Here is a 126,099-nt window from a genome sequence, read left to right as displayed (position 1 = left end):
TACAATGGAATGGTTCAAAAATAAACATATCCAGGTGTTAGAATGGCCAAGTCAAAGTCCAGACCTGAATCCAATCGAGAATCTGTGGAAAGAACTGAAAACTGCTGTTCACAAATGCTCTCCATCCAACCTCACTGAGCTCGAGCTATTTTGCAAGGAGGAATGGGAAAAAATGTCAGTCTCGCGATGTGCAAAACTGATAGAGACATACCCCAAGCGACTTACAGCTGTAATCGCAGCAAAAGGTGGCGCTACAAAGTATTAACTTAAGGGGGCTGAATAATTTTGCACGCCCAATTTTTCAGTTTTTGATTTGTTAAAAAAGTTTGAAATATCCAATAAATGTCGTTCCACTTCATGATTGTGTCCCACTTGTTGATTCTTCACAAAAAAATACAGTTTTATATCTTTATGTTTGAAGCCTGAAATGTGGCAAAAGGTCGCAAAGTTCAAGGGGGCCGAATACTTTCGCAAGGCACTGTAGCTCATTCAAGGACCCCGTAGCAAGGCATGGAAAAAAGTGGATTTTTAGCACCAATTTTCAGCACCGAAGGACCTATCAAGCCGAAACTCGGGATTCGGGGCCTACACATAATGTCAGAACTGGACCCGCAGCTAGAACGTAACTATGTGTTTGACGTTTTTATTATGTTTTAAACTGAAGGCGCTGTGAATTATGGGCCTGCTCTGAAATATGTGATAGTTGGCTTCTAAATGAGTTGGGAAAAGTGGGTTTGGTGTCAATTGGTATCAGTTTGGTGTCAGAATGACATCTAATTGACCGATAGACACTTACTTGCTAGTTGACTTTTGTACATTTGCAATATGTTTAAACGGAGAGGGACCATCACCTAAATGGCATTCTGAAATCAACACTAAAAATGGCATCACCATAGTCTCCAGACTGTGCCGAGTTCAACGAGACGCCCCCTTGACCGTAGCTCGCTCTGACCTTGAAAAAAAGAAGGCCCAAAATGAAGCCTGGCCCTAAATGTTATTTGCTTTTGGGTGACAGTGAGAGAACCGTTAGGGTGAGAAGCACAATTCGACCTCAGGTCGGGAGGTCCTGAGGTCCTCCCGATCCGTGCAAGCCTAACCTTGACCATCTGGCATTAACCCTTAACAGTAAATCAGGGTTTTTTGATCTCACAGATTACAATGACTTCTCTCCCCATAGGAATACATTGCCTGCTCCTCTAAAGTCAACCTGAAGCCTATGAATGGGTTATGAACCTGTCTTCAATGACAGTCCATCAGGACACAATGAGGTCTACCTGTGTCGATTCTAAGCTTCCTGAAGCAACCGGAAGTGGTTAAAATCACCCTAAAAGTGTTTTTCCATATCCAACCTGCAGTTTGATAGAAATAGTGCATTCAACCCTGTGTAAATCAGTCAGTTCTTAGCGTAAAGACTTAAAACTCAGGATTCTGTAAAAGCATACCACAATGAGGATATGTGGTTTACTTATAGCTTCCTGTGCCAACCGGAAGTGCCATAATTGGTGTCACAGGGGCTGTTTCGAAGGGTTAAAAAAGTCAGATCTTTTCAAAACTTCATATGTGCGATTAGGCAACCCTCATGAACTGTAAATCAGTCATGACTCCCATAAAATTTCAAAGAAAATCTAAATCACACACACACAGCTTGGAAGGAGGGACACATTGGGGTGCGTAGGGACAGACAGTGCCTGCAATAGTTACCTTTGTTCGAGCTAAAAAAGAACCGTCAGACAGAGTTCTGAAACTTTAGAAACCTGTTCTAGACCTCAGGTCGATAGTGCGTGGTGAGTAGGCTCTAGAAGGTTCTCGGACCGAGAAACAGCCTCGTACATTTGCAATAACTTCAATTCATTTTCGCATCACAAAAATGCCGACATTTATAAATGTCCCAGAGTCGCAAGATTAGGTGCATTGCGACCACCTCGGCCCATATAGACGGACCCCAGTGTTTCTGTCCGATAGCTCATTCAAGGACCCTGTAGAAAGGCATGGAAAAAAGTAGATTTTCAGCACCAATTAGGGTCTTGCTCGGGCACCGAAACTTGGGATTCGGGGTCGCATCAGCTAGGCCTACACATAACGTCAGAACTGGACATGCAGCTAGAACGTAACTACGTGTTTTACGTTTTTATTATGGTTTGAACAGAAGGCGTTGTGAATTTTGGGCCAGCTCTGAAGTATGTGATAGTTGGCTTCTAAACGCGTTGGAAAAAGTGGGTATGGTGTCAGTTTGTATCAGTCTGGTGTCAGAATGATATCTAATTGACTGATGGACACTGACTTGCTGGTGACTTTTGTCCATTTGCAATATGTTTAAACAGTGAGGTACCATCACCAAAGTGACATTCTGAAATCAACCCCAACAAGTGATGGAGAGGAACCAGAATCACTGCCCAGCCATCCCGAGTTCATCGGGCCAGTTAATTTCGCATTCCTGCAGGATTTTTGAGCATGCCAAATTTGTGATGGTAAATGCCCATTGAACCATATTGCAAATGCACAGTGCATTTGCAACAGTGAAAAAACATCACCAAATGGACATGATGAAATCAACACAACGAGCGATGGAGAAGAACCACTATCACTGCCCGGCCATCCTGAGTTCATCAGGCCAGTCAATTTCGCATTCCTGCAGGATTTTTGAGCATGCCAAATTCGTGATGGTACATGGCAAATGGACATAACATCCTGATTTGGCATTTTCAAATCTTTCATATTGCATTTGGACATTTCTTATGGCATTTGGCCAAAAAAAGTGACTTTTGACTTTGACTTCCTATGAAATCATATAGTAAAAAAAAAAGATAATAAAATATGACTAAAGTATGTTGATACAGTTCTTATACATGTGTAATTGACACAAAAAATCAAAATAATTTTGAAAAACGGTCCAGAAAGCACTTTTTTAAGGGGGTGATACGTTTTTGAAAAGATGTTCAGTTTTTCAAAATGTTACTTTTGGATGTTGACTTGCGTTACATTTGCAATATGAAAAACCACGGTGGAGCGCACTCGCCACCTGTTGGATTTTTAAACTTTTAAACTTGGCATTTGCCATATGGCATTTGCAATCAACTTTGAATTAAACAACGCCGAATTGAGTGGTATTGGACACCGTGTATATGGTTTGTCCAGTGCCAATGACTTCCCATTAATTTTTGTACATTTCAGGGGGGTGTTCCCTTAAGGGAGGAGAAAAATATAGTCGTGGTCAGATTTGCCAAAGGGAGGGCGAGGGAGGGCCTTGTATGCATTGCAGAAGTTAGAGTAGCAGCGATCCAGAGTTTTACCAGCACAAGTGCTACAATCAATATGCTGATAGAATTTAGGTAGCCTTGTTCTAAAATTTTCTTTGTTAAAATCCCCAACTACAATAAATGCAGCCTCAAGATATATGGTGTTTCCAGTTTGCATAAAGTCGGGTAAAGTTCCTTGAGGGCCATCGTGGTATCGCCTTGAGGGGGGATATGCACGGCTGTGACAATAACCGGCGAGAATTCTCTTGAGAGATAATACGGTCAGTATTTGATTGTGAGGTCAATTCTCGGTCAGGTGAATAAAAAGACTTGAGTTCCTGTATGTTGTTACAATTACACCATGAGTCGTTAATCATGAAATATGCTACCCCACCCTTCTTCTTCCCGGAGAAATGTTTATTTCTGTCGGCATGACGCACAAAGAATCCCGGTGGCTGTACTGACTCCGACAGCATATCCCGAGAGAGACATGTTTCCGTGAAACAGAGTATGTTAAAATCCCTGATGTCTCTCTGGAAAGCAACCCTTGCCCTAATTTTGTCTACCTGGTTATCTAGAGACTGGACATTAGCAAGTAATATACTTGGAAGCGGTGGGTGGTGCGCGCGCCTCCAAAGTCTGACCAGAAGGTTGCTCCGTCTACCTCTTCTGTGGCGACATCGTTTTGGGTCAGCCTCTGGAATCAGTTCCAATGCCCTGGGTGGTTCGGACAAAGGATCTGCTTCGGGAAAGTTGTATTTCTGGTCATAGTCCTGGTAAGTTGACGTCGCTCTGATATCCAATAGTTCTTCCCGGCTGTATGTAATAATAATTCAGATTTTCTGGGCTGACAATGTAAGAAATAAGGGAAAAAATACGTAAATAAAACAAAATACTGCAAAGTTGCCTAAGGACTAGAAGCGAGGCGGTCCTCTCTGTCTGCGCCATCTGAGATTGGGAATGGGTGAGGTCAGGGGTTGAGGTGAATGGGTTGGAAAGGGAGGGAAGCATGAGCAGAAAGAGGCAAAGGAATGAGAAGTGAGTGAGAGAGAGTGAGCGAGAGAGCGCTGGAGGCCAACCTCACATCAATTTGCAGCTGAGCGGTCTCCTGTCTGTCCTTGATGCTATGTCATTGAGAGGAGTTTCTGAGAAAGCAGACTCAAAGAAGGCAGACTCCTTGGTAGTGTATTAGGAAGTGTATAGTATTAGCCTTGGGAGCTGGGTTGTAAGGGCGACCTCTTGGCAGTGCATTGGGTACAGCACAGTACTGGCAGGCTTTCTCATGGCTAGGTGTTGGCAGGCTTTCAAGAGCTTAGCTCTTAGCACGGCCACTGTTTCTAGTCACACACACACTCCTCACAGGAATCCAGGGCACGCAAACTGCACAGTACAGTCGGGAACACCAACACAAACACTCATGCATACGGTCAGGTCCAAAATGATTGGCACCCTATTAGCAAAAATTGAGATTGGAGAACACATTGGGAGGAATCTTAAGAGCATTCCTCCATTCAGAATATTTCCAGATCCTTGATATCCTTCGTCTGTGCTTATGGACTGCCCTCTTCAATTCAAACCAAAGGTTTTCAATGGGGTTCATGTCCAGAGACTGATATGGAAATAAAGCTCTTTGGCCACGCACACCAGTTGTGGATTTTGCGTAGAAAGAAAGATGCACATGCAGAAAATAATCCCATACCTACTGTAAAATAAGGTGGTGGAGCTTTAACGTTATGGAACTATTTTGCTTCCACTGGTCTTGGGCCTTGTTAAGGTCAACGGTATCATGAACTTTACCCAGTCCCGGGACATTTTAGCCAAAAACCTGGTTGCCTCTGCCAACTGTACATACAGTTTACACACACACTGTGCACACAAAATAATCATAATACAAAAATCTGTTTATTATCTTTTTATTTGTAAACATAAGAAATACAGCATGAACTTCATCCCACTCCATACTATTTCCCCACTTTTCCATTGTCATTTAAGATACATTTGGTACAAGTTTTCTTTTTTTCACACATTCAGACAGACATATTATTCATGCTATGATACATCCTTCAAGAGCCGATTTTCGAGTGTGCATTTATAAGTGACTGTTCCTTGGTGTTTCCCATCCCAAATCTACACTTATAGATGCACACTTGAAGATCTGCTCTGGATGGACTAGTAACAGCATCGCAGAAAGTTTGAAACACCACCTTATTTCTTTACACACCAATGTAAGCCAAAGAGTGCATCACAAATGACATTCTATATGGCCCTGGTCAAAAGTAATGCACTACACAGGGAATAGTATACTATTTGGGATACAACAAAGGGGTTGGTTGTGAATTGGTCACTACTCACTAGTGTCTCTCTCTGTCTCATAGTTGTTTGTGTTTGTCTGTCCCGTGCTGCCTCAATAGAGAGACGTAGAGGCGTATGAAGGAGTAACAGACTCCCAGAGAGCAGTACACTGATGTCACCAGCAGGGGCACGAAGGGCATGGTATGCTGCCACGGCGACAGAGGGTAAACAACCTCACAGAGGATCTCTACGGCAACCAGGCCCAGGAGGTAGGTGGTTTCCAGAGGGTTAAGGAGGGAACCCCTGTAACAGAGTTAAGATCGTAGTGTAAACTCACACAGCTTGAAATGTTTCCACGTGTGTTGTTTCAATGGTGCAACTGGCTAGTACATTTTCAAACGGGCGGTCACATGTACCTGAGACACATACTGGTAAGGATTTGTGAGCGAGGAAGCTATGATGTTAAGCAGCACACAGTGACACTAGTTATACCAAGATAGGAGCTAATTGTGCTCTGTAAAAAAAGCAGTGCTTTTAGACAGGACCCAAACGCAAAAGGTATCAGTATTGGTAAACATGAATATTAACTAAATTTATTTGCAGATTATCTCCTGATATACCTGACCAATATTGAAAACTCAATGGCTTCCCTTGCTAAAAATATTTTCGGAATACTCTAAAATCTCAGGATATAAAATGAACGTAGAAAAAAACAAAATAACGGCAATAGGAAAAATAAAAAGAATAACTCATGATCTACAGCAAATCCTTGAAGTGGACCACAAACAAAAAATATATAAAGATAACTTTATCCCATTACTCAACAATATGAAAGCAGATCTATTTTAATGGGACAATCTTCCCATACATTTTACAGGTAGAATAAACCTCTTCAGAAAGGCATAGCTCCCAAAGTTTTGACATTTATCTTTGGTAATACCAAATATCCCACCAAAAAACATCCTTTAAAAAAGTATACCTCAGTCATAATAGACTTTATATTGGCAAATAAAACGCATAGAATAAAAACAAAACATTTTCCCATCTTCCTAAGTCTGAGGGTGGTTTTAAACTTCCAGACTTAGAATTGTATCAACTCGCCACCCAAGGCTTGCAACATAAAAGCACAGAAGACGAACAATAGGTACATATTGAAGATGTGCACGCTCATCCCCAGAATATTTTCACGTGTCTATTTTAGGATAAAGCTAAGAACATTAACAACTTCATAGTTAAGAACACTATAACAATATGAAAGAAAATAAAACGGTTTCTACAAGAATCAATATCACTCCCTTAAAGCACAACCGCATGGAACAATCCTCGAATAGCGTTTCAGAATTCACTGATAAATTGGTCCACATGGAAAACTAAAGGCATAGAAATGATTTGATTTGACATGGAAAACTAAAGGCATAGACATTGTAAATGTCTTGGTAATAGGAAATACATTTATTTCCATGACAGAATTAAAAAGCAATTTGGACCGACCAATGTAGATATTTTCAAATACATGCAACTTAAAAGTTTGATATCACGGAATTTCGATTTGAAATCTTTTAGACATCAGAGTAATCTTGAGGGAATCCTATGAGTCAGAAAAGGATATTCAAATGATAGATAAGATATACAAAACCTTGCAGAGAGCGTATCCAACTGACAACCTCTAAGAAAAAAATATAAACTTAAAAATAACTGATATTGGCAGAAGATAGAGGGAATGTTGGAACATAACTAACTAAATTACTGTTAACTAAAATGTTCGCTTAATCCAGTATAAACTAATTTTTATAGAATGTATTATACAAGAGACAAAATTCACAAATTCTACAGCACAACGACAGAGTCATGTCTTAAGTGTAAAACTATCAATGATTCAATAATTTATGCCTTTGGGGAATGCTATGAAGTCCAAAAGTTGGCTGTCAGAAGTATTACAATGTAAATTAACTTTTAATATGTCGGTCTCCATATTTCAAGACATGGCATATGAGGGTGCAGTGAGATACCCAATGGGTTGGAAACTACTTTTCTTGTCAATCATCTTGAAAAAACATTTACTTAAAAACTGGAAAGGTCAAATGCTTTGTTATTTAAATGTTGAAAGGGCGTGGGCGATGGAGTGAAGCAAAATGGTGCAGTTTGAGGCCTTGTGGCGGAAAGTGATGCGGGCGCTGGAAATGGGGGTGTGAGCAGATGGGTCTGGGCAGGTGTTATGTCCTTGATGTTTGTGTGCATTTGTATGCTGTCGTTTGTATGTGTACAGTATGTTTTGTATTGTTTGGATTTTAAAAAAATAAAACAAAAGCAGTGTTCTCAGATCATGGTCCCAGAACTCACAGGGCATGCAGAGTTTGTTCTAGCACTTACACACATGATTGAACTGTCAACTAAACATCAAGAACAGTGGTGTAAAGTACTAAAGTAAAAATACTTTAACTTGGCCCGAGTGCATATGTAACAGTATCGCTTCCGTCCCTCTCTTCGCCTCGAACCAGGGACCCTCTGCACACATCAACAACAGCCACCTCCGAAGCATCGTTACCCATCGCGCCACAAAAGCCACGGCCCTTGCAGAGCAAGGGGAACCACTACTTCAAGGTCTCAGAGCAAGTAACGTCACCGATTGAAACGCTATTAGCGCGCACCACCACTAACTAGCTAGCCATTTCACATCGGTTACACATAAAACTTCTTAAGTGTCTCCTTTAAGGAATTATTTTTTCCGTATACCGGGGGAAATGTAAAAGGGTGTTATATAAAGCCCATCAAACATTTCCTCATTTAGAGTTTTCACGGTAGTTTGAAAGCATGTACAGCAGAAAAAGTATCTGGTTACCATGGAGACTTCTTATGGCTGGGGGGCTGTATTGAGTAGCTTGGATGAATAAGGTGCCCAGAGTAAACTGCCTGCCACTCAGGCCCAGAAGCTAAGATATTTATATTATTAGTAGATTTGGATAGAAAACTGTTTGAATGATGTCTGAGTATAACAGAACTCACATGGCAGGCAAAAACCTGAGAAAAAATCCAACCAGGAAGTGGGAAATCTGAGGTTTGTAGTTTTTCATGTCATTGCCAATCGAATATACAGTGTCTATGGGGTCATATTGCACTTCCTAAGGCTTCCACTATATGTCAACAGTCTTTAGAACCTTGTTTGAGGCTTCTACTGTGAAGTGGGGGCGAATTCCTGGGAGTACTGGGAGTACATTCTGATGAAGATCATCAAAGGTAAGTGAATATTTATACTGCTATTTCTGACTTCTGTTGACTCCACAACATGGCGGTTATCTGTTTGGCTTGTTTTGTTGTCTGAGCGCTGTACTCAGACTATTGCATGGTGTGCTTTTTTTGTAAAGAAAAATTGAAATTTGACACAGCGGTTGCATTAAGGAGAAGTGTATCTATATTTCCATGCATAACAGTTGTATCTATTATCAAAGTTTATTATTTCTGTAAATTGATGTGGCTCTCTGCAAAATCACCGGATGTTTTGGAACTACTGAACATAATGCGCCAATGTAAACTGAGATTTTTGGATATAAATATGAACTTTATAGAACAAAACATACATGTATTGTGTAACGTGAAGTCCTATGCGTGTCATCTGATGAAGATCATCAAAGGTTAGTGATGAATTTGATCTCTATTTATTTTTTGTGACTCCTCTCTTTGGCTGGAAAAATGGCTGTGTTTTTTTGTGACTATGCGGTGACCTAACATAATCGTTTGGTGTGCTTTCACTGTAAAGGCTTTTTGAATATCGGACACTGGTGGGATTAACAACGAGTTTATCTTTAAAATGGTGTAAAATACTTGTATGTTTGAGGAATTCTAATTAATGAGATTTCTGTTGTTTTGAATTTGGCGCCCTGCACTTTCACTGGCTGTTGTCATATCGATCCCGGTAACGGGATTTCAGCCATAAGAAGTCAATGATATATATTTATTTTGGGAGATAGAAAAATAGAACTTCTACATTTAAGACAGGAGAAACAAATGGATTCATAAGATAATAAAATACATTTCTTTGACTTTTTCTCAACTTGTTTATATTACTTTCTGGCACGACAAGATAACTTACGGAGTAGGTAGCTAGCTAGCCAGCTATCTTTGAAGCCATGGATTGTGCACCTTCCATTGTTTAGCTAAGTAGCTACCTAGCTAGCTAGGTGATTTTCTTTTGAAAATAAGGCAGAGGACAGCAACATTTACCTCCATAAATGTTGTTTATATTGATTTACATACTGAATGAAGCACGTAAGGGACGTCATGGACACCTATAACTTTTCACTTCATTTAAGGGGGACATTTTCCTTAAACTGACTTAAAACTTTTTCCTTCAAAGTTAAGAAAACTTTATGGGTAAAGATAAAAAATAAAATGTACTTAAAATGTTTTATGGAACAGGCCCCTGTGCTTTGTTATTTATATTTTTAACAACTTTTACTTCACTAGATTCCTAAAGAAAATAATGTATTTTTTACAGCATACATTTCCCCTGACACCCAAAAGGGCTTATTACATTTTGAATGCTTAGCAGGGCATATCATAGATATATATATTTTTTAAATGGTGCCATCTGGTTTGCTTAATACAAGGAATTTAAAATTATTTAAACTTTTATTTTTGATACTTTAGAATATTTTAGCAATTACATTTACTCAAGTAGTATTTAACTGGGTGACTGTCACTTTTACCTCATTCATTTTCTATTAAGGTATCTTTACTTTTACTGATGTATGACAATTGAGTACTTTTTCCACCACTGGTCAAGGACCACCTTGACTGAGAGCATTACAAATGTATAATGATAGTTAGTTGTCATCAGCTTGACATACAGTGCATTTGGAAAGTATTCAGACCACTTCACTTTTTCCACATTTTGTTATGTTACAGCCTTATTTTAAAATCGATAAAATAAAAAAAGTTCCACATCAATCTACACACAATACCCCATAATGAAAAAGTGATAACAGGTTTTTAGATTTTTTTTGCACATTTATTAAAAATAAAAAACAGAAATACCTTATTTACATAAGTATTCAGACCCTTTTCTATGAGACTTGAAACTGAGCTCAGGTGCACTCTGTTTCCATTGATCATCCTTGAGATGTTTCTACAACTTGGAGTCCACCTGTGGTAAATTCAATTGATTGGACATGATTTGGAAAGGCACACACCTGTCTATATAAGGTCCCACAGTTGACAGTACAGAGCAAAAACCAAGCCATGAGGTCAAAGGAATTGTCCGTAGAGCTTCGAGACAGGATTGTGTTGAGGCACAGATCTGGGAAAGGGTACCAAAACATTTCTACAGCATTGAAGGTCCCAAGAACACTGTGGCCTCCATCATTCTTAAATGGAAGAAGTTTGGAACCACCAAGACTCCTCCTAGAGCTGGCCGCCCGGCCAAACTGAGCAATCGGGGGAAAAGGGCCTTGGTCTGGGAGGTGACCAAGAATCCGATGGTCAATCTGACAATTTAATTTAATTGAATCCATTTTAGAATAAGGCTTTAACGTAACAAAATGTGGGGGAAAAATCAGGGGGGTCTGAATCCTTTCCAAATGCACTGTATGTATCAATACCACCAAAAATCTACTCTAACACGGAAGTTCACCCACCTGAACAGTTTCTTTAAGGAGGTGAAGCTGTAGAGCGTGAACAGCAGCATCAGCAGGACTTTGATGGGCAGCTCTGTGACAACAAAGATTGAGAAACAAACATTAAGATCCTAATCATACAATATTAAATTTCTAATTGCAAATAACAAAATGCCTTCTCAGAGGGAGCCCAAATGGCTCCAGTTATGGCTAGTTGCAGAGGCTCTTACCGGCTGCAGTGAAGAGAAGTGGAAACAGAGAGTAATGCCCCGTGGTGGTCAGCATCAGGAAGATCCCAGCATCCTCTCTGCTCTCAACTGCTAGTATGCTGCCAAACAACAACACAAAACCCATTACAACAGGAAGAGGAGCTGTACAATAAAGACGTAACCAACTATGCCACAGAGTTGTATTCATTAGGCACCAAACGGAAGAACATTTACTGAAACAGGGAGGGACGACCAGAGATGTCCAATGAGAAAGCCCATTATAATTTTCAGTTGCAAAACGTTTTGCTACAGTGTGCCCCAATGAATATGACCCAGTTGCTATCAATGGGTCAATGATAGCAGAATCTGATATCAGCATGTCAGCAGTTCACCTGAAGGGCAGTATGGCCATGAGGATGGCCTTCTCGTGGACATGCCAGCCGAACATGAAGGAGCCCAGGGCACAGACCACCAGGCAGCGCAGGAACCCCCGGGCACCACGCGGACGACACCAGATACTCAACACTGCAGGCTGAGGGGGGTGGGGGGGCAGGAAGAGAGGGGGGTATATTAACTTTTTACCTTTTACTTTAGGCTGGTGCACATTATTCTAAATATTTATAGTAACAGTCAAAGGTTTGGACACACTTACTCATTCAAGGGTTTTTCTTTATGTTTTTTTACTATTTTCTACATTGTAGAATAATAGTGAAGACATCAAAACTATGAAATAACACATATGGAACCATGTAGTGTCCAAAAAGTGTTAAACAAATCAAAATATATTTTATACTCTTGAAAGTAGACACCCTTTGCCTCGATAAGTACCACATTCCTCTGTACAAACAATAGTACGCAAGTATAAACACCATGGGACCACGCAGCCATCATACCACTCAGGAAGGAGACGTGTTCTGTCTCCTAGATATGAACGTACTTTGGTGCGAAAAGTGCAAATCAATCCCAGGACAGCAGCAAAGGACCTTGTGAAGATGCTGGAGGAAACAGGTACAAAAGTATCTATATCCACAGTCAAATGAGTCCTATATCGACATAACCTGAAAGGACGCTCAGTAAGGAAGAAGCCACTGCTCCAAAACCACCATAAAAAAAGCCAGACTACAGTTAATGATCGGCTATGAAAAGCCAACTGACATTTACTCCTGAGGTGCTGACTTGTTGCACCCTCGACAACTACTGAAAGAAACCGATTTGAAGACAACAAGTAATGACATCACTGTGCACCAATGATATGACCACTGTTTCGTTGATTGACTGTATTTTAAACCAATGACCACTGATCGTCTTGAAATCTAGCTGGGTAGATAGCCAATGAGCTGAGGTAAATGGCAATATGCAATGGTTATGTTTTGGAAGACCAACCCATGTAGTAAGCTCCAGCATATTACGCGCAGCATTGTTTGGTAAATGCACAGATTCAGCTGTTTATATATCAATCAGTATGGCGACTAAGTCAGGGAAAGCTAAATCGAAGTCTAGATATACAGGTGTACACACAATTTTAGAAGAAATTGATCGTAAAAGTGAGACAGAGATTGTTGTAGGACGATTCATTTAGCGATTCCCAAGTGGAGGAATATTTTTGAACGGAGAGGACATGTTTTGGACTGGTAAATTCTGCTCATGCTAATGCCCTTGTTTGAAATTAATAATATAAATATGTGATTTTTATTTTATTTTAGAAGCAATATATGAAAATCTAATGTAATGAAATGTGAGATGCGTGTGTCTGCCGCCCCACCCCAACTCACATGAAATAGCCTATTTGAGGCTGTTGAGGGGAGGGCAGGCCCACAACAATGGCCAAAGTGAAATGGAGACAGTAGATACAGCTGGTCTGTTGTAATATAATAAAGACAGTAGATCTAGCTGGTCTGTCATAATATAATAGAGATATATATAATATATATATCTGTTTATTATACCTGTTGATACTCACGTTATAGCAGAAAGAGACTGCTATGGCACCTGGCATCAGCAGCACAATATTGTGTAGAGCTTTGGCAAAGTGGGTGGGGTTATATCCTTCCTGTTTTGCCCTGTCCGGGGTCTCATCAGATGGGGCCACAGTGTCTCCTGACCCCTCCTGTCTCAGCTTCCAGTATTGGGTGTTAGAATACCATTTTGGCATTTTGAATATAGTTATTTGTTTCAAAATGTATACCTTCACCAATTTGGCCACTTGGGTACATTTGGGCTACTTGTGTGGGACACCAGGGTGATTTCATGATAAATGTCATGTAGCACACTCATTTTGGAAGTTATCATTCTGAAACTTTGCACAAGTACTGTTGCCCTCTTATGTTTTTCACTGAAATTGTCCCCACCATCCTATCTGAATGTTTGTTTTATCTTGTTCATTTTAAAAATGATGATACAACAATAAAAATAAAAAAGCATATGTTTTTTTTCATTGTTTTATCTAAACCAGATCTATTGTGTTATATTCTCCTACATTCAATTCACATTTACACAAACTTCAGATTGTTTTCTTTCAAATGGTACCAAGAATATGCATATCCTTGGTTCTGTGCCTGGGCTACAGTCAGTTAGATTTGGGTATGTCTTCAGGCGGAAATTTAAAAAAGTAGGGGGTAGCTCTTCCGACTTCAACTGTATTAAATGTTTTACTCCCCGTACCTGCTTCGTCTCTCCAATGTGTCAGTTGGAACCAAAATTATTTTTAAATTGTTTCTTTCTGAACAGAACCATTATTATTTTTGTTTTGTTCCATTGTTCCGACTTGTAAAATGAAGTTCTGAACCGGTCCCAACCCCAAAAAAGCACAGGTTTATATGGTTCCTTTCTGTTCCTTTTTAAACCTTTGAAGTCGTCATTAAATGACTTCACCAACCAGTGTGGATAGAGAAGCTTGCTAATTGGGCTACCTAGGCTATAGTTGTTTACATGCACGATGGTGTAGTGCGTGAGATGCCACTGAAATTTTGAGGGTGGGGAGAGAGCGAGAGATGGTGGAGGGTGAGGCTTGGGTTTAAGCGCTTGGCACCTTGTTATGACATGCATTATTTGAATTAGGCCCACATAATTATACCTACGGAGGAGCGGCATATATGGAGGAACTTTGAATGTCTTTGAACTTCCTAGAGTTGGCTTAACGTTGGACCAGAAACTAGCTAGCTAGTTAGCTAACAAGCTTGTGTGTTCAGCACGTCACCCGAATTAAAAACATGTCTTACCTTTTAGTAGTTAATAAATCCAATGTGAAAAGTGATAACTATAGTATCCGTAACTAGAATTGAATACATTAATACATTCCTCTTTAAAAGTAAAAAAAATCTCTCCCTAATTTCTGAATCACGCTTGTAACATCAGCTTTTGGAGGGTGCAGGTTGTCTACACATGCACACACACTGGCAAAGATTTTCAGCTGGCAGGCAGACACAGAAAATAGGTGTCTTGTTATGTTTTTTTGTAGGACTGAAGAAAAATGCCTGGAACGTAAAATAATGTTATTAAACGGTTCCCATTCTTTTAAAATAATGGTTCTGTTCCGGAACAGTATAGCTAGATCACTTTAGTTTCCGGTTCCGATTCTGTTCCTCGAAAAATGTCGAGGAACAGGCTGCAGAATGTCTAAACAAGGCTGCAGAATGTTAGCCTGAGATGATGCTCACCATTATGGAGAGCAGAGTGCAGATGAGTGTGATGGAGGGAGAGACGGAGGGGAGGATGGAGTGCTGGAACTCCTGCACCAATCCACCAGTCATTGAGGCTTTGGGAAGCTTTGCCACATCCAACAGCTTCAGACGCACACCTGAGAAACACACCAGCCATTAAACCCCTGTTAAATACCCTCAAATACCTTCAAACCGGTAATATTATTCCATGAATCGGTGACTCTCCAGCCCATAATAAATACAAATACTCTCCAGCCAATTAATAGGCTACTTTCTAGCAATCCAACATTTTCTCTGACAACCCCCTATTGAATTTGGCCTTTACTACTATATCCCATTGAAACACATTCATAAATGTCAAAAAAGAACATCCACATTTTTTTCCCTAAGAAACAAGTTATTGCAGTGTCTGAAGTTCGACATCGGCAGATGTGCTGGATTGAGATGCATCCAAAGCAAAACATATCTCTATCTTAAACTGACTGATAAAATATATATTACTTAGATTGACGCACAGGTGTGTCAATCGACTCTAGGGGGTTAAATCATAATGCATAAGATTATATGGACAGGGAGGACCTGATCCTAGATCAGCACCTATATCAGCTCCTATTCACTTTGTGAATACGGGACCATACTGAAGTCATAGAGAGAGAACACAGTGCCTTACCCAGCACAGACAGAGCTTTATCCACCATGTTGTAGAGGGCCCAGACGTTAGGGGCCCAGTAGGCGTGGCACAGGCCCCTCTTAAAGGGGAAGAGTCTGGAAAGGACCTGGGGGAGCTGGCCCTGAGAGAGAGAAATTACAGTCACTAAACTATCCCTTTATTAAGACAGCAGCAGATACTCAATCACATTCACCAGTTCATTAATTATTTGACCTGGCTCAGTGCATCACTAATACAAAATAACTGACAGAGCAGTTTGATAAAGTACAACAAAAAGTTAACATATGTTATGTCATCTTTATTTTATCAGAGTCATACTGAGACCAAGGTCTCTTTTACAGGAGCCCTGAATTACATCAATTACAGAAAACACACACATCAATATAAATACAAAATGCAAACAGAAAGAAAAACATGGTCATAAAAAACAAACACATTCATCAGTTACAAGGTACTCAATCAGCTTCCTGAATTCCCCTAGAGGCACCAAAACATCACATTTAAGAAGATTTCTTACACCTTACTGGTGGAACAAACTAAAAGCTGATTTACCTAACTCAGAAGAGACCAAAGGAATTTCCAGAGTTAGCCATCCCGAAGACCGGGTGGGGTGGGTAACTATGTCTAAAGTTTAGTAATGATGTTAGGTACAGTGGGCCTTTTCGTAAACGGCTTTATAAATGAAAACAGCAATGTATCAACTTACGTGAAATCAAAGAGGGCCAACCAACTTTCTGGTAGAGAATGCAGTGATGAGTACTAAAATTCCCGCCTGTAATAAACCGCAGGCGCTATGATAAGCTGCATCTAGCGGCTTTAATGAAGTGGCAACTGCGTTCATGCAGATGATGTCGCCATTGTCTAGCACCGATAGGAACATCGACTGAATAACTACTTTCTACTATTTAGCGAGAGCCAGTACCTAGTTCTATAGAAGCCCAATTTTATTCTCAGCTTCTTTACTAAGCCATCAATATGCTTTTTAAAAAGACAGCTTTTTATCTATCCAGACACCCAGATATTTGTAAGCTGGGACACAATCAATATGTACACTATGTATTTTTTTGCGCTCTAGAGAACAACATATACTTACTTTTACCTGCATTCAATACAAATTTCAGGTCAATAAAGTTTTTCTGTAATAAAATGAAGGCAGACTGTAGTTCAGATAGATCCTGGTCAACCGTGGGGGCAACAGCATACACAACAGTATCATCGCATACAAGTGCAGGTGACAACTTTTTACAGACAGACTTCTGAATTAGCAGTAAGTGATCAACAGTATCAAAAGCATTTGACAGGCCAATGAAGAGGGCAGCACAATGTTGACTTTTATCCATACAGTTAACCACATAATTTATAACTAGGGATGCAGCAGAGATCTGGTCTAAAACCCGACTGATGTACATTTAGAATACATTTCAAAGACAAGAAATATCTTGGCTGAGAATGAATTAAGGATTCTAATATTTTAGCTAGGCAAGAAAGTTTAGAAATAGGGCAATAATTATTTAGGTCACAAGGGTCACCATCTTTGTGAAGGGGGCTTACATAGGACGCCCAAGGACGCCAAACCTTGGGGATAGTACCAGATATAATCGGCAAAATATGGGCTAATGATTCAGCAATCGGGGGCAGAGAGCTGCAGCAAAAATATAAGGGGTCGAATTAGCTTCCAGAAAACTACATTTTCAAAAAACAGACCAAAATAAATCAGTTTTAAACTATTTCAAGTTTTACATTGAAAGTCAGTGTTTTTTCTTTTTCTTCAATAGAGTGAGAAAGGGCGTGAAACTATGGTTTTTCTTCACACAACATATTTTAGTATGATTTCATCGAATGACAATAAAAGTGCAATGCTATTTGGCTAGCAGCCACACACTACATGACCAAAAGTATAAGGACACTCGTCAAACATCTCAAAAAAAGGCCTACGGTTTCCCTTCACCGGAACTAAGGGGCCTATTCCGAACTATGAAAAACAGCCCAAGACCATTATTCCTCCTCCACCAAAAACTTTACAGTTGGCACTATGCATTCGGGTAGGTAGTGTTCTCCTGGCATCAGCCAAAACCAGATTCGTCCGTTGAACTGCCAGATGGTGAAGCGTGATTCAACACTTCAAAGAATGCGTCTTCACTGCTCCAGAGTCCAATGGCGCGAGCTTTACACCACTCCAACCGAAGCTCGTCATTGCACATGGGGTTATTTTAGGGCTGCTCGGCCATGGAAACCAATTTCATGAATCTCCAGATGAACAGTTATTGTGCTGACGTTGCTTCCAGAGGAAGTTTGGAACTGTAGTGAGTGTTGTAACCGAGGACAGAGGATTGTTACACGCTACACACTTCAGCGGTCCCCTTCTGTGAGCTTGTGTGGCCTACCACTATGCGGCTGAGCCGTCGTTGCTTCTACTTTCCACTTCACAATAACAAAACTTACAGTTGACCGGGGCAGCTCTAGCAGGGCAGAAATTTTACGAACTGACTTGTTGGAAAGGTGGCATCCTACGACAATGCCACGTTGGAAGTCAATGAGCTCTTCATTAGAGACTCAGAGCTAGAAAATGGTATATCATACACTACAGTTAAGAAACAAAGGGAAAGTAATTATTTGAACGTTGATAAACTTGTAACCCCACTTTTGAGAAAATGGCCCTTGAATGTTTTGGTACGTCTATCAGCATGTCTGTATACAGTTGTCGCAGTGACATCATGAACATAATTGGCATAACTGGTGTATTTTAACACCAATAAACCCACCCGTTTGAAAATTAATTTTGTATATGTCAATCTAGTAAACCAGGCAAATAAAAGCAACTTCATAAAATAAAAAAATTGTTTCTAGCTTGTTAGCTAGCTAGCTAGTGTTAAGTTTAAGGCTCCAGAGTGGCGCAGCGGTCTAAGGCACTGCATCTCAGTGCTTGAGGTGTCACTACAGACCCTGGTTCTATCCCGGGCTGTATCACAACCGGCTGAGTTTGGGAGTCCCATAGGGCGGTGCACAATTGGCCCAGCGTTGTCCGGGTTATAATATCTGAAAATGTAGCAAGCTAGACTCTCTTACCTGTATACATAAATGAACGCTTCTCCCTCGCTGCCATCATGGTTGCCCTTAGTTTGAGGATGTTATTCGGAGACAGGTGTTTTATAGGTGTTCTCTTTTCGACTCCCTGTGCATTTGCAATGAGACACCTGAATTTTCTCCATCTCCTTAGCTATCATACTCTGCTTCCATCGGGCATTCCACTGATTTCAAAACTCGGTCCTCCAGAAAGTGGAGTGCACTTTTGCAGTTTTTCATAATATCTTTCAAAAAAGCAGAGTTAGAAAGGATTATCTACACATATTGAGCAGCTCATGCTGTAGACAGAAGCGTGCTACATGGCAGACCAATCCGAAATCATCTCTTGGCATGTCCAGCCCATCCATTATCTCAGCCAATCATGGCTAGCGGGAAGGTTCCTGTCTTTTTCCGTGGGTAAACCAACTAGGCTCGTAAATTAACAATTGTATTCGTATTTACAGGCGACATACAAGTTTGTTATTAAGGCACATGTAAGTTCACATATTCCAGAAGGCATTTCTGCCCAAAAATGCATTTTAAAGAAATGCCTCTCTTGTGGACTAATGACACGCGACATACGCCTAGTTTCCTGAAACAAGTCACATTTTAGATGTGCATTTACAAAATGCAGCAAGTGTTTTATCTTTCCTTTTCTGGGTGAAAAATGCCAAATCCTGCATAAATGCGAACCTGACAGAGGTAAAAATAGACATAAATGGTATCTACATCAGCATGCTCTGCTAGAATTCTGCTGTTGTACTGACAGAGTACCTACTGTACCATAGCAATGAACGGACCAAAGGACAGGGCGCCGACAGAGATCACGATAGATCCCAGAGCTACCAGACGAACAGGACTGAAACTGCTCCATCTCACAGAGCCATCTGAAGGAAACACACAGAGAGGAACAGAGTGAATAAACAATCATATTATCTTATTTTTCAGAATCAAATTCATTTGAGATGTCATCAACCTGTATTCACGCTTACTGTTACCCAGGTAACATCTCTGGTGTTTCTCCTGAAAATGTTCCTTTTCTGTTTTTCACCCAACAGCTAACTCTTGAGTTACCCTGTGTAACCTGCTAGCTCTGGTGTTATCTCTGTTACCTGTGTTGTCCTCAGTGAAGCAGTAGCTCCGCAGCAGGAAGATCCCGTAGGCAGGAGCAATGTACAGGTAGATGTGTTTCAGGTTTAGGAGAACAGTGAAGAGCAACGCCCCCTCCAGGTGTCTGCCCTGCTCAACCAGAAATAATGTCATAAAATAGCTTCAAATGTCTGTATGAAAAGACAGTAATCCGCTTATAAAAAAAATCCAGACGGATTACCAAGACGCTTACTCAGAGCATGCACTAACCAGGTGGCAAGTGTCTTCACTGACATTTTCAACCTTTCCCTGACCCAGTCTGTAATACCTAGATTTTTCAAGCAGACCACCATAGTCCCTCTGCCCAAGAATGCCAAGGGAACCTCTCTAAATGACTATCGTCCCATAGCACTCACATCTGTAGCCATGAAATGCACTCCAAGCTCATCACTAAATTAAGGACCCTGGGACTGAACAACTCCCTCTACAAATGGATCCTGTCTTTCGGACAGGTAGCCCCAGGTGGTGAGGGTAGGCAACAACACATCCGCCATGCTGACCCTCAACACGGGGGCCCCTTTAGGGGTGCGTTCTAAGTCCCCTCCTGTACTCCCTGTTCACCCACGACTGCAACACCATCATTAAGTTTACCGACGACACGACGGTGGAAGGCCTGATCACCGACGATGATGAGACAGACTATAGGTAGCAGGTCAGAGACCTCACAGTGTGGTGTCAGGACAACAACCTCTCCCACAATGTAAGCAAGACAAAGAAGCTGATCATCCTCAACTAACCGGTGCCTCCGCACATTGACTCTGCACCGGCACCCCCCTGAAAATATTGTTATTTTTAACTGCTCCTCCTTAATTCCTTGTTACTTTTATCTCTTATTCTTATCCATGTTTTTTGAAACAGCACTGTTGGTTAGGGGCTTGTAAGTAAGCGTTTCACTGTACGGTCTACACCTGTTGTATTCGGTGCATGTGACTAATAAAATTTGATTTGATCTACAGGAAACAACGGGCCGAGGACGCCCCTATTCACATCAACGAGGCTGTAGTGGAGCGGTTCGAGTGCTTTAAGTTCCTCGGTGTATACATCACTAAGGACCTATTATGGTCCAAACACACCAACACAAGTCGTGAAGAGGGCACAACAACATCTCTTCCTCCTCAGGAGGCTGAAAAGATTTGTCCTGGGTCCTCAGATTTTCAAAAAGTTCTACAGCTGTACCATTTTTAGCATATTGACTGGTTGCATCACTGCTTGGCATCTGACCGTAAGGCACTACAGAGGGTAGTGTGTACGGCCCAGTACATCCCTTGGGCCGAGCTCCCTGCCATTTATACTAGGCGGTGTCAGAGGAAGGCCCAAAAAACTGTCAAAGACTCCAGCCACCTAAAGACCGCTCTCTCGGCTACCGCATGGTAAGCGGTACCGGAGCGCCAAATCTGGGACCAAAAGGCTCCTGAACAGCTTCTACCCCCAAGCCATAAGACTACTGAACAGTTCATCCAATGGCCACCCGGAGTATTTGTATTGACCTTTTTTTGTTGCACAGACTCTCTTGGACCGGCTCTATGCACACTCACTGGACTCTACCCACACATACTTCACTGTCATCTAACACACACACACACTGCTGCTACTCTGTTGAGCTATCCTGATTGCCTAGTCACTTTTACCCCTACCTACAGTGCATTCAAAAAGTACTCACACCCTTTGACTTTTCCCACATTTTGTTGTGTTACAAAGTGGGATTCAAATGGATTTAATTGTCCTTTTTTTGTCAATTATCTACACAAAATACTCTCGAATATCAAAGTGGAAGAATTCTAACATTTATATTAAAAAAAAAAAACATAATGAAAAATAAAACATTAATATATATTGATTAAATAAGTATTCAACCCCCTGAGTCAATACATGTTAGAATCACCTTTGGCAACTATTACAGCTCTGAGTCTTTCATTTGCCCATTATTCTTTAAGCTCTGGCAAGACCAATTCCAGATTGTGCGATAGATTTTCTAGCAGATTTAGGATGACCAACCTACCCATGCTAGACTACGGAGCCGTAATTTATAGATCGGCAGGTAACGGTGCTCTCGCGCGGCTAGATGTTATATACCATTCAGCCATCAGATTTGCCACCAATGCTCTTTATAGGACACATCACTGCACTCTACACTCTGTAAAATGGTCATACCTGATGCAAGACCCACTGGTTGATGCTTATTTATAAACCCTCTTAGGCCTTACTCCCCCCCCCATCTGAGATACTTACTGCAACCCTCATCCTCCACATACAACTCCCGTTCTGCCAGTCTCATTCTGTTAAAGGTCTCCAAAGCACACACATTCCTGGATCGCTCCTCTTTTCAGTTCCCTGTGGCAAGCGACTGGAACGAGCTGCAAAAAACACTCAAACTGGATCGTCTTAACTCCATCTCTTCATTCAAAGACTCAATCATGGACACTCTTAGTGACAGTTGTGGCTGCTTCGTGTGATGTATTGTTGTCACTACCTTCTTGCCCTTTGTACTGTTGTCTGTGCACAATCATTTGTACCATGTTTTGTGCTGCTACCATGTTGTGCTGCTGCCATGTTGTTGTCATGTTGTGTTCCTACCATAGTGTTTTTTTTACGTGTTGCTGCCATGTTGTTGTCATGTTGTGTTCCTACCATAGTGGTTTTTTTACGTGTTGCTGCCTTGTTATGTTGTTGTCTTAGGTCTCTCTTTATGTAGTGTTTTGGTGTTTCTCTTGTCCAGCAGGAGACCTTTTGCCTTTTGGTAGGCCGTCATTGTAAATAAGAATTTGTTCTTAACTGACTTGTCTAGTTAAAAAAAAAGTTTATTTTTTATTTTTTTAAAGAACAAGTCAAAACTCTAACTCAGCTACTCAGGAACATTAATATTTTCTTGTCTTCTCTCACCAATTTCGTGGTATACAATTGGTAGTTACAGTCTTGTCCCATCGCTGAAAATCCCGTACGGACTCGGGAGAGGCGAAGGTCGAAAGCCATGCGTCCTCCAAAACACAACCCAGCCAAGGTGCACTGCTTCTTGACACAATGCTGCTTAAAAATATTTAAAAAACGTACACCTGGCGACCGGCGTGCAATGCACCCGGCCTGCTACAGGAGTCGCTAGAGTGCGATGGGACAAGAACATCCCTGCCGGCCAAACACTCCCCTAACCCGGAAGATCCAGGGCAAATTGTGTGCCGCCCCATGGGCCTCCCCGTCGCGGCCGGCTGCGAAAGAGCTTGGACTCCAACCAGGATCTCTAGTGACACAGCTAGCACTGCGATGTAGTGCCTTAGACCACTGCACCACTTATATTTTCTTCTTGGTAAGCAACTCCAGTGTAGATTTGGCTTTGTGTTTTAGGTTATTGTCCTGCTGAAAGGTGAATTCAGCAGGACAGTGTCCGGTGGAATATTTTTATTCTGTACAGGCTTCCTTCTTTTCACTCTGTCAATTAAGTTAGTATTGTGGAGTAACTACAATGTTGTTGATCCATCCTCAGTTTTCTCCTATCACAGACATTAAACTCTGTAAATGTTTTAAAGTCACTATTGGCCTTTCACCACAGTGAAATCCCTGAGCGGTTTCCTTCCTCTCCGGCAACTGAGTTAGGAAGGACACATTTATTTTTGGAGTTAATGGGTGTAATGATACACCAGCCAAAGTGTAATTAATAACATCATCACGCTCAAAGGGAATTAAATGTCAGCTTTTTTTTTTTTTTACCCATCTACCAATAGATGCACTTCTTTGCGAGGCATTGGAAAACCTCCTTGGTCTTTGTGGTTGAATCTGTGTTTGAAATTCACTGTTTGATTGAGGGGCCTTACAGATAATTGTATGTGTGGGGTACAAAGATGAGGTAGTCATTAAAAAAATCATGTTAAACACTATTAATGCACACAGACTTGTTAAGCAAATTTTGACTCCTTTGCCATAACAAAAGGGGTTGAGTACTTATTGACTCAAGACATTTCAGCCTTTCATTTTTAATCAATATTTTTAAATTTCGAAAAACATAATTCCACTTTGACATAGGATATTGTGTGTAGACCAGTGACCAACAAATCTCAATTTAATCCATTTTTAATTCAGGCTGTAACACAAAAAATGTGGAAAAAGTCAAAGGGTGTGAATACTTTCTGAAGGCACTGTACATATTACTTCAACTACTTCGTACCCCTGCACATTGACTCGGTACCGGTCCTCCTTCTATTTGGCCTCGAAATTTGTTATTTTTTTGTGACATTTTTTCAGACTTTTTAACTCTGCATTGTTGGGACAGTACGCATAAGTAAGCATTTCACGGTAAAGTCTTCACCTCTCGTATTCGGTGCATGTGACAAATACAATATTATTTGATCAATACTACATTCAAATGAAGAACAAAATGGCATAACCATTCATGTTTCTTAAACTTATCTAAATAAAGGATCTTAACTTTGCACATGATTCAGCATGGTCGAGTTAAGCAGGAATCATTGGTGTTGTGGAGAAGGGTGGTTGGGTAGGTACAGTACCTGTAAATGTCTTGCCACTGATAGCAGTAGTATTCCAAACAGGAAACCATTGTACTGGAAATGAATGTCTGGATGGAAACACTAAGGACTTGAGAGACATGCTGGTTAATACCTGTTATGGTAGCTAACAGCATTAAGTGATCCCTATTAACCACTTATTTTTCTAGCGTTAGTTTCACTAGACTGCTTAGTTACAGCTCTATAGAGTTGAATTGCCATAATGAACTAGGTCATGTAAGCTCATTGACCTTGTCAACACAGTTGGGTCATGTTCATTAGGGCAGTTGGTGGTCTTACCTTTTGACCTGATAATGATAAAGTAAATTAAGGTGGTAATTGGGAGCATATTCAGTGTGCAGGCTTTTCTCTTCTTTTCATGTTCATAAGGGCACACCGTTTTAAAACATGAGTTTTATATGAGTTTCTTATTGGACAGGTCTCTGTAATCCTTCCATGTTTCAGTGTGTTTTCTTTCATATTGGAGGCCTAAAGAACACAACCCAGGTCTCAGAGTAGTGAGTGAAGGATACGGTCAACGATGAGGAGGCCAAAGTTCCACAAAAGCAGAGCTGCCAGGATGAAAAATGGATGCCCCAGGAGGTCCTTGGAACCCTTCTCTTCCCTCACACTTCTACAGCATCTGCAGGAAGAGAGAAAAACAGTGGTTATAAATGGGGGACTGAAACACACTGTACAGTATATACAAAACACAAAAAATAAATATTAACAAAGAAAATCCTTAAAGAGACAGTGCAGTCAAAAACATGATTTTCCTGTGTGTTAAATATATTTCCACACTATTAGGTTGGAATAATACTATGCAATTGTGAAAATGATGCCCTTTTAGTGTAAGAGCTGTTTGAAAAGGACCTGAAATTTCAGCTTGTTTTGCATGGGTGGGGTTTTGCTATAAATTATCAGACCAATAACAAAGTGTGCCCTCCTCTCTGCCAATAATGTACAGTTATGAATATAACTACTGTTCCCTGAATGAGGGAACAAGGAATAACATACTATGGGGAGTCAACGACCAATCACATTCACCTGAAGAAAACTAAAACACACCCAATGAGCTAATAAATGCAGAGCCTGCCCTTGCAAGCCCCGCCTTCCTAGATATAACATCAGCGCTCCCATGACTTTCCTCAATTCAGTACTGCTCTTCAGCAAGCCCAAACCACCTGACAGTGCGATAATGCGCACCTCCCACGGAAAGTATATCCGCACCCACGTTGAGAGATGCGGAGGCTATGTCACCCTGAGCGATTGGAAATGCGCACTAAGAGCAGATAATGGGTTAGGAGAGAGACTGCCTGTTGATGTACGCCACCGATGTCGTGCTCACCCTGCGGGACACTACCCGGGCCATGGGAACCCCCTGCGACAACAAGGAGTCAACGCACTCAGGCGCGACTGGGATACCTTGAGCAACTGATGGCAATGGCGAGATGCGTCCAGATGTGTATCTACAGTGCCTTCAAAAAGTATTCACACCCTTTGACTTTTCCAACATTTTGTTGTGTTACAAAGTGGGATTAAAATGGTTTAATTGTTTATTTTTTGTCAACGATCTACACAAAATACTCTTAATGTCAAAGTGGATATTATTTTTATTTTTTTATTGTTAAGAAATTATGAAAAATACTACTATATCTTGATTGTGTAAGCATTCAACCCCCTGAGTAAGTACATGTTTGAATTACCTTTAGCCGCGATTACAGCTATGAGTCTTTCTGGGTAAGTCTCTGAGAGCATTCCACATCTGGATTGGGCAAACATTTGCCCATTATGTCTTTTTTTTTTTTTATTCAAGCTGTCATATTGGTTGTTGATCATTGCTAGACAACCATTTTCAAGTCTTGCCATAGATTCTAAACCAGATTTAAGTCAAAACTGTAACTCAGCCACTCAGGAACATTCACTGGCTTCTTGGTAAGCAACTCCAGTGTAGATTTGACCTTGTGTTTTATATTATTGCCCTGCTGAAAGGTGAATGTATCTCCCAGTGCCTGGTGGACAGCAGACTGAACCAGATTTTCTTCTAGGATTTTTCCTGTGCTAAACTCCATTCTGTTTCTTTTTTATCCTGAAAAACTCCACAGTCCCTAATGATTACAAGCATACAGATAACATGATGCAGCCACCACTATGCTTGAAAATATAGAGAGTGGTACTAAATGATGTGTTGTATTTTCCTCAAACATAACACTTTGTATTCAGGACAAAAACTTTTGCAGCTTTAATTTAGTGACTTGTTGCAAACGGGATGGAAGACAGTGTCTGATGGATCATTTGGGTGTATTGATACACCATCCAAAGTGTAATTAATAACTTCACCATGCTCAAAGGGATATTCAATGGTCTGCTTTTATTTTTACCCATCTACCAATAGGTGTCCTTCTTTATGAGGCATTGGAGAACCTCCCTGGTCTTTGTGGTTGAATGTGTGTTTGATATTCACTGCTTGACTAAGGGACCTTACAGATTGTATGTGTGGGGGTACAGAGATGAGGTAGTCCTGACAAAATCATGTTAAACACTATAATTGTACACAGAGTGAGTCCATGCAACTTGTGACTTGTTCAGCAAATTTGTAAAAATGTATAAAAACACTACTCCACTTTGACGCCATGGGGTACTTTGTGTAGGCCAGTGGCAAAACATCTACATCTAAGGCTGTAACACAACAAAATGTGGAATAAGTCAAAAGGTGTGAATACTTTGGTGAAGGCACTGTATGTAAACCAATTGCTGGGACGCACCGACTGTACTAGCCACCGAAGTGTGAGCATTTTGAACTTGCACTCCTTGAGATGCTTGTCCAAACCACACTTTTCCAGGATGGGACACAGCAATCCATTGCTGTTTGGAACTCGGGAATACAGGTTGTACCAACCGCTCTGTGCTTCAGACATGGGAACCACCCGAATAGCCCGCTTCCAAAGAGAGGAAATCTTCTCTCTCAAAACAGGCGATAGGACCCACCCACGGTGACGCCTTGAATGCCCGCCACTGGGCGGAGCATGCGGTCAACCACCTACGAGACTGCATGGACTCCATAGTTGAGACAAATCAAATTGTATTTGTCACATTCACGTGTTTAGCAGATGTTATTGCGGATGTAGCGAAATGCTTGTGCTTCTAGTTCTGACAGGGCAGCAATATAGCAATATAATGAAATGTGGCAAAAGGTCGCAAAGTTCAAGGGGGCCGAATACTTTCGCAAGGCACTGTACATATTCTTTATCCCCTTACACGTATGTCTATAAGGTAGTAGTTTTGGAATTGTTAGCTAGATTACTTGTTGGTTATTACTGCATTGTCGGAACTAGAAGCAAAAGCCTTTCCCTACACTCGCATTAACATCTGCTAACCATGTGTATGTGACAAATAAAATTTGATTTGAACACAGACATTCAACTCCCTCCAAAGATGATTTTCTATGGGGTTGAGATCTGGAGACTGGCTAGGCTACTCCAGGACCTTCATTGCCCGGGCGGTGTGTTTGGGATCATTTTCATGCTGAAAGACCCAGCCACGTTTCATCTTCAATGCCCTTGCTGATGGAAGGAGGTTTTCACTCAAAATCTCACGATACATGGCCGCATTCATTCTTTCCTTTACACGGATCAGTCCTCCTGGTCCCTTTGCAGAAAAACAGCCCCAAAGCAGGATGTTTCCACCCCCATGCTTCACAGTAGGTATGGTGTTCTTTGGATGCAACTCAGCATTCTTTGTCCTCCAAACACAACGAGTTGAGTTTACCAAAAAGTTATATTTTGGTTTCATCTGACCATATGACATTCTCCCAATCTTCTTCTGGATCATCCAAATGCTCTCTAGCAAACTTCAGACGGGCCTGGACATGCACTGGCTTAAGCAGGGGGACATGTCTGGCACTGCAGGATTTGAGTCCCTGGCGGCGTAGTGTGTTACTGATGGTAGGCTTTGTTACTTTGGTCCCAGCTCTCTGCAGGTCATTCACTAGGTCCCCCCGTGTGGTTCTGGGATTTTTGCTCACCGTTCTTGTGATCATTTTGACCCCACGGGGTGAGATCTTACGTGGAGCCCCAGATCGAGGGAGATTATCAGTGGTCTTGTATGTCTTCCATTTCCTAATAATTGCTCCCACGGTTGATTTCTTCAAACCAAGCTGCTTACCTATTGCAGATTCAGTCTTCCCAGCCTGGTGCAGGTCTACAATTTTGTTTCTGGTGTCCTTTGACAGCTCTTTGGTCTTGGCCATAGTGGAGTTTGGAGTGTGACTGTTTGAGGTTGTGGACAGGTGTCTTTTATACTGATAACAAGTTCAAACAGGTGCTATTAATACAGGTAACGAGTGGAGGACAGAGGAGCCTCTTAAAGTTACAGGTCTGTGAGAGCCAGAAATCTTGCTTGTTTGTAGGTGACCAAATACTTATTTTCCACCATAATTTGCAAATAAATTCATTAAAGATCCTACAATGTGATTTTCTGGGGGAAAAAAAATCTCATTTTGTCTGTCATAGTTGAAGTGTACCTATGATAAAAACTACAGGCCTCTCTCATCTTTTTAAGTGAGAGAACTTGCACAATTGGTGGCTGACTAAATACACTGCTCAAAAAAATAAAGGGAACACTTAAACAAACTGTCCACTGTGAAATCAAACTGTCCACTTAGGAAGGAACACTGATTGACAATAAATTTCACATGCTGTTGTGCAAATGGAATAGACAACGGGTGGAAATTATAGGCAATTAGCAAGACACCCCCAATAAAGGAGTGGTTCTTCAGGTGGGGACCACAGACCACTTCTCAGTTCCTATGCTTCCTGGCTGATGTTTTGGTCACTTTTGAAAGCTGGCGGTGCTTTCACTCTAGTGGTAGCATGAGACGGAGTCTACAACCCACACAAGTGGCTCAGGTAGAGCAGCTCATCCTGGATGGCACATCAATGCGAGCTGTGGCAAGAAGGTGTGCTGTGTCTGTCAGCGTAGTGTCCAGAGCATGGAGGCGCTACCAGGAGACAGGCCAGTACATCAGGAGACGTGGAGGAGGCCGTAGGAGGGCAACAACCCAGCAGCAGGACCGCTACCTCCGCCTTTGTGCAAGGAGGAGCAGGAGGAGCACTGCCAGAGCCCTGCAAAATGACCTCCAGCAGGCCACAAATGTGCATGTGTCTGCTCAAACGGTCAGAAACAGACTCCATGAGGGTGGTATGAGGGCCCGACGTCCACAGGTGGGGGTTGTGCTTACAGCCCAACACCGTGCAGGACGTTTTTAATTTGCCAGAGAATACCAAGATTGGCAAATTCGCCAATGGCGCCCTGTGCTCTTCACATATGAAAGCAGGTTCACACTGAGCATGTGACAGACGTGACAGTCTGGAGACGCCGTGGAGAACGTTCTGCTGCCTGCAACATCCTCCAGCATGACCGGTTTGGCGGTGGGTCAATCATGGTGTGGGCTGGCATTTCTTTGGGGGACCGCACAGCCCTCCATGTGCTCGCCAGAGGTAGCCTGACTGCCATTAGGTACTGAGATGAGATCCTCAGACCCCTTGTGAGACCATATGCTGGTGCGGTTGGCCCTGGGTTCCTCCTAATGCAAGACAATGCTAGACCTCATGTGGATGGAGTGTGTCAGCAGTTCCTGCAAGAGGAAGGCATTGATGCTATGGACTGGCCCGCCCGTTCCCCAGACCTGAATCCAATTGAGCACATCTGGGACATCATGTCTCGCTCCATCCACCAACGCCACGTTGCATCACAGACTGTCCAGGAGTTGGCGGATGCTTTAGTCCAGGTCTGGGAGGAGATCCCTCAGGAGACCATCCGCCACCTCATCAGGAGCATGCCCAGGCGTTGTAGGGAGGTCATACAGGCACGTGGAGGCCACACACACTACTGAGCCTCATTTTGACTCAGGCCTACATCAAAGTTGGATCAGCCTGTAGTGTGGTTTTCCACTTTAATTTTGAGTGTGACTCCAAATCCAGACCTCCATGGGTTGATAAATTCGATTTCCATTGATAATTTTTGTGTCATTTTGTTGTCAGCACATTCAACTATGTAAAGAAAAAAGTATTTAATACGAATATTTCATTCATTCAGATCTAGGATGTGTTATTTTAGTGTTCCCTTTATTTTTTTGAGCAGTGTACTTTTTTGCCCCACTGTAAGCTCTGCAGGTGGACATATTAGGAATGTTTGAGAACCACACAAATAGCCAACTAATGGACAGTTCCCTGCTCCACTCTCTCGCTGGGTGGCTGGTAGCCTAGGTCATGTCTGCCTCACCGCTCACATAGCCTAATGGAAAACACAACAAGCTCCTGGGTTTATAAAATAATAATATTATCTTAATTTAAAACATTTCCGACCTGCAATATAATTGTTCTGAATCGCGAGCCGACCTGCGAGTTGAAAGAATGTTTTCATTCCACCTGCCAGCTGATTTATTTGCAGCTCAACCGCAGGAAAATCATGTGTATCCAACCCAATGCAGGACTCTACCTCAATCAGACAGTCCAGACTGTCTGATTGTCCCAGACAGTCCTATCAAAATTATTGCTTTTTAAAATACTTTCTGCTAAGACGTTATATTTGACCATTTCAATTGTAAACAATCACAGAAGGCACTTAATTGTTACCCAGAAATGATAAACACAGCTGCATTATACCTTAAAAGTCTGAGTATGATGACCAACGCAGTAGTACATGTCTATTTATGATACTTTAATACTTAAGGCATCCTCCATGCATAAAACATATTTATTTGCATTTCTTTAGCTTCTTCCCTTCCCCTGGAGAAAACACTCACTCTTTGACAGCGTAAATGAAGACTATGTCCGTCACGATGACAGAGAGCCTCTGGAAAAGGATGGTAGCAGGACTGGTGTAGAGGAGATTCTGCACCACCAGCATCTCCTTGTCAAAATGCTGAGCCACGTGGGACAGGCTATACTCAAACCAGGCGAACAAAGGAGGGTAGTCCAGGGTCCACTCTGAGGTGTTCTACACAGAAAGACAAAAACACAGTCATAAACATTTGTATTCTATAGGTAAAATTTGACTTCCGACAGGCAATGCTCCCTCTATTTTGTGGGGGCAGTGAGCAAATTTTAGGTCTGATGAGCGCAAACTTGAACATTGTGAAAATTCTGTGCATCTTCCAGCGTGCGTTTACCTTGACCACTGAAGCTGTACCCATTTTAAGTTACAGTTTCAGAAAGTAGTCAAGTAGGCTACTGGGGATGATCATAATGTAGGCCTACCAGAGTGGCCTACCGTCAGAAACAATAGAGAAATGCATTCCATTCCATAGCATGGAAATAGCTGTTCTATCATTCAGCCTACAGTGGCCAATGTGTGGTGTTCAATGTAGGCCTACATTCCATGAAACTTTTGGGAAAAAAACATGCAGGGCTTGACATTAACCTGTTTATCCACTTGTCTTTCAGACAAGGAGGTGATTGAAAATGTTGTTGCGTTGTTTGATTCAAGAAACCACTTTATAAAATACATTATTCCCATACCATTATTACAGTGAATCAGACAAATGATGCTACCCTCTGCCTATTGGCTACTTAGCTTATTCATGCCTGTCTCAAAATACAACACTGCCCCTTTAAGACCAAAAAAAAGCTCTTTACCCAACTCACTTTTCAAAGATGTCTAGAAATGTACACATTTTGTGCTCTTGTAAGAAGCAATCACACCCCCATTGCTTACTACAAATTATCTATAACTGGGATAATAACTTACTAACTAGCAAAGGATATGAACAAATGTGCACACGTGGCTACATGCAGCTCTTGCTTTGATCTCAAAACAAACTTATCTACTCACGACCACTTATGCAGTAAACACATTCCAGTTCAAAGTGAATGGCACAGATGCATTATGGCAATGGTCTATTTGCATATAGGCCTGAGTCATGCCTGTCAATGCTATAGAATCCTACTCCAAAGCGTTCTGCCTACAACTAAATCTCTTGCTTAGTTAGTTTTGCACAGTTTCGGTATGTTGCATTATGTTTCAAGTCTGAGCATGATGACCAATGTTGTACATGTCTATTTATGAGAAAGTGGCTAATGTTGCGTTGATTCCACCACTGCCTACATGTACATGTTATGTCAATTACCTCGACTAACCTGTGCCCCCGCACATTGACTCTGTACCGATTCAATTACAATTCCCACAGTAAAGGGAAACATTGGTTGTCTTAACTAAGGGGTTCAATCTCATGCTTCTATGCGATGGCTGATATATATTTTTTTGCGATGGCGGATATTTAGAGGGAACATTGCCGACAGGTGGCGTCACTCCTACGCGACGCTCTTCCCTCAATCTCTGTTTGATTTCGTCACTCTATCTGGCGTAAAATAATGATTTCGCTATAGGATTTGTAGCTAGAAATAGCAATTAAGGGGTGAGTGACACTTTTATACATGCATAATATATGATTTGTATGTATGTACGCATGCATGTACAAACCTCATGGTACCATTTTGACACAGGAAGGCTGTGAGTGATGGCGAGCCAGTTCCTGTGAACCTCAAAGTCTGTGGAATGACTGAAATATCCAGAAAACACCGTCATAGTCAACAACACAACACCACAACACAACACAATGTACCTCTGTTAAAAAAAACGTTAGTTAGTTAGATAGTTAGTTATAGGACAGTGTAGTTAGGAGTTTTTGATGCTCTTATGACATTTTCCTGATGAGAATAAATGCCCTAACCACTTATTTATAGTTAGTTTATAGTTATGTGTATAAACGTGTATGGTTGAATAACTTTTTCAATACAGTGGCAAAGCTGCCAATGCAGTTATCAAGCTAACGCTAGCTAGCGACACAACTAATCAATGAAGTGGAACAGATACGATACCTTGAAATATGCATGTTTAGAAATCTATAATAAATTATTTGAATGTTTCACTTACTATGCGTTTATCAAAATACATTTCAGGAAAGAAACGCCGAGTGCTAATGCAGGAAACCAACTCCAGTCGTCTGCTCTGGGCGTCGCCATGACACTTTTTGGGGGGGTTTGTAAAAATAAACTTTATTGAGATGTACAGTATTTTGATGTACAGTATCGGTAGGCTCTGTTACGCGGTCCTCCCCGCAATCACATTGTCAAATTAGCACATTCAATTATACAAACAAAGCAAAAGAAGACCAGTAGAAATATTGAATTGTTAGCTAGATATGGACCGTCACCGTGCGGAAATAGTCAAATGTTGCGCAACGTTGAAGAAAAACTTCGTAGGCTGCAATACGTGCAATAAACGCTTGCTTGTCCTCTGTGTATGAGTCGAGGTGGGATAGATATCACACTGTGTACTTCAACATATAGATAACACATGTGTAATACAACTCAGATCGTAAGAGTGTTGTAACTAAAAGAGAATTTGTTGCTCCGTGAGTTTCAAAGTCTCCGTGTCTGGGGCGATGACCAGTGTAAACAGACACTGTGTAACTCTTTTCCGGTCAGTATTTCGGCACTGTCAGAGGCATCTGAACAATGGCACATACTGGGGAACACAGAGTTGGAGAGGTAAGCGTTTTGGTATATTAGTAATCTTGCAGGTAATTACTCTATACATGTGTACTAACGCTGAGGGGTTGTGTTGAATGCGGAAGACACATTTCAATTTATTTGAATGCATTCAGTTGTGCAAGTGGCTAGGTATACTCCTTTCCTTTGCTATTAACCATTGCAGGCCTAGCTTTTGTTTACTACACAAGTGTGCACAAGTTTATTATCCTTAACGAAACGTGTGTCTATTTATTAGCCAAGAATTCTCAAATCCACACTGCTCAATGAAGTTGAGTGGCAAGGCGTTTAGTTAGATTAGATTCGTTTTTGGCGGAGTTTAGCTAGCCTCCCAGCTAGCGCAGTGGATCTGGACCGATTCCGGCTGAGAGTCAGGCTCGGCCGACGTCACGTGGCCACTTTAGGCATATTACGTATGGCTAGGATGCGGGGATTGAGCTCCGGTTGATTCAGGTGAGAGATATCTGGCCCAAATATATTACAATTAACATTTAAGATTCCTGTTTAAGTAGTATAGTATTTTGATACTTTGTGGGTGGAGGCTCCAGAGTGGTGCAGCGGTCTAAGACACTGCATCAATGCATTCGGAAGAGGGCCGCTTCAGGGCCAATTCCTCATTGCTAGCTGGGCTACCAATGACTACATTGAGTCGTTATTATTCAATGCTTGTAAAAATCCCCCAAAATGTTTTTTGTAAGATTTTATAAACAATACAAAACAAACGACAACATCATACATCAGCACACACCACACATCTCCAGCCCCCACATCACTTTCCACCACATGGCCTGAAACTGCACCATTTTGTTTCACTCCATAGCCCACGCACTTTCAATTTAAAAAAGTAAATAAATCATAAGATTTTCCATTGTGTTAATGATGGTGGGTTGATTGATTTCTACGGTTTTAGTATACATTTTTTTTTGTCCAACCCATTGGGTATCTCACTACACCCCCATAGGCCATGTCTTGAAATATGCAGACAGTAAGTTTACATAGGAATACTTCTGACAGCCAACTTTCTAGCTCCGTCTACAACAGACTTTATTTACCTAATTTTCAACAGAAATATGGGTGGGGTCTGTTTGTTTTTTATGGGGGACTTAAGCACTTCCGGCCAATAGTTCAAAGCTAGCTAGCTCACTATTTATTTGTTTTGTTTTATTTCACCAGGTAGGCTAGTTGAGAACAAGTTCTCATTTGCAACTGCGACCTGGCCAAGATAAAGCAAATTGCAATCTAAATCGCTATCGCTTCTCACAACTTCCCAAACATGAACTCATGCAAAACTGGCATTTTATGTTCGGTAAGGGGATTCCATAATAACTGGCATAAATGGAAGCTGTTCATGGAGGAGTGTTTTTTTTTGAGTGAGTGCAGTTGTTGGGTGTCTTTTGATATGCACCCACCTCCTAAGGAGGATGAGTCTCTTTGGCTTTGGCTCAAAGCATTGAACTTGAAGAAACCACCAAACTGACCCAACGTCTGTTCCTATCACTTCGTGGACAAGAGGCCAACTGAAGAGCATCCCTTCCCTGAGAAGTGGCTGGGCTATGATACTCCAGTACAGACCAGAAAGTGACATCTCATCAGGTCATCAACACATACAGGTAGTTGTTAGCTAGCTGCTACTTGCTAGCTATTATCACAGATAGGGTGTCCTGAATCAGGCAGGAGTTAGTTAGCTAACTTAACTAGCTAGCTTAGCTATGTTAAGACTCCTAAGTCTTAACATACTGTAGCTATATAATTGTTGCCTAGCTAACACAGTTAGCTAGCTTGAGGGCAGCCCAACTTGATACAGTGTTGCTAGCTTACTAGTCTAGCTAGTTAAAACAAACAAAATATATATATATAACCAAGTAGGCTAGTTGAGAACAAGTTTGTCTAACTTAGTTAGTCCCTATATTGTTAGCTATCCAAAACTTCTGTCTGACAATGTCTCCCCCATGCCATGATTATCCCCATCCTTGCTGGCATGCCACTGGTAATGCTCAGTGTAACTACCTAAATTATTAAACATTATCTCAAGTCTTTTCTTTTTTAACCTAACCCATGACCAGTAGGCTGTCTGTGTATTTTATTTTGTTAAACTTGTGGCCTCTTTTTTTTTGACAGATGAAGACAACTCTGGTGATGCAGTCTCTTATCTGAGTGTACCAATGCCACCGCAGTGTAAAGATGCTGATACTCAATGGGAAGTTTCAGCACTGACTGAACACAGCTAAGTATCAAGAGAACCAGTCAACAAGCCCACCTGCCACAAACAAACCCAATGTGGTGGTGCAGAGCCATTGACCCATACCATCCTGAAGAATGACATTAGCTCAGTGTTGTATACTGGCCATCCTTTTCTTTGACCATGTAGCATTTCTGCAGAGTGCATATCAGTGATCAAATACTCTTAACCTTGATGAAGCTGAATCTACTCCAGGGTGATCTTGCTGAACGCTTTGTGTCCCAGGGAGTAGTGTAGCACTCTCTTAGTTCCCCAACACCACTTGCATCATCGACTGCTCTGAAACCACTCTTCAGAAAGCACACAACATTGATTCCAGAGGGAAGTCATACAGCCACTATTAGTCCAGCAATACTCTCCAGTATTTGGTGGCCATTGCGCCATGTTAGTTTCTCCTGCATATGGAGGCAGATGCAGTGACAAGATCATCACCCAAAACTCTGGCTTCCTGGTATACCTTAGGTCTGGCGATGAAGTTATGACAGACAGGGGTTTCACCATCTGAGATCTACTGAATGAGAGGAAGGTAAACCTTGCCATACCAGCCTTCACTCAGAAAGGAAGCCACAAGCACGAGAAGGATAGCTAATGTGCATATTCATGTTGAGAGTTATCAGACAACTCCAAGGTGTCCTCAGCATCGGTGCAGCACTTGCTAACATGCAGAGTGAGATCATCCATGAGGATGCCGAGTGAGCAGTGAGAATGTTCATACATCTGAAATGTAACTTTATACACTCATTTCACCCACATGAGATACTGTGTGTGTACAGTGCATCTGGAAAGTATTTAGACCCTTTGACATTTTCCACATTTTGTTACAGCCTAATTCTAAAATTGAGAAAATGTTCTCTCTCGTCGATCTACACACAATAGCCCACAATGACCAAGCAAAATTAAGTTGTATACATTTTTGCAAATGTATACAAATATGCATTTTTGCAAATGTATACAAAAACAACTGAAATATCACATTTACATAAGTATTCAGACTCTTTACTCAGTACTTTGTTGAAGCACCTTTGGCAGCAATTACAGCCTCAAGTTTTCTTGGGTATGACGCTACAGGCTTGGCACACTACTGTTTGGGAAGTTTCTCCCATTCTTCTCTGCAGATCCTCTCAAGTTCTGTCAGGTTGGATGGGGAACGTCGCTGCACCGCTATTTTCAGGTCTCTCTAGAGATGTTCCATCGGGTTCAAGTCCGGGCTCTGGCTGGGCCACTCAAGGACATTCAGAGACTTGTCCCGAAGCCAATCCTGTTGGAAGGTGAACCTTCACCCCAATCTGAGGTCCTGAGCGCTCTGGAGCAGGTTTTCATCAAGGATCTCTCTGTACTTTGCTCCGTTCATCTTTCCCTCGATCCTGACTAGTCTCCCAGTCCCTGCTTCACCATAGAGATGGTGCCAGGTTTCCTCCAGACTTGACGCTTGGCATTCAAGCCAAATAATTCAAAATTTGGTTTCATTATACCAGAGAATCTTGTTTCTCATGGTCTGAGAGTCTTTAGGTGCCTTTTGGAAAACTCTAAGCGGGCTGTCATGTACCATTTACTAAGGAGTGGCTTCCGTCTGGCCGCTCTACCATAAAAGCCTGATTAGTGGAGTGCTGCAGTGATGGTTGTCCTTCTGGAAGGTTCTCCCATCTCCACAGAGGAACTCTGGAGCTCAATTAGAGTGACCATTCTGCTCTCGGTCACCTCCCTGACCAAGGCCCTTCTCCCCCGATTGCTCAGTTTGGTCAGGCGGCCAGCTCTAGGAAGTCTTGGTCTTTCCAAACTTCCATTTAAGAATGATGGAGGTTACTGTGTTCTTGGGGACCTTCAATGCTGCATACATTTTTTTTTGGTACCCTTCCCCACATCTGTGCCTCGACACAATCCTGTCTCGGACCTCTACAGTTTTTGTTCTGACATGCACTGTCAACTGTGGGACCTTATATAGACAGGTGTGCCTTTCCAAATCATGTCTAATCAACTGAATTTACCACAGGTGGACTCCAATCAAGTTGTAAAAACATCAAGGATGAGCAATGGAAACAGGGGTCTCATAGTAAAGGCTCTGAATACTTATGTAAATAAGGTATTTCTAGTTTTTCTTTTTAATAAATTAAACATTTCTAAAACGGTTTTCGCTTTGTCATTATGGGGTATTGTGTGTAGATTGATGAGAAAAAATATCAATTTTAGAATAAGGCTGTAACTGAACAAAATGTGGAAAAGGGGAAGGGGTCTGAACTTTCCGAATGCAATGTATATTTTTTACTATTTAATCTGAATCATTTGTATGTTCCTACATTTGAAATGTACTGTAACTTTGCATGTTTCTGATAATTACAGGCATCCACTAGGTGCCGCTATCATGCCTTCTTAAATATATTTACAATACATTTTCTTCAACACCAAAATGTCTAACACACCAAGAGGGAAGACAACTGTTTATCAAGTGCCAGCCACACTGTTTTCTTAATTTGTGCACTTGAAAACCAGAATCAAACAGGAAACACATTTGAAACCCTTCGACATGCCTTGTCCTTCATTTCAAAAAGTTAAGGAACAAAGAAAATGTCAAGTGCAATTTCAGTGTTTTTTTAACACCATCATTTTCCAAGTGTAAGATGAGTTACGGTATGTTCGCATAATAAGTTAATGAAGTGTCATTATGAAAAGAAAGCGCTATGCAAGGTTCAATAAAAATATTCATAAATCATAAGGAGTTATCCTTAGGCATTAGATAAACATGTATGAAGAGAGCTGTACAAGGCAAGACAAAAAAAACACCAAGAATTATGCAAATATAATCAGGTAAATGTGTATATGAAGAGAGCTGTGGGGAAAAAAACACCAAGAGTTATGCTTGGATAATAAGTTAGAGCTGACAGAGAGCTTTACAATGCTCAAAATATAAGAACTATTCAAAAACACAGAAGTATTAGGCACGAGCCTAAATACCACAGATTAACATATTTGGACCACAGAGTTAGTCTGCCTAACTAAAACTCATCTATCCTTGGCAGCATGTGTGAAATAGAATACCTTCAGTTTAGAGAGAACATCAGCACAGAACTTCACATCAAACGGCACATCAATAACAACCTGCTCGGATAGAGCCAGACAAGCAGTTTACATCTCACCAGTCCTGTGCAGAACATGCCCATTTGCACCTTCATGTAATACCCAAGGGCTCCATTAGGTTGCAGCTGAGGAATCCCATCCATCACATCTGTTAGTTAGCCAGAGAACAGTTTAGTCAGAGACTCACATTTCTTACTCACAACAGGACATTTGATTTCTAGAATTTCTTGAGAGTTTAACACTATCTGGGCTTGCAGAAAGCCATGGCTCGTCACTCACTACTGTGCCTCTACTCTCCTGACTAAACCCACAACTCTCCATCCATGTGTAGGCAACCTGCTCATTCTCCTTGCCATATGTGGTTGCTGAGTTCCCATGGAACCTTGGGAAGAGATGCTCCCGCGCAAAGTTGTCTGGATTTGTTGAGGTGCGCACGGGAACCTTTGCCGACTACAACGCATGGGATGCACTCTGTGCTTTAGTGACCTCCTAAAGGCTGGCACATTTACACTCCTCCAGCTTAACATCAACGTCATAAAATGACAAGCGTTTCTGACACTGCATGTTGATGCCATGTTCACCATGAGGCAGCTGGAGCTGTGTGGCTGCTGCTGGAACATGAGGACTGTTTGGTTTAGCTTTTATGCACTTGTGCAGATGGCTCCCCACTGGAACATTGGCCCCTTCCAAACTCTTTTTAAATATGTTGTGTGAGTAGTACACAGGTTGTATGGAGAATGCTGGTTGAGAACTTGTCACTTGGTTTGTGACGTTTGCCACAGATCTCGCTCAACCTTTTTGGGGATAGATTTGGCTGCGTCGCTGAGTTCCACTGGCATTGCTCATTTGTACAGGACACCCCTGTCAATCCGCCGCACACAGCATTCTGCACCTTCAACAATCAACTACTGTTAATCAATTACAGTACAGAACACTAGTTTACATGGTGTTCACGGTTGACTAGTTACACAGTTTTTTTTTCACTAGTAGGTTTAGGTTATGATGGTGATTTCCTATTTGATTGTAAAATTCACCTTGCTTCTGTACCTACTTCATTGCCTTTCGAGATTAGACTAATATACTTACATAATGAGCCATTGAAACCAAGAACCGTGTGTCCGACGCAGCAAGATTCGTTTAATGGGAAATGCAACCGCAATGCACTTTGACACGTTGTAGGCTAATTATAGGGAGAAGCACCCATTCAGGTCCTTTTTCACAAGTGATTGCAGCAGCTCACCTGGTGGTTAGTGGAAGGAGGCATCAGCATAGACTATCTGCAGCTCATTTTCCAACCTCTTGTTGTCAAAAAAGGGTAAGTCTGGAACAGCGGTGTGAGTTCTCTGTCAGGAAACCCCTCTTGTTTTGAGTACTCTGGAAATGAACCATGATCAAGAACACTTAAAAAGTTGAGGCTCTTCATGTCAGCAAACCTCTGGGTTATGTGTAGTATGATTCCATTGAGTATTTCAAAGTACAGCCGTCGGTATCTGTCCAGGAGGCCATATCAAGAAGCTGATTAAACAGTATGATCTGCACAGGTGCAGCTTGTGCTGGGGACAATAAAAAGCAACTCTAAAATGTGCAGTTTTGTCATGCAAAACAATGCGACAGATATCTCAAGTTGAGGGAGTGTGCAATTGGCATGCTGACTGCAGGAATGTCCCCCGGAGCTATTGCCAGATAATTTAATGTTCACTGCTCTACCATAAGCCGCCTACGTCGTTTTGGAGAATTTCGCAGTATGTCAAACCGACCTCACAACCTCAGACCACGTATATGGCGTTGTGTGGCTGAGCGGGTTTGCTGACGTCAACGTTGTGACCAGAGTGCCCAATGGTGGTGGTGGGGCTAAGGGATGGGCAGACATAAGCTACGGACAATGAACACAATTGCATTTTATCAATTTGAATGCACAGGGATACCGTGACGAGACTGAGGCCCATTGACGTGCCATTCATCCGCCGCCATCACCTCATGTTTCAGCATGATAATGCATGTCCACATGTCACAAGGATCTGTACACAATTCCTGGAAGCGTCCCAGTTCTTCCATGGCCTGCATACTCACCAGACGTGTCACCTATTGAGCATTTTTGGGATGCTCTGAATCGACGTGTATGACAACCGTGTTCCAGTTCCTGCCAATATCCAGCAGCTTCGCACAGAGGAGTGGGACAACATTCCACAGGCCACAATCAATAGCCTGATCAACTCTATGCGAAGGAGATGTGTCACGCTGCATGAGGCAAATGGTGGTCACACCAGATACTGACTGGTTTTCTGATCCACACCCCTACCTTTTTTTTAAAAAGTATCTGTGACCAACAGATGCATATCTGTATTTCCAGTCTTGTGAAATCCATAGATTAGGGCTTAATGAATTTATAAAACATTTCTGATTTCCTAATATGAACTGTAACTCAAAATCTTCAAAATTGTTGCATTTTGCATTTATATTTTTCTTCAGTATAACACCCTTATCTTTGACATAGTGTGCTATGAATGTTAATTGACATTTGCAGGATATGTCTGTGGTGTCATCCACCTGGACTGCAATGTAGGGTGCTGAACTGATCTCACTGTCAACAGGGTTGGGTAGGTTACTTTTTAAATGTAATCCGTTAGTTACTTGTCTAAAATTGTAATCAGTAACGTAACTTTTGGATTACCTAAACTCTAACGTAATCTGATTACTTTCCGTTTCTTTTGGATTACTTCACCTGTAAAACATAAGAAAAAAATATTACCAATTTAACATTTATTGCAGAACCACATTAGAACACATCGCAAAACATTGACAAATGTATTTAAGCCCTGTATACCTGGCTCTATCATTCATCCTTCATCCTGATCTTGTCCATTTACACTTATATGATCTGATCACAGTCAGACCACAATGCATCTTTTACCCGTGTACACCTGTCTAAAAATGTGGGCACAAACACAATGTGCAGGGCAAAGTATACATGTTAAAACCAGGTATAAGTAAGGGCTTAAGTAACATAGATGGTGCTAAACACTTATCCACGGGACACCGGTACAAAAAGGTATGAAAATGTTTCCACTCACTACTGTAAATCGCTCTGGATAAGTGTCTGCTAAATGACTAAAATGAGAAATAGGTAGAATTTTTTTTTTTTTTTTTTTTTTTTTTTTACACATTTAGTCCGAGCTAGGTGCAATAAACCAACATATGGCATTGCAGTAGGCCTATTCTGAAGCTAGCCTACTCAGATGATTGAAGGCAGAAATTGCTGTTGTATTGCAGCAAAAGGACATGCTCTAGATGAGCACCAGGCATCCTGTTTCCACCATAACTGAAAAGACGCTCAACTGGGGCACTGGAGTGTTGTACTTCAGAAACAAGTTCTGGACTATGGGAAACGATTTCAAGGAGTCCAAAGACTTGTCTTTGAGGTTCTTCCTCACCTTGTCCTCTGCAGTGCCACGGGCCCTAGTTGTTGCACATCCGGGGAAAAAAATGTTGTCTTCTGACTCAGACTCATTCTGTGCTCCCTCATCAACCTCTTCGGAGTGTGTGTTCTACATAGAAGCTGTTTCTTGAACTAATGTGCTCTGCATCTCCTCCCTCTTTCCAGGGTTGTGCCAACACAGTCAAAACTTTGTCACTGTAGCAGATGCCATTTTTGCTTCATGGGTGCTTAGCATAGGTCCAAACCGGCGGTCTATAGCCTCAATGACCGCAGTGATGATGTGTACAGAGAATGTCGCAAGAGGTATTTTCTCTGAGAGCTTAGACTTCAAGCTTGTTGTTGGGATAAGAAAGCCAAGAAAAACACTTCTTCTCCCTGAAGATCAATAGAGGATGTGAGTGGCTGTAGGACTGTACTGTACTCCTTGAGAAAAGCAATCTCACGAGGATGTAGTTTGCTGCTCACACCCAGGTCTTCAGATTTGCCCCAGCTGGTCAATGTATAAACATTGGGTTGTTATTTTACCTGAAATGTACAAGGTCCTTTTTTTTGCTGAATCTTCATAGAATTTTGACCCATTTTGAGTCACACAAAATCATGTGCTCTCTACTACGACAATTAATCCACAGATAAAAAGGGAAACAAAGTCAGTTTCTAGTAATCTCTTTTAGTTCTTCTTCTGTGGACTTTATATGGCGGTTGACAACAAACTTTAAAGGTGTGTTACCGCTACTGACTGGAGTGTGGACCTCGTTCATCTTTCAATCACCCCAGAACAAATTAACTAGCAACAGCAAGCTAGCTAGCTAAATGTCCATGAATGTTTCGACCTGGCCCCAAATTAATATAGTTGGTTCAGAATTCGTTTTGATATTTCAACCTGTGTCCTGATCGCGTCTGGTGGGGATAGACAAACTCACCATGCGCACATGTGGAGCTGGTTTGGTCATAATGTCAAGGTTGCTCTTCAAAATTGTGTGATACGTAAGTTTTCATTTTAAACTATCTATATTTGTCAGTCCAAAATTACTTTTTAATTCTGTAATCGAAATAGATGTATTTCCTGTTAAAGTTATTTACAGTTTCTATGCCTTTAGTTTTCCATGTGGCCTAATTTATCGGTGAATTTTGAAACGCTACCCAAGTATTGTTCCATAAGGTTGTGTTGTTAGGAAGTAATATTGGTTCTTGTAGAATGTTTCATTTTCTTCCATTTTGTTATGTTCTTAACAAGTATCGACTGATACTGACTTGATGAAGTCAGAGGTAGGCTACACTCCTCAAAGTCATCACCTCGCCACTCAACTCCATCTGTCTGTCTGTACAGAGTTCCACGTTGCAACACCTGTAGCAGCGTACGACCTGAGGAAAGTGGAGCTGACCCCTCTGGAACAGAGGAAACTGACTTTTGACTCTCATGCCATGGTCATTGAGCTGGAGAGCAATGGTGGGTGCATCATTTTGGACTTGGTCTATAATTCTGCTTCTGTGTTGCATTTTCTGAAATCTATTCTGAAGTGGAAGTCACATCCAGACCAGGAAAGGCAAATAAGGTGATAATTGATCCACAGTGTAATAAAGAAACTGGACACTGTTGTAATGCTGATGATCAAATCTTTAATGATTTCTCTATTTTCAGGCTTTGAAAAGCGCCAAGCAGAAATCATAGTAGCGGCTCTGGTGACTCTAGCAACAGCCAACATGGACATAGTGTACAAAGACATGGTGACTGGAGCACACCAGGTACCACATACACACACCAGATACCACACACAAACACAGCACACCAGGTACCACACACACACCAGGTACAAAACACAGCACACCAGGTACCACACACACCACACTCACAGCAGCCCAGTTACCACACTCAAAGCAAACCAGTTACGACAATCACAGCAGCCAAGGTACCACACACACCACACTCACAGCGGCCCAGTTACCACACCAGTTACCACACACCACACCAGATACCACACTCACAGCAGCCCACTTACCACAATCACACCACACACCAGGTACCACACTCAAAGCAAACCAGGTACCACAATCACAGCAGCCCAGGTACCACACACACCACACTCACAGCAGCCCAGGTACCACAGGCACACACACCACACCAGTTACCACACTCACAGCAACCGAGGTACCATGCACCCCACACTCACAGCAGTCCAGGTACCACACACACACCACTCCAGGTACCACACACACAGCACACCAGGTACCACACTCACAGCACACCAAGTACCACACTCACAGCACACCAAGTACCACACACACCACACCCACAGCATCCCGCTTGCTACCCAAGCTAAAAGAAGACCAGACTATCACTTACACTTGTGACTGCTGGTATGTATGACAGTGTGTGCTTCAGTTACACCCATGGAATTGCAATACTCTGAACCTTCACCCCCACATTACACCCTCTTTCAACCACTCCCTTGTAGGTTGTTTCTGTTGTAAGACACGCCCCGCCCCCCTTCTCTCGCTCTCTCTCCTGTGTATCTTGTTTAGGAGATTGCGCTGCAGCAGATCATGGCTCACCTGGACTCCATCAGGAAAGACATGGTGATCCTGGAGAAGAGTGAGTTTGCCAACCTGCGCTCGGAGAACGCTGTACGTACATAAACCCTTTCCTCCTCCACACAATCACTGCCTGTCTATCTCTCCTGAGCTAACAAGTGCACTAGGGATCTATAATAATAATAATAATAACAATATGCATTCTACATAAACCTGTATGTCTCTCTGCAGAAAATGAAGACAGAGTTGGATCAGATAAGGAACAGGCTGATGGTGAGAAGTGATAACAGAGATCCAAAAAAATACTACCATTATAAATATTTTTATTGATGAACATGTTACCTTTCTTTTTTTTAAATTTTACCCCCTTTTCATGGTATCCAATTGTTAGTAGTTACCATCTTGTCTCATCGCTACAACTCCCGTACAGGCTCGGGAGAGACGAAGGTCGAAAGCCATGCGTCCTCCGAAACACAACCCAACCAAGCCGCACTGCTTCTTAACACAGCGCGCATCCAACCCGGAAGCCAGCCGCACCAATGTGTCGGAGGAAACACCGTGCACCTGGCGACCTTGGTTAGTGTGCACTGCGCCCGGCCCGCCACAGGAGTCGCTGGTGCGCGATGAGACAAGGATATCCCTACCGGCCAAACCCTCCCTAACCCGGACGACGCTAGGCCAAATGTGCGTCGCCCCACGGACCTCCCGGTCGTGGCCGGCTGCGACAGAGCCTGGGCGCGAACCCAGAGTCTCTGGTGGCACATGCGTGTGTCCTGTTCTGGACTATTCAGCAGGAGTGTGGGGTGCTAAGAGGTATTTTAGAAAGGAACATGTCCATAACAGAGCAGTACGTTACTTTTTAGGTGTCCACAAGTTTGCACCTATACTCGCCATAACTGGGGACAGGGGCTGGGAACCCTGTGCGGTGAGATGGAAGGCATGTGTGGTGAGACTATGGAATAGACTGTTGGATATGCCAAATGCCAGAAGAGCTAGTAAAGTTTTTCAATGGGATCTATCTATAGGGGGAACATGGACAACTGAAATGTTTGATCTTTTTCAACAGTCTGACTGTGAACATCTTTACAAAAAAAATAAATTAAGGGAGACATGGATATGATTAAAAAAACAACTGTTGATGCAATATGAAAAAGAATGGGTGGAGGAGATTAATCTTAAACCCAAGTTGAGAACCTTTTGTTTTATTAAGGGTGAATTTGTGTGTGAGTGATATTATGTATAACCTACCTAAAAGCAAGAGATCGCCATGTGCACAGGTAAGATCAGAGATATTGTCTCTGCGTATTGAAACGGGTCAGATCAGGGATATTGTCTCTGCATATTGAAACAGGTCAGATCAGGGATATTTCCTCTGCGTATTGAAACAGGTCAGATTAGGGGTATTTCCTCTGCTTATTGAAAAAGGTTGGTAATTGTGGTGAAATGGAAGAGGAAAGACTAACTATTGTAACCTTGACGAAATAGAGAATGAAACTGATTTTATCCTCTATTGCCCTTTCTACCAAGATATACGCTTGCTCTTATTCCAGAAAGACCACCAGATATACCCTGGCATTATGTGGCTGAACGATGGGGAGAAACTGAAATGTTTTTTTATCCATTGTATATTTCCGTTTGCAAAATATTTAGATAAAGCCTGGAATAAAAGGAAAAATGTCTACCTATAATTAAATTCAAAAAAATATTTAGCTTCTATGTCATAAATGGCACGTGTGTATGTAGAGATTGTGTATAGGCTTGTCTCCCACATAAATCTTCTCTTTGTGCCAGACTGGGTTCAAATGCCTTCTGTTTCTTTATGTATTTATTTATCTCTATATGTTATGCATGTACACTACCGTTCAAAAGTTTAGGGTCACTTAGAAATGTCCTTGTTTTTAAAAGAAAAGCACTTTTTTGTCCATTAAAATAACACCAATACAGTGTAGACATTGTTAATGTTGTAAATGACTATTGCAGCTGGAAACGGAAGATTTTTTTATGGAATTATTAGCAACAATTGTGTTAGCTAATCCAAATGTATCATTTTAAAAGGCTGATTGATCATTAGAAAACCCTTTTGCAATTATGTCAGCACAGCTGAAAACTGTTGTCCTGATTAAAGAAGCAATAAAACTGACCTTCATCTGTGGGTTCGATTACAGGCTCAAAATGGCCAGAAACATAGAACTTACTTCTGAAACTCGTCAGTCTATTCTTGTTTTGAGAAATGAAGGCTATTCCATGTGAAACAGACGCCTCACAAGTCTTCAACTGGCAGCTTCATTAAATAGTACCCGCAAAACACCAGTCTCAACATCAACCGTGAAGAAGCAACCCTGGGACGCTGGCCATCTAGGTAGAGTTCCTCTGTCCAGTGTCTGTGTTCTTTTGCCCATCTTAATCTTTTCTTTTTATTGGCCAGTCTGAGATATGGCTTTTTCTTTGCAACTCTGCCTAGGCGGCCAGCATTCCGGAGTTGCATCTTCACTGTTGACATTGAGCCTGGTGTTTTGCGGGTACTATTTAATGAAGCTGCCAGTTGAGGATTTGTGAGGCATCTGTTTCACAAACTAGACACTAATGTACTTTTGCTCAGTATGGCACCAAGGGCCTCCCACTACTCTTTCTATTCTGGTTAGAGCCAGTTTGCACTGTTCTGTGAAGGGAGTAGTACACAGTGTTGTACAAGATCTTCAGTTTCTTGCCAATTTCTCGCATGTTATAGCCTTCATTTCTCAGAACAAGAATAGACTGAGTTTCAGAAGAAAGTTCTTTGTTTCTGGCCATTTTGAGCCTGTAATTGAACCCACAAATGCTGATGCTCCACATACTCAACTAGTCTAAAGAAGGCCAGTTTTATTGCTTCTTTAAATCAGAATAAAAAAAATTCAGCTGTACTAACATAACAAAAAATTGCAAAAGGGTTTTCTGATGATAAATCAGCATTTTAAAATGATAAACCTGGATTAGCTAACACAACGTGCCATTGGAACACAGGAGTGATGGTTGCTGATAATGGGTCCCTGTACGCCTATGTAGATATTCCATAAAAAATCTGCCGTTTCTAGCTACAATAGTAATTTACAACATTAACAATGTCTACACTGTATTTCTGTTCAATTTGATGTTATTTGAATGGACACTTTTTAAAAAAAACTTTTCTAAGTGACCCCAAACTTTTGACCGGTTGTGTGTGTGTATTCTTTTACTGCTCTATGTATATATTTCTTTGGATAACCTTATTTGCTATTATGTATTGATATTTACCTTACATTTCTCTCTTTATGTGATGCGCAAATAATTATCGTAATGTTTGTGTCAATTAATCCCATAAGGGATGGGTTGCCAATTGGTGATTTGACATGAAAATAAAATGTAATTCATTCACTATATTATTACTGTATGTTCTATGTAATTCTGAGTTATCATCTCATCTGTTTCTTGTTAAACTATAACTTATGAATCATGTAATAGTTTATCAGTAATCTCTGTGGTGCTATCAGATAGCTCAGTGGTTTCTCACTCAGTAAGTACATCATGTGACTTGTGTGGATACATCCAAAATGGCACCCTATTCCCTACATAGTGCACTGCTTTTGGGCCCTGGTCAAACGTAGTGCACTATAAAAGAGAATAAGTTGCCTTTTGGGATGCAAACAATAACTTGTGTATCCTGTTTTCACTTCAGGAGGAGAGTAAGAAGGTCCGAGCTGAGGCCAAGCTGGACATCAACCTGGAGAGGAGCAGGGTCACTGACATGGTGTGTGCGTGCGCATACGCGTGTGATTGATTATTACTCCTGAGACCTTGAATTGACATTCTGCCACATGCTTTCTCTCTCTTTCTCACTGGGCATCTGTCTCTTTATCAGTTTACTGAGCAGGAGAAGAAACTTATGGAGAACAGCACAGAGTTCCACAGGAAGGTAAAATGCCATCTTGTCCATGATGATATTTCTATACTCCCACCACAGGCTATAACAGCTGCATTTCTTTATGGGGCGGATTCCCAGAAACAGATTAAGCCTAGTCCTGTATTAAAAAGCACATTTTAGTCCAGGACTAGGCTTATACCATGTCTGTGAAACCAGCCATATGAGTATAGTAATATGATTCCCTATGTTAATGTTCCCCTTCAGAACGCTGTCATTGACCACGAAACGATGGAGACGACTAAAAAGATTGATCTAGAGGTGGCCTCCCTGAAAACTCTACTGGAGTCGCTGAAGCTGGAAACCATCCGCTACCTTGCAGGTAGTGTGTGTGTGTGCGTACGTTTGTATGCCAAATCAAATGTTATTTGTCACATGCTTCGTACGCAACAGGTCTAGACTAACAGTGAAATGCTTACTCACGGGTCCTTTTCCCACGATGCAGAGTTAAAGATATGTGCTTGTGTGTGTTTGACACATTTTTGTATATTCAACTATTCTTTGAAATATGGTATGAATTTAAGTGGGATTAAGTCATGATATACCCCCCTCTGCTTTTCTTTTTGGTAGCGTCCGTTTTTGCCTGCCTAGCGATTGCCTTGGGATTTTACCGCCTTTGGAAGTGACCGTCTCTGCTGTGGGGGTTTGATTGCATTGTACATAGATCCCACTGGGTGCACACTTGTTAAATCAACGTTGGTTTCATGTCATTTCAATTTCTACTTTTATGTATTTCTACTTTTAAATGGCAATCTAGAGTACATGGAGAGCTAAGACTAAGGCCAAGCATGAGTCATTTAAAATCAATTAATCAACCTATTAAACAAAGTTAATCAGATATATTTTGAACATAACTGTTGAGTGATACAATGTACAATAAACCTATTTATAGGCACTATATCTATAGGTTATACAAATGGCTCAATACTTCCAAGAACTGTATTTGGATATGGATTCCACATGACTTGGAAATAAATAACTTTTCCCAATGAACCACATTTATTGAATACTTCAATCATTGTCCATTCCTGATTTTGATTTCAGTTCATCTTTCATTTCCAAGCTGCCGATAGTGATGCAACAGACTAACACAGAACACAAACCGTCTGCGTGCGTGCGCTATCGTGCATAAATGTATTTTGTCCCCCTACACCAAATGCGATCACCACACGCAGGTTAAAATATCAAAACAAACTGAACCAATGACATTAATTTGGGGACAGGTCGAAAAGCATTAAACATGTATGGCAATTTAGCTAGTTAACTTGCAGTTGCTAGCTAACGTTAATTTGTCCTATTTAGCTAGCTTGCAGTTGCTAGCTAATTTGTCCTGGGATATAAACATTGAGTTGTTATTTTACCTGAAATACACAAGGTCCTCTACTCCGACAATTAATCCACACATAAAACGGCCAACCGAATCGTTTCAAGTCATCTTTCCTCCTTCCAGGCTTTTTCATCTTTGAACTTATATGGTGATTTACACCTAAACTTTCATAGTATTACCAGGACAACCGGCAAAACAGTTTGTCTTTCAATCACCGACGTGGGTATAACCAATGAGGAGCTGGCACGTGGGTACCTGCTTCTATAAACCAATGAGGAGATGGGAGAGGCAGGACTTTCAGCACGATCTGCGTCAAATAGAAAGGAGTTCTATTTTAGCCCTTGGCATCGCAGACGCTTGCGAGCAGTGTGGGTGCAATAATTGAATAACATGGATTTCTACATTTATTTTGCGACGCTCGCGCATGCGACGTGTCCAGTCTGGTCAGCATGTAACAATTCCTCCTCCACCATACTCGACACCCTTGACCCACTACACAATGCCCTATCCCACCTGGACAAAATTAAATACCTACAGTATGTGAGAATGCTGTTCGACTACAACTCAGCTTTCAACACCAATGTGCCCTCCAAGTTCGTAGCCTTGAGTCTGAAGTCCTCCCTGTGGATCCTAGATTTCCTTATGGGCCGACCCCAGATGGTGAGGGTAAGCTAACACCTCCCCCATGCTGATCCTCAATACAGGGACCACCCGGCTACCACCCAGTACTCATCCCTGCCCCTTAGACTGCTTCCCTATGTAATTAGTCATTGAACACTGGTCACTTAAATGTTTACATACTGTTTTACCCAATGATGTATATACTGTATTCTAGTCCAGGCTCATCCTGTATACACTTGATATACTGTAAGTCCAAATAGTTTGCAGTGGGTACATTGCAAAGTTCTGGGAATAAACACTCTGCCAGGGTAGTTCACATATCTCATATGCACTCAGATTTGGAGAAACAGACAAACTTGTCCTTCCTGACATTTACAATGCAATTTATTTTACGTACCTCGACCACTCCATTAATCTTTTTCATTAGAGCAATGTCGAATTCTTCTGTACTCCAGAATGACTCGTTTGACAGGTGCCCTGCTTCCTAAATCGAAGCACAACACATCATATCCATCAGTTTGCGTGAGATCCAACATGTTTCTTCTGACCAACAGATACCAAAAAAATCCACTTCAGGGATTTTCACAGATTTAACTTTCTACACCAGTTTTGATATTTCAAACGGATCCAAAACGTATTTCTTCTATATAAAATCGGGAGTCTGTAGAAGTAGATGTATTTTTCACAATTTTTAAACGAAAGTCAATTTATCCTTATTTCCACCGCCATCAGATTCAAGCTCCAATTCTGCTTCCACCATCGACCTGGCTGCAGCGGCGCTTTCGTGACGTTGTCAGCTAACATGCTGTCCAAACCAACTGCGTTGCTTGCGAGAGTATTGTAAAATAAATGTACATGTTATTCAATCCAAACTGCTCACGCTATTACATAGCTCGCAAATCCTCCCTCTCCCAAATATTTTTTATAACTAACCCAAGATGGAATTTACAGGTTCTGGTCTAATGGGAGCAAATTAATCATAGTGGGCAGAATAAGCAAGGAGGTGGGCAGAGCCAAGCACGATCTAGTGAGATCATATTGGCTCATTCTAGCATTTATTTGCTTATTTCCGTTAGGGAACCCCTACTCGAAGTGCGCATGTGCAATAACTTAATTTACCCTTGCACTCCTTCTAAACAATGCCATTTTTACCAAATTTGGCATAGGGTAAAGTCTATTAAATGCAGCCCACTATGTCACAGATTCTAGTTTTGGAAACAGAAAACTGTATGGAGATCAAATGTTTGATCAATGACAAAATGTGCAGAATCTCGGCTCAAATCCATCTCGCTCCATCTTCTCCCACTTCCGGACACTATCTCCTAGGACAAATTCGCTAGCAACAGCGAGCTAGCTTTAATACCCATAAATATTCCGACCCCTCCCAAAATTCATATAGTTGGTTTTGGTACTTTAACCTGCTAGTCGTGGACGCTTCTGGGGGACAGACAAAACAACATGCGCACGAGAGGAGCCGGTTTAGTCAGCATGTAATCCGTCTATTATGCAATGCATTCGAATTTGATTGGCTAACCGGAGATGGTAACATTTTGACCAATTAGGTTGAATGAATGAGTCGTTCGCCAAAGGTTCACGCGCACGCAACTCAAACTATCCAATAGGAGGACACCAACTGAGGCTGTATAAAAATTATTTTGTATGACGCGTTTAGTTGATCGAGTTGCAGCCGCCATCTTCTGACATAAAAAAGAAGAGTGGAAACGTCGATTACAGATGCAAAGGGAATACAAAATAATTCGTAACGAGTTGGAAAATAAATATAAAGTCAAATGTGTTTATGGACTGCCTCGTAATAAATGGTTATGTTTCTGATAAGATTGGTTTAGTATTTGATCGATCACACATCGCAAAGATGGACGACGCGGCGAGGGAAGATGCCTGCCGAGAGTATCAGTCCTCCCTCGAAGATTTGACATTCAACAGTAAACCTCACATCAACATGCTGACCATTCTGGCAGAGGAGAATCTGCACTTCGCCAAGGATATCGTCGCAATAATTGAAGCACAAATCACCAAGGTTTTTATGAATATAGAATTTTCAATTTCAGCTATTAACTTCGATGAAGAAAGCTATGTGTAAGCTAACAGTAGCCTTGAAACAGCTGCCCATGGCAACATCATGGCGGCAACACTGTTGAATCGCTGTTCTTGTTGTAGCGACATAACGTTGGCTAACGTTTCTTGTCAACAGTACCAGTTTCAACAAAATAACGTTATAGGAATTTAATGCTGATTACATTTAGAAAGGTAATGTAACATTATCTAGGCTAGCTAATGTTATCCCTGAGCTAGTTAGCTAACGTTAACATGCCATTTCCCGAAGCCGATTGTCATTTGCTAGGAAATAATCCAGAAATTCAGTTGCCAGATCAGAGTAACGTTAGGAAGCCACCATTATTTGTCAGATCTTATATAAAGACGTTATGCTGTGGGGTATTTTTCACATTTCAGAACTTAACACTATTTGGAAACACGTTAACGGTACCGAAACCGAATCAAATATGGCGACATGACGGAGGAAACTTAATGGCTATTTCAGTTAGCTAACGCTAGCATGCCAGTGCAAAGCATTCCACAAGTTTGACAGGTTTACACACGTGGTTTGGCCACATACATTTTCAAATTTAAGCCAGTACACACTGGCCTACCTAACAATGCAAAATAGTTATTGCATACATTTAGGCCTCGTTTCACTTTCTACATAAATTACTTGAACCAGAATCTGGATTTACAGGATACGTTGAATATGGGGTCTCCTTAAGGCCATGAAGCAGATTTTCAGGCTTAATAATGTAAAAAAATATATATTTAAAAAAAAGAGTCCGCTACTTACCAAGGAATGGAGCTTCGCTGAGCAACTATTACGGCTGGTATGTACTTCCACAAAATTTGTAACCGAAAAAATGTATCGTGTGGAAAGAAACTATTGTTTTTGACCAAGTGCACATGAGCCAAATCCACCTCTTCTCCACCTCCAATAAAATCACAAATTACTGCCATGCACGGGTCGATCGGCTGATCCAGTAGCAAGAAAGGTCATTTGTTTGTAACTTCAGGTGGCCTTACAGGCCTAACGTTACTGCTGGTTAGTTATTGTTAGACAAAAGTATCTAGCTAGCAGGAGTAATAATAACAAAACAAATAATAGGTACACAAAGATGCAGATCGAATATGTAGCTGTTGAAATTTAGGATAGTGTCAATAGTTTTCTTGTGAAAGTAAACTGGTCTCTTTCAATTTATCAGCTGCTTTTGATATTATCTCTTTGAATTTTGAAATGTCAATGAATGGTAAAATGTGATAATAAAAAATATGAAATATGCTTTTTGTCTTTTTTATTTCCCAGTGTAATTTATTGGTACAGAATCATATCTCTGGTTATTGCCTTATTGGTGTTAAACTCCGTTTTTGATCAATGTGATGATCATTGTCACTTATCAGAACCAAGGCGTTCACCATTTTATATGGGAGTGTCTATTGGCTTAAATGCAGTATATTTGTATATTTTGAGTTATTTTGTGTTTTATTGACATGTGAATTGGGTTTACAACTGAAATTGTCATGTTTGCTCATGACCATTTATCAAGTAAAGTCCTAGTGATTTGCTTTTCATGGCACATTGTTCAAGACTTATCTTGCAATTGCACATTTTAAATGAACCCCCCCAAATCCTGCTCTATTCTTGTCGACTTCCTCTTAGTATGTTACATCCTATTTTTGTTCTAAAAGGTAGATAGTACTTCTTCAAATGGACTGCCCCTCAGTGGGATGTTATAACAGGGACTTCATTCAATAAAACGGGAACGTACATGGAGTGATCTCTCTGCCAGAGACCCTCTTTTGAGGTAATTAAAAAGGGGGGGGGGGGACTTGAACCATTTCTTCTGGATGGACAATATTTTTATTTTTTTCCTGTGCCCAATACAAGACACAAGTAATAGTTGAACAAAGTACTTTTTATGGTCATTCAATGTTTTGATCCAGAATGAAGACTCGTCACTTTTTTTTAAAAGTTTTTTTTTTTTTTTTGGACTGCTATTTTCCTTATGGATAAAAAAAAAAAGCGCCTGTAACCGGTGGAAATAGACAGATTTTAATAACAGTTTTCCCCCCTACATGACAATTGTTTTGCAACTTTTTTCCTACAATAATTTTTTTTCTTATGATCTATCATGCCACGGACAATCAATTTGATTTTTACATGTTAAAAAAACAACTTTTTGAAGTTATTACCCAAGACTGACAAGGATTTTTTTTTTTCCTAGCCCAAACACTTCTTACGTTAACTTTTTGCTTAACTAATACATAATCAATGTGATGCCTTTTTTATCTGAAATGTTGGTATTAACCCCTGTTGTTTTCTAAACTTGTTGAGTTTTCTATTACCCTAGGCTCCAGCTGCCGAGAAGCTTCCAGTTTTGTACTTAGTGGATTCCATAGTGAAGAATGTTGGAGGCGAATACCTTGCAGTGTTTGCTAAAAACCTAGTCACTTCATTTATATGTGTTTTTGAAAAGGTATATACTACTTTATTTTTGTGCATTCTTGAAGATTAATAAGCACCTTTTATAAAATGATCTGTCCACTGTACTGCTTGCTTTTGTCTAGTCTATCTCTTGCCTTGTATAATGCATTTTTACTAATAAAATGGTGTTTGTGGTTCCCCTTTGATTTGGGGAGGTGCTTGATTGGACAATATCCAAGTCATTAATTGTCTTTGCATTAAAATGCAGTGTTGTATACAGAATGTGTAATATTTCACACGGTTTAACGGTTAATACAAAGCACCTTTGTTAGTGTAATTAGACACATTTTCTAAGTGCCTTCTTGATCTTGCCTGAATTCAATTTACTGCTAAACTATAGGCCTTTGAAGGTAGAATGTGTTCGTTTTTGAAGTACTGTGCTGCAGGTCTTTGCGTTGAGCTGTGGTCCAAGCTGTGTCCTCTGTTTTGTAGGTGGATGAGAACACTAGGAAAAGTCTGTTCAAATTACGCTCCACCTGGGATGAGATCTTCCCACTGAAGAAACTCTACGCTCTGGACGTGAGAGTCAACTCTCACGACCCGGCCTGGCCCATCAAAGCACTGCCCCCTACTGTGAACGCCAGCATTCATGTCAACCCTAAGTTTTTAAAACATGTGAGTAAACTGTCTGTATATCTATGTGTCCGAGAGGAGGATCTGCTGTTCTGAAAGCGTCTGTGGATAGAGAAGTAGAAACTGCGCCAAAGTTATTCAAGTTTTGCTGTTTATTGCACAACCTTTGTGACAATATGATCCATAAAGTAAAAGACATCCTGACCCTTTGCAACACTGGACATTTCTACACACACACACACACACTCCGCTCGCTACCTGTCGACCTGAGTCCTTCCCATCCCTAAATGTTTTCTCCCCGCTCCAGCCTGAGGAGGTGACCTCCCCTAGGGCCCTGTCCCCTGCACCCCTAGTCCGTGCCCCAGCCCCTGCTCCCCAGCCTGCAGTGGTCCCCAGCGTCAGTGAGAAGAGCATCACCCAAGAGCAGGTGATAAGGCAGCAGCTGCTGGCCAAGCAGAAACAGCTACTGGAGCTACAGCAGAAGAAGATTGAGCTTGAGCTGGAGCAGACCAAGGCACAACTGGTGAGACTCACTATTGTACCCATTTCCCCCTTTTGAAACTCGAATTTAAATGTTTTAAAATATATATGTGTGTATGTATATGTTTGGTCCGCAGGGTGAGTGTAGACACTTTCAGAAGTGTTGGTGTTTTGTAACTTAAACATTTAAAATCTATTAATAATAACATTTTAAACAGGTAGGTTTCTGTTATATTTTCTTCATGTCTTCTGGTGCACTGTCTCGTTTACTAAACACAAGATGTTCTCAGTCCTGCCCCTCTTTTACATTTCAGGCTGCAAACGTGGTACTGTCAACTCCAGCAATAGTGCCAAAGTCCACCCTGCCTCCCTCTGTCATCAAACCCTGTCTCCCCCCTGTCTCCGACCCCAAACCCCCCACCAGGGACCCCCGCCTCAACCGGGCCGGCCCAGGGGCCCTCCAGGCCAAAGAATCAACCAGCCATAAGAAAGAAGGCCATGGTATGGGAGGACCAGCACACACACCAGAGAAACAACTGCCAGAGCGACCCGGCAGGCCCGAGAGGACACGGCCCCCCAAGAAAGAACTTCTAGAAGTGAAAACCAAGTCCAAGTCCCTCTCTCCCATGGCTAAAGGGGTGCTTGGGAAGAGCAAGCACTATGAGGCTGAGAACGTGAAGACGACAGCGGATGCCACGGGCAAGAAAGACCCCAGGCTGAGGAAACATCTCAATGACAAGGCCGACCCAAAAGAAGAGGGGAAAGAGAAGAAGAAATGCACTGATAAGGAGAAAGAGATGGATGATGCATTGATGAAGGCATCAGGCAGGGGGAAGATGGCCAACGGCTCAGTCAGCAAACCGGAGCGTGAGAAACCGGAGCCTGTAGAGAAACCGGAGAACCAGATCAGAGGAAATGCCAGGACCAACGCCAGGAAACGCTCCCGCTCCCCCTCGCTGCACCTGCACTCACCTAAGAGAAAGACTGAGAGGAGGTCCCCCAAGAGGAGAGCCAGGAGCATCTCCCCCTCTCCTCCTTTACACAAACCTGGGAAAGGAGGGAGGCAGTCAGGAGGCAAGCACTCCTCTCACCATGAGGACCCCCAGCACGGGACCACCAGAGAAGAGAGGGTAACCCCCAAGAAGAGCTCGTCTGAGCCCAGAAGAACCAAGAGGCCGGCTGAGGAGAGGCCGGTGGAGGCCAGGGACACGCATTCCTCCCCCCGCACTACCTCAGAGGGCAAGGAGACCAAGGAGAATGCCAAGCGCTGGAGGAGTGGCTGGGAAGAGAACAAACAGTGAGTAGGCTGAAATATCCTGTGAACTGTCTGTCTCCCAAATGGGCCATGGGGCTCTGGTCAAAAGTAGTGCACTATGTAGGAAATAGGGTGTTTTTAGGAATGTACCGAAGTCTTGATATTGGTATGTTCTCAGTGTACTAGTATATGTTGCATCACGTCAGTTTATTCTTATCCTCACCTAATGGTATTTAGTGCCTTGAAAAAGTATTTCTAATTCATATTCTCAAAAAAAATTGTACTGAATGTTAGCAAATCAAAATCAAATCAATTTATATAGCCCTTCGTACACCAGCTGATATCTCAAAGTGCTGTACAGAAACCCAGCCTAAAACCCCAAACAGCAAGCAATGCAGGTGTAGAAGCACGGTGGCTAGGAAAAACTCCCTAGAAAGGCCAAAACCTAGGAAGAAACCTAGAGAGGAACCAGGCTATGTGGGGTGGCCAGTCCTCTTCTGGCTGCCGGGTGGAGATTATAACAGAACATGGCCAAGATGTTCAAATGTTCATAAATGACCAGCATGGTCAAATAATAATAAGGCAGAACAGTTGAAACTGGAGCAGCAGCACGGTCAGGTGGACTGGGGACAGCAAGGAGTCCTCCGAGAGAGAGAAATAAAGAGAGAATTAGAGAGAGCACACTTAAATTCACACAGGACACCGAATAGGACAGGAGAAGTACTCCAGATATAACAAACTGACCCTAGCCCCCCGACACAAACTACTGCAGCATAAATACTGGAGGCTGAGACAGGAGGGGTCAGGAGACACTGTGGCCCCATCCGAAGACGCCCCAGGACAGGGCCAAACTGGAAGGATATAACCCCACCACTTTGCCAAAGCACAGCCCCCACACCACTAGAGGGATATCTTCAACCACCATATTACCATCCTGAGACAAGGCAGAGTATAGCCCACAAAGATCTCCGCGACCCAGACAGGAAGATCACATTAGTGACTCAGCCCACTCAAGTGACGCACCCCTCCTAGGGACGGTATGAAAGAGCCCCAGTAAGCCAGTGACTCAGCCCCTGTAATAGGGTTAGAGGCAGAGAATCCCAGTGGAAAGAGGGGAACCGACCAGGCAGAGACAGCAAGGGCGGTTCGTTGCTCCAGAGCCTTTCCGTTCACCTTCCCACTCCTGGGCCAGACTACACTCAATCATATGACCCACTGAAGAGATGAGTCTTCAGTAAAGACTTAAAGGTTGAGACCGAGTTTGCCTCTGACATGGGTAGGCAGACCATTCCATAAAAATTGAGCTCTATAGGAGAAAGCCCTGCCTCCAGCTGTTTGCTTAGAAATTCTAGGGACCATTAGGAGGCCTGCGTCTTGTGTTGGTATGTACGGCAGGACCAAATCAGAGAGATAGGTAGGAGCAAGCCCATGTAATGCTTTGTAGGTTAGCAGTAAAACCTTGAAATCAGCCCTTGCCTTGACAGGAAGCCAGTGTAGGGAGGCTAGCACTGGAGTAATATGATCACATTTTTTGGTTCTAGTCAGGATTCTAGAAGCCATATTTAGCACTAACTTAAGTTTATTTTTGTGCTTTATCCGGGTAGCCGGAAAGTAGAGCATTGCAGTAGGCTAACCTAGAAGTGACAAAAGCATGGAATAATTTTTCTGCATCTTTGGACAGAAAGTTTCTGATTTTTGCGATGTTACGTAGATGGAAAAAAGCTGTCCTTGAAACAGTCTTGATATGTTCTTCAAAAGAGAGATCAGGGTCCAGAGTAACGCCGAGGTCCTTCACAGTTTTATTTGAGACGACTGTACAACCATTAAGATTAATTGTCAGATTCAACAGAAGATCTTTGTTTCTTGCGACCTAGAACAAGCATCTCTATTTTGTCCAAGTTTAAAAGTAGAAAGTTTGCATCCATCCACTTCCTAATGTCTGAAACACATGCTTCTAGCGAGGGCAATTTTGGGGCTTCACCATGTTTCATTGAAATGTACAGCTGTGTGTCATCCGCATAGCAGTGAAAGTTAACATTATGTTTTCGAATGACATCCCCAAGAGGTAAAATATATAGTGAAAACAATAGTGGTCCTAAAACGGAACCTTGAGGATTACCAAATGTACAGTTGATTTGTCAAGAGGACAAACCATTTACAGGGACAAACTGATATCTTTCCGACAGATAAGATCTAAACCAGGCCAGAACTTGTCCGTGTAGACCAATTTAGGTTTCCAATCTCTCCAAAAGAATGTGGTGATCGATGGTATCAAAAGCAGCACTAAGGTCTAGGAGGACAGATGCAGAGCCTCTGTCTGATGCCATTAAAAGGTAATTTACCACCTTCACGAGTGCCGTCTCAGTGCTATGATGGCGTCTAAAACCAGACTGAAGCATTTCGTATACATTGTTTGTTTTCAGGAAGGCAGTGAGTTGCTGCGCTACAGCCTTTTCTAAAATTTTTGAGAGGAATGGAAGATTTGATATAGCCTGATAGTTTTTTATATTTTCTGGGTCAAGGTTTGGCTTTTTCAAGAGAGGCTTTATTACTGCCACTTTTAGTGAGTTTGGTACACATCCGGTGGATAGAGAGCCATTTATTATGTTCAACATAGGAGGGCCAAGCACAGAAAGCAGCTCTTTCAGTAGTTTAGTTGGAAAGGGGTCCAGTATGTAGCTTGAAGGTTTAGAGGCCGTGATTCTTTTTCATCATTGGTTCAAGAGATATAGTACTAAAACACTTGAGTGTCTCCCTTGATCCTGGGTCCTGGCAGAGTTGTGCAGACTCAGGACAACTGAGCTTTGGAGGAATACACAGATTTAAAGAGGAGTCCGTAATTTGCTTTCTAATAATCATGATCTTTTCCTCAAAGTTCATGAATTTATCACTGCTGAAGTGAAAGCCATCCTCTCTTGGGGAATGCTGCTTTTTAGTTAGCTTTGCGAATTGTTCTTATTTTCCTCAATTAAGTTGGAAAAATAGGATGATCGAGCAGCAGTAAGGGCTCTTCTGTACTGCACGGTACTGTCTTTCCAAGCTATTCGGAAGACGTCCAGTTTGGTGTGGCGCCATTTCCGTTGCAATTTTCTGGAAGCTTGCTTCAGAGCTTGGGTATTTTCTCTGTACCAGGGAGCTAGTTTCTTATGAGAAATGTTTTTAGTTTTTAGGGGTGCAACTGCATCTAGGGTATAGCGCAAGGTTAAATTGAGTTCCTCAGTTAGGTGGTTAACTGATTTTTGTCCTCTGGCGTCCTTGGGTAGACAGAGGGAATCTGGAAGGACATCGAGGAATCTTTGTGTTGTCTGTGAATTTATAGCACGACTTTTGATGTTCCTTGGTTGGGGTCTGAGCAGATTATTTGTTGCAATTGCAAACATAATAAAATGGTGGTCCGATAGTCCAGGATTATGAGGAAGAACATTAAGATCCACAACATTTATTCCATGGGACAAAACTAGGTCCAGAGTATGGCTGTGACAGTGAGTGGGTCCAGAGACATGTTGGACAAAACCCACTGAGTCGATGATGGCTCCGAAAGCCTTTTGGAGTGGGTCTGTGGACTTTTCCATGTGAATATTAAAGTCACCAAAGATTAGAATATTATCTGCTATGACTACAAGGTCCGATAGGAATTCAGGGAACTCAATGAGGAACGCTGTATATGGCCCAGGAGGCCTGTAAACAGTAGCTATAAAAAGTGATTGAGTAGGCTGCATAGATTTCATGACTAGAAGCTCAAAAGATGAACATTTGCTATCGTAAATGTTAGCAACACCTCCGCCTTTGCGGGATGCACGGGGGATATGGTCACTAGTGTAGCCAGGAGGTGAGGCCTCATTTAACACAGTAAATTCATCAGGCTTAAGCCATGTTTCAGTCAGGCCAATCACATCAAGATTATGATCAGTGATTAGTTCATTGACTATAACTGCCTTGGAAGTGAGGGATCTAACATTAAGTAGCCCTATTTTGAGATGTGCGGTATCATGATCTCTTTCAATAATGACAGGAATGGAGGTCTTTATCCTAGTGAGATTGCTAAGGCGAACACCGCCATGTTTAGTTTTGCCCAACCTAGGTCGAGGCACAGACACGGACGGTCTCAATGGCAGACTCCACTATGCTGGCTAACAGCCTGCTGCCTGGCCTGCACCCTATTTCATTGTGGAGTTAGAGCCCTGTCTATGTTGGTAGATAAGATGAGGGCACCCCTCCAGCTAGGATGGAGTCCGTCACTCCTCAGCAGGTCAGGTTTGGTCCTGTTTGTGGGTGAGTCCCAGAAAGAGGGCCAATTATCTACAAATTCTATCTTTTGGGAGGGGCAGAAAACAGTTTTCAACCAGCGATTGAGTTGTGAGACTGCTGTAGAGCACATCACTCCCCCTAACTGGGAGGGGGCCAGAGACAATTACTCGATGCCGACACATCTTTCTAGCTGATTTACACGCTGAAGCTATGTCATATCAGATCTTCAACCAAAATGTCATTTTAGCTAAAGGGGACCCAGGTGAACAAATAACACAACAATTGTGTATTTATTTAATCAATAAAGTTATGCAACATCCAATTCCCCAGTGTGAAAAAGTAATTGCCCCCTTGCACTCAATAACTGGTTGTGCCACCTTTAGCTGCAATGACTGCAACCAAATGCTTCTTGTAGTTGTTGATCAGTCTCTCACATCGCTGTGGAGGTATTTTGGCCCACTCTTGCATGCAGAACTGCTTTAACTCAGCGACATTTGTGAGTTTAAGTATGAACTGCTCGTTTCAAGTCCTGCCACGTCTCAATTGGGAATAGATCTGGACTTTGACTAGGCTATTCCAAAACATGTAATTTGTTGCTTATTAACCATTTTCATGTAGACCTAACCTAATTAGGTTTAGGTTAAAGGTCTAACATTCGGTATCAAAAATATGCAAAAATAGAGAATTATAAAGGGGGCGAATACTTTTTCATGGCACTGTATCTGCCTCTGAACCTCACACATATAGTCAGCTTGTTATCTGGTGGTGTTAGTTAGGGTGTGTACCTGTATAATCTGGGACATGGTGTGTTCTCACTCCTAACCACTGCATGTCTGCATATCTGTGTATTTTTGTACTCACAAGACTGAGGCAACTGAGGGGTGGTTCCTCAGACAGATTGGGCCTAGTCCTGGACTAAAGAGAATCTCTGTGGTCAGGAAACTGCCCACATGTTTTTGAAAGTTGTCAAATAAATTAACTAATTCCTTCATCAGTCTGAAGTTGTCGTCAGAGGAGGCTCATGGGAAGGGGGCAGGTCCTCCACAGAGACGGCCGTCATACTCCAGCAGCAAGAGACCTACCACCCCCAAACAGCATCGCCTTAGTGTCGATGCAAACCTGCAAATCCCAGAGGTGCTTCACTCTGCCAGCAAGAGAGACCTGCTCAAAAAGGTACGTCCACAAAAAAACATCTCCTCAGCTTTTCCTCCCCACAATTTGAGTAGGTAGTAGATGCCGCATTTAATTGTAAAGTATACAAAGGAGAATTGCTCAAAAGGTATGCCTCAACACAGGTGCTTCTTAAATAGCACCCTATTACCTTAACGGGATTGATATGACAACAGCCAGTGAAAGTGCAGAGCGCCAAATTCAAACAACAGAAATCTCGTAATTAAAATTCCTCAAACATAGATGTATTTTACACCATTTTAAAGGTAATCTTGTTGTTAATCCCACCAACGTGTCAGATTTCAAATGGACTTTACAGCGAAAGCACCACAAACGATTGATTATGTTAGGTCACAGCCAAGCCACAGAAAAAACTAAAAGCACAAATAGATATAAAATTAATCACTAACCTTTGATCTTCATCAGATGACATTCATAGGACATCATGTTACACAATACATGTATGTTTTGTTCGATAAAGTGCATATTTATATAAAAAAATCTCAGTATACATTGGCGCGTTATGTTCACTAGTTCCAAAAACATCCGGTGATATTGCAGAGAGCCACATCATTAAATGTCAATGAAAATAAAATTGTTAGACATGGAAATATAGATACACTTCTCCTTAAGATTTACCCTGAATGTATACAATTTATACACTCCCTATTATGTGCGACTGTGATTAATACATAGTTGATAGAATTTCTTATATTAAGGATCTGCTTTCCATTTAGTAAAAAGTACTATAGCTGAGGAATTTTTAATTAAAGAGTAACAGTGTGAATGTATATCCCTATGTAAATGCATATCCTGATTTGAACTGTACTAATCTGTTAGAACATTTGATAAAATTACTAAATCTGTATATTTAACCACAACGTTGAATTTAACATGGGGTATTGTGGGAAATGGACTTTCTAACTTCATTGATTATTGAGTAAGGTCCATAATAAAAACGGGGAACGCGATACAATTTGAACATTTCCCACCGGATGAGGCCGTTATTACCTTATTCTCCCGTGTCCAATTGAATAATTACTGTTTCAGAGTGACCAGTATATTAATAAGGATAATAGAAAAATGAAACCTCAAAATATAAAGTATATTCCTATTTAAACTTACCCCAGAAGACAGATAACTGCTCATTTTTATAATTTAAATTGAGGATTCCAAATTTTGTTGATACATAGCTAAGGTTTTTGGTAAATAAATACTTTATAGGATTTAATACGATACGATAGAGGTAGGTAGGAGGTAGAGAAGGTATTAAAAACACTTAATGCAACCGCTGTGTCAGATTTCAAAAAAGCTTTACGGAAAAAGCAAACCATGCAATAATGTGAGTACAGCTTTCAGACAACAAAGCAGCCAAAAAGTTATCTGCCATATTGGGTAGTCAACATTAGTCATAAATAGCATTATAAATATTCACTTACCTTTGATCTTCATCAGAATGCACTCCCAGGAATCCCAGTTCCACAATAAAGGTTTGAACATAAATGGACATTATAAAACAAATCAAAGAGCTACTTTTGTTAGCATGTTTGTTAAACAAATCCAAAGTCATGAAGCGCGTTCCCTATTTGCAGACTAAATGCCAAAAAGTTCCGTTACTGTCTGTAGAAACATGTCAAACGATGTATATAATCAATCTTCAGGATGTTTTTAACATAAAACTTCAATAATATTCCAACCAGAGAATTCCTTTTGTCTTCAGAAAAGCAAAGGAACGCAGCTACCTCATGTGAAATGCGAGTGACTGCTGGCAGACCTCTGACTCATTCCTCTCTCATTCGGTCCCACTTCACAGTAGAATCCTCAAACAAGTTTCTAAAGACAGTTGATATCTAGTGGAAGCCTTAGGAAGTGCAACAACCAATACCCCACTGTGTATTCAATAAGGGCTGGGTTGAAAATCGACCAACCTCAGATTTCCCACTTCCTGTTTGGATTTCTTCTCAGGTTTTTGCCTGCCATTTGAGTTCTGTTATACTCACAGACATCATTCAAACAGTTTTAGAAACTTCAGTGTTTTCTATCCTACACTAATAATAACATGCATATATTAGCAACTGGGACTGAGGAGCAGGCAGTTTACTCTGGGCACCTTTCATCCAAGCTACTCAATACTTCCCCTGCAGCCATAAGAAGTTAAGTCTTAAATCTCCATCACATTTTTTGTGTTTCCATATTGTGCCGCTGCTTAATTGTTCCCACCATGGCACATTTTGTAATTTCAAAAAAATAATACTTGAGGTGCACTTTCAAGATGTTTGTTTTTTTGGTTCGAATGCCATTATTTGGTTGACAGCAATGTTCATTAACCTGCTTCCTGCAATGAAAGTATCTGCCCTGTCCCTGTTTCGCTGCTGGCTCTCACTCCCACCCCCCTTTGCACATGGCGTGAAGGGAGAGATGCAATTCTGATAAGCGACAGCATACTGACATGACAGTTGAGCTACATTTTGAAATGTAATTGCGAGCAAGAACGTTTCTAAAACAAACTGTACTGTTGCTGTTTTCAAAAGGAGGAGTCTCTGCTTAATGTGAGTAGCAATTATTTCTTAACTGTCAACAAAGGAAATAACACCACTTTGCAAACCGTGTAGTTGATGATACGGAGCAATCCATTTGTGTTGAATTGGCCTACATCGAGTAGCCTATATAGGCCTACCTATGGAACGTTTTTATAGGATTACATTTACTGTTAGATCAATTTCATTGCCATCAAGCAATAGAGTTAGCAATTTAGATCATGTGTTTTGAGTTTCCACTTCCTCAGTTGGTAAATCATGTAGCATAGGCCCTACAGGCAGCCTTCGGCCAGGGAACTAGATTCAGCCGCTGGACAATTTGTCGAAGCTAACTGAAAATAATTTGTACACTGCCAATTGACAACAACTAAGCCCCAAAATAGATTGTACTGTAAAATAACGATTTCATACCTTGATCACATTTGTTTTGTGGGAATACATATTTCCTAAATAAAATGTGTTTTTAGCTGAATCCCTGATGATTTTAGTATTTTTGTCCAAAACACATGCAAGCAAAAGCATTTCTAAAGAGCCCAAAATATCTGATTGTTCTGGATCCCATTTAGACATGTTGCACATCAAAATATCCAGCATTCCCTGAACCTGTTCCACTAATGCGAGAGCACCTTTCTTTGCCATATGGACACACTGATATACCATGATTATTGGCATCTGAATGGCCTAAATGAGCGCATGGAACTCAGATGGCTAATGCAGCCGTTGGCCTATAACTTCCATTATCAACTAAGTAAAAGTAGCCTACATAAAGCCGTCAAATAAATAATACAAAATATACTGAGGAAAATTTCACTTTCAATCACATTTATCTCTACTCAGCCTGTTTGAATCCCTTTCTATCTGTCTTGACTTGAGTTATTGCTAGTGAAGTGCAACATTGTGTCAACTGGATCTGTCCTGTAGCTATCTCTTGCGAGCTTGCAACATTTTATTAACTAGCCTTATTCTGGTCCCAGAGTTTCCCATGCCATTGAGCACTGGACAAACATCTGTTTTTGCGCAAGGGAAAGTTGTATTTTATGACAGTTCCATTGGATATATGTGATCATTAGATTATATTTTACTTTTTCACACAGGGATTTGGTGGTTATCGGGGAGATTTTTGGGAAGATTTTTCAAATAGACCTACTGTGAGAAACTATTAGGCCATTCGCAATGGCTGTAAAAAATAAAATAATACGATTTTGTTGACTTACTGTGTGAGGTGAAGAAAATATTACTGAAAAGTTTATTAGTGGTGAACATGATGATCAGAAATCAAACATCCCAAATGGGCACAAACCTAGAATTGCGCGCAGCAGGCCAGCTAGGCTACTTCTATGCTTGCTCAGGCGTGTGTGTGCTCCCTCAACATTAACATGACAGAGAAACCTAACCCATGCTCATTGCTCACATGGAGCACTCCAAACAAGACAATTAAAACATTTACAACTCATAAATTATTATGAAATAAATCAAAACTTGTTTCTCAAGTGTAGAAGGTTGTGAACTCGGCAAACAACGTTTCCACTCTGAGAATGGTAAATGACTGTAGGCCTAATTTATTAAGTGAAAAAATGTATGTAGCCAAATGACCGGGATTAACAGTTCCGGTACATTTACTACTAGTGACAAATGTAATAGGGATTTAAAAATTTAAAAAAATTTATGAAAATAAAAACGATCAAAGAGCAAACGATTCACATGAAACAATGAACCCACAAGAATTGTCGGGAGACAGCTGAGTGGATGCATTCTGAAGAGACGCCGATAGGCTATCTTTGCCACAAACCCCTTCCCTTTTCAACATTTAAAATTATTTTTAAGACACATTATCTTCCCACATTTTAATGCTTTTCACTGACCGCCGCAACTCAAATCAGCTAGGCATTTTGCCATGCGTGCTGTCTAATGACACTTCCTCATGATGTTTCTTTCGTGTTTAATTGGTTGTCCAGAAGCCAAATGCATAATCCTAGTCATATTAGCAACCCTTCATCCTAGTTGTTGCATCTTTAGAGTAACCTCAAATTTAGAAATAGGGTGTTTACCGCTGTCATACTGCTTGCTTCATGTGCGCTGTTAATGTTTTCCCTTTTTCCTGCGAATTGCAGTTTGCCATTTTTATTTTTTTTGTTAAAATGAATTACCAGAAGTGTGATTTGTGTCATTCTGAGCAGCGTGGGTGGATGCTCTAATGAGTAACACACCCAATGCAGATGTGTCTGGTACATTTCTCTCATGGCCGCTATATTGAAATCTTTCCGGTCACGTTGTCCAGGGCAACATTTCCTAAAGGAAACACTGGTGTAGACTTTTGTTCCAGCTCTACTCTCACGTCAGATTCTACAAATCAACTGCTCAACAGGACCTTGTTATGCTGACTCGGGTGTGTTTTAAGCAGTGCTGATCAAAAGCCTGCACACCCAGTGACCTAGCTCTCCAGATGGAGAGTTGATCACGTGTTTTATACAGTAACCGTGCTGTATATTTGACTAACTTCTGATGGGCAGATGGGACGGAAGCGTCCGAACATCCGGTGAAATTGCAGAGCGCCAAATTTAAAAATACAGAAATGGTCAAATTGAACATTCATAAAAATACAAGTGTTATACATCGGCTTAAAGATTAACTTCTTGTTAATCCAGCCGCTGTGTCAGATTTCAAAAAGGCTTTATGGCAAAAACGTATCATGCGATTTATCTGAGGACAGCGCCCAGTTTACAAAAGCATACAAACATTTTACAACCAAGTTTAGGAATTACAAAACTCAGAAATAGCGATAAAATTAATCACTTACCTTTGATCTTCATATGGTTGCAGTCACGAGTCCCTGTTACACAAATGTTTGTTTTGTTCGATAAAGTCCCTCTATGTCCCAAAAACACTTTTTTGGGGGCTCGTTTTGTTCAGTAATCCACTGGCCTAAAGGCGGTCAATACATGCAGACGAATACATCCTGATAGTACCGGTGAAGTTTGTAGAAACATGTCAAACAATGTTTATAATTAATCCTCAGGTTGTCTATTGCCTAAATATTTGATAATATTTCAACCAGACAATAGCGTCTTCAATAGAAAGGAAAAACAACGAATGGCGCGCAATCGGTCATGCGCGCAAACTAGCTCTGGTTCATTCTAGAGTCCACTGAAAGAATGGTCTCATTCTTCCTCATTTTTCAGAATACAAGCCTGAAACAATGTCTAAAGACTGTTGACATCTAGTGAAAGCTATAGGAACTGCAATCTGGGTCATAACCATTTAGAAATAGAAAAAACCCACATCAAAAATATCCCACTTCCTAGATGGATTTTCCTCAGGTTTTTCCCTGCCATATCAGTTCTGTTATACTCGCAGACATTATTTTTAACAGTTTTGGAAACTTTAGTGTTTTCTATCCAATACTACCATGCATATGCATATCCTATCTTCTGGGCCTGAGTAACAGGGAGTTTACATTGGGCACCTCATTCATCCAAAATACTGCCCCTACCCAAGAGGTTAAGGCATTTTTTCACTGTAGTATTGTTATGATATTGAGTATTATTATACTAAGCTGGCATTGGTATGAAGCCACAATTCTGATACTTCATTTGTGGTCTAGTTATTGATTAGCTCATCGGGTTAGCCTAAACAAATGCAGATGGGCAACCCGACCCCATGCTTCAGCCATCTATAGCCAAGCCACTATGCTGCTACAGGAGAATGCTCATTGCTAAAATGGTACACCTGCCCAATAATGAGCCATACAGGCCTTTGAAAGAGCTAACATGCGCTCATTTCTGGAGAGGAATCTTAGCAGGGGTGTGGTACGTGCACATTTCAACATTTGTATTAAATTGGGAGAAAGTAAACTTAATCTACTAGATAACTTGATCTTCTTCTTCCCTTTCTCCCTGTAGGCCAGTAAGCATCTGGAGAACGGAGAGATCAGCCATGATGACTTCCTGAATGTGGCTCACCAGATCAAGCAGCTGTTCCAGTACCAGGAAGAGAAGCAGCGAGGAGGAGACTCCTGGGAGGGCTCCAGTGAGGATGGTCACGGACACGCCCACCCACACCACCTCCCACCAACCAGGAAGAAGCCCCTGCTGGCCACACCCACAGGGGGAGTGTCCTCCGGGGCGGACTTGTCCGACGCAGAGCTCACCTACTATGAACACAAGTCCAAGCTGAGGAGGACCCAGGTGATGCTGTGGCAGCAGGAGCAAGGAGGGGAGGGCTGGGACGGAGAGGACAGCCAGGAGGAGGTAGAGGGGGTGCTGGGGAGGCCCGGGGAGGGCCCTGGGGGTGCCAAGACTGAGGTTAACAGGGAGACTAACGCCCTTCCTTCAGGGATGAAGTTCACCAGGCTTCCTAAGGACAGGCTGAAGGAGGTAGAGGAGGAGCAGCCCACCCCAGCAGCCATCATCCAGGAGTACAGCCACGGGAACGAGTTCCCCAGGCTCAAGTCTCTGCCAGGGCTACGCTTCAGGAGGATACAAGACCCCAGGGAGTCCACCGCCACTGACAGACTCAAAGGCAAGTGGAGTTTCATGTCTAATGATGGGACTAATTTATGAATTAATTTTGTTATACGCACACATGGTTGGACACCCAAGCCAAGGGAATATATTATGAATCAGAAGTATGTCTGTAAATGCAGTGCTTTATGACTTAGTTTGATTACTATCCGATGATAAATGGTTCCCGTTTTCATTTAGTAATTGTTTTTATTTCTTAGCTGGTGAAAGAGAGCGAAACTCCCCCCTCAGTGAGCGGCTGCCCAATCACAGACCACCGTACGATGAGAGGGAGGAGCCTAAGAGCGGCTACAATGCCCCTCCCAGGCGGTACGGAGGAGGTCCGCTGTCTGAAGACCATGCTGTCAAACCTCCGTACCCCCGTTACGATGACCCTCGCAAACACGACCGCATCCCCCCCAAACCCCCCAGCGGCCCGGTGCTCCAGAACTCAGTCAGCCTGGCACTGGACGGCCCCATTAGGAAGTCCCCGGTTCCTTTACCGGTACCAGCATACGAGCGGGAGCGCCTGTCCCCGTTACAGCAGATGGACGCGGCAGAGATGAGCCCTGTCCCGCGCTTTGAGAGCCCCAACAGCGAGCACTCGTGTGACGAAGGGCCCCTGGACACCCCCCCTCTACCCAGACCCCACCACCCAGGAGGACCCCCCCGTGGGCCCGTGCTCTCCTCAGTACGCAGCAAACACGTTGAGTCTCCAGGACACACCCCTCCTCACGCCGCAGATGGCCCCCAGAGATACGACGGTGGTCCTAAAGGAGGACCACCTTCGCCACGCTATGACGGACCCCACAAGGGCACTCAGTACGACGGGCCTGGTCACATAGGTCAGCCTGGCAGGCCTCACCCTGGGGGCCGTTACGAGGGCGTCCAGGGGCCCGGTAGGTACGATGGACCAGGGTGCTCCTCACACGGCCCATCAAGGTATGATGGGCCCTACCCTCAGGGCCCCGGCAGGTTTGACGGCCCCGCTCTTCATAAAGGACCAGAGAAGTTTGACGGACCAGGAAGATACGACGGCCCCTCCATGCCTCACGTTCCAATGAGAGGGGACCCACAAGGCATTGGGGGAAGGTTTGACGGCGGCCCACCGCCTCCGCAGCAAGGTAGGCTATCGGGGCGATATGACGGTAGATTTGACGGACAGGGGCCTGGGCCAATGCGTTTTGACGGCCCCATGCAGTCCAACCGCTTCGATGGTCCAATGAACTTCAACAGCTCCCACATGCAGCCCGGCCCTGGAAGGTTCGAAGGACTAATGAGGTTCCAGCAAGGCCCCATGAGATTCGACGGCGCTCCTAACCAGCCAGGCCCGATGCGTTTCGATGGCCCAGGGAACCCCTCCACCCCAATGGGCCAGCCCGGCCCCATGCGCTACGACCCCCTGCCCTCTCTGCCCCCCCAGGGCATGCCCCCACGCTTTGACTGCCCCTCCGGCCAGCAGGTGTCTCCCAGGTACCACACCACTCCCAACCTGCAGCCCCCGCTGCGGCCACTAGGGACACCCATGTACGACCCAGTCAACCCCGGAGGCCCCCAGCAGTTCCAGACGTTCTCAGTGCAACAGAACGTGGTGGGCCAACAGGGGGCTAACTTCACGGTGTCTCCCGTCCCTGTGTCCCAGGCTGGGTTCAACAACTCCTACGTCAGACCTCCGTTCTACACCCCTGGTGTGCCTCTGCCACCGGCAGGGAACATGCAGCAGCCGGTGAGAACCTCTTCTTGATTTAGGACATAGGGGATGAGTCCCAAATGTCACTCTATTCCCTATTTATTTCACCACTTTTGACCTGGGTGCTATTTGGGACGTACACCACATAGTGATTATCAGAAAGGTCAAGAAGGTTGAAAAGTACAATAGACTTGAATGATTTCATCAATTGAGAAGATTTCATATTTGTGTTTGTACGTGCACGTATGTATGTATCGTTTGGTGTCTTTGTGTGGTTAGTGTTTTATTAGGCTCACACTTTTATGCACTAATGCTACTCTGTCACCATAGTCAACACATAGCTATCGCAACGCACAGCACTGCTCTAACCTAAACCGCATTCAATCATACATTCACTTTTTACGCCATCACATTCATACACTTTAACTGTTCTGCTTATATTCTATATTTATGTTCTATAAATAATGGGGCCAATGGGTGACATTGGGATACAAATTTCAGTTTGAAACTAAAATAATATTAAAAAAAATCATATGCAAATTAGCCCTTCACTTATACAACAGGATTATGCATCCTTGAATTTGACTTGCCAGTGTGTCTATGCACCCTGCTTGAAGCACAATTGTAATTTTCAAGGACCTCAATGTTATATAATTGTATAATTTATGGAAATGTTCATATCTAGGCCTAATATAGAACCCCCCCCCCGCATGCAAAAAGTGTCAGTAGGCCATTACCATTTTAAGAGTAAATGTTTAGGGCTTGCCAATGCATTGATATTATAATTATTACATTGTAAAATATGTGAGAATGTGCACATTGCCTGGTTAAGTAGATTGGACGCAACATTGAATCTCATCCTCATAATAAGCGCACACGGATTTACTGCAACAGAGTAGCGCAGCACCCTTTAGCGGGAAACAAACTGATGTGGACACATCTGTCACAAAAACTGATAAATGAAATCACAGATAATTATAAGGGAGTAGAAGTACATAAATTGACTACAATAATTACTATAACTATAGAACTCACTGAACAGACGGAGACCTAAAAAAAAATCTGAATGGTTAGTCCTCTGGGTTTTGCCTGCTACATAAGTTCTGTTATACTCAGACATGATTCAATCCGTTTTAGATACTTCAGTGTTTTCTATCTAAATCTACTAATAATATGCATATCTTATATTCTTGGCATGAGTAGCGGGAAGTTGAAATTGGGCACACTATTTATCCAAAAGTGAAAATGCTGCCCCCAATACCTTAAGAAGTTAACTAGTGATTATGATTGTTTTTTATAAGATACGTTTAATGCTAGCTAGCAACTTACCTTGGCTTACTGCAATCGCGTAACAGTCTCCTTGTGGAGTGCAACGAGAGAGAAGCAGGTCGTTATTGCGTTGGACTAGTTAACTGTAAGGTTGCAAGATTGGATCCCCCGAGTTGACAAGGTGAAAATCTGTCGTTCTGCCCCTGAACAAGGCAGTTAACCCACCATTCCTAGGCCTTCATTGAAAATAAGAATGTGTTCTTAACTGACTTGCCTAGTTAAATAAAGGTATAAAAATAGTCACATCGGTGCCCAAAAATACCGATTTCCGATTGTTATGAAAACTTGAAAATCGGTCATTGCAATTAATCGGTCAACCTCTAGTACGTACAGTCACTGTGGGGACAACGTCATCGATGCATTTATTGATGAAGCCAGTGACTGATGTGGTGTACTCCTCAATGCCATTCGGAAGAATCCCGTAACATATTCCAGTCTGTGCTAGCAAAACAGTCCTGTAGCTTTGCAAGCCCCTTATATTTCTTTAAATTGCAGGTCTAACATGGGAAGCTAAATATATTTGTCATGTTATTTCATTACCTGATCATATTTTGAATAAGCCCACTAGGCTATGTTTTTTTATATCCTGAATAATTTTTTGGGATAGCATTGGGTGTTGTTCAGTGGTCTATTCTACACAATTGAGCACAGTAGACTGTGTCCAATCCGAGGCATGAAAACATGAACTCGTTGCTTTTTCTGTTAAATCTGATGGTCAAGCAGACTATACCAGATGATCAACATCGATTTGCTAGGGATGTTTTATCCAATGTGGATCCAGTCACAATTATCTTCACCGGCGTAACAAATGAGACTGAAATATTCTGGAAATTCCTCAACATTTTTTCCCCCCAGCACTTCAGCTGTTGCATTGCATGCATTATCATAACAGATGTTTGTCACTTGACTATCATTCGGAACATTTCTTCCTGGATCAGATTATCACGATTTAATTAATCTCCCGAGTGGCGCATCAGTTTAAGGCACTTTATTACTACAGACCCTGGTTCGTTCCCAGGCTGTGTCACAACTGTCCGTGATCGGGAGTCCCATAAGGCGGCGCACAATTGGCACAGCGTCACCCAGGTTCTGGTAGGCCACCATTGTGAATAAGAATTTGTTCTTAACTGACTTGCCTAGTTAAATTAAGGTTAAATAAAAAATCAGCTGGACGCCAAATGCGCATCCAACAATGATCACATCTATTTAGGTAAGGTGACTTTTGGTTAGAAGCCTTCGATTTTGCAATGTGAACATTATTTTCGATTTGTGTGCACATGAAGAAAAACAGTTTTCACCCCGTAACAACATGAGACATGAAATATTACACTGCATTTCTGAGATCTCTATACTAAAAACGGTCTGACAGCTAGATTCAGGATTCTTACAGGGTTCAAGTTCGAGGTCTAATTTAACTTGATGCTTAATATATGGTGTAGCAACTGCCATTAATCCACAGACACAAGTAATGTATTATGTCACGTTTTATGATGGATAAATCCGTCAAGACGCCAACCATGATAAAGGGTTAATTATACATAGCTACGATTCCCCTTGTATCTTAATGTAATGGCATGGGGGGGAAATCCTATGCGTTTTTATCAATGGCTTATCAACAGCTGTAACATGTTGTCCAGTGAAAGAAATCCTCACTGGTGCCCTACTTTATAGAAATAAACAAATAGTTTATAGATATAAACAAAATGGTGAAACTCCATCTGATGCACTAAAGGTAATTCGCTCCCATTCAGTTCATAAATGAGCATAAAAATGTATTGGATGGGGCTTCACCAAAGTCCTCCACTGATATAGAACAAAATATTTTGGCTCATTCTGTATTAGTTACCACCCACAGTGGGTTCTCATTACGGTGAAATGTAGCTTGGTGAAGCACTTCATAACAATTAAAGAGTCACATCATTCATATATTGAACAGAACAATTCATTGGATGGAGAGTGTTCCTCCCAGCTAAAGCTTCAACTATAGTTTTCACCTCTGCAATCTTGAATCTCTTAAACTTCATAATATGGAGCGTGACCGAAGTCCTTACTCTACTGAGGCTTTGCTTACAATTATTTTCTCTAAGCAGGCCCTGATATCCTAATGCCAAATGAACATCTTATATTTAACTCAAACGCCAGATGTGCTCGGGAGGGAGAGGACTGGATACAAGCTATTTAGGTCAGTTGAAGGCTAAATGTCTGTTTTGTCCTTGTTCCAGATGAATATGCTTTCTAACCTTGGCCAGCCCTTCATCCCTCCCAGCACAGTGCCTTTCAACCAGCCTGGTAAGATCATGTTCACTTTTTTATTTCACCGAGATCTACTTTCGGTTCTCAATGTTGTTGTTTGATAAAGGGTTCTTTATTTCATGTTACAGCATTTGGTATCATGATAGTCTTTCATCCTCTGCATTTTGAAGGGATTCATCTTTATAAATCTGTGAGAGATCTGGATGACTTAAAAACAAAAACATGGACATTCTTAATGTAAAAAGCATTTTAGTCCAGGAGTGCTTAATCTGGGTCTGTGAAACTGGCCTTCTGAGATCAGATGAATCGCATGTCCAGTATGAGTACCTATTGCTGTAAATCCGTCACTGGGTAAGGATCAAATCAAGTTTGTCATGTACAGCGTAGTGTACGCAGTACAATTAACTGCTTACTTGAAAACACTCCTCTCAAACAGTGCAACAGATCTAAAATATTCAATGAAAATAAAGTAAAGAGGGGGAAAAAACACACAATACAAGTGTTTGGTAATTGCTTTATGTCAGTTGATTTCTGGTTTGTCATTCTTCACCAGCTCCCCAGTTTCCTCCTCCAGAGAGTCACTTTGGGCAGGTAGATGTAAACGACCTGCTGTCCAAGCTCATTTCCACCGGCATCATCTCTACCGGAGGCATCAAACCAGCTCAGAGTACAGACACTGCTGCAGCACACAGCGGTACAGAGTCAGCCGCCACCCAACCGACCCCTCCCATGGTAGAAGAGGAGGAAGAGGAAGAGCAGGAGGAGGATGAGAATGTCCCAGACCTCACCGGCTTCGTCATCGAAGACATGAAACAGTACGTTTGCTGAAATGCACCATGCTGGTCTGATTATGAAGATGTCAATCTACCATTGACATCAATGAATGCTTCACTCTAGTTATTTATGCATGAGAATTCTCTAGTTATGCTTTGTCCAGTGATCCTCTGAGTTAGATAAATCAAATGTATGGTCCACATCTGTTCATAAAATGGTAATGTATTTGTCTTTATATGTCAAATGTATGACTATTAACCACTGGTTCTGTTTGTCCCTTTCCCCAGGCGCTATGACAGCGTGGTGACTAAGCTGTACACAGGGATCCAGTGTTACTCCTGCGGCATGCGTTTCACCGCCTCTCAGACAGACGTCTACGCTGACCACCTGGACTGGCACTACCGGCTGAACCGTTCCGAGAAAGACATCAGCAAGAAGGTCACCCACCGCCGCTGGTACTACAGCCTCACGGTAAGAGAGATGGACACGCACACACTCTCACCTTGTGTCTGAGCCACCACAGCTAGAACTACCTCATTGTAAAACCATTACCTTCTACCCCAATATGAACAATACCCACTCATACTCACTTTTTTACAATGAAAATGATTAGTTATTGCCTTGTAATAAAAAGCTGATCATGTTTTATCAAATTCTTTCTAACCCTTGCCCATCATCTGTCTCTTCCCTGTCCTCAGGACTGGATAGAGTTTGAGGAGATAGCGGACCTGGAGGAGCGGGCCAAGAGCCTGTTCTTTGAGAAGGTTAATGAGGAGGTAGTGCAGAAGACCCAGGAGGCCGCCAAGGAGAAGGAGTTCCAGAGTGTTAAAGCAGCTGCAGATGTGGTGGATGAGGTGGGTAGCAACATACTTCTGGTCATATAGTGTATGTGGACACCTGCTTGTCGAACATCTCATTCCAAAATCACAGGCCGTTTGCTTCCATTCAGTGATGGAAGTGATTTAGGCCTGGCTCGCAGTCAGCGTTCCAATTCATCCCAAAGATGTTCGATGGGGTTGAGGTCAGGGCTCTGTGCAGGCCAGTCAAGTTCTTCCACACCGATCTCGACAAACCATTTCTGTATGGAACTCGCTTTGTGCACGTGGGCATTGTCATGCTAAAACAGGAAAGGGCCTTCCCCAAACTGTTGCCATGAAGTTGGAAGCACAGAATCACCTAGAATGTCATTGTATGCTGTATCGTTAAGATTTCCCTTCACTGGAACTAATGGGCCTAGCCCGAACCATGAAAAACAGCCCCAGACCATTATTCCTCCTCCCTACGTGCTTCAGCACTCGGCGGTCCCATTCTGTGAGCTTGTGTGCCTACCACTTCGCGGCTGAGCCGTTTTTGCTCCTAGACGTTTCCACTTCACAATAACAGCACTTACAGTTGACCGGGGCGGCTCTAGCAGGGCAGAAATTTGATGAACTAACTTGTTGCAAAGGTTGCACCGTCATAGGATCCCATGTTAAGTCACTGAGCTTTTCAGTAAGGCCATTCTACTGCCAATTTTTGTCTATGGAGATTGCATGGCTGTATGGTCGATTTTATACACTTTTCAGCTAGTGTGATGCATTTTTGGCCAATATAATATCCAATACTTTCCTTGACAACAAAAAAACCGATACCGATATTAAAAATATTAGGGACCTTTTAAGCATTCTAGTACAGTAAATAGTTAACACAGACACATGGACGCAGGGGTCTCAGGCACATCTCGGTGCAAGAGGCGCTACTACAGTCCCTGGTTCGAATCCAGGCTGTATCACATCCGGCCGTGATTTGGAGACCCATAGGGCGGCACGCAATTGGCCCAGTGTCGTCTGGGGTAGGCGGTCATTGTAAATAAGAATTTGTTCTTAACTGACTTGCCTAGTTAAATAAAGGTTACATACCACACTGACCAAAAAGTTATTTTGTTGGCATTTATGTATGTTTCCATTACCAGTAAAACATAATCAAAACCTATTTCTTTCACTTACTTGCTGTGCTGTTTCAGTTGTTTCATTCTCAACCAGGAATTCTATGGAACGCCGTTTGGGTCTTTGGTGTCAAGAAAGATACAAATAACACTATTTGACCAGTCAGGACCCGAATATGACTGCACGTCACATAATAATTTAACACGTTCGTGAATTTTTTACGTAGTTATTACACATTGATTACATTATCACTCGTATTTCATATGTCACAACGATTAATCGATACACATGCTATGATGTTGGTAAAGTTGTCTCAGCACCTACAGTGCTGGTCATAAAAGAAAGCTAGCTAGCTCATTGATGCAAACAATGTTCTTCCCCAAAAACATAGCAAAAAAACTATCTGTTTCAGTAGTTATAGTTACCTAGCTAACTATATAGCTAGGTGTCATCTAAAATAACCCTACTTTATAGTATTTGATTAATGGTGGTCGGACCCATCTATGTGAACCTAGCCACAATAAGAATTAGCCACTATAGTGGACTTTGCGGTTAGCCTTCAAAATAAAAGTATGTAATTGAGAGTGATGCAAATGAATACAAATAGAATTATGCATTAATTGAATAGATCATGCTAATCTAGTTTGGATTCTTATATAAAATCAACTAAAGATAATTTGTTAACCTCTAACTCACCCTCCCGGGTCCGGGAGCGTAATCATCGACTGACACTAATTAGCATAATGCAACGGACATAAATATTCCTATTCATGAAAATCACAAGTGAAATATTTTGAGACACAGCTTAGCCTTTTGTTAATCACCCTGTCATCTTAGATTTTCAAAATATGCTTTACAGCCAAAGCTAGACAAGCATTTGTGTAAGTTTATCGATAGCCTAGCATAGCATTTTGTCCAGCTAGCAGCAGGTAACTTGGTCACGGAAATCAGAAAAGCAATCAAATTAAATTGTTTACCTTTGATGAGCTTCGGATGTTTTCACTCACGAGACTCCCAGTTGGATAGCAAATGTTCCTTTTTTCCTGAAAGATTATTTTTGTAGGCGAAATAGCTCCGTTTGTTCTTCACGTTTGGCTGAGAAATCACCCGGAAATTGCCGCCACGAAAACTCAAAATTAGCTCCATAATATCGACAGAAACATGGCAAACTTTGTTTATAATCAATCCTCGAGGTGTTTTTCAAATATCTATTCGATAATATATCCACCGGGACAATTCGTTTTTCAGTAGGACCGATTGGAATAATGGCTACCTCTGTATTTTACGTGAGAATCACTCCGGGAGCATCAGGTGACAACTTGCGCAATGTAGCCGCTTACGGGTATTCTTCAACATAAATGCGTAAAACTATGTCAATGTTGTAGACACCTTGGGGAATACGGAGAAAAAGTAATCTGGTTGATAGCCCATTCACTGCTCAATAGGGACGCATTGGAACGCAGCGCTTTCAAAACATGAGGCACTTCCGGATTGGATTTCTCGGGCTTTCGCCTGTAACATCAGTTCTGTTATACTCACACACAATATTTGTACAGTTTTGGAAACTTTAGTGTTTTCTATCCTAAGCTGTCGATTACATGCATATTCAAACATCTTGTCCTGACAAAATATCCCATTTACTACGGGAACGTTATTTTTCCAAAAATGAAAATACTGCCCCCTAGTCACAAGGTTAATTTGACAAAAAGCTGTTGAAAACACACTGGATGTATGAGACTTTAGAATTGCATTGGGGCATACTTACTTCACTGCACAGCCTTATCTATGGATTGTGTATCACTGACATGGGGTATCAGTCTATTCCGTGACACCCAGAGAAACATTAGTGTCATAGCTCTTATTGCGGGACTCTGAAACAACTGTGAATTGAGCCACATTTATTGTTAACTCCTGTGTATTGAACACGATTCCAGAGGAAAACCAATACTGCGTGGATGTTTTGGAGTCTGATAACTCTGAGGAGGATGTTGGGGAAAAAATATATTGGGTATTGAGTAGACTGATACCCTCTTTCATTGATCCCCAATCCTTGGGTAAAGCTGTACAGTGCAATATGAATGTCAATACATACAATAGGCTGACTGGGGAGGTGATTTCACACAGTCACAGTCCCGCGATAAGAGCTACAACACTAATATTTGGGTAAATTCTCAGTTGTGTTCCGTGGCTGTCACCGAGTAGACTGATACCCCATTTCATTGCTTCACATTCCAACCATGTTTCACATTATCTAGTCTAAACATGGCATAATTCCACCAATTGTAACCTGTGTCACTTTCCGAGGTACTTTTATTTTGAAGGCAAACCGCAAATTCCACTTGTGCCTAATCCTTCTTGTGGCTAGCTTCACAACACGTAACCCAGTTCAATCGAGCCTCACTAGCCAGATGAAGCTAGCTGGCTGCTTATAATGTTATCTTTGGGCAACAGGGTTAAGTGGCTGGATGGCTATTTATTTTCATGAACTGAAGTTCAATTTCAGTAGGCGAACAACAAGTAGCTACCTAGCTAATACTTACAACGATTGAAAATGACTCCGGTAGGTTTAACTCCGGTAGGGCAACATCTGAAAAATGGCTCACTTGGTAGTGTGTACCGGTGCTCGACCAGTCGCGAAAGCGAACATCACCCGCGACAGAACGGTTGATTTGTCAAGGGCAATGAATTCCATTATCTTGGCGTTAATGGATTGTCTCGCTAGAATTTTCTTACTCTTTCAGATGACTGCTCGATTTGTTCACAGCTCGATCCACACAGCGGACATTGTGGGCTAGGTCAGGAATGCTGTGTTGGACGTGTAGCGCAAAATTTTATGTACCTATGTTATATAGGTATGCACGTCCGCTTTGACATTGGTTTTGCGCATCGCCGTTAAACTAGACATCGGGCTGATACCGATGTTGGTGTTTTTAGCAAATATCGGCCGATTTCCAATTTGCGTCGGTATATTGTGCATCCCTACTTTCAGCAACAGGTGTGGCTGAAATAGCCAAATCCACTAATTTGAAGGCATGTCCACATACTTTTGTGTATGTATAGTTCATGTAAATATGGCTCACTCTCAGGGCTACAACCAGGGGTATAGTCTTTACAACTGATTTTGTTGCACAACATTTATTAAATGGTAGCAAACGAAACCAGGAGGGACACACCTGAATTTGTCCAATATAAACTCTTGTTTTCTTCGCATAACGCAACTGACTGTGTTTTCATTGACTTGTACTAGTCTTGACCCATACTCCGCTCAAATTTCATTGGATCTTTGTTTTGTTGCTGTTTTTGCCATTCTAGAAGTTAAAACAACTAAAGCTTTAACCGTGAAGATGAACTTATAGTTAAAGTTGATTGATCCTCCATTCTTGGCATGCATGCTGTTCCTTTGTACTCGTGTGTATGTGTTATGGAGGTAGAACAAGTCCAGTGCCATGGCTTCGGTGGCAGTGTTCCCTGTCTTCTGGTTCTATCCTCAGGCGCTGGGGCGTTCTCGTATCATGCTGCTGTAGCCTGTATATTGCCATATTATTTTAATGGTAGACACTGCATGTTGTCAGAATGTTGTAAGATTCCATTCTTTCCCCCACTGTCTGTGTGTAGACGTGTGAGATCTGCCAGGAGCAGTTTGAGATGTACTGGGAGGAGGAGGAAGAGGAGTGGCACCTGAGAGATGCCATCAGAGTTGACGAGAAGGTGGGTGTTCACTAAAAAGATCACTCGTAGCATGATCTCCGACTCCTCTCTTAATGTACCAACACAACCTGTGGATACATACATTGTACATACATTTGAAGAAAGACTGCAACTTAAGTACTGTGGTTAGCTTGTATTACCTTAGAGGAATCACTCGTAGCAAAATTGTCCTCTTTGTGAAGGAAATACTAATCAAATAAGTTTTTGTCTTTTTCCACAGACATATCATCCTTCATGTTTTGAAGATTACAACAATGTAAGTAACCACTTGGTCACTTGATCTGTTTGTTTAGTTTGGTCTGTGAAATGTTCCAAATCTTTCTATGCTGCTTTAACTGGTCATTTCTCTTCCTCCTTGTCCCGCCAGACATCTTCGTTCCTGGACGTCACCCCGTCCCCCATTAAGCTGATGGAGAACCCGCTGGGTGCGTTCATTAAACGTGAGAGCGATGAGGTCACTTCCTGCTGTGCTGCGGTGAAACAGGAAGTGGAGTCTTCGTTGTCTGAGACGGGCGGTGAGGCTCAAAATGTGAAGGATGAAGTTCAGGTGAAAATGGAGGGAGAAACGAGTGCAATTTCCTAAAAAAAAAACAAAGAAAAACCATGCTGCTTTTTCTTTTCCTCTTTTACGGGCTGCTCTCCCTCCATTCCTCCCTTTGTTTTGTAAGGAAGAGGTATTTTTTATATTTGACCACCTCTGAGGCAGGGCCCTCAGCCATAACTTTGAATACATTTTTGTATTTGGAATCTGCCTGTGAATGTCAGGTGTTTTTTTGCTGTGTAAATGAATGAATGATGAATGCCTGAACTTAAACATTTTACCTTTGCAAAAATATGTACTTTTGGGGAAAAGATGTATGTAAAAGATTTAATTTATAAATAAAGCTATTTTTGGTATTCTTTTGTTGTAATATTGATAAAAAGGGGGTGTGACTTAAGAATCCCAGAAGATTGCTTTAATGAGTTTGTTCTTTCCTCCCAAGTAAAAATAATTTGTGTATATATAAATAGAATTTGGTTGCCATTGAGGCAAGGAATTGATGGAGAGAATTAATGAATTACTAATTTGGCTTCTGAATTAGCCTTAATAGTAAATTAATTTCAAAAGTAGCAGTTAGTTTACAAAAGGTAAGGAGGAATAATTTTCCGACCATCTCTCTACACTGCTGTGTACATACGGCACGACATGGCTAGCAACTAACATTTCTACACTTCTGTGATCCTGCTTTCTAATTGCTTTCAGTTGGATATCTTTTTTTTACTTTTTTTTTGCAGGGTTTCTTTTTTTGCAGAGGTTTGAAGGGGGGAAATGCAATTTTGCTTGGTAATGCGGAATATCCAATAAAAACAAATCTGAACATGTGTTTGTGTGAACAGTGATTGGTGTGGCTTTTCTGTATTGCTTCTCCCTGGTTTCCCCTACCCCTTATAGAAAGTTAGCTTTTTAATTTGTCACTTTGGCTTGAATTCTAAATAAAGTTCTCTAGAATTAAAGTAGTTTGTCTTTTCTCTTATTTCATGTGATTATAGATCAGTGGTTTCAAATCTAGTTTTATTGGTCGCTTACACATTTTGCAGCTGCTTATGTACCTAGCTCCAAAAGTGCATTAATACCTAACAATACACTCAACAAAATAAATATTAGTCTGGAATATAAATATATGTATGGACAGTACATGAATAGAAAGTGTGTACAGTAGTAGTTATATGCAGATGGGAGGAGCTGAGATGTGGGATATGTAGGAAAGAGCATTATGAAGGAGAGAGTGGAAGAATGGAAAACGAGAAATGTAACTGGTGCAGATCATGAAGCGAAATCTGTTGAATGCCCTTGGAGGGTGATGGTGCATAGACCTGCACTACAACCTGTGGAGAGTTCATATCACCAGCAGGACCCAGAAATTATTATTATTGTGAAGAAGATGGACTTTGTTACTTTTAGAGCAATGGTGATAAATGGCACTGCTCAAGTAGAGAGAAAAAAAAGAGTATAGGGAAATTGAGATTGCTTCTGAAGCTGAACGATTTTGAGGAGTTAAAGATTGCACATACAAGGAGCTACATAAAGTTGTGCTTTCCCACCTTCCCCAGAGCCTGTGTAGGGAAGAGTTTTTGAATGATTGAAGGAGTGGGATTTTTTTTGTATTTTAAAATGTGAAGATTAATGTTTTTTTCCTTTCTCCGTAATAGAATTGAACTGTTTTATATTTTTATGTTTCCATCCCTGTCCAGTTATCAGTCCATTGTCCTTGGTATTATAGATAAGAAAATAAATTGTAGGGAAAAGCAGTTAAATTATGTACGGGGAAAACTGCTCCAAAAATCTGTTTGAGCCACATGAAGTGTTTCAGGAACTGCGTTACAAAGGTTGTATTAAAACAATTCATAAGGAAAATGCCAATAACCCATTCTGGATCAAAACATTGCATATCCATTAAGTATTTTGTTAAAATATTACCATCATTTTTGCGTCTTGTATTGGAAGTAATGATATAATTAACTGATGCCAATGAGATAGATGGACACTGAAAATACAATATAAAAGAGGGAATATAGCATATAAGTCAATACTTGTACTATGGGTGTGTGTGTGTGTGCTGTGGGTATGTGTCTGTTCAAATGAATGGCAGAGTGAAGGAGGGCGGGAGAGACTGGGTGTGTGGAGGCATAGGGTATATGTTGTGTTTGAATGGATGAGTAAGTGGATATATAGAGGGGTGTAAATGTCTGAGTAGAAGGGAGGGGTGGGTAAGAAGAGGCAAGGATGGAAGGTGGTGATAAGCTTGGCATGTTGGGTAAAGATGGGAGGGTGGGACAAGCTTGGTTTGGGTGTGGTTAAAAAAAAAGGTTGGAGAACTGGGAAGGGGTGGTGGAGAGGGATGGATTTGGTTTGAGGGAGAGAGAAGGAAGGAAGGAAAGACAATTATACTACAATGTAATTGTATTTCTTATTTTATGATGTAAACCTGTTGTAAAATGAATAAGAGTTTTGGACAGATTAGGATAGGATGTCAAATCATTATTATTCCTTGTTTGTCATTACAACTAAGATTTAATGGTGGTTATTGGTGAGAATGGAGGGGCTATATCTGGGGGATTGGGATGGGGTGACTGGGAGGTCATCAGACACTTCTCTGAGGTTTGAGTGGGGCCTCCACTCATCCCATTTCAGTCTCTCGAAGGACCCACTCACCCCAAGTAGACCCTCACCAGCCACTATACTTTAATTTAATACAAACTAACCACAGTACTTAAGTGGCAGTCTTTCTTCAAATGTATGTATGTATCCACAGGTTGTGTTGGTACAATTAAGAGAGGAGTCTGTTTTTTGTTTTTTTTTATTAAATGTCTGCTCAAATATTTTATTTGGTTCTTCAATGATAGATGGAACAGATGAGGTTAACTTTGATTCAATACAAGACCAACAAAATCCAATTTATCACATAGGCTCCATGATGTGGGAAAAAAAGGCATTCGGTTCTCGAACACTTAAAGATATTGTCAGCGGGTGTGGTATCCTTGCAAGAGTTACATTTTTTTTTAATGAGAAATTGAATCTTTAAAGAGGAGCTGGGTTGGAGAGGCCTATGCTGCCACCTACTGTAGTAACAGCAGAGGTGTAGGTATCCTGATAAATAAGAAGACACCATTTTCCTTTATATCGCAGCACATGGATCAAGAAGGCAGTTGTCTAATGTTGAATTGTACCTTACATGGTGAAAAATACACATTGATTTCATTGTACAGTATATCCCAGCAGGGGCAAATCCGACCCCCGATATAATTTGGAATGCCTTTAAGGCGTACATTAGGGGAATGATAATCTCATACTCTGCAAAAGTAAAATTGGATTTAGAAATTCAAATTAATGAAAAACAAGATAAAGAAGAAAATAAAATGTCTGAACTTAAGCAGGAATACAATCTTTTACTTTTGAAGAGAGCCAATGGCAAATAAACCTGGTAAATATCTCGCAGCTCTCACAAAACGAATACACGCTAAACCAGTTATAATTTAAAAAGGTAAAGATACAAAAGCAGTAATTAGAAACAACAACGTGATTAATGAGGATAGGGTGAGAGAGAGAGAGAGAGAGAGAGAGAGAGAGAGAGAGAGAGACAGCTGCATGTGAGCGTTCACATTTTTCAACATGTTTTTTACAAGAAAATAGATTCGGTGTTAGATAAACTTGGATTTTTTTTCAATGACAGCCTAAGTTCTTAGGCTGTCATTGAAAATATGAATTTGTTCTTAACTGACTTGCCTAGTTAAATAAAAATAAAAACTTGAGAGAAGCTTTGATTTCTGGAGGCAGATTTCAGAGTGGACGGGGCAGTTCAGGGGCAGAACAACAGATTTGTACCTTGTCAGCTCGGGGGTTTGAACTTGCAACCTTCCGGTTACTAGTCCAACATTCTAACCACTAGGCTACCCTGACACCTACTCTCGTTGCCTGCTGCACTGCTGCTTGGATTCCACCTGGCAATCTGTTCACCTTCTCCCCGGTCTGGTACCCCCACCACACTCTTCCCACTCTCCCGAGCTTTTGCTCACCTCCAGCCCACAGGCACTGTTGGGGCGAGTGACTCTGAACTTAAAATGACAAGCCCCAAGTCATTTTATTTTGTTCTTGTGCATTTTACTATTTTGCTATGACTACTGCATGCTTTGTTGACTATTTACCCAACTGTGGGACAGACTATGTTTGTTCCCACACTCGGGACTCTGACTCTCTATTGGTTACACAGACTTTTGGCCTCCCATCCTATTCTAACCACCTCTCGCCGGCTTCGTATTCATGTCACCTGATGAAATTGCTGTAAAATATGATCTTGTTGCCATCTAATGCACATTCAAATGTCATAAATCAACACTGCAAAGCTCTCTCTGTCCTCTGCCGTGCCTTGATAGTATTACTGTTGATGATATCTGGAAATGTGCATGTACACCCTGGCCCATCTACTGTTCCTAGCCCCAATTCTAACTTGTGCTCTGATGTCTGTTTCAGCTCTCGTAAAAGCCTGGGTTTTCTGCACATTAACACTAGAAACGTATTACCTAAAATGGATCAACTGAAAGTGTGGGTTCACAACTCCAATCCAGATGTTGGTCATTACTGAGATGTGGTTAAGGAAGAGTGTTTTGAATACTGATGTTAACCTTTCTGGTTATAACCTTTTTCGGCAAGACAGATCTTCCAAAGGTGGGGGAGTAGCAATCTTTACCAAGGATCACCTTCCGTGGTCGGTTGACTCCACCAAGTCTGTCCCCAAACAATTTGATTTTCTGGTTTTATGCATCAAACTTCCAAATAGCTCTTCATTGACTGTTGCTGGGTGTTATCGTCCTCCATCAGCACCGGCCTGTACCCTACCGGCCTGTACCCTACGTGCTCTACACTAAGTGAATTTGTCCTGCTAGGTGACCTAAACTGGGACATGCTTAAACCACCTGACCAAGTCCTAAAGCAATGGGACTCCCTAAATCCTTCTCAGATTATTACCAATCCCACAAGGTATGACTCCAAACACCCAGAAAAGGCTACTCTCCTCGATGTTATCCTCACGAATAAACCTGATAGGTATCAGTCTGGTGTTTTCTGTAATGACCTTATTGATCACTGTTTTACATCCTGTTTTTGTAATGGCTGCTCAGTGAAACGACCTGTCCTAATTTGTCATAGACGCTTGCTAAAAAACTTCCTTCATGACCTAGCCTCTGTAAATTGGTACAGAATCAGCTTGATCCCCTCTGTCTTTTTTCAAAAATGTCAGTGATATTGTTAACAAACATGCCCACATAAAGAAAATGAGAATTAAAAACAGGTTCAGCCCCTGGTTCGACCGTGATCTTGCAGAGTTACTCCACCTTAAGAATTGTATTTGTCAAAAGGCTCGGCACACGCATACTCAGGCTGACTGGCTCTCGTTCAGGCAAATGAGAAATAAGTGCACTCAGTCTATCCGGAATGCCAAAGTTAGTTACTTTAAGGAGCAGTTCTCTCTCTATGGGTCTAACCCCAAGAAGTTCTGGAAAACGGTTAAAGACCTGGCGAATAAACCCTCCTCCTCACAGCTGCCCATGTCAAATCAAATCATATCACATTTATTTATATAGCCCTTCGTACATCAGCTGATATCTCAAAGTGCTGTACAGAAACCCAGTCTAAAACCCCAAACAGCAAGCAATGCAGGTGTAGAAGCACGGTGGCTAGGAAAAACTCCCTAGAAAAGCCAAAACCTAGGAAGAAACCTAGAGAGGAACCAGGCTATGTGGGGTGGCCAGTCCTCTTCTGGATGTGCCGGGTGGAGATTATAACAGAACATGGCCAAGATGTTCAAATGTTCATAAATGACCAGCATGGTTGAATAATAATAAGGCAGAACAGTTGAAACTGGAGCAGCAGCACGGCCAGGTGGACTGGGGACAGCAAGGAGTCATCATGTCAGGTAGTCCTGGGGCATGGTCCTAGGGCTCAGGTCCTCCGAGAGAGAGAAAGAAAGAGAGAAAGAGAGAATTAGAGAAAGCACACTTAAATTCACACAGGACACCGAATAGGACAGGAGAAGTACTCCAGATATAACAAACTGAACCTAGCCCCCCGACACATAAACTACTGCAGCATAAATACTGGAGGCTGAGACAGGAGGGGTCAGGAGACACTGTGGCCCCATCCGAGGACACCCCTGGACAGGGCCAAACAGGAAGGATATAACCCCACCCACTTTGCCAAAGCACAGCCCCCACACCACTAGAGGGATATCCATGTCCCTTAATGTTGATGATGTGGTTGTTACTGACAAAAGCACATGGATGAGCTTCTTAATCACCACTTCATTAAGACAGGATTCCTATTTGACTCAGCCATGCCTCCTTGCCCGTCCAAAATTTCCTCACCTCCCACCCCTTCTAATGCAACTAGCACCGATGATCCCCCCCCTCTTTTTCCCCTGCCCCACTACAAAGTTTCTTCCTGCAGGCGGTCACTGAGTCCAAGGTGCTAAAGGTGCTCCTTACACTTGACCCAAAAAAAACATCTGGGTCAGATGGTTAAGACCCTTTCTTCTTTAAGGTTGCTGCCCCTTTAATCACCAAGCCTATCTCTGACCTTTTTAACTTTTCTCTCCTCTCTGGGGAGGTTCCCATTACTTGGAAGGCAGCCACGGTTCATCCTTTATTTAAAGGGGAGATCAAGCTGATCCTAACTGTTATAGGCCTATTTCTATGTTGCCCTTTATATCAAAAGTGTTGGAAAAACTTGTCAATAATCAACTGACTGGCTTTCTTGAGGTCTATAGTATTCTCTCGTGTATGCAATCTTTCTAGGCAGGTTATGGATGTGTCACTGCAACCTTAAAGGTCCTCAATGATGTAATTTGTCATTGCCCTTGATTCTAAACAATGTTGTGCTGCTATTTTTATTGACCTGGTAAAAGCTTTGATACGGTAGACCATTCTATTCTTGTGGGCCGGCTAAGGAGTATTGGTGTCTCTGAGGGGTCTTTGGTCTGGTTTGCTAACTACCTCTCTCAAAGAGTGCAGATGCTGTCTCAGCCACTGCCTGTCACGAAGGATACACCCCAAGGTTCGATCCTAGGCGCCTGTGCTCTTCTAAATTGAAATCAACAACATAGCTTAGACAGTAGGAATCGCTCATCCATTTATATGCAAATAATACAGTCTTATACTCATCTGGCCCCTCCCCGGAGTTTGTGTTAAACGTTCTACAATAAAGCTTTCTTCGTGTCCAACAAGCTTTCTCTGCCCTTAACCTTGTTCTGAACACCTCCAAAACAAAGGTCATGTGGTTTGGTAAGAAGAATGCCCCTCTCCCCACAGGTGTGATTACTACCTCTGAGGGTTTAGAGCTTGACCTAGTCACCTCATACAAGTACTTCGGAGTATGGCTAGACGGTACACTGTCCTTCTCTCAGCACATATCAAAGCTGCAGGCTAAAGTTAAATCTAGACTTGGTTAATCGTAATCGATCCTCTTTCACCCCAGCTACCAAACTAACCCTGATGCAGATTACCATCCTACCCATGCTAGATTACGGAGACTTAATGTATAGATCGGCAGGTAAGGGTGCTCTCGAGCGGCTAGATGTTCTTTACCTTTCGGCCATCAGATTTGCCACCAATGCTCCTTATAGGACACATCACTGCACTCTATACTCTTCTGTAAACTGGTCATCTCTGTATACCCGTCGCAAGACCCACTGGTTGATGCTGATTTATAAAACCCTCTTAGGCCTCACTTCCCATTATCTGAAATATCTAATGCAGCCCTCATCCTCCACATACAACACCCTTTCTGCCAGTCACATTCTGTTAAAGGTCCCCAAAGCACACACATCCCTGGGTCGCTCGTCTTTTCATTTCTCTGCGGCTAGCGACTGGAACGAGCTGCAACAAATACACAAACTGGACAGTTTTATCTCAATCTCCTCATTTAATTAAAGACTCACTCATGGACACTCTTACTGTTACGGTGCGTGAATGAGGACCCAAAAGCGAATTAACTTAAACAGAGCTTCTTTAATTACCAAACATAGGTAGGCTCAGACGGACCGGCAGATTCCGACAGGACAAGACAAGGTTACAGCAAACATGACGACAGTCTGGTTCAGGCATGAAACACAACAAACAAGAATCCGACAAGGACAGGAGCAGAAACAGAGAGAGATATAGGGACCTAATCAGAGGGAAAAAGGGAACAGGTGGGAAAAGGGGTGACGAGGTGGTTAGGAGGAGACAAGGCACAGCTGGGGGAAAGAGGGGGAGAAAAGGTAACCTAACAACGACCAGCAGAGGGAGACAGGGTGAAGGGAAAGGACAGAGACAAGACACAACATGACAGTACATGACAGTACCCCCCCACTCACCGAGCGCCTCCTGGCGCACTCGAGGAGGAAACCTGGCGGCAACGGAGGAAATCCTCGATCAGCGCACGGTCCAGCACGTCCCGAGAGGGAACCCAACTCCTCTCCTCAGGACCGTACCCCTCCCAATCTACGAGGTACTGGTGACCACGGCCCCGAGGACGCATGTCCAAAATTCTACGGACCCTGTAGATGGGTGCGCCCTCGACAAGGATGGGGGGGGGGGGGGGAAGACGAGCGGGGGCGCGAAGGACGGGCTTGATGCAGGAGACATGGAAGACCGGGTGGACGCGACGAAGGTATCGCGGAAGAAGAAGTCGAACTGCGACAGGATTAATGACCCGAGAAATACGGAACGGACCAATGAACCGCGGGGTCAACTTGCGAGAAGCCGTCTTAAGGGGAAGGTTCTGAGTGGAGAGCCAAACTCTCTGACCGCGACAATATCTAGGACTCTTAGTTCTACGCTTATTAGCAGCCCTCACAGTCTGCGTCCTATAACGGCAAAGTGCAGACCTGACCCTCTTCCAGGTGCGCTCGCAACGTTGGACAAAAGCCTGAGCGGAGGGGACGCTGGACTCGGCGAACTGAGATGAGAACAGCGGAGGCTGGTACCCGAGGCTACTCTGAAAAGGAGATAGCCCGGTCGCAGACGAAGGAAGCGAGTTGTGGGCGTATTCTGCCCAGGGGAGCTGTTCTGACCAAGACGCAGGGTTGCGAAAAGAAAGACTGCGTAAGATGCGACCAATAGTCTGATTGGCCCGTTCTGCTTGACCGTTAGACTGGGGGTGAAAGCCGGAAGAGAGACTGACGGAAGCCCCAATCAAACGGCAAAACTCCCTCCAAAATTGAGACGTGAATTGCGGACCTCTGTCCGAAACGACGTCTGACGGAAGGCCATGAATTCTGAAAACATTCTCGATGATGATTTGTGCCGTCTCTTTAGCAGAAGGAAGCTTAGCAAGGGGAATGAAATGAGCCGCCTTAGAGAACCTATCGACAACCGTAAGAATAACAGTCTTCCCCGCTGACGAAGGCAGTCCGGTGACAAAATCTAAGGCGATGTGAGACCACGGTCGAGAGGGAATAGGAAGCGGCCTGAGACGGCCAGCAGGAGGAGAGTTACCGGACTTAGTCTGCGCGCAGACCGAACAAGCAGCCACGAAACGACGCGTGTCATGCTCCCGGGTGGGCCACCAAAAACGCTGGCGAATGGAAGCAAGCGTACCCCGAACGCCAGGGTGGCCGGCTAACTTGGCAGAGTGAGCCCACTGAAGAACGGCCAGACGAGTAGGAACGGGAACGAAAAGAAGGTTCTTAGGACAAGCGCGCGGCGACGGAGTGTGAGTGAGCGCTTGCTTTACCTGCCTCTCAATTCCCCAGACAGTCAACCCGACAACACGCCCCTCAGGGAGAATCCCCTCGGGGTCAGTGGAGGCTACTGAAGAACTGAAGAGACGAGACAAAGCATCAGGCTTGGTGTTCTTAGAGCCCGGACGATAAGAAATCACGAACTCGAAACGAGCGAAAAACAGCGCCCAACGCGCCTGACGCGCATTAAGTCGTTTGGCAGAACGGATGTACTCAAGGTTCCTATGGTCAGTCCAAACGACAAAAGGAACGGTCGCCCCCTCCAACCACTGTCGCCATTCGCCTAGGGCTAACCGGATGGCGAGCAGTTCGCGGTTACCCACATCATAGTTACGTTCCGACGGCGACAGGCGATGAGAAAAATACGCGCATGGGTGGACCTTGTCGTCAGAGAGGGAGCGCTGAGAAAGAATGGCTCCCACGCCCACCTCTGACGCGTCAACCTCGACAACGAACTGTCTAGAGACGTCAGGTGTAACAAGGATAGGAGCGGATGTAAAACGATTCTTGAGGAGATCAAAAGCTCCCTGGGCGGAAACGGACCACTTAAAGCACGTCTTGACAGAAGTAAGGGCTGTGAGAGGAGCTGCCACCTGACCGAAATTACGGATGAAACGACGATAGAAGTTCGCGAAGCCGAGAAAGCGCTGCAGCTCGACGCGTGACTTAGGGACGGGCCAATCAATGACAGCTTGGACCTTAGCGGGATCCATCTTAATGCCTTCAGCGGAAATAACAGAACCGAGAAATGTGACGGAGGAGGCATGAAAAGTGCACTTCTCAGCCTTCACAAAAAGACAATTCTCTAAAAGGCGCTGGAGGACACGTCGAACGTGCTGAACATGAATCTGGAGTGACGGTGAAAAAATCAGGATATCGTCAAGGTAAACGAAAACAAAGATGTTCAGCATGTCTCTCAGGACATCATTGACTAATGCCTGAAAGACAGCTGGAGCGTTAGCGAGGCCGAAAGGAAGAACCCGGTATTCAAAGTGCCCTAACGGAGTGTTAAACGCCGTCTTCCACTCGTCCCCCTCCCTGATGCGCACGAGATGGTAAGCGTTACGAAGGTCCAACTTAGTGAAAAACCTGGCTCCCTGCAGGATCTCGAAGGCTGAAGACATAAGAGGAAGCGGATAACGATTCTTCACTGTTATGTCATTCAGCCCTCGATAATCTATGCAGGGGCGCAGAGACCCGTCCTTCTTCTTGACAAAAAAAACCCCCGCTCCGGCGGGAGAGGAGGAGGGGACTATGGTACCCGCGTCAAGAGCTACAGACAAATAATCTTCGAGAGCCTTACGTTCGGGAGCCGACAGAGAGTATAGTCTACCCCGGGGGGGGGGGGGTGGTTCCCGGAAGGAGATCAATACTACAATCATACGACCGGTGTGGAGGAAGAGAGGTGGCCCTGGACCGACTGAACACCGTGCGCAGATCGTGATATTCCTCCAGCACCCCTGTCAAATCACCAGGCTCCTCCTGTGAAGAAGAGGCAGAGGAAACAGGAGGGATAGCAGACATTAAACATTTCACATGACAAGAGACGTTCCAGGAGAGGATAGAATTACTAGACCAATTAATGGAAGGATTATGACAAACTAGCCAGGGATGGCCCAAAACAACAGGTGTAAAAGGTGAACGAAAAATTAAAAAAGAAATGGTTTCACTATGATTACCAGAAACAGTGAGGGTTAAAGGTAGCGTCTCACGCTGAATCCTGGGGAGAGGACTACCATCCAGGGCGAACAAGGCCGTGGGCTCCTTTAACTGTCTGAGAGGAATGTCATGTTCCCGAGCCCAGGTCTCGTCCATAAAACAGCCCTCCGCCCCAGAGTCTATTAAGGCACTGCAGGAAGCTGACGAACCGGTCCAGCGTAGATGGACCGACAAGGTAGTGCAGGATCTTGAAGGAGAGACAGGAGTAGTAGCGCTCACCAGTAGCCCTCCGCTTACTGATGAGCTCTGGCCTTTTACTGGACATGAAATGACAAAATGACCAGCGGAACCGCAATAGAGACAGAGGCGGTTGGTGATTCTCCGTTCCCTCTCCTTAGTCGAGATGCGGATACCTCCCAGCTGCATGGGCTCAGCACCCGAGCCGGCAGAGGAAGATGGTAGTGATGCGGAGAGGGGGGCAACGGAGAACGCGAGCTCCTTTCCACGAGCTCGGTGACGAAGATCAACCCGTCGCTCAATGCGAATAGCGAGTTCAATCAAGGAATCCACGCTGGAAGGAACCTCCCGGGAGAGAATCTCATCCTTTACCTCTGCGCGGAGACCCTCCAGAAAACGAGCGAGCAAAGCCGGCTCGTTCCAGCCACTGGAGGCAGCAAGAGTGCGAAACTCAATAGAGTAGTCTGTTATGGATCGATTACCTTGACATAGGGAAGACAGGGCCCTGGAAGCCTCCTCCCCAAAAACAGATCGATCAAAAACCCGTATCATCTCCTCCTTAAAGTCCTGATACTGGTTAGTACACTCAGCCCTTGCCTCCCAGATTGCCGTGCCCCACTCACGAGCCCGTCCAATAAGGAGAGATATGACGTAGGCGACACGAGCAGTGCTCCTGGAGAAAGTGTAGGGCTGGAGAGAAAACACAATATCACACTGGGTGAGGAACGAGCGGCATTCAGTGGGCTCCCCAGAGTAACACGGCGGGTTATTGATTCTGGGCTCCGGAGATTCGAAAGCCCTGGAAGTGGCCGGTGGATCGAGGCGGAGATGGTGAACCTGTTCAGTGAGGTTGGAGACTTGGGCGGCCAGGGTCTCAACGGCATGTCGAGCAGCAGACAATTCCTGCTCGTGTCTGCCTAGCATCGCTCCCTGGATCCCGACGGCTGAGTGGAGAGGATCCGAAGTCGCTGGGTCCATTCTTGGTCGGATTCTTCTGTTACGGAGCGTGAATGAGGACCCAAAAGCGAATTAACTTAAACAGAGCTTCTTTAATTACCAAACATAGGTAGGCTCAGACGGACCGGCAGATTCCGACAGGACAAGACAAGGTTACAGCAAACATGACGACAGTCTGGTTCAGGCATGAAACACAACAAACAAGAATCCGACAAGGACAGGAGCAGAAACAGAGAGAGATATAGGGACCTAATCAGAGGGAAAAAGGGAACAGGTGGGAAAAGGGGTGACGAGGTGGTTAGGAGGAGACAAGGCACAGCTGGGGGAAAGAGGGGGAGAAAAGGTAACCTAACAACGACCAGCAGAGGGAGACAGGGTGAAGGGAAAGGACAGAGACAAGACACAACATGACAGTACATGACACTTACTGACAGTTGTGGCCAAGACCTCAGAAAAAAACATTGTAGACCTCCACAAGTCTGCTTCATCCTTGGGAGCAATTTCCAAATGCCTGAAGGTACCACGTTCATCTGTACAAACAATAGTACGCAAGTATAAACACCATGGGACCAGTTAACCGTCATACCACTCAGGAAGGAGACGTGTTCTGTCTCCTAGAGATGAACGCACTTTGGTGCGAAAAGTGCAAATCAATCCCAGAACAACAGCAAAGGACCTTGTGAAGATGCTGGAGGGAAATGGGTACAAAATGATCTATATCCACAGTAAAACGAGTCCTATATCGACATAACCTGAAAGGCAGCTCAGCAAGGAAGAAGCCACTGCTGAAAAACTGCCATAAAAAAGCCAGACTACAGTTTGCAACTGCACATGGGGACAAAGATTGTACGTTTTGGAGAAATGGCCTCTGGTCTGATGAAACAAAAATATAACTATTTGGCCATAATGACCATCGTTATGTTTGGAGGAAAAAGGGGGAGGCTTGCAAGCCGAAGAACACCATCCCATCCGTGAAGCCCAGGGGTGGCAGCATCATGTTGTGGGGGTGCTTTGCTGCAGGAGGGACTGGTGCACCTCACAAAATAGATGACATCATGAGGTAGGAAAATGATGTGGATATATTGAAGCAACATCTCAAGACATCAGTCAGGAAGTTAAACCTTGGTCCCAAATGGGTCTTCCAAATGGATAATGACCCCAAGCATACTATCAAAGTTGTGGCAAAATGGCTTAATGACAAAAAAGTAAAGGTATTGGAGTGGCCATCACAAAGCCCTGATCTCAATCCTATAGAAAATTTGTGGGCAGAACTGAAAAAGCGTGTGTGATCAAGGAGGCCTACAAACCTGACTCAATTACACCAGCTCTGTCAGGAGGAATGGGCCAAAATTCACCCAACTTATTATGGGATGCTTCTGGAAGGTTACCTGAAAAGTTTGACCCAAGTTAAACAATTTAAAGGCAATGCTACCAAATACTAATTGAGTGTATGTAAACTTCTGACCCACTGGGAATGTGATGAAAGAAATAAAATCAGAAAGAAATAATTCTCTCTATTATTATTCAGATATTTCACATTCTTAAAATAATGTGTTGATCCTAACTGACCTAAGACAGGGAATTCTTATTTGTAATAAATGTCAAGAATTGTGAAAAACTGAGTTTAAATGTATTTGGCTTAGGTGTATGTAAACTTCCGACTTCAACTGTATATACTGTACATCTGAATTAAACAGTCAGACAGATCTTGGTATTTTAATTGATGATGGTCTCTCTTTTAAATTGCATATTCAACAACTTACAAAAAATGTAAGCTGAAATTGGGATTTTATTTTAGGAATAAGGCCTGTTTTACTTTTGAAGCCAGAAGGAGGCTAGTATCAGCTACATTTATGCCTTTACTAGACTATGGGGATATTTTATATATGAATGCTTCCACTCAGTGTTTGAGATCAATTGACACCCTTTACCATGGCACTTTGAGATTTATTTTAAACTGCAAAACCCTGCACTTTGTATACCAGGGTTGGCTGGCCTTCTCTAGTCACTTGTAGGCTCAGTCACTGGTATACTTTTATTTACAAAGCCATTTTGGGGTTACTACCTTTTTATTTGTGCATTTTTATTGTTCAGAAATGTGGTGGGTACTCTCTTCGTTCGCTGGACTTTATCCTGCTAACTGTTCCAAATGTCCGAACTGAATTTGGTAAAAGGGCTTTTATGTCCTCTGCGCCATCGTCTTGGAACACCTTACAAAATACTTTTAAACTGGACGAACTTGTCCCGATTGGTGTTTTTAAATCACTGATGAAGGATTTTGAGGCTGATTCCCTGACCTGTCAATGTTTTTAATTTGCTGTTTTATACTCTTGTGAATTCAATGGTTTTTACTAGATTACTTGTAGTTTTTCATGTTGTCTGCCTGTATTTTTTTTGTAATGACTTGGTGCTGCCTATCTTGGCCCTTGAAAAATATATTTTAATCTCAATGAGCCCTTCTTGGTTAAATAAAGCTTAAATAAAATAAATAAATAGCCTTCTTAGACTCAATAACTGAAGCAATTATCATCAGACAAAAAGGAATAATTTAAAAACTGAGATCTCGCAAAAATACATTTTAGATACTGTTAAATAATTTGCACAGAGAAAAGGCATCAGGAATGGAAGGCTTTCCCATATAATATTTTTTATTTGTATGATTTTATTTGTACTTTCATTAACATCATACCAACATCAACTTCATCAGACCTGCCCAGACCCACTAGCAGACACCCCCCATCTCCAGCACCCTCATCACTTTCCAACACATGGCCTGAAACTTGCATCATTTTGTTTCTCTCCATAGCCCACCCACTTTCCATTCTATTCAACATTTTGGGACAACATTAAATATTGTTACTTCGACAGTCTGCATCTGGGTCTTACTTTGATTCCTGATATCGGTGCGCTTTCCAATTGTTGACTGCCGTATAGCCTCCTGCTGCTCCACCGACAGCGCCATGCCAGCCAGGATTCCTGAATGCCCCAGGTGCTCTTGTTTTTAACAATGTCCGGTACAGACAGAGATGACAGGGAGGGTAGCAGTTATTCTGGCTCAGTTTCAAGGAGACATGCCATTCCACTGAACCTGTAGTCTTTGGCCGGGTACAGGTCCTCCACTGACTGCACCTGGTCAACGCATGACTTTGAACACCTCAAAATACATTTGTTGTAATGTGCTATATAAATAACGTTTTGATTTGATTGATGACATTACAGCTGTAGAATATTTAATATACTGTCATTTACATGAGGAAGTGAATATGCAGTGAAGGAAGTGCAGTTTTTCAGTTATCAATTAAACGTGTGTCACTTGACATCAATCATATAGTGGGAAGAATTGTTTAAATCAAGACTGTGTGAATGCATGTACCATTCCAAATAAATAAATGTTCTGCCTTTGAAGATTTGTCTCTTGTCAGTATTGGCTAGGTGTCTAAACAAACTAAATTCTGAGGGTCAATAGATTTTTTTGATTCATTCTCATCAATGACAACATTCTAGAAATGAGTTATCACTCATCGAAGTCTGGTATCCGAGGTAATAGGGTTAATGATTATATAATTTATTAAGTGGCCTTTTCCTTGTAGAATGTTGACAGCTGCATAGAACACATTATATTGCTAAGATGTTCAAACTTAACTTGATAGCTGTATTCACCGACACAGGAAAAACGTCATCCCTCATGCTGGCCCTGACCAAACCAGTAAGTTGCCCCGCACATTCAGAAAGTATTCAAAACTTTTTCCACACTTTGTTATGTTCCAGCTTTATTCTAAAATAGATCAAAATAATTTTTTACCCTATTCAATCTACAGACAATACCCCACAATGACAAAAAGAAAACAGGTTTTTAGAAATGTTTGAAAATGTATCATAAGTAAAAAACTGAAATACTTTATTTAAGTAAGTATTCAGACCCTTTGCTATGAGACTCAACATTTAGCTTAGGTGCATCCTGTTTCAATTAATCATCCTTTAAATGTTCCTGCAACTTGATTGGAGTCCACCTGTGCTAAATTCAATTTATTGGGCATGGTTTGGAAAGGCACACACCTGTCTATAGAAGATCTCACAGTTGACAGTGGATGTCAGACCAAAAACCAAGCCACTAGGTCGAAGGGATTGTCCGTAGAAATCCGAGACAGGATTGTGTTGAGGCACAGATCTGGGGAAGGGTACCAAAACATTTCTGCAGAATTGAAGGTCCCCAAGAACACAGTGACCTCCATCATTCTCAAATTAAATAACTAGCCGCCAAACTGAGCAATCAGAGGTGACCAAGAACAAGATTTTCACTCTGACAGAGCTCTAGATTTACTCTGTGGAGATGGGAGAACCTTCCAGAAGGACAACCATCTCTGCAGCGCTCCACCAAACAGGCTTTTATGGTAGAGTGGCCAGACGGAAGCCACTCCTCAGTAAAAGGCACATAACAGCCCGATTGGAGTTTGCCAAAAGGCACCTAAAGACTCTCAGACCATGAGAAACAAGATTCTCTGGTCTGATGAAACCAAGATTGAAATCTTTGGCCTGAATGCCAAGTGTCACGTCTGGAGGAAATGTGGCACCATCTCTATGGTGAAGCATGGTGGTGGCAGCATCATGCTGTGGGGATGGTTTTCAGTGGCAGGGACTGGGAGACTAGTCAGGATTGAGGCAAAGATTAACAGAGAAAAGTACAGAGATCCTTGATGAAAACCTGCTCCAGAGTGCTCAGGACCTCAGACTGGGGCAAAGGTTCACCTTCCAACAGGACAATGACCCTAAATACACAGTCAAGACAACGCAGGAAGGGCTTCGGGACAAGTCTCTGAATGTCCTTGAGTGGCCCAGCCAGAGCCCGGACTTGAACCCATTGAACATCTCTGGAGAGACCTGAGAATAGCTGTGCAGCAACTCTCCCCATTCAACCTGACAGAACTTGAGAGGATCTGCAGAGAAGAATGGGAGAAATTTCCCAAATACAGGTGTGTCAAGCTTGTAGCGTCATACCCAAGAAGACTTGAGGCTGTAACCACTGCCAAAGGTGCTTCAACAAAGTACTGAGTAAATACTTATGTACTTATTTTCATTTATATACATTTACAAAGATTTATCTTAACCTGTTTTTGCTTTTCATTATGGGGTATTGTGTGTTGATTGAGGGGAAAAAACAATTGAATCAATTTTAGAAAAAGGCTGTAATGTAACAAAATGCGGAAAAAGTCAAGGGGTCTGAATACTTTCCAAATGCACTGTATATATATAGTTTGGGGGCACCTACTCATTCCAGGGTTTTTCTTGATTTGATTTTTTTGTAGAATAATAGTGAAGACATCAAAACTATGAAATAAAACATACGGAATCATGTAGTAACCAAAAAAGTGTTAAACAAATATATTTCCAAAATATATATGATATATATATGAGATTCTTCAAAGTAGCCACCCTTTGACTCGATGACAGCTTTGCACACACTTGACATTATATATATATATACAGTGGGGCAAAAAAGTATTTAATCAGCCACCAATTGTGAAAGTTCTCCCACTTAATTAAAAAGATGAGAGAGGCCAGTAATCTTCATCATAGGTGCACTTCAACTATGACAGACAAAATGAGAAAAACAAATCCAGAAAATCACATTGTAGGATTTTTAATGAATTTATTTGCAAATTATGGTGGAAAATAAGTATTTGGTCACCTACAAACAAGCAAGATGTCTGGCCCACGGGGTGAGATCTTGCGTGGAGCCCCAGATCGAGGGAGATTATCAGTATGTCTTCCATTTCCTAATAATTGCTCCCACAGTTGATTTCTTCAAACCAAGCTGCTTACCTATTGCAGATTCAGTCTTCCCAGCCTGGTGCAGGTCTACAATTTTGTGTCCTTTGACAGCTCTTTGGTCTTGGCCATAGTGGAGTTTGGAGTGTGACTGTTTGAGGTTGTGGACAGGTGTCTTTTATACTGATAACAAGTTCAAACAGGTGCTATTAATACAGGTTACGAGTGGAGGACAGAGGAGCCTCTTAAAGTTACAGGTCTGTGAGAGCCAGAAATTGGTGACTGACTAAATACTTTTTTGCCCCACTGTATATATTGAATTACATATATATTAACGACCCCACCCACTGTGTCATCACAACATTTAGCTAAGTGACGTGTACAGAGTTGTTTATTGAACGTTGTCTCCAGCATTGAGAACGTGTCCCCATTCTTTGCTTTGTCTGCCTCTCTAACCATTATTATATTTAATTTTCATTCTAATCTAGATGTTGGCTTTGGATTTGTGGCTACACAATAAGAAGACGTCAATTGTTCCAGAAAATGATATAGGAAATCCAAATATGTTGACTAACCCAAATCTTGTTGGGAAAGCCAAATAGGTCACAGCATGGAAAACCTCACTACATGATGCCAGGGTGTTCTAAATAAACAGAGTAAAAACTAACAGACAACTAGGAAAAGCATAAACTAAGTTTATTAACCCAATGGGTCAAACTGCTGAAAATGTTTCCACCAGCACAAGTATTTATACCATAAACTGTTCCTTCTCCCTTCATGTGACCTGACTTGACCTCAGCCCCCATTCCTCACTAATCCACTGCTATCCACCCTTATCAGTGACTGCAACCATGTGATTGCCTTTTCCCTTACTTAGTAACTCTCCACACCCATGGCTCATATACACCCTTAATTGATCCCACCATATACATTCCTCCTACAGATAACCATTAACTTCTGGTGTAGCAAGTATTTCAAATTACAATCCAACACTCCCTCCTATTTGAATAGTAATTCCATATTGTTCAACATCACATTAACTTTGAAATTACTTATAAATGAACAAAGAATAAAACAATTTCACAGTTGATAATTAGGTTTACACCATCACACTATGCACACTCTTATTTCCATCTCTCGTCGGACAACTGATAATGACATTTCAGCTGGAGCTTTTGACTTCCTCCATTTCCTCCATATGGTTCCTAAGAGATTGAAAGCACAAAACTTGAAAACCAAAAAGAAAAACAAAACATATTATTAATAATGTGTTAAGTTATGCACAATTATATATGCAACGAAAAAGTTTGATAACATGACGATTCTCACTCTCTCTTCGCCTGACTATGCCTTCGGGATACTTTTCTGCTGGGTTCCACAAACATGAAGGCCCTAAAAAACCTCCTCATTATTTCACCCAGTATTCTCCCTGTCAGGCCACAGGTTCCAAGAGGTGTTTCCAAGCCATGTCATTTTCACTTTGTTCCCTATCTCCTTCTTCCTCTATAGCCACTCAATATACACGTGCGGTGGCTTTAATCAACTTTACCTCATCTTGAGGTATAACTCAACACTGTATATACGTTTCACATCAACGCCCTCAGAAGATGATATCTCAACAGTGCTACCAAGGTAACCCCTGCTATTACTAACACTGCCCTCAGAAGATGATATCCCAACAGTGCTACCAAGGTAACCCCTGCTACTACTAACACTGCCCTCAGAAGATGATATCCCCAACAGTGCTACCAAGGTAACCCCTGCTACTACTAACACTGCCCTCGGAAGATGATATCCCAACAGTGCTACCAAGGTAACCCCTGCTACTACTAACACTGCCCTCAGAAGATGATATCCCAACAATGCTACCTTTAACGCCTGTCGTCGGAAGGAGTGGACCAAAGCGCAGCGTGAAAAGTGTTCACGATTTTTTTTATTATCAAAAAACACTTGAACAAAGTAACAAAACGAAAGTGAACAGTTCTGTCAGGTAACAGAGACTAAACAGAAAATAACTACCCACAAACACAGGTGGGAAAAAGGCTGCCTAAGTATGATTCCCAATCAGAGACAACGATAGACAGCTGCCTCTGATTGGGAACCATACTCGGCCAAAACAAAGAAATAGACAACATAGAATGCCCACCCCAAATCACACCCTGACCTAACCAAATAGAGAATAAAACAGCTCTCTAAGGTCAGGGCATGACACTACCAAGATAACCCCTGCTACTACTAACACTGCCCATGACGCATACTTCACAATACCCCTCATTTGCAACGTAGTCCAGTTCCATGCTGTTACTATAGCATCCTTCACCACTACTACCTCTCCTTCAGTTACTGTCAGACGTGGATGTCGATTATGGCAGCCCCCCACAACTCTCTGATTCAGAGGGGTTGGGTTAAATGCGGAAGATACATTTCAGTTGAATGGATTCAGTTGTACAACTGACTAGGTATCCCCCTTTCCCTACAGCGACTTCAGTGAGAATAGCTATGGCATGGAATCTGTCTCCTGGTCTCCTATTGTCTTCGTGGTTCACTGATAGATCTAGGACTGAACCTTTCAGATACTCCCTACCTGTCTCCCAACTCATACCCGCCCGCCCGACTAGCATCACTACTCTGGACAGTTCTGACTTAGAATATGTGGACAACTACAAATACCTAGGTGTCTGGCTAGACTGTAAACTCTCCTTCCAGACTCATATTAAACATCTCCAATCCAAAATTAAATCTAGAATATGCTTCCTATTACGCAACAAAGCCTTCTTTACTCACGCTTCCAAACATACCCTCGCAAAACTGACTATCCTACCGATCCTCAACTTTGGCTATGTAATTTACAAAATAGCCACCAACACTCCACTCAGCAAACTGGATGCAATCTATCACAGTGCCATCCGTTTTGACACCAAAGCCCCATATACCACCCACCACTGCGACCTGTATGCTCTCGTTGGCTGGCCCTTGCTACATATTCGTTGCCAGACCCACTGGCTCCAGGTCATCTATAAGTCTTTGCTAGGTAAAGCTCTGCCTTTTCTCAGCTCACTGGTCGCCATAACAATACACATCCGTAGCACGCGCTCCAGCAGGTATATCTCACTGGTCATCCCCAAAGCCAACACCTACTTTGGCTGCCTTTCTTTCCAGTTCTCTGCTGCCATGGCTGGAACAAATTGCAAAAATGTCCGAGAGTTCGAGAATTATATTTCCCTCACTAATTGTAAACATCAGCTATCTGAGCAGCTTACTGATCGCTGCAACTGTACACAGCCCATCTCTGTATCTCTGCTACATTCAATTTAACTTCACAGTAGACTCTATATTGTGCTCTCGGCTGTCCTTCTTCTCCTACGAGCTATCTCCTGTAATAATATACATAGAAGAGTGGTATCATCCCCAGGGACTCTATTACCCACTTCCTTAATTTATTAGCCACACAAATCTCTGCCCCAGTCATATTAAATTCTGCTTTCCCAATTCCCTGTAATGTTAATGCCTTGGTTTTTGGGACTCCATAGAATGCACTGATATCAGTCCTGACAGAATCTGCAACTAATGTAAGACTGACCATTGACCCCCCCCATCATACCACCTACACTGATGGATTTCTGTCTGTTACTAGTTCAGGCCCTAAATGAGTCTGTAAGTATGCCTTCATCTGCTCATATGCATCTTCTTCCCCCTGACATTTGACCATAAGAATAGTTTGGTTCCCATATTCCCCCCTTAGGATGTTGTCAAGATTATAATTACCCCAACAAGCTATCTTTCCCCAGGTTCGTGGTCTGCTGGTGTCTAAAACTTTCCTTGACCACTTCACTCCTCTTCACTCCTCTAGTTGCTGTACTAACATCACTGGTGAATAAATCTCCTTTTATGAGATAACACTTCCCCCACACTATCCTTTGCTGCTCCATCGTCAGCAATGATTGTGTCAATGCTATCAGCCTCCTGAAATGTTTTTAGTTCTGGTAGCATTAATCTGAAAGTTATTGACTGACCTTCAGCTGATTGAAAAAGTGAAAATCTAGTTTGGTTCTCTAGACTCTGTGTCATTACGTTCATTCCACACTCCTGTCTGTAATAAAACTACACCTTTTTCTGAACAACCTACGTCCAATGTGCTAGTCTTGTTATCAAGTAGCTCCACCCAGATCACCATACCTTTGTGATTAGTGATCTGACTGGTATCTGTAGCATTAGTACTGGCTCTACCCTAATGCATTCTTCTGTCTTCATATTTGGCAACCCATTCTATGCTCAGTAAACATTAAAGCAACTGACACAAAGACTATGGCTGTTAAAGTAGCTCCCAGAACCCACCCAACTGCTTGTTTACAGTGGAATCTAGTCTTCCTCGCTCTCTTTAGCTCCTCTTCCTCTGTCATGGCGGCTTCCAGCTCACCCATTTGCAGCTGGATCTCGTTTCACATGAGAAGTGTGAACCCACCGAGGAGAGGCTGTGGTCTTTACTGCTGCAGGTGCTGTAAGGAGTACTGTGTGTTGTCCAGACCAACGCCGTCCCAACACCCCTGCCTGGTGATCTTGATGTACACTCGGTCTCCAGGATTCAGCCCGTGCTCTCGGTTATCTCCTGGCAACTGCTCCTCATGTGCTGCTTTCACCTGGGAATATACACACTGCAATGCACGGGTAATTTTCTGATAATAGGACAACATAGACTCTCCCATTATTGCCAGATCACTAATTTGTGACGTGAACAACAGCTCCTGGTACTCTCATCGGTTTCCCTGTTACCACTTCATGCGGCGTGAGTCCAGTAGGGGTGTTAGTTGACGCCCTCATTGACATCAGTACCACGGGTAAATTCGTAACACAGTCTTTCCCTTCGGTGCTCAACGTCTTGAACAATTTTTCTTCAATTAAACGATTCTGATGCTCCGTAATCCCCGCCGCTTGCGAACTACATGGACAATGAAAATTATGGGCAATTCCCAAAGCCTTTACACACCGCCGGTGGCACTTTGGAGGTGAAATGTGTCCCTTGATCATAATCTAATGTCCGGAATAATCCCTTAACAAAGTTTGTGCTACAAAGTTCGCTGAAGCTGAGGAAGTTGCAAATAATTCTGTCCATCTGAAGAATCTGTCCACCACCACCAATACAGTCTTTTCCCTGCTTCGGAGGGGGTGGCCCTATAAAGTCTATCTGTAATGATGTAAATGGTCCATCCAGCAGGGGTTGCTGTCAGGCAGGAGTAGGCATTGTACAGTAGGTGCAATATTGTGTTGGGCACATATCACACATCTTTTAACCCAGTCCCGAAATGTTCCCAACACCCCCTTTCTCCACCATGTCGTCCTGAACTGAGAATACATGTTCTGTCGTAGCTGAATCAGAATTAGTTAGGTAACATTTATAAATAAGATGTTTTATTTACTTTCATAATATGCTTATGTGAGATACTTGTCATTAGGATGTATTTTTTTGGACTATACTGTCGGCAGTTGCATTTTCCTTTCTTCTCTAGGGAAAAGTAATTTGGGGCCCAGAGAGGGGGGAGGTCAGGCTTGTCTTTTACATGTCTGGTAATATGCAGAATATCAGAAAGGGAGAAGTCAGAATTGAACATTGTCTTCATATGTGAATGTATCTGTTAAACCATGTGATGGGGAGATGTTGTGGAAAATTGCAAGATTATGTTATAGTGCTTGTAAGATTATTTTATAATCTTTGTATTGCATTAGAATTGTTGTTTTATTCGACAGAATAGAATCTGTCAACTATTGTGTGTTCAGTGTTCCACTGAGGATGGGCCTCTATGAGATAGCACTGACAGAAGAGATTTATAATGTCTTTGGCCAATAAAGCCTAAAGAGCATTCCAGATAGTGAGGTAATGTTTTTGTACTATGAAGTACCAGGGTCTTAGAGACCAAACTGAACGATAATTTATAGCGAATGCTATCTGGCTATGGGATACTCCTCTCTCAAGTAAAAGTATTTATTTGTGAACAGTTCCTATTATCTGTGGTTTGTCATGTCGACTAGGGGGTGGATCTTTGCTATAAAAGATCTCAGTTGCCATTATGTTGACCACTCAACTTTTCATTAGAGATACTGAAATGTTGAAAGTCAAATGCTATTGCAAAAGCTTAATATAATTAAAGATTAAGTTTAAGTATAACTCTGACTTGTGTGTGGTTTATAACTCTCCTCATTTAGTAATACAGGAAATTACCTCGACAGTTCACAGCCAATTGATGTGTTGCTCCATGATACATTTCAGAAAGAGTAGCATGTATCCCACTTGGTGCTACAGGTCTTCCATTGGTAGTATTATACCACAACCCTTCAGTCTACTTGGCACCCATGTTCTAACCACTCCCACATTTCTTTCTTGTTAGTTTGCTGCTGTAACTCTTTTAGACCTGAATCCCAGCCCTTATATTCACAATATTTACATGAGGTTCCTTAACGCCTTCCCATCAAATCAAATCAAATTTCATTGGTCACATGCAGATGTTAATGCGAGTGTAGCGAAATGCTTATGCTTCTAGTTCCGACAGTGCAGTAATGTCTAACAAGTAATCTAACAAATTCACAACTACCTTATACACACATGTAAAGGGATGAATAAAAATATCTACAAATAAATATATGGAGTGATGGCTGTGTGGCATAGGCAAGATACAGTAGATGGTATAGAAAACAGTATATACAGTGCCTTGCGAAAGTATTCGGCCCCCTTGAACTTTGCGACCTTCTCTCCAGAAGTTCAGTGAGGATCTCTGAAGGATCCAATGTTGACCTAAATGACTAATGATGATAAATACAATCCACCTGTGTGTAATCAAGTCTCCGTATAAATGCATCTGCACTGTGATAGTCTCAGAGGTCCGTTAAAAGCGCAGAGAGCATCATGAAGAACAAGGAACACATCAGGCAGGTCCGACATACTGTTGTGAAGAAGTTTAAAGCCGGATTTGGATACAAAAAGATTTCCCCAAGCTTTAAACATCCCAAGGAACACTGTGCAAGCGATAATATTGAAATGGAAGGAGTATCAGACCACTGCAAATCTACCAAGACCTGGCCGTCCCTCTAAACTTTCAGCTCATACAAGGAGAAGACTGATCAGAGATGCAGCCAAGAGGCCCATGATCACTCTGGATGAACTGCAGAGATCTACAGCTGAGGTGGGAGACTCTGTCCATAGGACAACAATCAGTCGTATATTGCACAAATCTGGCCTTTATGGAAGAGTGGCAAGAAGAAAGACATTTCTTAAAGATATCCATAAAAAGTGTCATTTAAAGTTTGCCACAAGCCACCTGGGAGACACACCAAACATGTGGAAGAAGGTGCTCTGGTCAGATGAAACCAAAATTGAACTTTTTGGCAACAATGCAAAATGTTATGTTTGGCGTAAAAGCAACACAGCTCATCACCCTGAACACACCATCCCCACTGTCAAACATGGTGGTGGCAGCATCATGGTTTGGGCCTGCTTTTCTTCAGCAGGGACAGGGAAGATGGTTAAAATTGATGGGAAGATGGATGGAGCCAAATACAGGACCATTCTGGAAGAAAACCTGATGGAGTCTGCAAAAGACCTGAGACTGGGACGGAGATTTGTCTTCCAACAAGACAATGATCCAAAACATAAAGCAAAATCTACAATGGAATGGTTAAAAAATAAACATATCCAGGTGTTAGAATGGCCAAGTCAAAGTCCAGACCTGAATCCAATCGAGAATCTGTGGAAAGAACTGAAAACTGCTGTTCACAAATGCTCTCCATCCAACCTCACTGAGATCGAGCTGTTTTGCAAGGAGGAATGGGAAAAAAATTCAGTCTCTCGATGTGCAAAACTGATAGAGACATACCCCAAGCGACTAACAGCTGTAATCGCAGCAAAAGGTGGCGCTACAAAGTATTAACTTAAGGGGGCTGAATAATTTTGCATGCCCAATTTTTCAGTTTTTAATTTGTTAAAAAAGTTTGAAATATCCAATAAATGTCGTTCCACTTCATGATTGTGTCCCACTTGTTGTTGATTCTTCACAAAAAAATACAGTTTTATATCTTTATGTTTGAAGCCTGAAATGTGGCAAAAGGTCGCAAAGTTCAAGGGGGCCGAATACTTTCGCAAGGCACTGTACATATGAGATGAGTAATGTAGGATATGTAAACATTATTAAAGTGGTATTATTTAAAGTGACTAATGATACCTTTATTAAATCCATTTATTAAAGTGGCCAGAGATTCGAGTATGTATGTTGGCAGCAGCCTCTATTTCTGTTATGGCTGTTTAACAGTCTGATGGCCTTGAGAAGAAGCTGTTTTTCAGTCTCTCGGTCCCAGCTTTGATGCACCTGTACTGACCTCGTCTTCTGGATGATAGCGGGGTGAAAAGGCAGTGGCTCGGGTGGTTGTTTTTCTTGATGATCTTTTTGGCCTTCCTGTGACATCGGGTGCTGTAGGTGTCCTAGAGGGCAGGTAGTTTACCCCCAGTGATGCGTTGTGCAGACCGCACTACCCTCTGGAGAGCCTTGCGCTAGAGGGTGGTGCAGTTGCTGTACCAGGCGATGATACAGCCCAACAGGATGCTCTCGATTGTGCATCTGTAAAAGCTGTGTTTTAGGTGACAAGCCACATTTCTTCATGTTGCGCCTTCTTCACCACGCTCTGTGTGGGTGGACCATTTCAGTTTGTCCATGATGTGTACGCCGAGGAACTTAAGAAACTTTGCACCTTCTCCACTACTGTCCGGTCGATATGGATGGGGGGTGGGGGTGCTCCCTCTGCTGTTTCCTGAAGTCCACAATCATCTCCTTTGTTTTGTTGACGTTGAGTGAGAGGTTATTTTCCTGACACCACACTCCGAGGGCCCACACCTCCTCCCTGTAGGCCGTCTCGTCGCTGTTGGTAATTAAGCCCTACCACTGTAGTGTCGTCTGCAAACTTGATGATTGAGTTGGAGGCTTGCATGGCCACACAGTCATGGGTGAACAGAGAGTACAGGTTGGGGGCTGAGAATGCACCCTTGTGAGGCCTCTGTGTTGAGGATCAGCGGGGTGGAGATGTTGTTTCCTACCTTCACCACCTGGGGTCGGCCCGTCAGAAAGTCCAGGACGCAGTTGCCCTTTCCTCACTGTTTCTTTGTCTTACTCGTGTCTTACACTGTATCGGCATTAACCACTCGTATGGCTGCGGAGTGAGCGGAATTAGATTCCACTCTCAATGCCGCCTGTACTATTTCATCCCAGTTAGAATGTTGGTCCACTACCCCTGCAATAGCCGTTTTGATAACAGGTTTCAATCCTTCCATCAAAGCAGACGTACAAATTCATACATTTTGATCGTACCTATCCCCCATTGTCAGATTAGTACATAACGCATCATCCATCCGATCCACATAATCGCACATTCCTTCTTATGGACCCTGAGTACAGTTACAAATTTGACTCACATCTGATTGAACTAATACATTCCCAACTCTAGTTAAGAATCCCTCAATTTTGAGGGATCGAGTGAAAAAAAGCTATTTTCCCACATCTCTCCTTCTCACGATCACGCATTAGTTTCCCTTTCCCACCCAGACCTGACGGGGCTCATTGCCTGCTTGAATTATGCAGAAACGGGCAGCGTTTAGGTCATGTAATTGATTTTGTTGGAATGGGGAGAAATTGTGCTTTACAATGGTATTGACATTACAGCTGGTCTGGAAGTTTTACGTTTTTGGGTCACTAAAATAAGGGCAATTGTACGGACCAAGGCGATGTATGAGTTTACGTTAGCAAGTTACTTAACAATCTAATAGTTGTTCCACCACACTTTCTCCCTCACCTCAAACGTTCCAAATGCCAGTAGTTCTTCGGTTACAGCACAGGAAGTACGCTTCATCACCTTCTCATCCCCATGGTCAAGCTTCTCACCTAGCGTTACCTCTTCGTTATCGTTCAGGGTACGCGCTGCTGTAACCTTCTCACCCCTGTCTCCATGGTCAGGCTTCTCACCTAACGTTACCTGTTCGTTATCGTTCAGGGGACGCGCTGCTGTAACTGGCAAGCTGCCTTTCCAGAGGACGCACTGATGCTGTAACTAGTGTCTTCAGGTGCTTCATTCTGTTGTTATGTAAACGATGGGCTGAGCCTTGGATACAGGCAGAATGGCTCCAAACGCGCATCACTCGTTCGCTTACAGCCAGTAGTGATAGTAATGGTAACAAGACAAGCAGTAACAAGACAAATCTCTTTATTTCTGCTGACACCTTAAATCAATTTGTTTTCCATCTGGGAATGTAGGTGTACATATCAAATGGCACCCTATTCCCTACATAGTGCACTACTTTTAAGGCCCTGGTCAAAAGTAGTGTACTACATATGGAATATGGTTCCATTTGGCACGCACGCTCTTCCGCCTTGAATAACATAATATGGTCAACATTGGCCATTTGCACATAATACCAACAGTCAAAGTACAAAACCTTTCAGTTGAGAATCAATTCATCTGGTGGTCTTCTCTATGGCCTCAGCCTTTGGAAGGAAAAAAAAATGCCACAAACCATATATTTGTTGTTCATAGTCACTCACACAGATACCACATATGATACAGTGTCTGGTTCCACACACAGAGAAACAGAGGGAGCAAGCTCAGTATCTGCCTCTTACTCTGTCACAGTTCTTCTGTAGTCGACTTCACAGGAGGTTATAGAGACATTTATATTGCTCATTAATGATTGGACATGACTTGACATGTAGGTAGGCTATCAGAGGGTGAAATGTCATGGGAACAGGTTTGATCAGAACAACAGTCCCATGTGCCGCAGAGATAATGTAATACAAAAACAAAATGGCCTCCTGTCCTGAAACAGAACGTCTCAGTCTTTCAAAAAAATTCTGTCCAGTTTATTTTCTCATTTCTCTTTATAAAAGAGTCTTTTCTTTTATGTTTGTACGATGGATCAGGCCACAGCGACAGGGGCCCAAGGATCAAGAGTCCTCCAGACACTGAGAAAGAAAGGTAACTCAAGAGGAGGGCGAGGGTGGATGATCACCTTTCAGCTCTAGATGAAGGCATGACCAAATCCACACATCTCCCGCTCTTTCTTTCTCCCCCTCGGTCTCAGGAGTCTGAGTCAGATCCGTTACTGCTCTCCCGGCTGATCTCAATCTGTAGCGAGGGCAGGTTGTCAAGCCGACTCTTCTTCATTTTGTGGGTCTGCTGTTCCTTCTGTTTGATCAAGGCCCCCCACACCTTCTGCAGTGCAGAGTCGTCCTCCTCCTCATTTTCCTCTTCTCCTTCCCGCCCCCCCAACCTGGAGCTGGCTGATCCAGACCCCGCACGGCGACTGGAAGGCTTCCGCTCGGGAACACCACCCTTATGGGAGGAGGGGCCGAGCCTGCTCCACAGACGACCTGGGGGAGGGAGCAAGGGTTCAATTTTAAAGCACTTTTGGTGTCTTTTCAACTAATGTACTGCATTATTGACTAATAGCAGTAGATGTGTTTTTCTTCCTTACTTGATTTCCTGTCTTTGGACGAATCAGAGTAGAGGCCGCGGGAGTCTAGTTTGGCCATGCCCAGTCGGCTGTGCACATCTGTGATTGGCTCTCGGGGAGGGGGTGAGTCTCGGGAGGCGACAGGGGAGGCGGAGTGTCGTCTCTCAGGAGAGTAGGGTCTCTTCCCTAACCTCTGCCTCACATCTACACACAACACAAGGTTAAATACACTATACACACACAAACCAGAAAAAAAACCTTATACCACATCACTGATATTAACCTGGTCCCCAGGATATTGCGCACATAAGTCTGGGACATCAACGATTCAAAGTTGGCCTAAGTGGGAGTGACCATAGATATCTTTAGACGGGTGGGTTGTTTAGCAACCGTGGAGCAAAACAGGTGAGTTGGCTTAGAATCAAAGGATTGTTGGCAACATGGAAACTATATTTCTTCTCCAAATCTTTATTGAAAACAAATACATTGTTACTAGGTATGTGCATCTTTCCCTTTCAAGACGATTCGATGCATATCTATCTAGACACATGGGCTCCGATACGATACGTTTTTTTTTTTATCCCTTTTTCTCCCCAATTTCATGGTATTCAATTGTTTTAGTAGCTACTATCTTGTCTCATCGCTACAACTCCCGTACGGGCTCGGGAGAGACGAAGGTTGAAAGTCATGCGTCCTCCGATACACAACCCAACCAAGCCGCACTGCTTCTTAACACAGCGCCATCCAACCCGGAAGCCAGCCGCACCAATGTGTCCGCTAACTTTGGTTAGCGCGCACTGCGCCCAGCCCGCCACAGGAGTCGCTGGTGCGCGATGAGACAATGATTTCCCTACCGGCCAAACCCTCCCTAACCCGGGACGCTAGGCCAATTGTGCGTCGCCCCACGGACCTCCCGGTCGCGGCCGGTTACGACAGAGCCTGGGCGCGAACCCAGAGTCTCTGCCGGCGCTGCAATACATGATACGATACGTTTTAGTTTGAGGAATGAATCGATGCGTTTCGGTGCACTAACATTTGTTGCATAAACACATTACATTTCCATTCCAAATTCAAATCTGTTGCTGATGGAACTCAAGAGCTGTGTCTCTCTGAGCCAACTTGTGTGTGTGTGTAATTTAAGTACAGTATATGTCTATGTTGAATGTAGGCACCTGAGCTACGCCATAAGGGAAACTGGACATCTACCACCCCACTATCAGTTAGGGGGGGACAATGTTTGCGTTCTGTTCCCCCCCTCTTTTGAGAGGGGGGGGGGGGAGGACACTAACTCATTTGTAATTTTGCAGATTAAAAGTGTTAATAGCTAGTAATGTATCAATCTTTATCTTCTTTTTTTTTGTTGCTATGGCATAGTAAATTAATATATAGCACAACTTGGACTGGATTTCACCCGTCTCATAAATCACATGGTTTGGACTGTTTTGACAGACAGTGAGCTTCTGCTGTCCTCGTTATGAAATTATCAACTTTACCCTGTATATCGAAAAATGACAATATATACTGATTGTTCCGGGCAAAAATACCAAAACTATTGATGAACCTGAACAATCAGATGTAATGTAAGCTTTGATTAGCATGTAGCCTACCTATAGCCAGATGAGTGTCAGCTACTTTTAAATCTGGCAAAACACAATTTTCAGCGCATTTTATTAAAAATAATCTAGCAAATTACATTGGTTGTCATTCAACTAATAAAGCATAATCTTGTGCAAGCCATTTTACCAAATGCTTAAAGTGATACGCAGATGTGCCAGATCAGGACTAGGCCTACCTCTCAGTAAGATTTGTCCGGCATTCAAAATGACTTGTAGATTAATGTCAACTGTCAACATAATTACATACAGTTCGACACTGAAGGAGAGGACAAAGTTGTCAAAAGATGAGGTATTTAGAAAGTAATTTGAGAAAATGCTTAGTGAACTGGCAATTAGCAAGGTTTGAATGGATTTTCTGACCGATGCATGCTACATTTGGATCGGTTTGGGGTCCCGCAGACCAGTACACTCATATCTTAAACATTTGAATCGGGGATTGATATGTACCGGTGAATCGTTACATCCCTAATCCTTATAGTTGATGGTGAGCTAGCTAGTGAAATTTTGCCATATTAGCATAGATGTGACAAGAGTCAAAACACCTCGAAACAAGACATTAGTTGTGGGAGATGATTGGTTGGTAGATTAAGCCAATGCATGGAGAGTTTTCCAGATCTTTCTGTATTAACAAAGACCAAGTTTGATGTGTTGGTCAAATAGAGTTTGAAATGTCTAGATTACATTGTTATTGACTGTGTAGAGTAGCAGATAACTGACCTGTCTTTCCACTACTGGCCACAGGGGTGCGCTGTCTATGCTGGGTGAGGCTCTGTCTTTTTTCCTCCAATAGCTGCCTCACATCCATCACTTTCTCCACTGCACTGCTTTTGGTCCCGCCTACTGATCCTCCACTTCCTCCTCCTCCACCAATCCTGTTCCGGACACCACTACCCCCCAAGCCGCTGTCACTGCGAACAGAAGAGTGTCTGAAGAACAGACAGGGAGAACATCAACTATTAATTTACTATGTTACCTAGGTTAAAAGGTCCGCATTCTGCACACATAAGCATACATGGTCATGTCACCCACCTCCACACAAACTTTTGTCCACCACACACACTGACCGTATAGTCTTGAGGTTGGTCTCCACCTCGTCTGCATACATGGTCATCTTCATGCTCTTCTTGGGAGAGGGGGTTGAGATCATCTTGAGCTCCAAGTCATAGTCCATTTCGTCTGAGTCTGACGAGACAGAGGGGGAAGAGGAGGGCCTGCCCAAACGACTCCGCAGGGCCACCCCTGGACCTCCCCCCCTCTCCCTCTTCTCCTTCTCCTTCTCCTTGTACTCCACCACCCTGTCGTCTGAGTCCATGTCCTCCTCTTCCTCATCCTCCTCCTCCTCTTCCTCTATTGGTTCTTCTGGTAGGTTGACCAGGTCAGCTGGAGAGACGGAAAGGAGGGCGAGAGAGGAGAGACGGAAAGGAGGGCGAGAGAGGAGAGAAGGGCGAGAGAGGAGAGACGGAAAGGATGGCAAGAGGAGAGACGGAAAGGAGGGCAAGAGAAGAGACGGAAAGAAGGGCAAGAGAGGAGACGGAAAGGAGGGCGAGAGAGAAGAGACGGAAAGGAGGGCAAGAGAAGAGACGGAAAGGAGGGCAAGAGAAGAGACGGAAAGGAGGGCAAGAGAAGAGACGGAAAGGAGGGCAAGAGAAGAGACGGAAAGGAGGGCGAGAGAGGAGAGACGGAAAGGAGGGCGAGAGAGGAGAGACGGAAAGGAGGGCGAGAGAGGAGAGACGGAAAGGAGGGCAAGAGAAGAGACGGAAAGGAGGGCAAGAGAAGAGACGGAAAGGAGGCCGAGAGAGGAGAGACGGAAAGGAGGCCGAGAGAGGAGAGACGGAAAGGAATGAGAGAGAGGGACAGAGGGATGAGAAGGAAAGGAAGAAAGAGATACGGAAAGGAGGGGGAGAAAGGAGAGACGGAGGGATGAGACGGAAAGGAGGGGGAGAGAGGAGAGATGGGAAGGAGAGACGGAGGGATGAGATGGAAAGGAAGGGAGAGAGGAGAGACGGAGGGATGAGACAGAAAGGAGGGGGAGAGAGGAGAGACGGGAAGGAGAGACGGAGGGATGAGACGGAAAGGAAGGGAGAGGAGAGAAATGGAGGGATGAGAAGGAAAGGAGGGGGAGAGAGGAGAGGATGGAGGGATGAGAAGGAAAGGAGGGGGAGAGAGGAGAGGATGGATGAGAAGGAAAGGAGGGGGAGAGAGGAGAGAGGGGGAGGAGAGCAAGAGGAAGTCACAGATTACCACAGGAGATAAATATATAAATGTTAGAGCATAACAATTAGGCCTGGTCTGTAAACGTTTGTGTGAGTCTTCCCACCTAAGTGTCTGTAGGATAGTATGAGTGTGTGTTCGTACCGGAGTGCGTAGGGCAGGGCGTGTGTTCTTACCAGGGATAGTGTGTGTAGGGCAGGGCGTGTGTTCTTACCAGGGATAGTGTATGTTCTTACCAGGGATGGTGTGTGTAGGGCAGGGCGTGCGTTCTTACCAGGAATGGTGTGTGTAGGGCAGGGCGTGCGTTCTTACCAGGGATAGTGTGTGTAGGGCAGGGTGTGTTTTCTTACCAGGGATGGTGTGTGTGTTCTTACCAGAGTGTCTATGTGTGTAGGGTGATGTGTCCCCCATGCTGTCCCCTATCAAGGGTTTCTTGCTCTTGCTCACGATTCTGCGCGTGTGATACCGTCTCTTCCTGCAGAAGGTGACAGAGATATTAGCAACAACATACCCACCTATATACTTCACCTAATACCCACATTATACCTTCAACGTCTAACCTAACCATATCCCCTCAACCTTCTAGACCAGGGGTATTCAAATCTTACCCGATTTGATCCGGCGTATTGCTGGTTTTCTGTTCTACCTGATCATTTACTTAACACACCTGGTGTCCCAGGTCTAAATCAGTCCTGATTAGAGGGGAAGAATTAAAAACGAACAGTGGAACTGGCTTCCCGGTCCAGATTTCAATTTGAGGGTTCTCGACTAACCAGTATGTATTTTTTCCTGATAGCAGGAAGAGTGTCAAAAGGGACAAAAACCAACTTGAAAATCAGGGAAAACAGATGAGAAAAGTAGAGAGAGAGATAAATGAGAAAATGAGAGAGAGATAAAAGTTAAAGACAGAAGGTGGGGGGGGGCAGAATGACATGTTCAAGCAGAGGACAATAAACATAGATACAGGAAGGTGCAAACAAAGAAAAAGTGAAAAGAAAGAAAGAGAAAATGTTAGGAAAAAGTGAGTGAAAGAAACAAAAGCAGTACAATGTACAACAGTGTGGCAGAATATCAGTTCCAGTCAGCTATGGTGGTGCTGAGGATCTGGATGTACCATGATGGTTTAGAACAAAGAAAAACAAGAAACTAATTCAAGGAACTCAGTCCAGCTTTCAACAAACTCTTGAAGGTTGTAATAGTGGAATGCACAAATTGGGAAGTGCATCAGTTTTCCTCATCATGTCAGTTATTGCATACCTTAGAGATCTATTTATAACTTATCAGAAATGTCCAGATCAACTAGCCCATGTCAGATGTTTTTGAGCCCATAGATTTTGTTGTAATGGTTGTCACTCAAATATCACATGATCACATATTTGAGGTGGCAAAACGTATCAAATTGCAAGACAATTAGCATTACAACAGAAACATTTTCTCTGCACCCCATGACAAAATGTGTACGAAATAACCTTTAAATATTTTCTCTCCCCCAACAAGAGGGGTGTGAAGAGTTTGTTTCATGAACAGTGCTTGTGCCCATAGAAATAGACGGGGCACAAGATATTCGTACATGCTGGAAGGGGGGCCTGAGTGAAATAGTTTGGGAACCCCTGGTTTAGCACACTGTCCCCCTGAATAACCATGGAGACACACCTCAGGGTGCCTATCCAGCATGTATTAATAAAATCAGTGTTGGCCAAGGAAGCATCCGTGTGTGTGGTTACCAGGAGTTGCTGAGGATGCCCCTCATGCCTCCGTAGTTCGGGTTGCCGTACTTCATGTAATATCTGCTCTTCCTCGCAGCACCCAGCTCCTTCTTATCACCTGAAAACACAGAAAGAAAACAGTCACAATCCTAATACAGTGCCTTCAGAAAGTATTCATATCCCTTGAGCTATTCCAATTTTTTTTGTGTTACAGCCTGATTTCAAAATGGATTAAAATATATATTTTTCCCTTACACACAATCAGGTTGGGAAATGACAACACACGGGTAGATTTTGGCATTGGCGTTTAAGAATGACTACATTGGCAGGTAGGTCCCACTGAGCATTTGGGAACATAGATATTTTTTTTTTTATCCAAAGTCCAAATGTAGAAGTAGATCGAATTAACCCGAAAGGCTACTAAAATTGTGACTTTTTCCTTGTGTTTCTTTGCTAGTTACATCGTTTTTAAATCACATGCTAGCATGTTTTTCAATATTAGTTAGAGTTTTCTGCAATTGTCTGCTGCTAGCTAAGAGACAAGGAGATTCTCACGAGGGCCCCCATTACCACAGTAAACCCCTCATTTAAAAGGGCAGCTGATAATTTTGGTCTCACCTAATGACTCAAATATTTGGGGTACATTGTGTTTGATTGAGTATGGAACACTCCAAAAACCTATATTACACTTTTTGTAATTTCTTATTAAAACACACATTTACTTTCATTGTGCTCCTAAATTTGTGCCAAAAATTTTCAACTCACAGTGCATTACTCAGATTAGAGGTTGACCAATTAATTAGGGCCGATTTCAAGTTTTCATAACAATCGGAAATCGGTATTTTTGGGTGCCGATTTGCCGATTTTTAAATATATATATATATTTTATACCATTATTTAACTAGGCAAGTCAGTTAAGAACACATTCTTATTTTCAATGACGGCCTAGACGGTGGGTTAACTGCCTTGTTCAGAACGACAGACTTTCACCTTGTCAGCTCAGGGATCCAATCTTGCAACCTTTCAGTTAACTAGTCCAATGCAATAACGACCTGCCTCTCTCTCGTTGCACTCCACAAGGAGACTGCCTGTTACACGAATGCAGTAAGCCAAGATAAGTTGCTAGCTAGCATTAAACTTATCTTATAAAAAAAACAATCAATCATAATCACTAGTTAACTACACATGGTTGATGATATTACTAGATATTATCTAGCCTATCCTGCGTTGCATATAATCTGACTGAGCATACAAGCATACAAGTATCTGACTGAGCGGTGGTAGGCAGAAGCAGGTGCGTAAACATTAATTCAAACAGCACTTTCGTGCGTTTTGCCAGCAGTTATTCGTTGTGCGTCAAGCATTGCGCTGTTTATGACTTCAAGCCTATCAACTCCCGAGATGAGGCTGGTGTAACCGAAGTGAAATGGCTAGCTAGTTAGCGCATGCTAACTAGAGGGACGGAAGCTATGCTGTTTCACTGGCAATATTAAAGTGCATACAAGAACATCCAATAGTCAAAGGTTAATGAAATACAAATGGTATAGAAGGAAATAGTCCTATAATAACTACAACCTAAAACTTCTTACCTGGGAATATTGAAGACTCATGTTAAAAGGAACCACCAGCTTTCATATGTTCTCATATTCTGAGCAAGGAACTGAAACGTTAGCTTTCTTACATAGCACATATTGCACTTTTACTTTCTTCTCCAACACTTTGTTTTTGCATTATTTAAACCAAATTGAACATGTTTCATTATTTATTTGAGTCTAAATTAATTTTATTGATGTATTATATTAAGTTAAAATAAGTGTTCATTCAGTATTGTTGTAATTGTCATTATTACAAAAAAATTAAAAAAATCGGCTGATTAATTGGTATCGGCTTTTTTGGTCCTCCAATATTCGGTATCGGCGTTGAAAAATCATAATCGGTCGACCTCTAACTCAGATCCCTTCATTTCCCCCACATTTTGTTATATTACAAATGATGTCAATTAGCCTATCAGAAGCTTCTAAAGCCATGACATTTTCTGGAATTTTCCAAGCTGTTTCAAGGCACAGTCAACTTAGTGTATGTCAACTTCTGACCCACTGGAATTGTGATACAGTGAATTGATCTATCTGTAAACAATTTTGGAAAAATTACTTGTCATGCACAAAATTGATGTCCTAACCGACTTGCCAAAACTATAGTTTGTTAACAAGAAATTTGTGGAGTGGTTGAAAAACGAGTTTTAATGACTCCAACCTAAGTGTATGTAAACTTCCAACTTCAACTGTATATACACTACCGTTCAAAAGTTTGCGGTCACTTAGAAATGTCCATGTTTTTGAAAGAAAAGCACTTTTTTGTCTATTGATCAGAAATACAGTGTAGACATTGTTAATGTTGTAAATTAATATTGTAGCTGGAAACTGCAGATTTTTGGAAGAATGTATGGAATCTCTACATAGTCGTACAGAAGACCATTATCAGCGGGGGTGCTTTGCTGCAGGAGGGACTGGTGCACTTTAAAAAATAGATGGCATCATGAGGTAGGAAATTATGTGGATATATTGAAGCAACATCTCAAGATATCAGTCAGGAAGTTAACTTCTTCGGGCTAGGGGGCAGTATTCAGAAGTTTGGATGAATGAGGTGCCCAAAGTAAACTGCCTGTTACTATGGACGAGGAATGGCCGAGGATATGTATATAATTGGTAGTATTTGATAGAAAACTCTAAAGTTTCCAAAAATGTTAAAATAATGTCTGTGAGTATAACCGAACTGATATGGCAGGCGAAAACCCAAGGACACTTTTTGGGAATATAAACTTTTTGCCAATGGGAATATAAAAGGAATACCTCCCAGATTTGCAGTTCTTAGGGCTTCCACTAGATGTCAACAGTCTTTAGAAAGAGTTTCAGGCTTGTTTTTTGAAAAATGAGCTAGAATTTGTAGTTTTAGTAAGTGGCTCCCATTTTGGCTGTAGTGTTTGTTGCGCATTCCCGTGAGTGCGCGTACTTTGTTATTTATCTCCGGTAATGGTCTCCGGTATTCTCCATCTTAAATTTGATTGTTTATTTTTATATTAGGGTACCTGAGGATTGATTAGGAACGTTGTTTGATATGTTTGGAAGAAGTTTATTGGTAATTTACGGGATTCATTTGTATGCATTTTGAACGAGGGAAACAGGTGGTTTACTGAGTCTAGCGCGCCAATGAAACATACTTTTTTGGGATATAAAGAAGGACTTTATCGAACAAAAGGACCATTTGTTATGTAGCTGGGACCCTTGTGATTGCAACCAGATGAAGATCTTCAAAAGGTAAGTGACTTATTGTATCGCTATTTCTGGCTTTCGTGACACCTCTGCATGGTGGGAAAAATGTATGTAATGCTTTTGTGTGCTGGGCGCTGTCCTCAGATAATCACATGGTGTGCTTTCGCCGTAAAGCCTTTTTGAAATTTGACAATGTGGCTGGATTAACAAGAAGTTAAGCTTTTAAATGATGCATGACACTTGTATTTTCATGAATGTTTAATATTATGATTTGTCATTTGAATTTCGCACTCTACAATTTCACCGGATGTTGTCGAGGTGAGACGCTAGCGTCCCAATGATCCGTAAGAAGTTAAAGCTTGGTCCCAAATGGGTCTTCCAAAAGGACAATGACCCCAAGCATACTTCCAAAGTTGTGGCAAAATGGCTTAAGAACAACAAAGTCAAGGTATTGGAGTGGCCATCACAAAGCCCTGACCTCAATCCCATAGAAGATTTGTGGGCAGAACTGAAAAAGCGTGTGCAAGCAAGGTGGCCTACAAACCTGACTCAGTTACACCAGCTCTGTCAGGTGGAATGGGCCAAAATTCACCCAATTTACTGTGGGAAGCTTGTGGAAGGCTACCTGAAACATTTTACCCAAGTTAAACAATTTAAAGGCAATGCTATCAAATACTAATTGAGTGTATGTACATTTCTGACCCACTGGGAATGTGATGAAAGAAATTAGTTTAAAAAAAAACAAACAGAGTTTAAATGTATTTGGCTAAATATTTTATTAAAGTAAAGTATTTTTTTTAAATGTCTATTTTTCTATATACACATCTTATGCATTTTAATGAAATCAACTATATGCACTGAGTGTGTCTGAAGCTTTAAACTAACTGTTTGATTAAATAATTAAGACAAATGACTAGAGGGAGACTGATCGCAATTGATTTTATTGTGCCGCCTGGCTCAGACTTGCTGCGCTGTGTTAAAAAAAGACTTAGTGACAGAGTGACAACAGGTGCTAGTCACAGTCACTCAATGTTTTTTGTTTTTTTACACAGAGACAACAGGTGCTTGTCACACTCTCCCTGATGCAGCATCCACCACACATCAACCGTGTGGCTGAAGCTGCAACATTAATTTCTGAATTAAATTGTGTTACCGAAATCCCTAATTTGTTTAGGAAAAACATTCCCTGTTCCCTCAACCCTTGCTCTCTTTACGTGACACATGTATGCTTTGAATGCATGTGACTAATAGGGCCTGACCTATAGCATACCATAATCACATAAATAAATTGGTTATAAACTCGGAACACTAACACGTGACAGCAAAATGATTGCAGAGGACATGACAAACTCGAAAAGAAGGAGGAATAGGAGGAGGAATATTTACTGTTTGCGCAGGAGGTAAAGGGGAAGTCAGATGTGTGGAATAAGTTTGACTGGTTGTGGAAAATACTGGAGATTTTAATGAGTAATGAGTAAGCGCTGTGTGCATATTGTATGTGCCATACAGGTGCTGTTAGATTACAATTTCATTTTTTGACAGTTCGGAAGAATGCAAATACTAAATAAATAATAAGTTTACCAGAGAGAATGTTGTAACGTTATTTTGTAAAGCCTTCATTACAGCAAAGACTAAAAACAGTCGCATTCATTCGTGAATGCAATTTCCGGCCTATTTATTATTTACGCTAATTATTCAATGGTCACTTTGTTATTTCAAAATTAAAATGCTTGATTGCATTTCACATCATCAATGACTGGGATTTATACATTAGTCTAAATAAATACGGAAATATAGGCCTAATTATTATTTACAAAAGTATTCAGACCCTTCGCTATGAGCCTCAAAATTGAGCTCAGGTGCCTCCTGTTTCCGTTGATCATCCTTGAGATGGTTCTACAACTGTGGTAAATTCAATTGATTGGACATGATTTGGAAAGGCACACACCTGTCTATATAAGATCTCACAGTTGACAGTGCATGTCTGAGCAAAACCCAAGACATGAGGTCTAAGAAATTGTCCATAGAGCTCTGAGACAGGATTGTGTCGAGGCACAGATCTGGGGAATGGTACCAAAACATTTCTGCAGCATTGAAAGTCCCCAAGAACACAGTGGCCTCCATCATTCTTAAATGGAAGAAGTTTGGAACCACCAAGACTCTTCCTAGAGCTGGCCGCCCGGCCAAACTGAGCAATCAGGGGAGAAGGGCCTTGATCAGGGAGGTGACCAAGATCCCAATGGTCTCATCGCGCACCAGAGACTTCTGTGGCGGGCCGGGCGCAGTGTGCGTTGACCAAGGTTGCCAGGTGCACGGTGTTTCCTCCGACACATTGGTGAGGCTGGCTTCCGGGTTGGATGGCGCTGTGTTAAGAAGCAGTACGGCTTGGTTGGGTTGTGTATCGGAGGACGCATGACTTTCAACCTTCGTCTTTCCCGGGCCCATACGAGAGTTGTAGCGATGAGACAAGATAGTAGCTACTAAACAATTGGATACCACGAAATTGGGGAGAAAAAGGGGTAAAATTAAAAATTAAAAAAAGAACCCGATGGCCACTCTGACAGAGCTCCTCTGTGGAGATGGCAGAACCTTCCAGAAGGACAACCATCTCTGCAGCACTATCTCTGGAATCCACTCCTCAGTAAAAGTCACATAACAGCCCGCCTGGAGTTTGCCAAAAGGCACCTAAAGACTCTCAGACCATGAGAAAAAAGATTCTCTGATCTGATGAAACCAAGAATGAACTTTTTGGCCTGAATGCCAAGCACCACATCTGGAGGAAACCTGGCACCAAACAGTGACTGAGTTATATTAGCATAAATTATGACTATCCAATCTTACTCATCACAAATAGTAGGCTAACTTACATAAGCCTGCAAATGTGGTGATACTGTACATAGAATTTTTATGGTTAAAATTTGCTTCCCCAAACATAACTCACTCGCCGCCTAGGCTAGTGAATTTGCTGTTCGTTACTTGTCTTGTTGGCTGAGGAAACGTAAATGTGGACAGTTATTCTAACATATTCAAAGTGTGTGGTAAGGACACATGTCATTGCATCCTAGACTTGCATGTTCTGTTAAGATGAATTACCATAATCTAAAATGCGATTTCTGTCATTCTGAGCACCGTGGGAGAACAAACTAATCAGGGTACGCAGCCAATGCATATGGGTCCGGTATATTTCTCAAATGTCCGGTAAATTTAAATGCTGTCGGTCAAATGTCCGGTGTCACATATTCATTAGGGAGACCCTGGTGGGTGGGTGTTTGTGTCTCTCACCGTGAGTGGCCAACCTCAGGAAGAGTTTGTTGCCCTTGAAGGGTTTGATGGCCGGTCGTAGGTCATTCCGGAGCAGAGACTCACTCTCTGCCTGAGACAGCAGGTCCACCTCAAATGCACACACACAAACACACAGGTAACTAATATGCAACATTTCCCCACACACCCACAGTCTTGAACACAGTTTTACCTGGGTGGTCTCGGGTTCTGTTTTCTTCTCTGTGTCTACCTCGCAGGCTTTCCCCTCATTCTCCTTCACCATCTCTTTCCCCTCCTCATCCACCTCTCCATCATCGTCATCCGAGCCTTGTTCTCTGCGAGCTGAGACAGAACAGCAAGCAACACTCAGTGACAAAGCACATTATGTACATGCCTCATATGACTGACAAACCACACTGACCACAAACACAACATCGCAGTCCTGACCAACACAGAATTACCCACTACACTAATCATAAAACATACAAAGACAGTGAACATTGGAACATGGACACACAGCACACTCACCCTTGCTCTCCTGGGTGGGATCACCAGGTTCTTTGGTGCGGTCTGTCTCCGTGGTAACCCCCTCTGGGTCAGGCATGCGGCTGATGTTGATCAGAGCCCGGGTGGAAGTGACATCATCCAGCCACACCACATTACCTAGGAAACCATATTTAACGGCATGTTAAAAATAGCCCACTTGTTGTCAGTCGCTTCTGTGTGTGTGTTACTCACAGGAGGTGTCGTCAATCCACTCGATGTGTGCTGGAGGGTACTCCTTAAAGTAGCCAAACACATCCTGGGTGCTCATATCATCAACACCCGCCACGTGCAACGCCTCCAGGCGCAAGTTAGGGATGGCTGAGAAATGGAAGGAGATTCAGTATGTGCGCAATATCGCGATATTCGTTAGTATCGTGGCAAGGAAACAAATCACAAAGCAGATTTAACTTCTTTAAGAAAACAGCACTAATGTTGGAAACAAAACATGTAATTCAGTCACATGTAAACGTCCCTTTTTCAGGACCCTGCCTTTCCCATGCTTGTTCAATGAACCATAAACAATTAATGAACATGCACCTTTGGAACGGTCGTTAAGACACTAACAGCTTAAAGACGGTAGGCAATTAAGATCACAGTTAAGAAAACTTAGGACACTAAAGAGGCCTTTCTACTGACTCTGAAAAACACCAAAAGAAAGATGCCCAGGGTCCCTGCTCATCTGCTTCAACATGCATTAGGCATGCTGCAAGGAGGCATGAGGACTGCAGATGTGGCCAGGGGAATAAAATTGCAATGTCCGTACTGTGAGACGTCTAAGACAGCTCGACAGGACAGACAGCTGATCGTCCTCGCAGTGGCAGACCACGTATAACAACACCTGCACAGGATCGGTACATCCGAACATCACACCTGCGGGACAGGTACAGGATGGCAACAACAATTGCCCGAGTTACACCAGAAACGCACAATCCCTCCATCAGTGCTCAGACTGTCCGCAATAGGCTGAGAGAGGCTGGACTGAGGGTTTGTAGGCCTGCTGTAAGGCAGGTCCTCACCAGACATCACTGGCAACAACGTTGCCTATGGGCACAAACCCACCGTCGCT

The 126,099-nt window shown here is 42.5% G+C and overlaps 4 protein-coding genes and 1 non-coding gene across 7 annotated transcripts in view; 3 read left to right on the top strand and 2 right to left on the bottom strand.

Moving 5' to 3' along the window:
* Positions 1–5,133: 5,133 nt before the first annotated feature.
* On the bottom strand, positions 5,134–33,631 carry alg8 (ALG8 alpha-1,3-glucosyltransferase). Its single transcript, XM_090200177.1, has 13 exons — positions 33,312–33,631; positions 32,859–32,937; positions 31,183–31,376; positions 24,911–25,020; positions 24,381–24,448; positions 19,851–19,977; positions 19,522–19,625; positions 15,676–15,796; positions 15,003–15,142; positions 11,739–11,878; positions 11,368–11,465; positions 11,159–11,231; positions 5,134–5,831 (listed from the first exon to the last, which is right to left on the bottom strand). Exons 1-13 carry the CDS (start codon positions 33,398–33,400, stop codon positions 5,606–5,608), a joined length of 1,569 nt encoding a protein of 522 aa, XP_090056303.1. The 5' UTR covers positions 33,401–33,631; the 3' UTR covers positions 5,134–5,605.
* ccdc90b (coiled-coil domain containing 90B) lies at positions 33,409–50,136 on the top strand. Of its 2 annotated transcripts, XM_021563255.3 has the most exons (9): positions 33,409–33,928; positions 44,003–44,122; positions 44,315–44,418; positions 45,196–45,297; positions 45,436–45,477; positions 48,896–48,967; positions 49,079–49,132; positions 49,346–49,460; positions 49,709–50,136. In XM_021563255.3, exons 1-9 carry the CDS (start codon positions 33,823–33,825, stop codon positions 49,762–49,764), a joined length of 771 nt encoding a protein of 256 aa, XP_021418930.1. In that variant the 5' UTR covers positions 33,409–33,822; the 3' UTR covers positions 49,765–50,136. The 2 variants fall into 2 exon arrangements, with proteins under 2 accessions (XP_021418930.1, XP_036800287.2); XM_036944392.2 differs by lacking the exons at positions 48,896–48,967; positions 49,079–49,132; positions 49,346–49,460; positions 49,709–50,136 and adding an exon at positions 45,635–48,597 and having other exon boundaries at positions 33,436–33,928.
* A 2,610-nt stretch (positions 50,137–52,746) lies between these two features.
* On the top strand, positions 52,747–83,567 carry pcf11 (PCF11 cleavage and polyadenylation factor subunit). Of its 2 annotated transcripts, none has more exons than XM_021563253.3 (15): positions 52,747–53,124; positions 55,499–55,624; positions 56,065–56,247; positions 56,513–56,728; positions 57,000–57,982; positions 63,184–63,361; positions 69,795–70,413; positions 70,616–72,120; positions 75,636–75,702; positions 76,220–76,481; positions 76,728–76,911; positions 77,139–77,294; positions 81,981–82,073; positions 82,294–82,329; positions 82,441–83,567. In XM_021563253.3, the coding sequence occupies exons 1-15, from the start codon at positions 52,885–52,887 to the stop codon at positions 82,654–82,656; spliced, it is 5,064 nt and encodes a 1,687-aa protein (XP_021418928.3). In that variant the 5' UTR covers positions 52,747–52,884; the 3' UTR covers positions 82,657–83,567. The 2 variants fall into 2 exon arrangements, with proteins under 2 accessions (XP_021418928.3, XP_021418927.3); XM_021563252.3 differs by having other exon boundaries at positions 56,976–57,982.
* Positions 81,737–81,870, top strand: LOC118938964 (small nucleolar RNA SNORA57). The gene has a single exon (XR_005036358.1). It is a non-coding gene; the product is annotated as a small nucleolar RNA SNORA57 (small nucleolar RNA).
* A 27,594-nt stretch (positions 83,568–111,161) lies between the features above and the next one.
* The window catches only part of ncbp3 (nuclear cap binding subunit 3), a 20,130-nt gene continuing 5,192 nt past the window's right edge, over positions 111,162–126,099 (bottom strand). Inside the window, exons 4-13 of the mRNA XM_036944390.2 lie at positions 125,226–125,351; positions 125,016–125,150; positions 124,699–124,829; positions 124,509–124,617; positions 117,976–118,075; positions 116,626–116,726; positions 115,105–115,420; positions 114,758–114,966; positions 112,446–112,628; positions 111,162–112,341 (exon numbers count right to left, since the gene is read on the bottom strand). Of these exons, the coding sequence (XP_036800285.1) occupies positions 112,049–112,341; positions 112,446–112,628; positions 114,758–114,966; positions 115,105–115,420; positions 116,626–116,726; positions 117,976–118,075; positions 124,509–124,617; positions 124,699–124,829; positions 125,016–125,150; positions 125,226–125,351 (1,703 nt within the window). The 3' untranslated portion in view covers positions 111,162–112,048. The remainder of the gene's footprint in view (positions 112,342–112,445; positions 112,629–114,757; positions 114,967–115,104; positions 115,421–116,625; positions 116,727–117,975; positions 118,076–124,508; positions 124,618–124,698; positions 124,830–125,015; positions 125,151–125,225; positions 125,352–126,099) is intronic.

Source organism: Oncorhynchus mykiss, chromosome 15 (assembly GCF_057628025.1).
Source record: "Oncorhynchus mykiss isolate SJ-2025 chromosome 15, ASM5762802v1, whole genome shotgun sequence".
Classification (NCBI taxonomy): domain Eukaryota; kingdom Metazoa; phylum Chordata; class Actinopteri; order Salmoniformes; family Salmonidae; genus Oncorhynchus; species Oncorhynchus mykiss.
This window is presented reverse-complemented; position numbering and strand designations above follow the sequence as displayed.

Coding starts and splice junctions, on each gene's coding strand:
- alg8 (XM_090200177.1), bottom strand. CDS start 33,400: ATGGCGACGCCCAGAGCAGACGACTGGAGTTGGTTTCCTGCATTAGCA. Junction 31,377..32,858: donor TGTCAAAATGGTACCATGAG/GTTTGTACATGC, acceptor CTTTCTGTGTAG/AACACCTCAGAGTGGACCCT. Junction 24,449..24,910: donor TGGCCTCCTCATCGTTGACC/GTATCCTTCACT, acceptor GTTTCCATCCAG/ACATTCATTTCCAGTACAAT.
- pcf11 (XM_021563252.3), top strand. CDS start 52,885: ATGGACTGCCTCGTAATAAATGGTTATGTTTCTGATAAGATTGGTTTA. Junction 53,125..55,498: donor TTGAAGCACAAATCACCAAG/GTTTTTATGAAT, acceptor CTATTACCCTAG/GCTCCAGCTGCCGAGAAGCT. Junction 56,729..56,975: donor AGCAGACCAAGGCACAACTG/GTGAGACTCACT, acceptor AGATGTTCTCAG/TCCTGCCCCTCTTTTACATT.
- ccdc90b (XM_036944392.2), top strand. CDS start 33,823: ATGACCAGTGTAAACAGACACTGTGTAACTCTTTTCCGGTCAGTATTT. Junction 44,123..44,314: donor CATTGAGCTGGAGAGCAATG/GTGGGTGCATCA, acceptor CTCTATTTTCAG/GCTTTGAAAAGCGCCAAGCA. Junction 45,478..45,634: donor AGATAAGGAACAGGCTGATG/GTGAGAAGTGAT, acceptor ACTCCCGTACAG/GCTCGGGAGAGACGAAGGTC.